The sequence below is a fragment of the Anolis carolinensis genome, chromosome 2 (genome assembly GCF_035594765.1).
Source record: "Anolis carolinensis isolate JA03-04 chromosome 2, rAnoCar3.1.pri, whole genome shotgun sequence".
Lineage (NCBI taxonomy): Eukaryota > Metazoa > Chordata > Lepidosauria > Squamata > Dactyloidae > Anolis > Anolis carolinensis.
In genome coordinates, this window is record NC_085842.1 from 256,535,222 (window position 1) to 256,679,400 (window position 144,179).

Genomic DNA, 144,179 nt, shown 5'->3' on the forward strand with positions numbered 1-144,179 from the left:
TTTATTTGCTCTCTTATTACAAAGGTTCATACAGTCAGCCCTCTGTATCCACAGATTCTCCATGCAAAAATTCAACCGATCCAAAAAACAAAGCTTGGTTTTGACACTTTATATAACAGACAAAATTTGATGCCATTGGATATAATGGGACTTGAATATTCATCAATTTTAGCATCCATGTGGGGATACAAAGAGCCCACTATACTAGCTTGCTGTGTAGCCAATTGCTGGTATGACAAACCAATTGAATTCTAAATTCTAGTCAGCCTGGATAAAACCAAACCATATCATTTTGTGTGATATCATCTGAGGAACTGGCAGTTAATATTTTCATTTGTTTGTTTGTTTATTATTTGTACAAATATTTAAATCCCATCCTATGTCTACATTTTGATATAGTTAACTACATTTTAGCTTGGCACAGAAATTAGGTTAACATTTACAATAGTTGGCACTGGAGAAAAAGGCACAGGAGGCAGAATACAAAGAAGTATAGAAAGTACAGACAAGAAATGAATTTCTCACCCCATATCAGAACAGGGCACAGATAACAAAACAGCTTAAAGACACTTATTATACACTTTGCCAGAACTCCACGATCTAGTCAAACCAAGATTCTGAGTCTCCAAAGGCTTTGATGAGGAATCAGATTTTAGCTTACCGTTACAATGAGATTAACCTTAGTGCTAACTGGGCCTTTGGCACTGATGTGCACAACTGGAACACAACAACAAAACAGGTGTGTCCATATTGCTCCTTAGTGATGGCACTAGGTGACTAGCGTGTATCAGCCAGTGTAGTATTTCATGCTCTCATCTCTCTAGAGCTCCTCCCATGCTAGATCATAATATTGTAGTTAAAATACCAGTATATTTTGCAAAATCAGCACCTATATAAAAAACAGCAACAAAAAATCCCCTGTGTAACACATGTAGACAAAACACCCTGATTTGAAGTGTCATTGTAATTACAGTCCCTAGGTGATTGAAATAACAGCTCTGACTGGAATACATGCATGTTAGAAGGTTCGAAAAGGAAATTAGCATAGAATTATATCCATGTAGGTATATTGATATAGTACATGTAAGCTGGAAATATGAAAAACATTTTGGAGTTATATTAAACTACAGGGATATCTTATAAAAACAATACATTTGTGCTGAAACACTGATCTTTTTTTTATATAAACAGTCATCTTGGGATCATCTTCTCTGATGGTGTCATCCTGTGGGGTCTACACTCCACGGACTCTCCCAGTGATGCCACTTTTGTATCCACTGGTACAGTACAGAAGAGTGTCTCTTTAGCAGATCTCAGGACTTGGGCAAGGATATATAAGGAAAAGTTCCTCTTTAAATATCAAGATTGTATTGAGTTATCCCTGCCTGGGAAAGGTCATAATGTAAGAGCTGGTCCCAAGTACTTCAAGCCATGGAATCCAGCTAGACCTCCAGTAACAGAGAATTGCTTCTGCCAATGTATATATCTGCTACTTCAGGAGAATGAGGCCCCTTCTAGGCAGATCACATACCCAGTTCCCAGACCTAGGAGTCACTAAACTACAGAACCTCTGCCTTGTTAGTTACTTCAGTAAAATTTGCTGCTCAAAATAAAGGATAAGGCCAGTTGGTAACAATTTGAGCCTAGTACAAACTGTTTTCTGGAAGCCACAGTAGTCACTCAATTCAATTCAAAATGTTGTGAAACAAACACCACAAAACCACTTTGTTGAGAACCAGACCATTAGAAATGACCTCAACAATATTAATAGCTCTCCAGATTCTAGTGCCCTTTGCAGTTCTATCCCTTAATCCTCTTCTCCAGTCCGGCTATTTGTCTTTTAATTTATTACCATCTTCCTTTGATCATGCAGCTTCTGGATTTAGATTCCTGAGAAGTACCATTTCCTAACTGTAAACTGCTTTCAGGGTAACATTTTGTACTCATTCTGTTTGGCTGACGTTTTAAGAGATATTTTGTTTCCCAGCATAATGGTCCTGAAGAAACAGCTGGCTCTTCAAAGGAATAAGACGAGCATCGAATACATAGAAATGTGATGAGAGCATTGTAATATTTGTATGTGGCCCCATATGCTCCTGCCTTAGAAACAACAATCCTCTATTAGAAATCCTCAACTATTTGAGGGACTGCTTACTCCATCTCAAAGACAAATACATTCTTCATGCAGTCTTTATTTATTTTTACCACTTGCTGTGCAACAGAAGCTGTAAGAGACTGTAGGCTTCCAGGCACATCTGCACATCTGGCACTGGGGCTGGCAATAGCAATTTAAAAATTAAATGAGAAATCCTGAAAACATGATATTAACACAGAAGTCATTATATAGTCTCATTTCAATTGTCTACAATAGTTCAAATCATAGCTATCGGGCTCTCAATGATTTTCTTCATCTCTTAATCTTTAGTGAGTATATTACTCTTCCCAGACTAATACAGGAACTAGAGAACACTTTGGGGTTCATAGTTATTCCAATTTTGCCAAAAGAACCCGTGCGGCGTAGTGGTTTGAGCACTGGACTACAACTCAATAATAATAATAATAATAATAATAATAATAATAATAATTATTATTATTATTATATTGTGCCCTCGATGGATTGTTACCTTGCCATGGTGAGGGGGCTTGCGTGTTCCGATGAACCTGTGGGCACAACCACTGGAGTGATGCACTCCCAGGAGTGGCCGCAGGGGAGGTTCCAGACCAAGCACAATCCGAAGACCCAAAGACCTCAACGGTGGAGCAGGCGGAGGATAACATGGTACATGTTACAACGGCTGTGAAGGCGGAAGAAGGCTGCAACAGACTGAGAAGCCACTGTCGTTGTGTTAACCACACCACTGCTGGAACCTCACTCTGTGAAGACTGTGTGTTGACCGGCCGTGCACCGACCTCCACACATTAAAAAAAATCATGCACAGGCGTCTTCCAACAAAAGTAAAAACAAACCTACAAAAGTCCCATGGTGATCAGCGAGTGGCGACGGGGGCAGGACTGTGAAATCTGGAAGCCCCTAGTCACAGACTGGCACATGGGCGGTGGATATGGACTCAGTCGTTCTACCTCAAGGACCGAGGCAGTTGAGTAGTCCGGCAGCTGTATCCATGACTGAGCAGCCCTTTTTAGGATCCGCTCTGCTCACCCCACACGGGGAAGGGGCTAGAAAAGGTGCCCTAAACATAGTCTGCCTCTCCTACCCTGACTGGACTGCCGCGTCCAGAGGGGTCACCACTCTGCGGCCAAAAAAGAAAAATGAACTTTGGAACATGAAACGTACGGACATTGTTAGATAACACTGACAGCGAACGCCCCGAACGCAGGACTGCTCTCATTGCAAGGGAGCTGGGACGCTTTAAGATCGACATAGCAGCCCTTCAGGAGACCCGGAGAGCAGGAGAGGGGCAGCTGAAGGAAGAAAAGGGAGGCTACACCTTCTTCTGGAAGGGACTGCCTGAAGAAGAGCGAAGAATACACGGAGTTGGCTTTGCGATCAGAAACAACCTGGTGAAGCACCTGACTGAAGCACCCACTGGCATTAACGAACGACTTTCAACCCTCCGAATTAACCTTGCCAAAAACCAACAGGCAACCATCATATGCGCCTATGCACCAACTCTAGATGCTGACGAAGACATCAAGGAAAATTTTTACTGTCAGCTGGATACCATCCTATCGGAGATACCTAAGGAGGACAAAATCATCCTCCTGGGGGACTTTAATGCAAGAGTCGGAAGGGACTCTGACCTGTGGCCAGGGATCATAGGAAAAGACGGGGTCAGAAACAGCAACTCAAATGGCATCTTGCTTCTCACCAAATGCGGAGAGCACAACCTTGTCATCACCAACACGCTCTTCCGCCAGAAAAACAAGCTCAAGACGTCATGGAAGCACCCTCGGTCAAAGCATTGGCACCTCCTGGACTATGTTATCACACGTGCCAGAGACCGCCGCGATGTGCTTCTCACAAGAGCCATGACAGGTACTGATGACTGCTGGACAGACCACAGGCTAATCCGATCCACGATGGCTATCAAGATCGTCCCCAAACGCAGACTCCAAGGAAGAAAAACAAGGCGCAAAATGAACACCCAAGCCCTTCAGGAGCCCTCCAAACGAGCCCTTCTCCAAACAACACTCGAAGATCATCTACCCACAGAACACCCCAAAAATGTTGAGGAACTTTGGAACAAACTGAAGACCTCCATCATCACAGCCTGCAAAGAAAGCATTGGATACCTAACTAAGAAACATCAAGACTGGTTTGATGATAACGACAAAGAGATCCAACAGCTGATTGATAACAAAAGGAAAGCCTTCCAAACATGGCAGAGAGACACCAACTGTGCTGCCAAGAAAAAGATCTATGCCAGTGCAAAAGCTGAGGTCCAAAGAAGGACCAGAGAACTCAAGAACATCTGGTGGACAAAGAAGGCTGAAGAAATCCAACAGCTTGCAGATACCCATGACGCTCAGGGATTTTTCAAAGCCACAAAGATCATTTACAGACCAAGAAACCATGGCATACAGCCCCTACGCTCATCAGATGGAACCAAAATTCTGAAGGACAAAACATCAATTGCACTACGTTGGAAAGAGCACTACCAGAACCTGCTGAATCGCAGCTCCAATGTGGCCGAAGAGACCCTCTCACAAATCCCGCAACAACAAACCAGGGATGAGCTTGCAGCACTGCCTAGTTTGGAAGAAGTCAGTAATGCCATCAGCCAACAAAAAAACAACAAAGCCAGCGGACCTGATGGGATTCCTGCTGAAATCTTCAAAGAGGGTGGACCTGAGCTGATACAACAACTCCACCAGCTCATTGAAAAGGTGTGGATGACCGAGAAAATCCCAGCTGACTTCAAGGATGCCACCATCATCACCCTTTTCAAGAAAGGGGACAGAACAGACTGCGGGAACTATTGTGGTATCTCCCCTCTAACCTCCGCCGGGAAAATCCTTGCAAGAATCCTTGCAAACCGCCTTCTCCCTGTCTCAGAAGACACCCTCCCAGAATCCCAGAATGGCTTCCGCCCCTCCAGAGGAACAGTGGACATGATCTTCACTGCTCGACAGCTCCAAGAAAAATGCAGGGAACAAAACCAACCTCTGTACATGGCATTCATTGACCTTGCAAAGGTATTCGACACAGTGAATCGCAGCGCTCTCTGGACCATCCTCCAAAAAATCGGGTGCCCTGACAAATTTGTGAACATCCTGCGGCTCCTCCATGATGACATGATGGCAACAGTCTTGGACAGCAACGGCTCCCAAAGTGACCCATTTAAGGTGGAATCAGGTGTCAAGCAGGGATGTGTTATTGCCCCCACCTTATTCTCCATCGTCATCACTATGATACTTCACCTTGTTGATGGGAAGCTTCCCACCGGAGTGGAAATCATCTATCGGACAGATGGCAAGCTATTTAACCTCAGCAGACTGAGAGCCAAAACCAAGGTCACCACAAAATCTGTTATAGAACTCCAATATGCTGATGACAACGTAGTCTGTGCGCATTCAGAAGAAGACCTACAAGCCACTCTAAACACCTTCGCAGAAGCATACGAGAAGCTCGGCCTCTCACTGAACATCGAGAAAACCAAAGTGCTCTTCCAACAGGCACCAGCTAATCCCTCTGCAAAGCCAGGAATACAGCTTAACGGTGTAACATTAGAAAATGTTGACCATTTCCGCTACCTTGGTAGCCACCTCTCCACAAAAGTCAACATCGACACTGAAATACAACACCGCCTGAGCTCTGCAAGTGCAGCATTTTTCCGTATGAAGCAGAGAGTGTTTGATGACCGGGACATCCATAGAGAGACCAAGGTGCTTGTTTATAAAGCCATTGTCCTCCCAACCCTGCTCTACGCCTGCGAAATGTGGACTGTGTACAGACATCACACCAAACTCCTGGAGCGTTTCCATCAGCGTTGCCTCAGGAAAATCCTGCAAATCTCTTGGGAAGACAGGCGGACAAATGTCAGCGTGCTTGAGGAAGCAAAGACCACCAGCATTGAAGCGATGCTCTTACGCCATCAACTCCGCTGGACTGGCCACGTTGTCCGAATGCCCGATCACCGTCTCCCAAAGCAGCTCCTCTACTCCGAACTCAAGAATGGGAAACGGAATGTTGGTGGGCAGGAAAAGAGATTTAAAGATGGGCTCAAAGCCAACCTTAAAAACTGTGGCATAGACACTGAGAACTGGGAAGCCCTGGCCCTTGAGCGTTGGAACTGGAGGTCAGCTGTGACCAGCAGTGCTGCGGAGTTCGAAGAGGCACGAATGGAGGGCTTAAGGGAGAAACGTGCCAAGAGGAAGGAGCGTCAAGCTAACCCCGACCGGGACCGCCTTCCACCTGGAAACCGATGTCCTCACTGCGGGAGAATATGCGGTTCAAGAATCGGTCTCTTCAGTCACCTAAGAACACACGCCCAAGATACCAAGGTTGGAAGACTATCGTCCTCGAACGACGAGGGATCGCCTAAGTAAGTAAAGTAAGTAAGTAAATTGTGCCCTATCTCCCCAAGGGAACTCAGGACTGTTAACAACAAATATCAGCAAATATTCCATGCCATAAAAACTAAATTGAGACAAAATAATCCACCCCACCCCACCCTAACCCAAAACAAACCACATCCACATCAAAAATAACCACAGATTAACAAGAATGAAATAATAATATAACAAAGATACAATTCCGATTCCAGAATTCAATTCCTCATTCAGCCATGGAAACCTACTAGGTGACTTTGGGCAAACCACATTCTCTTAGCCCCCAAAAGCCCTGTGATAGGTTTGCCTTAGGATCGCCATAAGTTGGAAATTACTTAAAGACACACAAATCACAATCCTGATTAAAAGTGCGTACCAGAATAGGAGAGATACGATTAAACATTACCAAAGATGTGCACCAGTATGGTTATATCTGTGGAAAGATACAGGATGTGTCTGTCCCAAAAGCAACCTGAAGTCTCATTTTTAGGGAATAGATGGAATATAAATATAATGGGCAGTGTCTTACATCAGCTACTTAGGTAAGTGGGCAGGTTGAGTCACCGTCCCACCTTGGACAGCAGCACTTAGCAGCTTACATAGAATTTAGCAGTTTACATAGAACTGGCATGTACTGTGTGTAAAGATGTCATGATCATTGTGTTTTATTCATGATTGCTATGTTTGGGTTGACTGTTTAAGGTTATATATTTCAGCTATTCTTATACAGAAGTTGGGAGCCTCTAAGGCATGGCCAGGAAAAGGGGCGTGGCTTCACCTTGCTGGTGGAAGCCTTAGAATTCAAATTTAGCAGTTGGAATTGGGCAGTTGGAGTTTGACGGTTGACCAGAGCAGTTGGTTCTGTTCAGTGGGAAAGGAGTGAGATCGAGAGAAGGGATTGTGGGAGGAAGTTGAGCAGCTAGAAAGTTTTAGCGGAGAAGGGCTAAAATTAAAGTTGCTGAGCCTTTAGTAGGGATAACTAAAGAGCTGAGGCTACATCCCTAAGTCAAGGAGGACTAGGGTTAACCAGTTAAACTCCCCAGTCCAAGTTTGATCGGGTACAGATCAACTAAGTTCAAGAAGGACAGTATTCCTAACTGAAAGAAACAAGTCATATAAAGCTGATACCATACTAAGCTCAGAGAAACTATTGAGAAATCTTGCAACTCTTGATCTAATCTTAACAAATGTGGAAGACCTGATCAATACAGTTGAAGTGGTTGGATCCTTAGGGGCAAGTGACCATGTGCTCCTGCAGTTTGCAATACAAAGGAATGCTGAAACTAAGACAAGTCAAACACGCATTCTGGACTTTAAGAGAGCTGACTTCCAAAAAATGAAGGAATTACTGAGCGGCATTCCATGGACGCCGATATTAAAAAACAAGGGAGTTAAGGATGGATGGGAGTTTTTCAAAAGTGAAATACTCAAGGCGCAAATGCAAACAGTGCCAACAAAGAAGAAAAATAAGACAAGTGCAAAGAAGCCAGAATGGATGTCCAAAGAACTTCTAACTGAGCTAAAGCTCAAAAGTGACATGCACAAGAAGTGGAAAAGGGGAGAAATCACCAAAGAAGAATTCAAACGTATAGCCAACACCTGTAGGGAAAAGGTTCGCAAGGCTAAAGCGCAAAATGAGCTCAGGCTTGCCAGGGACATAAAAAACAACAAAAAAGGCTTTTTTGCTTACGTTGGTAGAAAAAGGAAGAAAAAGGAGGCGATAGGGCCATTGCAAGGAGAAGATGGGGTGATGGCGACAGGGGACAGGGAAAAGGCAGAACTACTTAATGCCTTCTTTGCCTCGGTCTTCTCAGAAAAAGAAAGCCATCTTCAACCTCAGCAACACGGAATGGACGAAGGATTGGGGGAAATCCAACCCCAAATAGGGAAACAAGTTGTCCAGGAACACTTGGCCTCTCTAAACGAATTCAAGTCCCCAGGGCCAGATCAGCTACACCCAAGAGTACTGAAGGAACTAGCGGAAGTTATTTCAGAACCACTGGCAATTATCTTCGAGAGTTCTTGGAGAACGGGAGAAGTCCCAGCAGATTGGAGGAGGGCGAATGTGGTCCCTATCTTCAAGAAGGGAAAAAAGAACGACCCAAACAATTACCGTCCGGTCAGCCTCACATCAATACCAGGCAAAATTCTCGAAAAGATCATTAAGGAAGTGGTCTGCGAACACTTAGAAACAAATGCGGTCATTGCTAATAGTCAACACGGATTTACCAAAAACAAGTCATGCCAGACTAATCTGATCTCTTTTTTCGATAGAGTTACGAGTTGGGTCGATACAGGGAATGCTGTGGATGTAGCGTACCTGGATTTCAGTAAGGCCTTCGACAAAGTCCCCCACGACCTTCTGGCAAACAAACTAGTAAAATGTGGGCTAGACAAAACTACGGTTAGGTGGATCTGTAATTGGCTAAGCGAACGAACCCAAAGGGTGCTCACCAATGCGTCGTCTTCATCATGGAAAGAAGTGACAAGTGGAGTGCCGCAGGGCTCCGTCCTGGGCCCGGTTCTGTTCAACATCTTTATTAACGACTTAGACGAAGGGTTAGAAGGCACGATCATCAAGTTTGCAGACGACACAAAACTGGGAGGGATAGCTAACACTCCAGAAGACAGGAGCAGAATTCAAAACGATCTTGACAGACTAGAGAGATGGGCCGAAACTAACAAAATGAAGTTCAACAGGGACAAATGCAAGATACTTCACTTCGGCAGAAAAAATGGAAATCAAAGATACAGAATGGGGGACGCCTGGCTTGACAGCAGTGTGTGCGAAAAAGACCTTGGAGTCCTCGTGGACAACAAGTTAAACATGAGCCAACAATGTGATGCGGCTGCTAAAAAAGCCAATGGGATTCTGGCCTGCATCAATAGGGGAATAGCGTCTAGATCCAGGGAAGTTATGCCCCCCCTCTATTCTGCCTTGGTCAGACCACACCTGGAATACTGTGTCCAATTTTGGGCACCACAGTTGAAGGGAGATGTTGACAAGCTGGAAAGCGTCCAGAGGAGGGCGACTAAAATGATTAAGGGTCTGGAGAACAAGCCCTATGAGGAGCGGCTTAAAGAGCTGGGCATGTTTAGCCTGCAGAAGAGAAGGCTGAGAGGAGACATGATAGCCATGTACAAATATGTGAAGGGAAGTCATAAGGAAGAGGGAGCAAGCTTGTTTTCTGCTGCCCTGCAGACTAGGACACGGAACAATGGCTTCAAACTACAGGAAAGGAGATTCCACCTGAACATCAGGAAGAACTTCCTCACTGTGAGAGCTGTTCGACAGTGGAACTCTCTCCCCGGGGCTGTGGTGGAGGCTCCTTCCTTGGAGGCTTTTAAGCAGAGGCTGGATGGCCATCTGTCGGGGGTGCTTTGAATGCGATTTCCTGCTTCTTAGCAGGGGGTTGGACTAGATGGCCCATGTGGTCTCTTCCAACTCTACTATTCTATGATTCTATGATTCTATGACTTACTGTGCAGAAGTAACGTCGTTCAACTCAAGATATAACATTCTTGCGACCATCAAGCTTTGTGCTATAAATAAACAAGTTACTGTTTCTTCAATTGTTGCTTATCATTTGAGCAAAGCATCTTTCAAAGGTGGTGGCAGCGACAACATTGAAAAGTGGGATACATAGAGGTAGAAGTTGAATCCTTCGCAATTTGGTGGCAGCGGTGGGATCCAAAAAGATTCCATCCCTGTCATCATACTTCTTTACATTTGGTGGCAGCGGTGGGATCCAAAAAGATTCCATCCCTGTCATCATACATCTTTACACTGTGTTTAACTAAGTACCTTCTCCTGACTTGACAAACAACCCTCTCATTGCCACAATCATAATTCCAAAATCCCAACATGCTTTACTGGGCAATAGCTACATGGGGAAAAGGAGGTCTATTTTATCAGCGATTGGAAGATGAGTGAATTATGTTTCCACTCGATTTAAAAAGCCTGGCCAAGAGATGTACTCAGCATCCAGACTGATCAAAAACACTGGAAAGTTTCACATTTTATTCCTGTTCTTTTTGGTGTTACTTTTTCTGTCATCTCACACTACAATTAATTTTTTTGAAAAGAAAAACACTGGATCAGTTTATTTTAACCCAGCATACAATGGAAAAAAACAGGAACACATTTTTGGACTTTTAATTTTAATTACTCTGGATGCACCCTTATGTGTACTTATCAAAATAGCTGATATAGAAAACTGGCCAATAACAATAAAAATAGAAATGTACATTGAAATGCCTATGATTTGTTGTGCTTTTTAAAACTGGAAGTTAACATGGAAATGGAATGGAATGAATCTAACATTGGAAAAATGGGGCAGATTTGAGAGTAATTTAAATGGACAGATTTATCTGTTGTTACTCTCAAAGTGCATCATTTCCCATGTGATGAAGTCTAAAGGGCATACAAGCTTGACTGCATATTCACATCCCATTTCAATGGAACTCAAAAGGTTTTTAAAATCCTCTTGGGTTGAACCTATTGGCACATATGCAACATTTTAACAGTGCAGACCTGTGTATGTCTTCTCAAATGTAAATCCCACTGAGTTCAGTGAGGCTCATCGCAACTAATTGTGCCTAGGATTGCAGCCCTGGTCATAGGAATCTCCCAAAAGTGCTCACCTATTAAAAACTGTGGTTACCATTAAGTGCTGTGGTGGCCTCTTCAATCAAAGAACAATGTCCTTTTTGAAGAGAACAAAATGCCTGCCCATTTATCAAGATTTTGATGTAAAGAAAGTGTCTGAAAGCTCTGCAACATTATATGTGCTGTACAATGGCCCAGCATGTCCAAGCACTACTTTCCACTGGGGTTTCTTCTGACATATTCACACAGTTTTAAGCAACTGAAGCAGTGATGCATTCTGCCAGAACATTAATGGTGCCTCTATTCAGACACAGTTGTCCCCACAATATTGTTAGTGTGTCTTTGTCATGTTCTCAAAATTCCCTGCTCTTATTTGGGCTGGTTGACATGGTCAGCTCGGCTTTTGCCAAATGTCTAATGTAGAGCAAAGGTTAGAGACTCACAGTGCATTGCTTTCCTGTAAAGTGCCTGCTAGAAAACTATTTAAAAAGCAGCTTCACACATTGTGTTTGTGCTGCCCCTATTGGGCCCTTGGGACATTTCAGTAAATAAAAAGAGGCAGAAAAATGCCAAGAACCTAATGCAGAAAAGAAGCATTAAAAAGAAATCTGATATTTTAAAGTATTTTTTACATCAGCATGGTTTAAATTATTTAATAAGTTATTTCTTTTTATTAGTATTCCTCACAGATCTAATGTTTTCTTTAAAAAGTGAAGAAAATCAAAGATGTCCAGTAAATTAGATTCTCATTTAAGATAAATGAAAGAAGAGGGAGAGATGGAAAAGACCACAAGGATAAGATAATAATAGGAAGAAAATAATGGTTGTTGTTTTTCTTCTGATAAAGCAGATGGAAATCATGATGTCTTGGGGAATTTGTTGAACTGCACCTCCCAGAAGCCCTAAGTACCAAGGTCAGTGGTTAGGATTAAATGATTCTTAGCCATCCTTTAGTAGAAGAGCATCAATTCCTCTTATTTTCTTCCTTTTCTTGTTATCCTACCTTTAATGATCTTCTCCTTTATCCCATTTTCCCCTTCACTGTTTACTATTTATTTTTATTTATTTACAACATTTATACCCTGCCCTTCTCACCCTGAAGGGAACTCAAGGCAGCTTACAAGCCAGATTAATAACGGGAGCGAGTTACAGGGAGAGATCTACTCCCTTGTTTAAGGAGCTCCACTGGCTGCCGTTTATTTTCCGGGCCCAATTCAAGGTGTATACCATCACATATAAAGCCCTAAACGGTTTGGGACCCACCTACCTTCGTGACCGTATCTCCTATTATCAGCCTACCTGATCCCTTCGTTCATCAGGGGAAGCTTTCCTGGTGCCACTGCCAATAACCCAGACCCGCCCTGTGGGAACAAGGGAGAGGGCCTTTTCTGTTGTGGCCCCCCGATTATGGAATTTACTGCCCACTGAGATTAGGCAAGCCCCCACATTAGTAGCCTTCAAGAAAGATTTGAAAACATGGCTTTTCCGTGGTGCCTTTGGAGAGTAACTATTTTTCATTCCTTTTCTGTTGCTCCCTCTAATATCTATCCTCTAGACTACACCACTTCCTTGACCCTGATTGCTATGGTTTTATTTTATGTTTCTCTCACCCCGAGTTTTAATTTAATGTTCATGTGGACCACCCTTGTTCTTATTGTTTCCTTGATTTGTATTGTAATGGATATTTTATTTATTGTACTATTCATTGTGTTCTGAAGTGTTGTTTTTATATGCTGTTTATTTTGTATTGTTTTGGGCATGGCCCCATGTAAGCCGCCCCGAGTCCCCGTTGGGGAGATGGTGGCGGGGTATAAATAAAGTATTATTATTATTATTATTATTATTATTATTATTATTATTATTATTATTATTATTACATGGGTGGCATTATTTCATGCCCGAACAACAACAATTAAAATAAATTAAGCAGAAATTTAAAACAACATTAAAACAACATATGTAAACATTAGATGACTATTGTACATAAATCCAAAGCCAGATAATCAGATAATCATGTTCATCAATCCAAAGCCAATTCCAACTATATTGCACAGGTAATAATGCTGAGCCAAATGCTTGCTCCCAAAGCCAAGTTTTCACTTGTTTGTGAAATGACAGAAGGGAACGAGCTGATATAATCCCACTAGGGAGGGAATTCCACAGCTGAGGGGCCACCACTGAGAAAGCCCTGTTTCTTGCCCTAACCAGTAGCAAACCGGCAGCCAGTGCAGCTGGCGCAACAGGAGGGGGGGAGTGCTCCCTGTACGCCCTTCCCATTAGCAATCTGGATGCTGTATGTTGGACTAGTTGAAGCTTCCAAACAGTCTTCAAAGGCAACCCCACGTAGAGTATGGGGTTGTCAACCTTACTGTATGTCTCCATGTTCCATGGGAGGAATATAGGGAACACCATAAAGATTCATTGACACTAGCCGTACAGAAATATGAAAGACAGAGGAAAAAGAACAGAACAAAACTTGGAGAAGAAGCAACAAAAATGGTATTTCTCCTTGATAAGATCCTGCTGGCAAGGCCCTCCAACTTTAACACATTTGATTGCTGCCTTAGTGGTACCACCTGAAGTAAATCCAATTAAATTAATGGGAATTCAGTAAGACATGGACAACTTGTCCTCTTGTTTTCAGTGGATCACCTAAGTACAGCAAAGGATTTTGTTCTAAAGATATAGGAGTATACCATTAAAGCATTATTAAAGACTCCAAGAACTAATGCACTTTAGAGTACTGGTGACTAGAAACCACAGTTCAATTCCCTTCTTGGCAATGGAAATCCTCTGGGTGGCTTGGATGAGTCACACAATTTCAACCCTAGAAAATACCATGGTCTTAGGGATGCCGTAAGTCAGAAATATGAGATGCATAACTTGAACAACACAACAATTGATATCTAGTTGACATGTAGTACTGGATAAGAGTTCTGAGATATCACTAACTGCTAAAAAGATAAATGAATGAGTCCTTAAGGCAAATCAAACCTGAACTATACACTAAAATGAGGATGACGAAACTGAGGCTATTATACTTTGAACATATAATGAGACAATGTGACTCACTTGGGGGGGGGGGATGACATTGTTCCATAAAATGGAAGGCAGTAGAAAAAAGAGGAAGACCAGACTACAAGTGGATTGATTCTGTCAATGAAGCCACAGCACTCAGTTTGCAAGATCTGAGCAGGGCTGTTGTTGTCCAATGCTTTTTGAGGTCGTCCCCCAGACATTTATACATTACCCGAGTTCGCCAAGCCGCTATGAGACCACCACTCAAGAGCCCAAAATAGTTGAGGACAAAACACCTTTATTAGGTAGCTACTGACAGACAGGGCAACATGGGCTGTTGCTGATCCAAACTGTCTGTCCAGGTTTTCTGCCACGGTTTTCATCATAAGCTCTTTTAGGCCTGTTTCACCGGTCTGTTGCCCAATGCCTGCAGGAGCTGCTCTCACAGGTGTATTTCACTATTAGTGGGGGCTAAGGTACCAATGGTGCAAGTACCAACCCACAGCGGAGGCAAAACTTTACCTCCCCACTTCCCACATATCCAGAAATACCCCGGAGGCAATCTTCCCATGGCATGGTTGTCAAGCAATATACCGGGCCTTGGCCTACCAGGAATTTGATATTCCATTGGGAAGCTTCCTTGTGTCCGGACCAGATCTTGTCGTGGTGGAGGCTTGCCTCCCGCCGCAGGTGGCTGAGTTGCTGCACGAAGCAGCTCCGACCCGGGCTTAACCACATACATCTTAGGGGGCGTATTTGCTTTCCCATTACGTGCCGGACGAGAGGGTGGTTTCTTACCATTACCCTCTGGCAAGGAAACTTGCCTTCTTGATTTTTCCAGGTGATCATCTCTCTGTGGCTAGTCAACTCTCATGAATATGTTGTCATAATATACACGGAGAGTAAGATTACAATGAGGGTAATCTCCTATTTTTATGAGGGTGGCTTGGGGGAAGTTCTTATGATCAATTTCTGAGATCCCATCTGTGGATCGTGTCAAGCAGGCTGATGCGGTTGGTGCAGATTCATCATGGGCCAACATAAATTGAGCCGAATCAGTCAACCCCTCTTGGTCAGCATATGTCCAAGGGGTGAACAATTTCCATCCAGATACATCCAGCAGTGGCCCTGCTTTCATGACCCAACCCTCATATTGAGAGTGAGGGCTATGGGCACAAATCTAGCAGTCTTTAACCTCTGCTTCTTTACTATATCTTTAATTAGTTGGTGGAATGTGTTTCTGTCCCAACCCATCTGGGCCTGCACCAATGGCATCATGATCAATATTAAAAAGCATAATTGTGTCCTCATTTTCACACTTGTGTTTGTCCTCAATATTACAGTACAGAGCACAAAAACAGAATACAATACAACCCACAAATCCCCACACCCAAAGCCCAGTGTCCATTCGGTCTTTTGGGACACTCTCGGAAGTGTACCCTCCTTCCTTCTTCAAGGCGGTTCTAGGTAACCTGACCTCTGGGGCTAGCTCTAGGTAGCTTCGGGCCCCTCCTCTTCAGGGCAGCTCTTGGTAGCTTGACCCTTAGGGTGTGTGAATTTGAGTGGATTGTCCTTACGCAGGTTTACCTTCCAGATGTCAGGGTCTTTGGTGGTGTAGTCCTTTTTTTTGATGCAAGTGTAATGTACCCCCATTTTTTCATCTCTTAACTTCACAGTAGTAAGAGCTATTTGGACCACCTCCAGTGGTCGAACACCTCCAGTGGTTCCTTCCACCTTGGCCGAGGGGATCATACTTCCAATCTTTCAGGCAAACCTAGTCTCCTGGTGAGAAAAACATGTAGCGCAGTAACAGGGAAAGGGATAACGCAGCATTCCAGTAAGTTTATACAGTTTGTTTAACACCATATTCAGAATTTGGACCTCTTTCATCAATTCCTGTTTTCCCAATTCATGTATGTCTCATTGCAGAGGTCTAATTCTCAGAGAGGGTCTTCCATACAACAATTCATAAGGTTGGCAAAAGCCTGGTACTTTCATACATGTTGGTTAACAACCTGTCCAAAGATTGGACTTCTTTCCAGAGCCCTGTTCATTCTTTTACCCAAAGATTAGGGTCAATTACAATGCAATTTCCAAGCGGTGCCTCCCACCTGGGCTAGGCACCCAAGGACCTGGTGAACAAAGGCCGCGGGCCTCTGCCACCTGGTGACCAAATGACTGAGCCATTGTCACCCCAATGTGTAGAGCATCCCGTGCCCAGGGATTGCATCCCTTGACAAGGCACGCCTGACCTCTACAACTCTTTCAGCGGTGGTTGGAATCCACCCTGAATACTCCAGACCCTTGGCATCTTCGGCGAAATCAACTACTAAGGACTCAAAAGATTTAAAGGGTGTTGTTTACAAATTTCACATCCTGGGGCAGCAGCTCCGGCCAAGGCCTGCAAGCCATCCACCCAGAGCTGCCCCTCCAAGAGTGAAGCTATTCCAATTGCACCTAAATGGGTTTGTCTACTAATTTCTTTAATAATTTCCATCCCAAAGCTTTTGGGACATAAATTTTCTCATTGGGTAAGATAAAAACCTTACCCTTCCATCTTTCCCCTTCTGCTAGGGCCCACTCCTTCTCTTGTGCAGAGTAAGTCATGGACTCTACTACGGGCGTAACATCCAATTGTAAAACTGCTTCTTCTGATGTGCTTTCATCTGCTGCTTTCCTAGCTTGTTGGTCTGCCAGGCGATTTCCCTGTGTTACCTGATCCTCACCATACTGATGTCCTTTGCAATGCATGACTGCTATCTCTTTTGGTTCCCATACTGCATTTAAAAGTTGCAAAATTTCTGTTGCATTTTTTGATCTGCTGTCCTGCAGAGGTCAGCAGTCCCCTTTCCTTATGAATGGCACCGTGGGCATGCAAAGTGGTGAAGGCATATTTTGAGTCAGTATAAATGTTGACTCTTTTTCCTTTAGCCAATTGGAGGGCTCTTGTCAGAGCAATCAACTCGGCCCGCTGTGCGGAAGTCCCCGGAGGCAACCCCTTTGCCTCTAGGGTCTCCCCATTGCTATTCACCACTGCATACCCCGCTCTCCTTTCGGAACCAACCACACGACTTGACCCATCTGTGAAAAGCACCCATTCCGGAGTTAGTAGTGGCAGATCTTTAAGATCTGGCCTACTTGAATACACTTCATCCATCACTTCTAAACAATCATGCTGCATCAATTCTCCTTCTTCCACTGGCATCAAGGTAGCTGGGTTCAAAGTGGCACACACTGACAATTTAACCTGTGGATTGTCTACCAACATGCTCTCATACTTAAGCATTCGGCTATTGGTGAGCCAATGGTGTCCCCTTTGTTCCATTAAAGTCACTACTGCATGGGGACATTTTAAAATCACAGGCTGCCCTAAGGTCAGCTTGTTTACTTCTTCCACAAGAACCGCAGCAGCCGCTACAGCTCTCAAGCATGAAGGCCATCCACAGGCCACATTGTCTAATTGCTTAGACAAATAAGCCACCGGCTGAGTCAACACTCCTACAGCCACTCCTTTGCGTTCTCCTACATACATACATACAATTGCTTCAATTGCTCAAACGCATCTTGCTGTTCAGTTCCCCACGCCAAGAGGTCTCCTGACTTCCCTTTGGTAGCCTCTTGGAGGGGTTTGGCATATAGTCCGAAGTTCGGAATCCATATACGACAAAACCCTGCCTCTCCCAGGAATTCTCTAACCTGTTTCCTAGTCCGGGGGGTAGGGATGGAGCAAATGGCTTCTTTGCATTCCACCTCTAGCCTCCGGAGACCTTTTTCCCAAACGAAATCCCATGCACTTAACACTGGCTGAGCCTTTTTTCCCAAAACCTTGTAACCTTTATCACAAAACAAAACTATAACAAAGCCTTAGTTCCTCTCAAACATTCTTCTCTACTATCTGTTCTAAGAACACGCAACAAACAAAGCATCTTAGGTTATAATGACACAAAACTACACTGGTCCCACAAAACTCACAAAACACACCTTGAGTCTGGATAGGGGAGGTCTTGCCTTCCCCTTTTCCTTTCCATTAGGATGCCAATTTCAATTTGGGAACCACCTGTAACTATAACTCTATTCCTTTCTATTATCCGCCTGCAAAGCTTCCAATAAGCTGTAGTGTCATGCACTTTATGTTCTTCTCATACACACACAAATAACAGCCATATACATTTTCATACACTCATGCATTTTCACTCTTGTAGGGCACAATGCCTCAGCTCCCTTTCTGTTCATTTTATATAGATATTCCTGGAAACTCAAATTCATCATCTTCTCTCAGAAAAACCAGCCCATGCTTCATCCAATGCAGGATCAACCAATCCAATTGCAACCGGACCCCTACTGGGCTGGTTAACAGCTCCACGGTTCTGTCTCCTTCCTTTCCAACTTCCACTTCCATTTTGCACTTTCCTATTCTGTCCTCCTCCAAGATCCACCTTACAATCCGCCACCCAGTGCCTTTGCTTGTGGCACCGTGCGCATTTATTCTTTCCAAGCTCATGCCCTAACACAGCGGCTATAACCTTGGCCCTACGAGACACCGCTGCCTCTTCCCGTTTGGCTTGCACCACCTCCCGGGACAAATAAACCTGGTTTGCAATCTCCAAAATCCTTTCCAAAGTCAAGTGAGCCAAACCAGCATCTTTCTGTAACTTTCTCCGTATGTCTGGGCTGCACTGGCTAGAGAAAACACTCTTCAACACTATCTTTCCTGCCGCCTGATCCCTCTGATCATCCATGTCATATGGAGAAAACTTTTCGAATGCTTCCCTGAGCCTTTCTAGAAATGCTACTGGACTTTCATTCTGCTCCTGCTCCATCTGGTAGATCTTTCTCAAATTTGGAACTCTTGGAGTCCCTTTTTCCAGGGCACAAACATTCAGGTTCTGATACAGCCTCAATGAGTTTCTACCATTTGCTGTACTCAGATCCCCTTGAGGGTCTACTCTCACTGGGAACACTTTCTCTTGGTATACATCCACAACATCCAAACTTCCAAACAGTGCACCGAGCACAAACACAAACCAAATACAGCATCCAAACCTCCAAACACAAACCCAAACCAAACACAGCATCCAAACCTCCAAACAAGGCACCATTCCTGCCTCGGCTGTGTACTCCTTCAATTGCTCAAAGTTATTCAACATACATCGGAGGGGGGTCATTGGCCCTCCTGTCCCTTTCGATTCTTTCCCACCCATTGGGGTACGCGGATTTGACCCTGGCCCGCACAGCCGGAAGATCAACGGTCTTCCTCCGCTTTCCCACTGGACGTGAAAGATTATTTTCCTAGTGGAGTATGTCCCCAGACCGTGGTCGGACCATCCTTGCACGTCTTGCTACTAGGGCCTGCCTCCGGACCTGGTCGGATTCCCCTTGCAGGTCTTTCCCAGAGCTCTCTTCCCTTTGGGGTTCTCTTGGTTCCCAAGGGATTCCTACGGGACCCAGAACTGCTTCTACAATTTAAAACTCTCCCTCCCCGCAATGCTAAACAACAAGCGGTTTTAAGAGGTATACTTGCCTAATTTTCGTTCCGTCCCGCGGCGGCCGGCCGACTTTCCCAGCGGTGGTTGTCTCACAACTTCTGTTTTGGAGGAGAGCACGCCTTTCCTTCGCTCGGGTGCCGCGAAGGGAACCACCGGTCTTTACCTCTATTTAGAGGCCGTGCGCACGTCTCGGCGCGGACCGTACGCAGCACCCCGGAAGGGGAAGTGGACACGCCTTGCTCCCAAGAGCAGCTCTTGAGTGGGCTACAACGGAACCTTGGCAAAACACTAGAAATCCCAAAATTCCGAAATCCCGGACCGGCCCCCAGAAATGTAAGGGGTGATTTGGGCGTCCCCCAGACATTTATACATTACCCGAGTTCGCCAAGCCGCTATGAGACCACCACTCAAGAGCCCAAAATAGTTGAGGACAAAACACCTTTATTAGGTAGCTACCGACAGACAGGGCAACATGGGCTGTTGCTGATCCAAACTGTCTGTCCAGAGCTAATCAGCCCCGGACAATATATACCCTACTTGTTTACTACATTTCTAGTTCCCCTTTCTGGGCTAGATTTACTGGAAATCCCCCAGTTCAGTTTGTGGTTAGCTAGCTACATCCTGCCTTGTCAACAACTCCAGGATGTGCTAACCACAAGCTTTATCGAAACTGATTCTTGCTAAACTTAGAACACACCCTCCAAAACAGCAAGTTGCAAACTTTTATCTTTAATTCAAAGGGGAGACCGATCCTCTAAGTTCAAAGCAGACAGGCAATTCTAAAATGGAGTCACTTTGGCTCAGTGACCCCTTCACTTTGTTCTGAGAAGTGATTTTAACTGTTACTATTCTTAATATGTTTTTATCCTGTTCATTTCTGCTTTTAATCCAGAAGTGTTTTAAATTGTATATATTGTCTACTGCCTTGAGATCCTATGATAAATGACAAAACAGAAGTGTTGTAATAAATTAAAAATACTATTAAATTATACTATCAACCAACGAGCCACAGCTTTTGTTGGATTCCTTAAGCCCATGCAGTAGTTGAGGACCCTTGGGAAGGCTTGGGGGGACAGAGGCATGCAGGTAGGAGCCATGATGTCCACAAAGCTGGTTTACTACATAAAGTGGTGTTGTGCCTTGACTGTGGATGGATTGGATAAAAATACCCTTAGAAATACTCCAGTAAAGTGGCTCCCAACCTTTGGTCCTCCAGGTGTTTTGGACTTTAGTTTCCACAATTCCTAAGCCAGCTGGCTGAGAATTCTGGAAAGTCCAAAACATCTGGAGGACCAAAGGTTAGGAACCAGTGCTCTAGCCTAATGTTGGTCTTCTGGATATTTTTGACTTCACAAAAGCTTTGGTCCTCCAAGTGTTTTGGATTTTAGTTCCCACAATTCCCAAGTAAGCAGGCTGAGATTTCTAGGAGTTGAAGTCCAAAACATCTGGAGGACCAAAAGTTGGGAACCACTCCTCTAGCCTAATGGTTGGTCTTCTAGATGTGTGGGACTTCAACTCTCAAAAGCCCCAACCTGTTTGGCCAACTATCAGGAATTCTGGGAACTGAAGTCCAAAACTCCTGGAGAATGAAAGCTTGGAAACCACTGTGCTGTCCAATTTACCTTTCCTATAAGACAAGGGTGGGAGAGATGGGCCATTTTGTGTCTCCTTGCACAATTCACCAACTGCTGCAGTTGTCACTTCCATCACAAGAAGCATATCATCAAATATTGGCAACATCTCTCTTTCTTCCCTTCCAGACAAGAAGTGGAATCTGCAGGACACTGGAAAAGCTCTCTGGCCCCTCCTTACAACAGGGAGCTACCACAATTGCTACTCAGAATTTTGCCAACAGCTGCCGCACTGGTACAAACACTGCATATTATTTTTACAGCTGTTTGGCCTTCCCATAAAGAAAGGTACTCCAGTGTACTCTTCCCCCTCCCCATGGGAATTTGCCCAGACCTGACTTTGTAAAGACATGGAAAAAATTTCATACACACAGTTACTCCTCTCTAAAGGACATCTGAACTTCTCTTGTTCTGTCTGTGTCACAGACATTGCTAACCTAGATGGAATGCAGGAGAGAAGTACTTCAGGAAAGGACTGTCACTTAATGGCATTACACAAATGTTGCCAACAGAAAGTCTCAGGTTTATTCCCAGACATCTCAAGATAAAAGGATCAGAAAACAGATGAGGTGAAATGACTTTTCTGCCTGCAACCCTGGGGAGGAACCAGGGCCGGCCGGAGATATTTTTAAATGTTAAGCGGGGGGCTAAAAAGCGCCCCCGCCACCGGCCCCGCCTCCCACGCCCTGCCCCCGCCCAGCGTGCCCTGGCCCCGCCTCCCACGCTGTGTGGGAGGCGGGGCCAGGGCGAATAGTGCGGGGGGCGGGGCCAGAGTTGGCCCCGCCCCCCGTGCCCTGGCCGCGACCAGGAAGTAAGGCCCGAATGGCCTAGCTGTGCTGTGCGCGTGCGCACAGCACACCTAGGCCATTTTGCCCTTAGTAACAAACTAAGGGCAAAAATGGCTTATCTGGCTGTGCGCATGCGCACAGCACATATAGGCCATTTTTGCCCTTAGTTTGTTACTAAGGGCAAAATGGCCTAGGTGTGCTGTGCGCACGCGCACAGCACAGCTAGGCCATTCGGGCCTTACTTCCTGGTCGCGGCCGGCGATCGCCCGGGCGATCGCCGGCCGCGACCAGGAAGTAAGGCCCGAATGGGCTATCTGCGCTGTGCGCACGGGCACAGCGCAGATAGCCCATTCGGGCCTTACTTCCTGGTCGCGGCCGGCGATCGCCCGGGCGATCGGCGGCCGCGACCAGGAAGTAAGGCCATTTTGCCCTTAGTAACAAACTAAGGGCAAAAATGGCTTATCTGGCTGTGCGCATGCGCACAGCACAGATAGGCCATTTTTGCCCTTAGTTTGTTACTAAGGGCAAAATGGCCTTACTTCCTGGTCGCGGCCGGCGATCGCCCGGGCGATCGCCGGCCGCGACCAGGAAGTAAGGCCCGAATGGGCTATCTGCGCTGTGCGCACGGGCACAGCGCAGATAGCCCATTCGGGCCTTACTTCCTGGTCGCGGCCGGCGATCGCCCGGGCGATCGGCGGCCGCGACCAGGAAGTAAGGCCATTTTGCCCTTAGTAACAAACTAAGGGCAAAAATGGCTTATCTGGCTGTGCGCATGCGCACAGCACAGATAGGCCATTTTTGCCCTTAGTTTGTTACTAAGGGCAAAATGGCCTAGGTGCTTGTCGCGGTTTGGCGTGGGCGCGGGGATTGAAGCCCCGCGGGCCCGCGCCAACACCGGAGGCGTCGGTGGCGCTACGGGTCGCTGTCGACGCCTCGACAGCACCCCTAGCAGCCAGCGCCTGAGGCGGCCGCGTCAGCGGCCGCCTAGTAACAACCGGCCCTGGGAGGAACAGTTGCGGGAGGGAGTTTAAAGCCCCTGTGAGTTTGTCTTTAAAAAATTGTGGCAGAGTTGGGGTTTAAAATATCCCCTTTGACCTGATGGTCCCAATTCAGAGTGGGCTGTCCATCCTTTCCTGTGAGTAAAAATGATCAAGTGCTGCATACTAAGGTCTGAATCCTTAAAATAAGCCAACTGAATCAGTTGTTGAATGATGAGTCAATGATGTTGAATGATCTAAATCCCACTGACTTGATGAGTTTGCACTTTATTGTTTTATCTTCTGTGTAAAGTTGATAGAAGGAAGCTCTGGGTGATTTGCACTAAATTAGCAAGGATGTTTGATTCCTGTCCTGCCCCACCAGAAATGAAAGAAAACATAGACTACAGAGTTTACTTGCTCTTCGAAATATCTCAGAATGTCCCAGACAGCATGGCCAGTGTTCAAGGAATTCTGGTAGCTGTGGTCTGAAAAACTATCTCTTCCAAATCATGTAATAATAATCTCCCCTCAAGTCAGTTACCCAGAACAAATTCCTGTGCTCACCATGATTTCATTATGTGTGCCTTTTACATTGCATTGCATGTAACAGAGCTCAAGGATCTAGCTGAAGGACAAGGTAGATCCCATAAGCCTGAAGTTCATCTGCTTCTGATGTACCTAATGCTGCTCTAGAGGGAGGAAGAATGCATCAAATGGTAACCTGTGTTTTTGAAAACATGTTAGTCAAAATGAGGGGGTCTTGTTACATTGTTAATAACAGTGGCCCTCTATTGTGTCTTAGACCCCTTCTACCCTGACATATTAAATCTACATTATCTGATTTGATAATCTAGATTCTATGGCAGTGTAAAGGGGGCCTTAATTTAAATTCTCCCCATACATGCAGTTGTGCACTTTTTGGGCAATGTGGTAACACCTATTTTCTCTTGAAGATTATGAAACAGGGGTTATGCACATGTGTTAAGCAACAATGCAATTCTATAACAAAAGAGGATATTGCAACAAACACAGACCTTCATGAGCATGAAGATTACAGTACAGTCTTTCCATCTGGAAATCAATGCCCTCACCGTGGAAGAACATACAGATCAATTATTATTATTATTATTATTATTATTATTATTATTTATACCCTGCCACCATCTCCCACAGGGACTCGGGGTGGCTTACAAAGCAGCACACAATGGTGACACACAACATATAAAATACAATATATCAGCATTTATAAAATCAATAACACACCAATTTACATAAAACCACAACATACAGAAAGTAACAAAGCTGAACTAAAATTAAAGAAAGTGCACAGTAAAACCCGACAGTATCCACTCATTTAAAAGGAGCTGTACAATCAATTAGACATCCCAACTGCGACCAATTTAAAATGTCAACATTAAAGTGCCAAAGTAAACAGCAATCAGTTTAGCTGGTATCTAGACAATGCCGAAGGCCTGCTTGAAAAGCCACATTTTTAACTCTCTCTGAAAGTGTTGCACTGTGGGGGCTTGCCTAATTTCCCTGGGGAGGGTGTTCCAAAGCCGGGGGGGTCACTACCAAGAAGACCCTCTCCCTCGTCCCCACCAACTACACTAAAGATGGAGGCAAGAACAAAAGGAGGGCCTCCCCAGCTGATCTTAAAGCCTGCACCGGTTCATAGGGGGAGATACCGTCACAAAGATAGGCAGGACCAAAACTGTGTAAGGCTTTGTAGGTAATAACTTGCTCTTTGAATTGGGACCGGAAACTTATCAGCAACCAGTAGAGCTGCTTTAATAGGGGCATGATGTCTACAAGTCACCTATGGACCCACCACCAAGACCCTACCTTTGAAAGGCAATCATACTTGGCCACGAGGGATCACCTATGATGATGGCATGATGTGTTACGATATATAAGAAATCAGTTAATGTGCATCTGTGTCAAATGCAAAATACGATACATGAAGCTGATTAGTTGAGCCATGTCTGGAGAGCTGTTAAGCATGAGAATTTGGGGGGGGGGGGGGGTGTTGAAATTATTTTATTAATTATTTGACACAAACAATCTAATATACAATCAGAAAATATACATTCAAAAATAATGAAACATGTCTAGATCTGTTTTCAAATGGCAACTTGTTCATCATGTGCTCTGCTATGGCTGACTTCTCTGGTTGAATTAGTCTGCAATGCCTTTTGTGAGTAATGAAAAATCAAAATGAGTTTGAAGTGGGCTCTGGCTTCATGAGTTTCTGGAAGGAATTTATCCACATGGACAAAAGAAAGACTATTTCAAATCTCTCACAAAAGGACATTATGTGAGTTGGTGCAACTGAGCACATTGTACATGTATTGTTTTTGGTTTAAGAAGAATAAGCCACTTGTTCTTTATTGTTCACCTGCGTGGCCCATATCTTCTTTTTCTGGCAAAGCAGTGCGTGGACTATACATTATGATTTTTCATTAGGTCACATGATGAACCATCAGTTCCTCAGAAGTCAAAGCTGCAGAAGTGAAGGGATGACTCCTTCTGAGGCAAGATCTCAGCCAAAGGATGTATTGGAATGTGTCCAGAGGAGGGCGATTAAAATGATCAAGGGTCTGGAGAACAAGCCCTATGAGGAGCGGCTTAAAGAACTGGGCATGTTTAGCCTGCAGAAGAGAAGGCTGAGGGGAGACATGATAGCCATGTATAAATATGTGAGGGGAAGTCATAGGGAGGAGGGAGCACGCTTGTTTTCTGCTGCCCTGGAGACTAGGACGTGGAACCTGAACATTAGGAAGAACTTCCTCACTGTGCGAGCTGTCTGGCAGTGGAACTCTCTGCCCTGGACTGTAGTGGGGGCTCCCTCTTTGGAAGCTTTTAAGCAGAGGCTGGATGGCCATCTGTCGGGGTGCTTTGAATGTGATTTTCCTGCTTCTTGGCAGGGGGTTGGACTGGATGGCCCATGAGGTCTCTTCCAACTCTATGATTTTATGATTCTATGGAGCCTGAACTTTTGTCAATCATAACCCACTTTCTTGCTGATTTCAGTATAGGTTTAACCCCAGACATTGTCATCCTTCTTGAAGCACATGGAACTGAATGTTTCCTGAGATGAAGCTCTCAACCTTCCTGCAAAGACCTGACCTGGGAAAACCCTCTTTGAGAAGAGGAAGTCCTCTCCCTCCATACTCGAAAACTCCTCAAAGTTTTGGTTGCCTTTATAATAAAACGAAATAAAATCTGGAGTTATGAGTTTGGGGGCTGGTGGGCAGCTTGGAAGAGGAGTCGGGCAAATTCAGAGGAAGAAAGAGAGATGGGAGTGAGATCTGTGATGGGAGGTGAATGAAGGGGTGGGTGGCTGAGTGGGTGGAAAGACTCTGGGAGAAGGAATGCAGAATGAGCCCAGTGGGGAGCAGGAGGGGGTCTGGTGGGAGGGAAGTGAAAAGGACGGGGAAGGGGCCGATTTCGGAGGGGAGGAGCTCCAGGAGCAGCAGCCGCAGCAGCAGCAGCATCTCTCCCTCGCGTCTGTCTGGCTACAACTCCTCTTCCTGCTGCTGCCGCCGCTGCTTCTGCTTCTTGGAAAAGTTTGGATGGGACGATTCTTGGGCGCTTTAGGAGCAGCAGGACTTCCCGCAAGGCATCAACCGGGAGGCAGGAAAGAAAGGGAGAAAGGCAGGCAGGCATCGAAGGCAGCGGATCTCCTTCTGAGCCAAGATGAGGAGCGCCAGGAAAGGACCCCCGGAGAGACCCAGGTAAACTGAGGCTCAGAAAGATCGGGGGGGGAGGTTGTAAATGGGGAGGCATGGGTCCTTGCATGCTCAATAGTCCCTCCAGATCTCTTTCGGAGAGGGAGAGGAACCTGAGGACCAGGGCACGTTGAAATTGCTCCGAATTAAGCAACAGGAGGGGCATGTACACTGAGGAATGAATGCAATGTGCCGTCACTTTTTTAAACTACCCTGGCTGAATGCTAGAGGACTCTGGCGAGGACAAGAGAAGGCTCAAGTCCCTGTGAATCGACAACATCGCATCGAGCCACGTCAGTTAAAGTGGTGTCAAACTGCATTGTTTCTGCAATGTAGATACAGCCAAGGGCTTGTTGGACACCAACGGAGGGGTGCTAAGAGAGACAGCGTTTTAGTCCTGGAGGTGCCATCACACTTTCTCCTCTCCCGCGCCTCTTTCTTTTCAGAGTTATTTCTATAGTTGAGAGAAAGGTCTGGAGAAAAGGAGGGTGGCAGAGAGATTTTCCCAGTTATTTCCCAGCTAAAGTTGCCCAAAGAAAGGGCAATTTCCTAAGGGGGGGGGGGGGAGAGAAGCTAGAGACCCTCTTTTGCACAACTTTCCCATTCCCTCCTTTGTTTGACATGCCATCCTTTCAAAGGTGCGCTTTGGTGGGATAAATCCATGATTAACCTTGCTAAGAGCAGACCCGTTGAATACAATGAAACTTCAGCAAGCTGGGACTACACTCTATGGATAACGTCGGTCCCCCCGATTTCAGGAAGCGCAGCCACTTTTAAGAGCGGGGCGCATCTCCACTGTAGAGTGAATGTAGTTTCTGCTGTGGAAGGCTTTCATGGGCGGAATCACTGGGTTGCTGTGAGTTTCCCGGGCTGTGTGGCCATGTTCCAGAAGTATTCTCTTCTGACGTTTCGCCCACAACTATGAAAAGCATCCTCAGAGGTTGTGAGGTATAGGCAAGGGAGGTTTTTATAACTGTGGAAGGTCCAGGGTGGGAGAAAGAACTCTTATCTGTTGGAGGCAAGTGTGAATGCTGCAAATAGTCACCTTGATTAGCATTGAAAAGCCTTGTGGATTCAAAGCCTGGCTGATTCCTGCCTGGGGGAGGAAACAATCAGGGCCAGCTAACACCTCCCAAGAAAGAATTCCCCCAGGAAAACTGCAAGGCTTTTCAGTGCTAATCAAGGTGATTATTTGTAGCATTCACATTTGCCTCCAACAGACAAGAGTTCTTTCTCCCACCCTGGACCTTCCACAGATATATAAACCTCCCTTGCTTAGTTTCCAATATACTTCACCACCTCTGAGGATGCCTGCCATAGATGTGGGCAAAACGTCAGAAGAGAAAACTTCTGGAACATGGCCATACAACCTAGAAAACTCACAGCAACCCAGTGAATGCAGTTTGTCACTGCTTTAACTGCCATGGCTCAAGGTTATGGAATCCTGAGAACAAGTCGTTTGGTGAGGCACCAGTACTCACTGGCTGAAGACCTTGCAGAGCTGCAACTTCTATGATTCTATAGCATTGGACCATGCCAGTTGTAGTAGTGTCAAACTGCATGAATTCTTCAGTGTAGATGCACCTGATGTCAAAGGTTCCTGGTTGGTTTAGGTTTCAATGGTTTAAGTTTCACCTCTAAGCATTATGAAGTTGCTAGATACTAGGACTGTAAACTCCTTATTAATAGTTGTCATTGCTGTCATAGTTGCTGTTCTTAATTATTTCCAGTTAATTGGGTTTAAATGGAATACAGGCTGTCCCTGAGTTACAAACATTCTACTTGTAAACAACTCATAGTTAAGAATGGGGTGAGACAACAGAAAATCTGCCCCTAAGAAGTGAAATCCATTCCTGGAAGAGTTATCATGGGGAAAAGGTATCTCCACTGATGCTGTATCACCAATCCTTGTTTCCACAACACACATTTTTTTTTATCACAGGGACAGAAAGTGAGATGAAATCTTCTGAACAGGGACACAGACAGCAAAACAAACTCCACAGGGGTGTCAGCCCTTCCTTATGCTATCCAAAGTGTGTGTGTGTGTGTGTGTGTGTGTGAGAGAGAGAGAGAGAGAGAGAGAGAGAGAGAGAGAGAGAGAGAGAGAGAGAGAGAGAGAGAGAGAGAGAGCGAGAGAGCGAGAGGGCGAAAGAGAGAGATTTAGAATTACATTTATAAAATGTACCTGTTCTGGCTTACACACAAATTCATCTTAAGAACAAACTTACAGAACCTATCTTGTTCATAACTTGGGGAATGCCTGAACTAAGGAACACATTGGGATGGAACAGGTTTCCTTGTGCAACAGTCAATGAGAGCTTCTTTGGAAGAGGATCCATGCCCATTATATATAACATATATATTATGTTATATATAATGGGCATGTGTGAAAAGGGGCATTGCTTCCCAAATAAAAATGTTTCCCCACCAAGTAGAATTGTCCTTCAGTCCCCATTTTTCTAGCATTTCAGAAAGTGAGACATTAAAAGATTTACACCAAGAACTCTTAGATTGGTAGCAGAGTCAGGCTTTCATACCTACAGATTCTACATCCACAGATTCAGCTACCCACAGCTTGAAAATACAGTAGAGTCTCACTTATCCAACATAAACGGGCCGGCAGAATGTTGGATAAGCGAATATGTTGGATAATAAGGAGGCATTAAGGAAAAGCCTATTAAACATCAAATTAGGTTATGATTTTACAAATGAAGCACCAAAACATCATGTTAGACAACAAATTTGGCAGAAAAAGTAGTTCAATACGCAGTAATGCTATGTAGTAATTACTGTATTTATGAATTTAGCACCAAAATATCACGATATATTGAAAACATTGACTACAAAAATGCGTTGGATAATCCAGAATGTTGGATAAGTAAGTGTTGGATAAGTGAGACTCTACTGTATATTTAAAAAATAAAGCCAAACCTTGTTTTTTCCATTCTGTATAAGGAACTCCATTTTACTATGCTGTTATATATAATGGGACTTAGTTTTGGCATCCACAAGGAACCCTGGAACCAAACCCCAATAAATACAAAAGCCCCACTGTACTCAACTTTGCTCACTGTATTCAAAGTATATTTCTAAATATCCAACTGAAATGTTCAGTTCTCAAAATTGTGAGCTGATGGAACATTTTATTGGAAGTGGGCAAGAATCTTATTTGTGGGAAACCCCCTCCCCCACAGTTATACTTGAGGTACCATCCTGAGGCTCTTAAACCAGAAACCTTAATTAAAACTAGAAACAAAAAAATAATTCTGAGCAACATTTGGAGAAACAAAGCTTCAAGAGAGAAGGCCATCTTCCCATCGTTATTAATCACACTGTACAGACTGATGTAGATGGGCACTTTAGAATGTAGAGTTTCTTTGAAAAGTCCAAAGCAAAAGAAAAGAGCCACTTTTCCAAAGTTATAATGCACATATTAACAGGATGAATTAAGTGCATGAGAATTCCTCCAATCACTTTTTGCATATCCTGGTTAAATGATCACAAGAGATGATCCCCTAAATGACCATGACTATGGGAAGTATAAATCAGCTCCTGGGAAATTGCAAAGATTTTGAAAGGAAACGGTCATCGCAGTGCTGAGGTATTCAAATATCCATAGTGGTGTCAGTGTATAGAAATAAGAGATGCCCATTATGTGTTCAGGGAATGCAGTATTTTCAAATATGAAGTGGGATTCTCTTAAAATAAGGGGTGTCCCAACAGTTAGCGTTCTACGAGTGTTCTCGTACCTTATGTGAGCCATAGCATAGTTATCTATAGATACTAGCTGTGCCCGGCCACGCGTTGCTGTGGCGAAGTCTGGTGGTATGGGAAATAAAGTATTGAGGAATTGGTGGTAGTTAAGGTCAAGGGTAAAGGTTTTCCCCAGACATTAAGTCCAGTCGTGTCTGACTCTGGAGGTTGGTGCTCATCTCCATTTCTAAGCCGAAGAGCCGGCGTTGTCCGTAGACTCCTCCAAGGTCATGTGGGATGACTACATGGAGCGGCGTTACCTTCCCGCCGGAGCAGTACCTATTGATGCACTCACATTTGCATGTTTTCGAACTTCTGGGTTGGCAGAAGCTGGGGCTAACAGTGGGGGCTCTCTCCGCTCCCCCAATTCAAACCTGTGGCCTTTCGGTCCAGAAGTTCAGCAGCTCAGCGCCTTAACACGCTGTGCCATCAGGGGATATTATTTCCTAAAGGTTGTGAATATACAATATTTCTGATTGGTTTTTGTTTGTTTGTTGGAGGCAAGTATGAATGCTGCAATTAGGAAAAATGATTAGGATGTAATGGCCTTGCAGCTTTAAAGCCTGGCTGTTTCCTCCCTGAGTGAATATTTTGTTGGGAGGTGTTAGCTGGCCCTGATTGTTTCCTGTCTGGAATTCCCTTGTTTTCAGAGTGGTGTTGTTTGCGATATTTTATGTGCTTCTACTGTCTGTGGCCCTGAGAAAACAGAGGAATTTCCAGACTTTGATGATGGGAATACTTTGTTGGGAGGTGTTAGCTGGCCCTGATTGTTTCCTGTCTGGAATTCCCTTGTTTTCAGAGTGGTGTTGTTTGCGATATTTTATGTGCTTCTACTGTCTGTGGCCCTGAGAAAACAGGATTTGCCAGACTTTGATGATGGGAATACTTTGTTGGGAGGTGTTAGCTGGCCCCGGTTGTTTCCTGTGTGGAATTCCCCTGTTTATTTACTGTCCTGGTTTTAGAGATTATATTGTTCTGCATTATTCTATCCCAGTAATTATTTCATATTAAAGAAGAATCTCACTTATCCAACATTCGCTTATACAATGTTCTGGATTATCCAACGCAGTCTGCCTTTTCATAATCAATGTTTTTGTAGTCAGTGTTTTAAATTCATTGTGATATTTTAGTGGTAAATTTGTAAATACAGTACAGTAGAGTCTCACTTATCCAACATAAACGGGCCGGCAGAACGTTGGATAAGCGAATATGTTGGATAATGAGGAATTAAGGATAACCCTATTAAACATCAAATTAAGTTATGATTTTACAAATTAAGCACCAAAACATCATGTTAGACAACAAATTTGGCAGAAAAAGTAGTTCAATATGCAGTAATGCTATGTAGTAATTACTGTATTTATGAATTTAGCACCAAAATATCACGATATATTGAAAGCATTGACTTCAAAAATGCGTTGGATAATCCAGAACGTTGGATAAGCGAGTGTTGGATAAGTGAGACTCTACTGTAAATACTACATAGCATTACTGCGCATGGAACTACTTTTTCTGTCAAATTTGTTGTATAATATGATGTTTTGGTGCTTAATTTGTATAACGATTACCTAATTTGATGTTTAATTGGCTTTTCCTGAATCCCTTCTTATTATCCAACATATTCACTTATCCTGCTGGCCTGTTTACGTTGGATAAATGAGACTCTACTGTATATTGATAATCTTAAATTATCTTCTTAGAACTGGATTATATGAGGCCCCTTCTTCACAGCTGTATAAAATGCACACTGAAGTGGATTATATGGCAGTGTGGAGTCAAGATAATCCAGTGCAAAGCAGATAATATAAGATTATAAATGGGTTATATAGCTGTGTGGAAGGGCCTTAAGTCTACACTGCCATATAATCCAGTGCAAATTAGATAATCTGTGGAAGAAGTCTAAGTGAGGCCTAAATCTGCCTGTCCCCTAACTGAAACCTGGCTGTCCCTTGGTTGCTAGGCAACCAAGCGGGCAGAGATTAGCCCTCTAAACTGGCAGCAATTGGATAAAAAAAATTATTGCTCTCCCTCTAATTAGGACTTTATTTTTCTTTTCTTTTTGTTGTATCAACCTTGAGGCGTGGATGATGGGTTGTGTTGTCAAATTTTGAGGTTGGGGGGCCTGTACTTTTGTTGTTTTGTGAATTACCGTGATGCCATCACTCTTTTATATATATAGATATTAAAGGAGCTGAAATCTCAGTAACCACAAATGCTCAATTCCACACATCCCAAATATTGCTACGTATACAACTGACCTGTGTATTTGTTGTGCTTCCTACTGTGTCTTTCTAGCCGAACAATGTGACAGTTGACTCAATCCACTTCAGGTGATATGAGACAGGAGTTTTTAAGGGACTTAGTAAAGGTAGGATATCTTTCACCCACCACCCATCTCTAAGGGTATACCTTAATGCCTGAGAGCCCAGGGGACAATGGGCAAGCCAAGTAAACCTTTTATTTGGTAGTTGGCTCAGGAGCCCTTATGGACTTTGAAGCAATGAACATATATTCAACAAATAAATAATAAATACAGGCAAGTAGAAAGGAATGGAAGATCAAATGGGGTTGATGGTAGCATCCTTAGCTCACAACAAAGGCTCAAATGGCGCTACTTCATTTTTGCTTGTCATGCAAGGCAGTTTGTTCATTCCAGCAGATACTGTGGGAGGGTAAGATAAGGACAAAGGAAATGGAGGTGGTCTCAACTGGTCCAGGGACAATACACCATCTAATCTAGTGGTAGCTATACCAGCACTGTTCCTGTTTTGTTCCCAATTTGCTCAGGCCTCAATTTGGTTGGAGCTTACAATCTGTGAAGTGTAATGTCTGATCTAGGTAGATTATTGCAAGCAATATTCACTCAAGTGGCAAGTTCACATGGCACCTATCACAGCATCAAAAGCCAACTGTGATCTGAAAGCTAAATTCAAAGATGACCTGAATATATTCAGATACTGTCTTTATGAAAAACCTTTTGTTTACTGCATCCCTTAGATATCAGTGTGTCTGTCAACCATTCCTATAATCATTATATTAATGTAATCTCAAGGGTGCCCAGCGTAAAGAGAAATGGATGGTCAATGTTTTCACCTCCAGGGAGAAGGTTTATATGTATGTATGTACCTAAATATGCACTTCAGATGAATGATCCCTCATTGGCTGGGATCCTGTATGACTAACATCTGCAACAGAATCTTAACTTGGGGCTACTTATTGCTTTCTTTGAAATCCCCTCATATAAGGTATTCATTACTAAATTTCAGAAGACAGCTGTCAGAGTTGGTTGATCTAGATCAGGGATGAGCAGATTTGGAGGGATATATTAAAAACCCTCCCATTGAGGGGCCTTGATAAGGTGCAGAAGGTTGGCACTGTAGCTTACTACTGCGTAGGTCCCTGCTTGTCAGTGTAAGAGCACAACATTTCTTTCTCATCTGGAAGAGAAGGAAAAGAAAGAACATGGCTTGACATTGCCAGCAGTGAATGGGAACCAGGGCGCAAAAATGACCAGAGGACACATGCATTCTGTGAGCCCCTTGCTGTCCACTCCTGGTTTTTTCCATGTCAGGACTAAATTCAGCACAATGGAGAGCTTCTTCTTCTTTATTCGTTCAGTTGTTTCTGACTCTTCGTGACCTCATGGACCAGTCCACGCCAGAGCTCCCTGTCAGCCGTCGCTGCCCCCAGTTCCTTCAAGGTCAAGCCAGTCACTTCAAGGATATCGTCCATCCATCTCGCCCTTGGTCTGCCTCTCTTCCTTTTTCCTTCCATTTCCCCCAGCATCACGATCTTTTCCAAGCTATCCTGTCTTCTCATGATGTGGCCAAAATACTTCATCTTTGCCTCTAATATCTTTCCCTCCAGTGAGCAGCATATCAACATGTTCATTCTCATTTATAGAAGCGGTGAGTCTCTTCATATGGAAAAGGTTACACAGAGAAGGTGGATATGCTGTCTGCTTGAAGCAATATTCCTTGACTCCGTCTTTGAGACTAGAAGTAAATTGGGTTCAGAGGAGAAAATTGTGTTGTGGAAGGAAGCCCAGTGAGACAAACTGGAGCAGGGAGGGCTCAGTTCTACTTACGCACATATTCCTTTTCATATAGAGACCAGACAGCCGTACTCACATGTTATGTGCTCACACTCGTCAAAAGTGCAGGTGGACACCCTGTTACATCTAATTTGGTCCTTTTCCAGCTTTAGCCACTGCCTGTCAAGGCTAGAAGTGATGGTCAAAACCCAAGCGGACTGTCAGCTGAATCATTCTTCAACTAGGAGCCCTTTCACACTACATAATTATAGAGCTATGGCTCTATTTTAATGGTTGTGTGGTTGTATCCTATGTAATCCTGGAGCTTGTAGTACTATGAGTCACTGGAGCTCCCTGACTGAGAATACTGAATACCTCTCCCTAAACTATAAATCTCAGGATTTCATAGGATGGAACTATGGAATCATAATGCTAGCACAGCAAATGAAGCAATATTCAAGAGTATTATGAAATACACGGGATTCTATCTGCTGGATGTGTTATATTGCGACCAGGAGCAGTTGTGCATCTGCCTGCTTGGCATACCTATATCTTCTAGGGAAATAGAGGCTTTGTGTTCCTTTTGCTGCAAATTCCTGCTGCTTTGAGGGATTGGCCCTGGCAACAGTTTCAAACCACTTCCTTGCCACAGGCTCTGAAGTTCATTGTTTTGGTTTACCATGGAAACCTACCGATTCATATTCAGGTGTTCCCAAAAAAAAGTGTAGTTCACCCCAAAAAAGGTTACTACAGCTCATAAAATGATGGTATGTGTTCAAATGATGGTATGGCATTCATTCTTCTAAATTAGTTGTAAGTACTAAAGATGTGAACACTAGTAATTCAGGATCGCATCCAATATCCTGTTCAGCTAATGTGAGGAAATTCCCTTCCAGATGTTAGAAGACATCATATTTTAACACTCCAATCATTAATTTTCATTCTTGGGTTAAGGTGGTCTGTTTGGGAGTATTTATTTCAGTACAGACCTAGCTTTTAAAAGATAAAGTGTTATTTTTATCATAGGTTCATTATCTGTTATACTAAGTTAATTTCCCCCTGGTTTTGTGCCTCACATTTTACAATGATTTGTCTCTTGCTATGAAAAATTAGAAAGCAATTTGCAAAAGAAATTGTGAATTTACACTGCAAGCTGAAAATGTGACTTCATTTCATCATCTTCTCGGGACATCTAACTTCTAACGGCCTGCCAGAAGGGATCTGACAGCTAAATGAGATGTTGGAATTTAAAATACATAATACATAATGACAAATTTTTTAATTGCGTCTTATATTTAATCTTTGTTCTGTGTATTTTAATATGCATTTTGTAGAAATAAGTTTTAATATGTGCATTTTACAGAATGATTTTAAATTATTGTGAGTTTTAGTAATGTTCTCACCTGCCTTGAGCCATGAGGAGTGGCGGGTAAGAAATAAAATTATTGTTATTATTTATTATTATAAATAATAATAATAGATGGGCTGGTCCATGAGGTCTCGAAGAGTCGGAAGTGACTGAACAAATAAACAACTTCTTCTTCTTCTTCTTCTTCTTCTTCTTATTATTATTATTATTATTATTATTATTATTTTATTATGACACAGCAAACAAGATAGATATGCTGGATTTTATATCACAAACTCACAAGTTGAACACTTCCCAAGCGTCTAGGACTGTGTGATGTATTTTCAGATGATGCGTGCAGATCCCAGTAGGGTGGCCTTTTGCAGTTGGCAGATCGTAATTTTGTCAATGTCTATTGTTTCCAAATGCTGGCTGAGATCTTTTGGCACAGCACCCAATATGCTGATCACCACCGGGACCATCTGTACTGGTTTCTGCCAGAGTCTTTGAAGTTCAATCTTGAGCGGCTGAGTTTTTCCTGTTGTTTTTAGTCAATGCAACTGTCACCTGGGATGGCAACATCAATGATCCAAACCTTTTTCCTTTCCACAACTGTGATGTCTGGTGTGTTGTGTTCCTTTTAATATGAAACCCTTTGTTCCAGCCCTGCCCTCGAGAGCAGCAGAAAACAGGTTTGCTCCATCACAAAAGATCAAGGAAACTTTGTGAGTTTTATCATTAGAATTTGAAATTATTTTAAAGCTTTCCCATGGTTTGTTCTGAAAGACCCTTTGAACCCTAGAGGAAATAAAGATCACAGCAACCATGTACTCACACAAGCATATTATGTGGTTTCAGTGAAGAAAGCATAAAGGTGGTGAGAACACTGCTCTTAAATATAGCTTTTGTTAATTGTGGTTAAAACCCACTGCAATTAGTTGATACCATTTGTCAGATTTATACACAGGCTTTTAAAAAGAACACAACCACAGAAGCCAAGACAAATAGTGAATTATTAAGAGTCTTTGCACTTTCCAGGAATCAGTGCTTGGAACATATTGTTATCTAAAGTGTAGTCTTAGTAGACACAAACATTTTCAAAAATGAAGCAAGAAAACAAGTTTGTTTTGAAAGCCAATATTAGCCTAGATTTTAGTGCTGCTGATGGATACTTGACAGATTATACACAATGGCTCATCAGAGATGAATCCCTATGTGGAGCAGTAGGGGAATGTGGTTTTCTCTACCCCCTGTCTGCTAATGTTTGCTTTTTTACTTGAAATACGCTTGCTTTTCTCTGGTCTAAAAATGGTAATTTGTGGATATGGCTTCTATTTAAGGCCACCCACACAAGAAAGAAGGAAAGCTGAAATATGCTCACTATGTCTGTTGTTTGTTTGAGTTTTCATGTTGCCATGTACAGTATAGAATCAAATGGGTGTCGAGTTTACTCCTTTCATATTTTTCTGAAAAAGATGCCCTTTATGAATTTCTCTGAAAAAGGAGAAATGTATCACATTTAGTATAACAGTTTATTCTGCCATTGGGCTGCCGTGTTAATATTCTATGAGTGAAGAATCTTTTTTTTAATGAGATTTTTATCTTACTATTCCTTCAGATCTCTCAAGGTGGTATACAAAGTTTTCTGTTGCCATAACTTTATAACTGCACTGTGAAACAGGTCAAGCCAAGCATTAATGAGTAAAACATGGTTGCCCTAAAGGCTTTGTAATAGAGTAGACAAATCCAGGCAATCTTCCTTACACATTCAGCCATGGAAGAGAATTACTTTTGTAAAGCAGTATTCCAAACTCCAGTCACCCACATCCATTACAAGTCATTGTCAACCACTTACTTGATCCATTTTTCTCTACCCCCCAGTGTATTAACTCATAAGATGGCAAATATTCTCCCCAGAAAAATAATAGGTAACTGGCTGATATACCAGAAGTATAGTATAAAAGAACTAAGGCTTGCAGGATCAAGGTACTCGGATTTTTCTTAACAAGGACAACAATAAACAAGACAACCATCCCCTCATTCTCCCCTATTCCCTTTGAATGTACTCTGTTTCCCCGAAAATAAGACATCCCTGAAAATAAGACCTAGTAGAGGTTTTGCCGAATTGCTAAATATAAGGCCTCCCCAGAAAGTAAGACCTAGCAACGTTTTTGTTGGAAAGTACGCCTGCTGAACAGAACACCAGAGCATACAGGATTGGTAAATGTACATACCATACCATAGATTGTTGTACATGAAAATAATGGTAGTAACAAGAAATTATTGATAGGATTCACAGTTTGTCTGGTTATGTTGGATGGTGATGACAATTACTGTACAGTATATAATAAATGTTCTTTTTTTGTTCAACAATAAATGTGAATTCTTCTTCATGTAAAAATAAGACATCCCCTGTAAATAAGACCTAGCACATCTTTGGGAGCAAAAATTAATATAAGACATTGTTTTATTTTCGGGGAACATAGTAATATATATAAATATATAAATACAGTAATATTTTTAAAGATGTTTGTGGTAAAAATAAAAGCTACTGAAACTGGTTTGTTGACATGGATCAAGGCAGTCCCTTGCATTTTTGGATTCTTCTGGAGAGTATGACTAAGAGGACTCTCATGATGAGCAAATGCTCTTCAAAATTTTGCATCACATCACTGTGCTATCCATTATCTTGGCTGGTACAATAAGAAATACTCATATCATCATATGTTTAAGTAGGATCTCTTCCATCTAATAAAGCTATTGAGTGCCCGTGATGGATGCTATTTGTTTCATATGCTACTGTGAAAAGGCATTATCTATGGCCTCATATTCCCTCAACAAATAAGTTTTGTGAATTTAAGCTAATCAGATGCAATGCCTACAAATAGATTATCCTCCATACCTATGGGAACTCTGAAATACACAGAAGTACCTTCTGCTTACTATTATATCCCCCAAATGAGGCACCATCCATCCATCTATCCATGTTGTCTTCATATTCCCAGATGGTATGTGTAGGTCAGGATGGGAAACAGTGGCAGCTCCAGGGGTCAGGTTTTTACCCCATTTCCCCACTGAAGGCCAATGTAGTCTTCCAAAACACACCGGGGGGGGGGGGGTATAGAAGTGGCTGAAGTCCACTTTGCTTCTGAAAATGAAAAGGGGATTTTTTAATATTAAAGAGTGAGACGTCGATAGAATAGAGGAGTACAAGGTGCTATTCCAATAGGAGAGGCAATCCATTGTTTGGTTTGGTTGGAATATCTGGAGAGACTGGAGGCCTCAAAAAATCACCCATAGGAGACTATATGCAGCCCCAGAACTGCATTTTCCTCACCCCAGTTATAGGTGAAGGGCAAATCTTCCTTGGGAGAACCCAAGCCCTGAAAACCTTGCAAACCAGATGCTTGCTAGACAATCCAACAGACTTTCACTACATTTGAAGAGGGAACTAGGTAAGTCAGCCAGTAAGCCACTTCCCAAAGCTCCACACTCCTGTGTACACAGAGGGCAAGTGGCTTCCAGGCATAGAATCTGAGTCAGAAGAAGTCTTCCAAGTGGCATCTAGTCCAGCCTTTTGCCCTGCAGGGTTACACATCTAAAGCACTCCAGAGAGATGTCCATCTAACCACTGTTTATAGACCACCAGAGAAGGAGAGCCTCCAAGCCAGTCTGTTCCACTGTCAAACAGTTACTGTTTAGAAATTGATCCTAATGTTGTTGGTGGAATATTTTTTCTTCTGGTGTGAGTCTATTCATTTGTGTCCTTGTCTCTGGAGCAAAAAAAGCTTGCTAGCTGACATTCCTTCAGATATTTGAGCCAAGAGGTCACTCTTGAACTGTGGAGCCCAAAACTGTATACAATGTTCCAGGTGAAATGAAGTCTGACCAAAGCTGGATAGAACGGCACTATTACTTCCTTCAGACTGGATGCCCTAGTCTTGTTGATTTTGCCTAGAATTGTATTAGCATTTTTGGCTATAGTATCACATTGTTGGCCTGTGTCTTCTAAGAACACTAGTCCTTTTTCACACGTATTACTGTCAAGACAGCTGCCACCCATCCTATATCAATCAGGGGCAGCTAACACCTCCAAACAGGCAGGAAGAAGTCAGGCCATGAATCTGGCAAGGCCATTAATGCTAATCAAGGTGATTAATTAAAATATTCCCACTGGCCTCCAACAGACAAGAGTTCTTTTTCCCACCCTGGACCTTCCACAGACATAAAACCTCCCTTGCTTAGTTTTCCAATATACCTCACAACCTCTGAGGATGCCTGCCATAGATGTGGGTGAAATAACAGGACATAATGTTTCTGGAACATGGTCATACAGCACGGAAAATGCACAACAACCCAGTGATTCTGGCCAAGAAAGCATTTGACAACACATCATATATTTGTGTGTTTCAATGTGTTTGATCCTGTTGAAATATGGGCTGAAGTTCTGTATCAAATATGACACAATTGAGTAACCGGATGCAAACCATGTCTTGTTAGTTTTGGCCCAGCTCTCGGTATGTTAAGGTCATTTTGAATCCTGAATCTGTCTCCTGGGATATTAGCTATGCTTACTAAATTTTGGTTCTACTGCAGATTTGATAAACAACATCAGGCCGAGTATAGAACTCTGTGGCACCGCACTTGACAGTTATATATGCATAGTTGTTTGCCTAGAGAAGCCTTAATCATAAGCAGAACACCAGACTGATTGTGCAGTATCTACAATGCATCCAAGGAGGACATAGAGGGATTTTGTTGGACAAGTTCTGTAGAAGGAGGAAGAGCTGAAAGGAAGTTATTTTGGGGGAATTCCTTTGTTGGTCCACTTGAAAGGTATGTGGAAGCCACAAGCCTCCCACTAAAATAAAATTCATTTTGTTCCTTTACTCCCTAATGCATTGTAACTTGGCAGGAGATAGCCATTATCACTGGAAGCACCTTTTTCCTTGTAAAGTCTAGATACGCTCTTTAGAACAAATTAGCTTAACGTTTTGAGTGTCCACAAAATTGTTCTGTAGTGTATTATACTGGAAAACATGAGAATACAATTGTTGTTTTAAAAGTACTAGATACTCCTGTAGAAGTCTAGACATTTTGTCAAAATCAACCAACAAACTGGACCACCATATACATGGGTCAATGTGATTACTGTTCCTTAACTTTGATCAAAAAGGGAACCATCTCCTTCTCTGAGTAGAGTGATAAAGGACAACCTAAATGAAACATTCATCCCCTGTACTCTGTCTTCCAGGGCACTGCTTCTTGCCTTTCTTAATGCCTGGGTGGGGAAATTCAGGCATTCAGAAAAGAACTGATGTAACCCTCAACTTATCAACGGATCCTATCAATGCCTAGAATTTTAACCTTCAAACCTTCCCTCAACTTATATATGACGTCGACTTATACAGGGGTATATACAGCACACTTAAGATGAAATCAGGGAATACAGGGCAACTGACTAAAATAGTCTCTTTTTGGTTTTTTTACAGGACTTGCTATCCATTCAGAATGCTGGCATGCAGTGAGTAGAGGACTTAAAGCGGTTTTCAAAGGCGTCTTCCAAGGGGTGTGACTTGGACTCCCCCTTGTGGACATCAATTGGAATAAAACATTCTCAGTTTGGAAAATGGCTGTGATCACCACACCACCCACAGGTCTCTTTTTCTATCAAGATTACGAAGCAATGGACCCTGTGATACTTTCCCATTATAATTACACTGGAAAGCTTAAAAGGGGGAAAGAAATAGGGCTGACAACCATTGCACTACTAATCATCTGCAGTTTCATTATACTGGAGAATCTGATGGTGCTGATAGCCATCTGGAAGAACCACAAATTTCATAACCGCATGTACTTTTTCATTGGCAATCTAGCCCTCTGTGACCTACTGGCTGGGATTGTTTACAAGGTCAACATCTTGATGTCTGGAAATAAGACCATGACACTATCTTTCCGAATCTGGTTTGTTCGGGAGGGCAGCATGTTTGTAGCTCTGGGGGCTTCTACCTTCAGCTTATTAGCTATTGCAATTGAGCGACATTTAACAATGATCAAAATGAGGCCATATGATGCTAATAAGAAGTACAGGGTCTTCCTGCTTATTGGAACATGTTGGCTTATCTCAATTTCCCTGGGCGCTCTACCAATCCTTGGCTGGAACTGTATTGACAATTTAGAAGACTGCTCCACCATTTTGCCCCTCTACTCCAAGCACTATGTGGCCTTTTGTATCATCATCTTCATGGCCATCCTGTTGGCCATTGTAATTCTCTATGCCCGCATTTACATTTTGGTGAAGTCCAGTAGCCGTAATGTCACTAATCATAACAACTCTGAGAGGTCTATGGCCTTGCTTAGGACAGTTGTGATTGTTGTTGGGGTTTTCATCGCCTGCTGGTCTCCATTGTTTATCCTATTGCTGATTGATGTTGCCTGCAAAGTAAAAGAGTGTCGCATTTTATACCAGGAAGATGGGTTCATTGCCTTGGCAGTCCTCAATTCAGCAATGAACCCCATCATCTATACCCTGGCAAGCAAAGAAATGCGCCGGGCATTCTTCCGTCTGGTTTGTGGCTGTCTGGTGAAGGCCACTGCCACAATGTCTTTGCCAATTCAGCCCACTCCAGATCAGAGTCGTAGCAAATCCAGCAGCAGCAACAACACACAGAAACCAAAGAAAGATTACCCACAGACTAAAGGCTCTTCATGTACAGCTGAAAAAAATGAATCTTCATTTCATAATGGAAACTTCTGCAAATGAAATTCATGAGTTCTGCAAGCCACGGATTCTTCTCTGTGGTTTTTTGGACTTATTGAGCCAAATGCAAACCCTTTTAGTGGCATTTCATGCACTTAAATTAGGGCATGGGGCATTCTCCAGTTTCTGAATTTCTAGTGCCTAGACCTTGAGTATTCCTGGCCCAAGAAGTTCTTGGGTTTGCTGTGTGGACTAAGAGGTGATACTTTAAATTAGTAAATTGATGAATGGCTTGAAAGCACATAAACCCACACATATTTTTCACAAGCCATTTGGAACCAGGGTTCTACTAAGGAAACTCATAAATGCCACTTCAAGTTCCTACAATGTCTGTGTAAATTATAGTGGCACATTTTGTCATGTCTTTTTCTGGATACTGGTTAACCTCAAATGTATATGCATGAGAGAAACAATACAGAAGGAATGGCAAGTTATTTTATATGGATGTATAACATCCAATCTGCTCCCATGTATATGATGCAAATCTGAGTGAGTTTCCTGTACCCCATCTGCTTTTTGTCTGCTTAGCCCATCTGCTGCCTCTCTTCCATTGCCTTAAAACTCCTTGATCTTCCTGGTTTCTATATGCAAGGCAACTCCAAGGATCAATTCATGACATCTTTCTGCTCCAAGCTCATCTTTCACTTCCATCACAGAAGCTGAACAATTTGGCAACATACTATGGCTCAAGAGCTCTTCTGCATCAGTCACAATATTTGTGAATATTCTCTAATATCACAGTTGCACATATTATTGTGGCACAGGGATGAATGCTCCTGAACAAATGGTAGACAATGTTTTGCATATTATGTATGTGTATATGTATACATACAAATTGAATTGCAGGAAATGTTACTGTTCACACAGAAAGACAGGTACTAAGCAAATCAGCAGTCCTTCCTGAAATTAATAGGAAGATTATTTTTCTGCATTTTCCTTAATGTAACTCATTGTTCATATATTGACACTATGAATATTCTTTTGAGATTTGTTATTCTAGCAGATAAATTTCAAGTGTCATCCTCTTTATCTTTTTATTTGTACATTTCTTTTAATATGCCAATTGTGTGGCAAGTGTTTACATTATCTGATGTTATAACCTTGATATGCTGTGTAAGGTAATCTTCTGTAACATAACAAGTACTGTGAGCAAGTATGCTTCAAATGAAGAAAGATTTCACAAACAAAGTGTTGGAGAAGAAAAAGCACCAAGCCAGTATTCTGTTCTGCAATTATCAATGCAAATTTTCTGTGAGTGTAACTAAACATGGCTATTGTGACTAGAAGCCAATTCTATTTTATTCAGCATTTTTGTAATTACTAGTACAGGTTGAACATACCTCCAAAATCCTAAATGTTTTGAAATCCAAAATTGTCCACATGGATGGCTGAGATAGTGACACTTTTGTTTTCTGGTGGTTCATTGTACACAAACTTTACTTCAGTGATACAATTATTTAACAATATTGTATAAAATTGTGTATAAGGTACATATGAAGCATAAATTAATATGTTTAGATTTCAGTCCCATCTCCAAAGTATCCCATTACTTGCATATATGCAAATACAAATGCTCCAAAATAAAATAAAATAAAAAATTCAGGTCCTTCGCACTTCAGATAAGGAATATTCAACTTTTAATTACTCAGTTCATGAATCTTTTTTTGTATTATTGAATGTAGTTTAGAGTCCAATTTGGAATTTCATGTCTATATCATGTATATACTTAACAATCAATAGATATATTTTTGTTTTACTCCTTGAAAGAGATTTTTAAAATTTTGGACCAAATGGAAAAATAAATCTGTCTAAGCCATGGCACTGTTTTCCCCAACATACCAAATGTACTTATGTATAACATAAAAAGATAGAAACCTGGCATGAAGGAAGTGACAAGAGACAGAGGCGAGAAGCTCCCACCTCATTGCCTCTCTCCTGCCCAAACTGGAGAAAGAAAGGCAGCCCTCCCTCCTTCTTTTATTCTTCACCTTTTTCCCATCTGGAGCAGCATTTTGTATAGATGTAGACCTTTGAAGATCAGCAATGCAATTTAACCCCCACCCCAACTGTAACCCCTCAAACAAACATATCCTCTCCTTTTCAGCTCTTCCTAAGTATGTTTCGTCTATGGATTTTTAAAAGAAAGGTTTTGTTTGCGACTTGCTCCAAAGTTTTGCCCTAGATATATCAAAATCCATAATTTTGGCCCTGAAACTTGACCTTGACTTATACATAGTCAACTTATACTGTGCCGTCGCGCCTGGGGCTGTACTCTTAGTGAAAGAGGCATGGACATGACATCTTTCCCCAGGGGATTGCTTCTTGCCCTCCTTTAGGGAAACTGGAACTCCCAAGGACCAAAACACTGTAGATAACTCAAAAACTGGGTTTATTGTTCACAAAGGGGGTAAAAGAAAATATACATTACAGTCTTTGATTGTTTAAGTCTGTGGAGCCTTCTAGATCCCTTTTTCTCTGGCTGTGAATGCCGGAGCAAACTCAGCCTCAGTCCAATGACCTATATCTGAAGACAAGAGTCTTCCTCTATTGCCAAAGGACTGATGTGAAGGCGCTTGAGACTCCTCAACGTTGTTCAGGTTGGCCCTGAACATGAAGTGTGAGTCCCAAGGGTAAGAACCTCCGAATTGGTGCTGAGAGGTAACTTTTGAAGGGCCTTTAGTGCCAAGTCTCTCTCTCACGTCCATCCAATAGAGAGCTTGCTGGTGGAATGAAAAGAGGAAACACTGTCCTACTCGGGGAAGAGGTGGAGCCAAACAGTTTTGCTGAGTGAGCAATATAACAGGTACAAACAACATTGATTGACAGATATAAATAACCAATCCAACTACATTTACAGGGTAAGGGCAAAATCAGGCATGATACAACAATTCAGATCTTGAAACTTATAGTTTGACATATAGATGGCGCCACTCGCGCCGTCACATATACACAAATATACATATATAGTATTTCCCATATCACTTGAATCTTAACTTTTATTGACAAATTGGCTGGTGGATTCTGGGAGCTTGGGATTCTGGGAGCAAAAAATATATATTTTCTTTTATGTTGGAGTACTTGGGATTTCATTCTAGATTCCAAAATGTTTGTAAGTCACAGTGCAATTGGCCAGGAGTCATTGGAATTGTTCAGCTGATAGAATGATATCCACCCACATTACCGCTTTCCCTTTACCTTACTACGTACCTCCTGTATACCTTTAAAGTCTGCTCAGGAGCAAGTTTTGGGGTGATTCAGAATGCAACATTGGGGAGAGATTTCTGTTACAATAGCATACATCTGTTATAGTTATTTGAGGGATTCCTTCTTTAGTTGGGAGATTGTTAAATGTTTACAAGGTTTTGGGGAAAAGGGGGAGCTACTTTCAAGACGGGCAACTTTATTGGACAACTATGCCTAAGCGCACAATCTTCAGCCAACTTAAATTAAAATAAATGCCATTGAAAACAAGGGAAATTCCTATGGGTTTTCTTGTCCCCCAACTATTTAATGTCTATCATTTATAGTTGGTTTGCATAGTTTTTACCCTGAGTTTAGAATCTTTTAAAGAGCTAAGTACATTGACTTCTGGATCTCTGGATAAAATACAAAAGACTGTAGTGAAACTGTGAAAAGAAACCAGGCAGTATAAAGTGACATACTGAATAAAAACTGCTTAATGCAGCAAGGTCCTCATTCTTTCTCTCTCATTATAAATGCAGCAATAAAGCAATATGTATCATGACAAGGATGCTGAAATCATAGATATGAAATGGGCCATGGATGTATATGTTAGCTTTCTTTGGTTATAATGCAGATATGTATTGTGTTACATTGCATGATGCACCACTTTCAACATACAGATGAATATTTGCTATGTTTCCTGGCACATCAGAGGTCATTCTTCTTCAGTGAGTAATTGCTCTTGACATTACACTGAGATAGCATATACACAGTCTGAGAATGTCTTAACTATTCCATTAAAGTATTACAAACTGCAGACATGACATAGCACATCCAAAGGAAATATAACCTAATCCTGCCTATCTTTACTGAGAAATTAAACTTGGTTTCTATGCATGTATCAGAATGAAGACATAATGAGGCAATACTTAGATGAGACAATATATTATACAAAGCTTTGAACATGAGATTTGAATGTCAATTTGGTAATGTTATACATCTGCACTGAGCTCCATCTCCACCAACCATAAAAATACTTACTCAGAGATAATTGGACATTACGCCGGTGTATGTCACTAACAATATTTCAGCCACAAATGATTTTCTCTTCTTTAAATTTTTAGATCTGACTTCTGTTTTAGTTAGTCCTACCTAAAGTAGATTCATTGAATCACTGGGGTTTACCCATGTGATCATTTTCCATTCAATTTCAAAGGTTTCCAGCCTTAATTTTGAGACATGGGATTTACAAATGGAGACTTAACCAGAGACAATCCCTTTAAAATTAATATTTAGCAGCAAAGTTGTATATAATTAATATGGAAAAACACAAATTATTGTGATGTAAGTCTAAGGAACAAAATAACCCTGTCCTCTGAATGTATTTACAATATTTAATTGTATTAATTAAAATAAGCAAAACTGGCAATATATCAGCCTTTCAAAATCATTTTGCAATTGTTCTAGTTCCAGGCAGATAATAGTGTGTTGGCCCAAGTGGCAATCTGGGACTCTGAACTACAGCAATCTGCAGCCCTGTAGACTGCAGTGCTTCTGCCCCATTGGAAAGCACTGTTGGGAACTTGCAAGGAACAAGATCAATTTTCCTGCAAGCATGTTTCTTACTTCTCAGAGTCCTTCTGGGAAAGGCATAAAAGCTGGAAAAGAACTACAGCAAGCAGGGGGATCTGTTCTGAAATTCATAATGTAAAAAAAAGAAAAGTGAAGGCTGTCAGCAAATCTTGAAATAGTGGTGAAGTGTTTGGAAAAGAGCAAGAAGCCATCTGGGCCTGGACTCTGCTCAGAGATGGACTTGTCCACCCAACAATTTCTGCACAAGCCACAGTCTGCTGGAGGGAGGAACAGCTGTACCACAGGAAGAGACATGCAAAGAAGAGAATGGCTCTGAATTATTTCTGCAAGCAAAGCAACACCACACATTGGAAGAGTAGGCAAAAAGAAAACAAATCTCAGGGCCCACAGGCTACCTAATGTTGCCGTGTGTTAAAGTGTATGCATGTAATCTCTTTCCAAGTTTAAAAATAGATGTCAGCCAGACTCCAAAAAATTGGTCTTCTACATGTTATGTAAATTCTTATGGTTATAACTTCTTCCATTGTTGGATTGTGGCTGTTTTTTTAAATGTATCTTTATGATGTATACAGAAATGACAGCTGCAACTTCTTCATCCCAGAATGCCCCTGGTATGACATCATGATATGACATTGCAGGAGGGAATAGGAGAAGGAATAGAAGCCATTACTGGCAGTGGCAGCCATTCAATTTCCTTAGAAGCTGTCTTAGCAATTCATCGCGAAGAAGCACCAGTTTGGGGGCATTTGGATCTGACAGGAAAGAGTTGTTAGTGCTACTAAGGGTTCTGCTGTGGCAGTGTCAATCAATATAACTTGAAACCCCCCTCCTTGACTAAGCACATTAACCTTCAAATGGCATGGTAAATTTAGGAGTACCATTTCAGTACTATTTGACCCATTAATTTGTATTCGGCATTTACAGTAAGGCTAAGCACAAATCACACTGATTTACTTTGAAGTTCAGTTCAGATCTGAGCCCAGTTCTGTTTAAACTGTTTTTAACTCAGTTCCACCCCAACCTGTATCTCAAGTTGTAATCAAGATTCAGAAATCCAACTCACCTTTGACTTTAACTTCTACAGTGTTTGCCCTAGTATTGCCCAACTGGTATTAGTAAACCTTCTTACACCATCTAGGTTGAGGATTTCTAAACAAGTGGGTTAAATATCCTAAAGGCACCAGATCCCTTCTGATCTTGGATGCTAATCTGAGTCAACCTTGATTAGTACTTAGATGAGAGACTGTCTGCCAATGAATACAAAGTGCTGTTGGTTATATTTAAGGAGACTGAGAAAACCATCTCTGAGTATTCCTTGCCTAAGAAAACCTTATGAAATGGTAATCAATCGGGAGTGCTTTGATTGGATGGCCCTACATGGCAGGGGCCTGGACTGGATGCCCTTGTGGTCTCTACCAACTCTATGATTCTTTGAAGTCCATAGGATCTTCATAAATCAACAGGCAACTTGAAGGCACATACACACAGAGACAGACATCTGGAAAATTGCACCACTGAAGAGCAATGACAGAAGATATTAGACATGCAGGTGGCAAGATATGGCAGAGAAAGGCAAGCAGAAATGCAGTATAAGACTCCAGGTACTTCTTGGCCAGTTTCCTGGTACAAGAATGGCAAGTAGCTCAGCCTGTTAATGCGTAGCAAATAAATAATTATGAAGAAATGGCAGCTTTCTAGGTTTATTCTACCTGCAATCCAACTGTTTAGATTCAATAATGTAGAATAAGGAAATAGGACAGGAAGGGAGAAAGCTTTACCTGCAGGCTAACTGATACAGTTCCCCCTGATCAATCCCCTTGATATTACCAGCTTACGGACACCCCCCCCCCCCCCCAAGATGGAAGACAATCATCCTCGAACTACGAGGGATCGCCTAAGTAAGTAAATAAGTAATGCATTTGGTGGCCGAGGCTTTGAAAATAAGGATGGATATACAAAGAATATTGGAGAGTGGGAGAGTATTGTCATATATTGGGATCAGATAATCGTGTGATTAAATTGTGAACATGAAGACAGAAAGAATAATATTTAGTTATAGTCTGTAGCTTTCCCTGTATCAAAATGTTTAACAACCATTTAGGATTGTTCATATCTGGATATCTCCTGAATGTGTTACAACTTAGTTCTGGATTTGGGATCCATCAAATCAAAATCAGATTTTTGGTTCTTATTTCTCATATAAATCAATGAGAAGCACAGAGTTAAAGACGAAAAGTATTATTTTGGGGGCATTACCATCTTAACTAATAGCAGGATTTTGGTAAATACAATGCATTTTCCTTGGAGTCTGATCACAGTATGATAATCTGGCAAGGTTTCATCTTAGGGCCCATCCAGACAGGGCCCAAAATGCACAAACTCTCATGCTTTTATTGGAGATGTTCAAATGATGTCTCTGGTAAAAATGAATCAATTTGAGACAAAGCAGGAAAACCCTATTTTATCCAGAATTAATAAGATAGCCCATTAGATCCAGGCCTTTCTGAAAAGTCCAGGACTATCCAGGGGCCAGTTCCCATACCCACTTTCCACCTTTTGGGCTCCTGGAGCCCAAAGATGCAAGATGGCACCCACTCCCTTCCCCCCTCAAAGCTGTTAAAAACTTAACAGGCTGCCATTAGGCCTCCCTGCATGCCTCCTGAAACATACCAATGATATGCCAGGAAGCAGGGAAGTCTTTTCACGCATCATTGGTACATTCCAGGAGGTGTGTAGAGAGGCCTAATGGCAGTTTTTAATTAGTTTTTAGGGAATTTTTTTTGGTAGGGATTGGGGTGGCTGGATACCATCCCGATAATTACCGGGAAAGGATGGGATGTAGCCATTCCACTGGGAATTTTCTGCTCAAAACTACAATTCCAGGACTCTATATCATGCAGCCAGGTAAAGAGGTATCAGAGCTGCAGTTGCAAGTGTAAAATCTTTGCAATTATTTTTTTTTAGTATTCTTTCTTCCTTATCAATATTCACAGGCATCACTGCAGATGATATATTTTGGATTTATTCTTCTGGATCTTAACATGTGTTTTACATTCTTGTATTAATTTTTCCTTTCTTAACCATGATGTTTGCTTTTAGTAAAGTATCCACTGGTTGACAATAACGACTTACGGTTTTTGTTGGGCAATCTTACATTAATACTACTGACTTTCATAAATGCTAGAGTAAAAATGATCATTGCACTGTTTGTTTGCAAAAAGGCATTCCTTGCAAACAAATCTGTGCTTGCTGAAGGGCCTGTGCTCTGCCACTTTCGCTATAGCGCTTTTGAGAATTGAAAATTTCATAAGCATGGAAACCACTTATGTCTAATTATACCCACAAAACATTTTTCTGTCTGAATATATATCTTTTGCCAGCTGGAATTTTTGCTTGTCAGAAATTACTGTACAATGCAATTAGTGTTATGAATGCTCACAGCTTAACAGCACTCTGCATTGATTAGAGGAAAGAGAGAGAACATCATTCCATAGAGATAAGGCAAAACTCTGTAGAAACCAGTTGAGGCTTCTAGTGTGTATTCCCTCCACATTTTTATGGAGCTTCTTTTGTTTCTATCATGCTTCCAGATTTTGATATCCAAATTTTGTTTGCAGCTTCCTTACCATTTCAGGTTTCAAAGTTCACACAACTCAAATTGCAAATTTCATAACAAAATGTTCATATTTGCAGTCAGAATCTAATTAGCAAAGCTCAATTTCTCAAATTATTTAATGAGCTCGTTTCACAATTTCAAGATCAGTTGTTTCAAATGTGTGTGTATGTGTATGTAATGCACTGGTGAGCACAGAAATACATAACCCTAAATGGAATTACAATTATATAAAGATTTCATTTTTTAAGTTCCTTGATATGAACAGCTTGATTAGATGGATGCTGACATAGGTAGTTTGTAAACAGATTGTACATATTGGTCACAACCCAACATTGCTGTTCTACCCAGCCACTGGGTTCATAGGTATGCAAGGTAGGTATGCTCCTTTGGTCATTCAGTATGGGAGGAGGGTGTGGGTCTTTAAAGACTCTTCTATATTAATGTTTTAATATAATTATTTATTGTATGTGTGTACAGAAAGACCCCATTTAACTGCATCTGGAGAGAAATGGAGTTGTATCATGAGATCCCCTGATGGTGCAGTGGGTTAAACCGCTGACATGCTAAATATGCTGACCAAAAGATTGGCAGTTCAACTCCGGGGAGCAGGGGGAGCTCCAGCTGTTAGCCCCAGCTTCTGACAACCTAGCATTCAAAAACATGCAAATGTGAGTAGATCAATAGGTAACGCTCCGGCAAGAAGGTAATGGTGCATCATGCAGTCATGTCAGCCACATGACCTTGGGATGTCTACAGACAATGCCAGCTCTTTGGATTAGAAATGGGGATGAACACCAAGCCTCAGAGTCAGACACGGCTAGACTTAATGTCAGGGGAAAATATTTACCTTTACCTATTAAAGAAGCCAGCAAAGTCTTAGAAAGGATACCTCTAGGTCCTTCAACACAACTTAATTGTATGCTGGAACCCTGAATCAGGTAATTTAATAGCTTTGGTAATTAAATTTATCCAGAAATGTATTTTTGCTGATACCAGTGTACATACATGATTACATTGAAAACATTAATAAGTTTTGAAGTATTATGCCTTGTTTGTATTTTGCCTTGCTTTAAATGTGTTCTATATAAAGTATGCATACATCCAATATAATTCCAGTCTAGGTCTTATGCATGAGTCTGAAAACCTATGTTTAAAAACATTGGTTTATTTCTCTTGCAAATACTTATAAACATTTTCCAAAGGAGGAATCCGTTTTCTTAAATTCTCATTCCTGTTACTTATATGAAGCTGAATGCACTATTCTGGTCCTTTCTTGGGACACTGTCGTCCATCACATAGGTGAGAAGCAATTGAAGAAGCAGGATAAGCTCTGATAAATAACTTCACTTAAAAAGCAAACCAACCAAACAGGCTCTGGTAGTCTAGCTTCTCTACTACTCCAGAACTTCCCAACTACTCCAGATAGTGTCTTCCTGATTGCAGCAAATCACATAATTCTGTAGCTCAACAACCTCTACTGTTTGGAAATAAATACTATAAGTAATGCCAAACAAAAAGAGGATTCTTATTCTCTGAGAAATTTAACTTTTTCATCTTCTGCTAGTTTGGCTTGTATTGATTTTTCTAATTTTTCTAATTATAACCTTTGTTTGAGCTGCTAAGCAAATCAGGTAATGAATATTTGTACGCAACTACCCCCAGCTGATTTCATCACCATGTACCTAGAAAAATGTAGCCTATCAAAAGAGGCACTGCATATTTATTAAAGTTTATGGTTTCTTGAAGATATGAGCTAGGTAAGAACTTAGATTTTTCCATATTTTTGTCACCTTACGTTAGCACAACCAGCAGCTCTTCCGTTTCTTAGCAGCCACTCATCCACTTTAATGAAATTGGGGTGATTGTTATCAGACATCCCTTCCATTGCATGATGTTTCTTGAATCATAAACAATGCTTTTTTTATCTCACATTACAAAAGTCTGTCAGACCTTTTCTAAACTAAGTTGAAAATAGGTCAGTGTTTACCCTGCACGAAGAGAGAACAATCTGCAAGTTGAGGCTCTAGCAAAGACTGTCTGTTAGACTTCTTGTTTTAACTTTCCAATAGAGATTGCTTTTCACCTGATGTGTTCACATTTGACGCGTGGGTGCAAGGCTTTTTGTTTTTTTGCTGCCTGAAGCTGAGAAATATAGAAGTAACAGAAAAGAAGGTGTGAATATGTCAACGGCTTTCCCATTACTCAAGAGTATGCTCACTAGTGAATAACTACTAGGGACGTCATGATGCATCCAACTTATCATACCACATTGCCATGCAGGAGCCCCCGGTGGTGCAGTGGATTAAACCGCTAAGCTGCTGAACTTGTTGACTGAAAGGTAGGCAGTTTGAATCCGGGGAGTGGGGTGAGCACCAGCTTCTGTCAACCTAGCAGTTTGAAAACATGCAAATGTAAGTAGATCAATAGGTACCACTCTTGCAGGAAGGTAACGGCACTCCATACAGTCATGCTGGCCACATGACCTTGGAGGCAACTACGGACAATACCGGTTCTTCATCTTAGAAATGGAGATGAGCACCAACCCTGAACTGGACATGACTAGACTTAATGTCAGGGGAAAACCTTTACCTTTACCTATGCAGGATTATATTGTTTGAAAATGGCTTTAGCTGTACTCTCCACTCCAGCTGGGTGTTGACACTGTCATACCTTTGACACATTTGTGCTGTAATCATCTCTTTTGTTTTTGTTTTTTTCATCTGCACTATAGCCATTATCACCACTCCATTTGCCATGATTTGTTTTTCATGGCTGATTTGCCTACAATATGGCCATAGGAACACTATTAGGGCACAATGTTATGGTAATTTTGGGCTACACTGCCCAAAATTATCATCACAAGAGGTGGTACAAAAGAGAACTAGACCATATCACCTGTTATCATTTTTGATATCTTTCCCCTCTGAAAAATAAAAGTGATTGTCACACTAATCAATTGTTTCAGGTTGTCTTGTTCAATACTGATTCACTTGGGCTCATTATGCCATAATACAGCAATTACAGCTCAACATCAATACAGTGCACCTATTACTGTCCAGATTTTACATTTGTGAAAGGTGACGCTGGAAGGGAAATAAACCAGGCCATTCCCTGCCATTTTTGATATCTTTCTCTTCTGAAACACAGAACTGATTGTCATGCTAGTTAGTTGTTTCAGATTCTCATATTCGGATAACACTCAATTTGTACTAATTAAGCTGTCATAATTAGGGCATGATATCATAGCTTTGGTTACACTCTTATCCGTGGTGTGTGGTGTCACAGGAAAACGGAGAAATCTTCGGGAAATACTGCCATGCAGTAAAGGTATCTGAAGAGTGGATTTTAATGGCATAACAGCCAGGATCGCAGTGCTATTGTATAATAACAGCAAACCATGTATAGAAAAAATAGAAAAAAATCTTTTAAAAGTTTTAAAAGCTAGTATTTAGGAAGTCTTTCCCTGCCACCCTATGCACCAGAAGCAGTCTTTTTCGTGCTGAAGATTTCCTTAGTAATATCCAAGATGTATGTATTTATCGTGTCAGAAGCAAACCAAGGGTACAGTTGTAATGTATTTTAAAACACAAACAAAGTTAAAAACTTGGCATTATACTAAATGTCCTTTGACCAGTAGCTGGCCACTTGTAGTGCCTCTGGTGTTGCTATAAGAAGGTCCTCCATAGTGCACATGGCAGGGCTCAGACTGCGTTATAATAGATGGTCTGTGGTTTGCTCTTCTCTATACTCGCATGTCATGGACTCCACTTTGTGGCCCCATTTCTTAAGGTTGGCTCAAGATGAATTACATATAGACTTGCTGGAGTAAATGAAGGTCTCTCTTGACCAGCATTGTGTTTCCACAACAGCCAATCCAATGTATCAGAAAACCCACAAGCTGGACAGAGAGCTAAACATTATCCTTATTTTGTCCTTTCCATTCAGATATATTGAACATCAGTACCTGGATGTTCTGTTACATGTATAGCTGTTGGCTAACCAGTTCTGTGCTGGATTGCTAAACATGTGTTGGTTGCCAGAATATCTTCTGGAGGCAAATTTCTTAATTTGATTGTGCATTTGATTGTGTAAAAAAGTATATGTACCATGCAATATGTATCTACTCAAAGTAAGTAAGTAAAGACTCAGAACTGTAACCAAAAAGAAAGGTCTTTTTCATGTCAGCAAAACATGTGATTAATTTTGCCTTCCCATCCTGACTGTGGTTCACTCTCACTACTCGGGGTAGAGTCAACCAGAACATTTCCATACTCTACAGTTATTGTATTATCATTCCACTTTAACTACCATGGCAACATCCCATGGGATCATGAAGTTTATAGTTTTGTGAGCAATTAAAGCAGTCTAGTGGAGAATTCAAAGCCGCCCTCCCTAAATTGCAAGTTGCAGGATTCGATAGGATATTGTTATGGCATAAAATAGAATAATAGTAATATAACTCTGGAGTCCTTGAACCCTCAAGAGGTATATCTGTGTATTTGTAGATTTATGTGTGTGCTGCCAATGAATTTGTCTAGATGTGTAACCCCATACACATGTTGCAATGCCCATTTAAGCTCTGGTGAACTTCTGGAAGAAACCTTTGATGAGGATTTGTGTGTGTGTGTGTGTGTGTGTGTGAGACAAAGAGAACTAGTTGTTAAATGAGATTTGGTACCTGTGATTATACCAAGTACTATATGACTTACATGCTTAAAAATCACATACAAGTATGTATTACCCACCCTACCCATTGGTGGTTATAGATAATAATAATGATGATGATAATCCCCATTACAAAAAGTCCATTACATATAGGAGAATCTTAATACTGAACACTGTTTTAATAAATCAAAGTTTTATCATAAGGTATATTAGAAAAATCAAAGCATGTACCTCATACACAGAGAGATCACATCAAGTCAAAGCAAGTTACAAACAATTTGGAGTAGCATTATATAAGAATTTAAATGGGACATTTGAAAGAGGGGAAAAGACATCATTTACTTAAGAGACAATTAATCATGTTTTCAAAAGTAGCTTCAGACTAAAATTTTCCTGTTGGAATACTAGCTCTTATATTTGTTCCCTATCCCCATATCTTCTTTTTAATAATTGCATTTTATCTGTTTTTTCTCTCTATTGTTGTGCTTATTGTATCTAAAACTACCCTTAAAGTTTTCAGTGTGGATTTTCTCCTGAACTTTGATATTTATATTTTCTTCTCAATCCCACAAAACTGGCATCTTCTCCTCAGTTAAAAATGCATGGAAAAGGACATATTTTGTTCCATGTCTTCAGCAGGTTGGCTTCAAAAATATAAATATCTACTGTATTTATAAAGAATGTGTGTGTGCGTGTGTGTACACAGTCAGCATTCATAGTTAGGGATGAGAACACTTTAAATGAAGTAATGTAAAGAAACCCCCTCCCACCTGATATTTTTATCAGTTTGTCTATCCTTAGAAAGTCAGAAAAATTACTTCTTTTGGTGTCACAAACAATGGGATTTCTTTAATCTACAGAAAGTGTTAACAGGTTCAATTTTTCCCTCTTTGGACATAGACTTGCAGTTCCTTTTGGGTTGTGGCTCATGAGAAACAAGAGTTGGACATCTTAGGGTGGGTAGGTTATGAATGAGTGTAGAGAAGCGGTCACTGTTTTTTCTCTGCTGGCTGATGGAGGCAGAGTTCACTCCCAGAAGAGACAATTGGCAAGTTTTTCTCAAGGTGGTAGTTGATGAGATGGCTAATGCTGTCAAATACACGATCCTTCGTACGAACCTGGGAAGAATGGTATCCAAGTAGAATGGTCATACATATTCACAAGACAGGGCAATTTGGGACTTAAAACTACAAGACAAACTAGGCATAATATGACAACAAGTTGCTTATTATCTATTTAAATGGTCCCATATAGCCTATATAGGATGGACAGCTGGGCTGAGCTACAAGGATAATGATTGAGAGATTTCCTATAACTTTAAAACCTCCCAGATTAGCAGAAATAAGCAGTCACAGTAGCCTTTCAAATAACATAACCTTTCAAATATCATTGGACTGCAACTCTCATAGCTCTAGTATGCATAGCTAATAGTGAGAGATCATTGAAAACGTAGGTTAACAATGATCCAACTACAGCTGCTCGCCCTAGTCTAGTGCACCCTTATTTGGGTATTATAGTTACTATACTGAATGAGCACTATAGAAATAAAATTGTAAGATATTTCATTGATAGAATATCTTCAATAGAAGCAATTTTAAAAACACAACCTTTGGGATACTAAGAAAAACACAAAATTGTCAAACTTACTGGTATTTATGAATAAATGACCACATATATGAATTGAACTTCAGTGTAAGTGCAAAAGTTGACTCTGAGAACACAATTTTGGAACTAAAATAAATGGAAAGGTATAACACTCACTGAGCTTGTCTCAAATACCAGTAATGTCAGGCTTAAACAGCCTTCCTCGAAGTCATTATGAATATAATATTTGACTGTCCTCTAGTGTTAAGTGTGTGAGTTGCATCAATTGTTTCTCATTATTTATCTAAAGCAGAGGCTCTGCAGTGTATGTGTGCATGCACGCTTGTGTATGTGCCTTAAGTTACCTGTCAATATTTCATAGAGTTTTCTTAGACAAAAAATAGTCAGCAAGGAAATCTGGGGTCCTTAGAAGGCCTGCTGCATCTTCTTAAACCTTCCTTTGTACTCTTATCAGCTTTTCTATTTGTCATCTTAGGTTATGAAACAGAGTTTAGCAATCAATCTGTTTTTCCTGCATTGACTGTGCCAGTGGTACCTTCCAGCTCCCAGATCAGTGATGAATCCATTCCAAGTTTGTATCCAGACTTGAAAGGAGCTATCCAAAGGGTTTAACCTTATCCTAAAATATGTTCAGCACTTTGGATAGCTCTTTAACTAGAACTTAGAGAGATGATTCCCTGCCCACCAACAAGCCAATTGCCAGCTGCCACTGAGATTTTGCCACAAAAACCACAAATATATTCTTCTCCCCTGATCATGATAGCTGCAGAAAAAATTAATTTTAATTCAGACTTTCTGGGAACTGCAGACACACTTCACAGAGGCTGGGAAGATGAAGTGGAGAAGAGGGGAGTCACTGATGACTGTACTGGCTAAGTCTGATGGGAGATTCAATCCACAATACTTGAAGGATCCCACATCCCCCGACTATGGCTTATGCCATTATATATGTGTTAGCCTTTAAGGCAGTAGTCCTCAATCTGGGGTCCCCAGATGTTTTTGGCCTTCAACTCCCAGAAATCCTAACAGCTGATAAACTGGCTGGGATTTCTGGGAATTGTAGACCAAAAACATCTGGGGACTCCAGGCTGAGGACCACTGCTTTAAGGCATTACAAAATCCATTACTAATTTTACATAGATTACCCTGAATATACTCTCACATGAACAAGGCAAATTGTGGAACAGAATTATGAGAGGTGCTTTGTTTGCTAGGTAATTAATAGATTAGAGAGATGGGCCGAAACTAACAATGGCTTCAAACTACAACAAAGGAGATTCCACCTGAACATCAGGAAGAACTTCCTGACTGTGAGAGCTGTTTGGCAGTGGAACTGTCTGCCCCGGACTGTGGTGGAGGCTCCTTCTTTGGATGCTTTTAAGCAGAGGCTGGATGGCCATCTGTCGGGGGTGCTTTGAATGAGATTTTCCTGCTTCTTGCAGGGGGTTGGACTGGATGGCCCGTGAGGTCTCTTCCAACTCTACGATTCTATGATTCTATGTAAACAGAATCAGAAGGAAAAGAGCTCCTCCTTATCTTAAATACTTACAGTTCCTTCAGGGTCCACCAAGAGGAGATGTTTGGCCTGCCCATTATGTAGCCCAGTCAGCACATAGGAACCTGGGTTGGAAGTACTTTTCCGAACCAAGAAATCTCCGCATTTCTTTAACAGCTGTTCTGCTTCTTTTCTAGTCATTTCTCCTTGATACCAGGGTTCTGTGCTCAGTTCTTCTGCTACTGCTGCACCAGCTGCTCTGGACAGAAGAGGACTGGTACATTCAACTGAGGTAGCCTTGTTCAAAATGGGCCCAGGTGTTTGGTTCTTGAGGGCATCTTCAAATGGACCTAGTAGAAAGGGAAAATAACACATGTCAATTAGTGACACATGCAGTAATTCACAATCCAGACACTTTAATTACAAGACGATAAAAATACAGCCTTCAGTTGCCTTCTTCCACTGAAATCAACTAGTGTTCAACTTGTTCAACTTTAGTCAGGTCATTCTATTTCCTATTGACTATGTCCAGTAAACTTCAAAAATATAAATATCCACCACCCATTTTTTATGACAAGTAAAATGTCTAAGGGCAAATACACACTAGATGGTAAATCCATGGCTAATGCAGAGCACAAATGGTCCAGACTGGCCCTGAAAGTGGCCGCATACATCTGGCCAAACCCACTAAAACATCATTAGTATCCACGTGGTCCAACCATACCAAGACTGCATTGGACCTGCTGTCGCCTCACACATTCCTCATAGCCACATACAGAGCTGTGTGTGACATTCTTGCCATTGCAGGTAACCCGTTCTGACTTCAGCAGAGGTGACTGGAAATGAGCCCCAAAAAAAGGGCGATGGTGGCAAATCAGTCTGGATAATGGACTAGTCCAAATTGGATCCAATCCAGCTGTTCACACTGTCTCAAATCCATGCGATGCTCCAGTGTTTCCAATATGCTCCAAAGAATCCCCCAACTTTACAAGAAGCAGGGTAAAGCTGATTTAACCTAGGAAAACCCATGATATTCACCAATAGTAGCAAAATAAATTTGGACCTAAAGGTAGTCTTCCTCTCTCAGAAAGTCCTTGCTCCACTCCAATTTGTTTTGCCAATGTATAAGAAGCAGAGATAGTTTTATAAAAGCCAGAAAGAGATTGAAAACTCAGTTCTAAACCTAAGGGGCTATTTCCCAGTACGTAGCCTGAATAACAGCCTGAATCCCATCAGCCATTGCTGTCTCCTCTTGACTGCAATTTTCAGACCACTTTTAAAGTCCTTCTTAATGACAATTTTAACAGATAGAGCCACTAATAATCATACGCCAAATGCTTGTGTCAGTCCTAGAGTGTTTTCTTGCAATTTCCAGCATCAGTTGACCTGTTTTATTTTCACCATTAATTTTTTTTAACTCCAGCACATATTAGGGGGAAAGGTGATCTTCAAAGGAGAGTGCTTCAGTGCATTGATGAAATTGCACTTTTTCACTATAAAATTACTATCCTAATTTTAAGCACCATGAGAATAAACCATCCCTCAGTTTAACAAACCTTGGAAGAACCCTAATGCATATCTAAGGTATTGTTAGAAATAGCCCTCCCAAAGGAATAAAATGAGCAGAAACAGAAGCTTGCAAAACCTGGCAGAACCTAAAGAGCAACACTGTGAGAGGTCACACTTCATTAGAACAATCTGAAAGAGACCAGTGTCTAATGAAGTACCTAATCCACATGTTTCTTGATACTTTCAAGTAATTCTAAAGGGTGATAGAGTTAGGACTTATCCCACAAGAACTTATGTTGATTCATACTTCTATGTGTTTGATAATTTTATCTTCAATAATACTTTCTACCAATTTCTACAGAAGAGACATTAAACTAATGAGCTCGTGATATGCTGCACCTGCCCTGGATACATCCCTTTATAAGGGCATTACATTGATCCTTTTCACTTCCTCTGTTAACTGTTGAAAGTACATTCAATTATGAAAGATAAGAGAGATCCCAATTCAAAATAAGTTTTTAAAGAGGAACTTACTCATGTCAAAAAGATCTTTTGCTGGGCTGCAATCTTTGGTACTTTCGGTTGTTCCACTAAGCAGAAGTTCAGCTTCTGCCTGAAGAGCCTGCAGAGTTTCCATATTTATGTGTTTTGTATTCACATATGTTGGCATCTCTCCTGGTGAGGTCATATTAGATTTTCCTTCTGGCATGCTACACATATCCAAAGACCCTGTGAAAATCAACAGAACTCTTTTATACCGATGAATAGCAAAGTAAAATTGCTTTTATTAATGTGCTGATTTGATTTTTGTTTCCTGTAATGGAGATGTTTTGAACTTTTAAATATTATATAGATGGGATTGTAACTATATTATAAAAATAACCTTTCTAATCTTTTTATTCGTATTTGTTTTACTTTCTGAAGATTTGCCTTGGGAAAAAATAAATAGAGGAGGAGGAGATGCTGAAGTCAGTGGGATTGTACCAATATGCACATTCAGTTTAGGTTAGTATTTTGATAAAAGACCTCTAACAAATATAGGGTGTTGTAAACTATATTTCAGATGAAGAAACTAGCAAAATCACTTCTGTGTATTCTATGCCCACCCCCCAAATCCTATGAAATTCATAGTGTCACCATAATTTGACAGACCACATGAAGGTACATACATCGACAATTAATTAAGGGACTTGGATTAACCTATATACTCATGTATAAGTCTAGACATTTAAGCCAAGAAATCAACCCCAAAAAACCCAGGTTGACTTATCCATAGGTCAAATTGAGTGCTGTACTATAACATTTATTTAAAAAGGAATCATCTCCTTTTTCACTGAGTAGAGCAGTGAAAAGGCAAAAGTTAGTCCATCCTAGGACAACCTAAAAGAAGCACTGACTCTCCTCTCCTCTTTCCATGGTGGGGCTGCTTCTGGCCTTACTGAAATCTGAGAAGAGAAACTGAGGCTGCAACTGGGAACAACTGGCCCTCTGACAGCACTGGTGCTTTTTCTTCTAGATGGAATGACCTTCAACTTATCCACAGGTCATATCAAAATCCATAATTTTAGCTCTCAAAACTGTCTTTGATTTACAGTATATGTGAGGTCAATGCCTCTTGCCCTATGCCAGAACAGGATGTGAAATAGGGATTTTTATTGTAATTCATTAAAGGGGCAATGAAAGGGCAATTCATGAAAGTGATCATTACTGTACTTAACAGCATATTACAGTAATTAATCTACCACTACACCACCCTGATCATACTAACCTTGTCTGGTTTGAGAAGCTAAGCATGGTTAGGCCTAATTAGTACTTGGATAACAAACTATTAAAGAGTTTGCACAGGTCTACAAGTTGGGTGAGTTTTCTTAAAGCTTTTTACCTGAGAGAGAGCTTTTTCTGGTACAGCTCTCCAACTCTGGGTTACCACCAGGCCTGTAGCGAGCGGGGGGGGGGGGGGGGGTTAGGGGTTCAACCCCCCCCCAAAAAATTTTCAAGTTATAAAAAAAATCTCGTTTACTCATGAATTTTAACTGGTTAACCAAATCCCCATGCTAAGTCTATGAGATGCAAAACATTAAGAGTCCCTCCAGGCACTATCTCAAGCAGATATTGACAGGTTTGTAGGGGGAGGGGTATGTGCTAGGGGTTCAACCCCCCCCCCCTCGAAATTTTCAAAACCCCTCCCGAAATTTTTTTCTGGCTACGGCCCTGGTTACCACTATCAAGCAGCAACCAGCAGGGAAAAAAATTGCAGGGTCCGGCTGCTGCTGACATAAGCATGAAGGCCATTGCTGATGATGATATTGTGCACCTTCAAGTCAACTCCGACTTATGGCAACAACATTTGTTCAGAGAGGAGTTTGCCTTTGCCTGGGGCTGAGAGACTTACTCAAGGTCACCCAGCAGGTTTTCAAGGACAAGCAGGGATTTGGGCCCTGGTTTTTAGAGTCATGGTCTAACATTCAGATCACTGTATCATGCTGGTTAGCATTTTGTAAAAGTCATTTCCAGCTTATGGTGACCTTAAAACAAATACAACAGATCAATTCCCAAGTTACGAAAGGGTGTTACCCTTCCCGATGCTATCCAAAGCTTGTGTGTGAGTGTGTGTGTATATACACACATGGCATTTTTAAAGTACCTGTTTCGACTTACATACAAATTTGACTTAAGAACAAATCTACAAATTGTTCATAATTTGGGGACGAGCCGTCCTGCAGATTAAGATCTTCAAGTGGGGTCCTGATCTCGGTCCCACCGCTGTCACAGGTGCAGTTGGCAAGGAAGAGAGACAGGGCTTTTTCAGTGGTGGCTTTGTGGCTGTGGAACTGCTTGCCAAGGGAGATTAGGGAAGCCCCCACACTCATGTCTTTTAGGAAGCAGCTGAAGACCTGGATGTGGGACCAAGCTTTTGGCCCATTCTAGGATATGGGTTGATATGACCTGATGGATTCTGTGGATTAATATGAAGTTGAACAAGGACTGGCTCTGACTTTTGGCTCAATTCTACTTCTCCTGTTGTAATGGTCACATAGTTTTTATTGTTTTAATTGGATTTGGATACCAGCTTTTAAACTGTGTTTTATGTTTGGTTTTCTACATTTGTATTATATGTGGCATCTAATTCTGCCATTGTTTAAGACCGCTCTGGATCCCCCTGGGGGAGAAGAGCCGTATATAAAATAAATAAATATCATAAAGGCTCTGAACACCATAGCCAGGGTAGAATTGCTATAAACATTCTACTTCGGTCATAAAAGGAATCACATGAAGTCCAGCTTAGGTAGCCAAATATGTTTAGCTTGGAGAAGAGAAGGTTGAAAGGTGACATGGAGCAATGGATTCAAACTACAGCAAAGCGAGATTCCCCCTAAACATTCAGAAGAACTTTTTGACAATAAGAGCTATTCCTCCCAAAGGCGAACATGAGCACAAAATATCACTAGCCCGACATCTATACTTATGACAGATGCCCCAAGTGACAACAACTAGCTAGTTTATTTGAAAGAAAAGTGTCTCCTGATCTAGAAAGCTTCCCATTGGAATAGTGGTTATTCATGTCACAACTCCCTGATATAAAATTCCATCATGTCATAGAGACCTTATCAGTTAGGTCTTTCTTTGATCTAAGACAGTCAGGAACAGCTTTTGCTTTGGTCCTTTTTCTCTCTCTCATTCACTCTGTGAAATTGGAGCCTTCTTCATAAAATGTCTCCTTTTATGATTGAGTCCTAATTCTAGTTACCAAACAAAGACTAATGATGGGAGTAAGATGTTGCAGTTAATGAAACCAGGCTCATTTCAAGACTTAGTATGCTGTGTGTCTTATACAATATACAAACCACCGTCAGGAAGGTTAAAGATCATGAGAGATGAATTACCTCCTAGTATTTTTTTTCTTCATTATGTTGTGTGGAGGGTGTTGTAGAAATGATCTCTGTTTTAGGTTTTCTTTATAGGCAATATGCAATTTTTTTGTTTTAGGGCTTCTCCACATGCGACACACAACTTTTCTTTTTCATTTATTTACATGATTTAATCTGCGTACTTGTCAGATATTGCTTTATCTTCCTCCACATTTTATTTTATTGGTGGAAGAAATGCAGTAAAACAGAGCCTTGGGATTGAAGTCCATTCCACATTATTCTGTCTGTAATGCTATAACTCATTTTTGCAGCTATTTCAGTGTTCAGCTTACCTTGACGACTGGGTCCCTGTTGCCATTCATCACCAAATAGGTCTCTTATGTGTTGACTCTGGTAGTAGGTTTGCTCTCTTCCCGTTGCTGATGCAGACTAAGACGGTAGTAAAAATATTCTTCATGCAAACTCTACCTTTAAAAACTGTAATGCATTTTCAGTGGGTTTTTTAAATGATTGGTCCAGGTGCAATTCTACCCAAACCCACTCTTCGTTCATTCATCATGTATGACACTATGACTGAGCATTCTTTTATGAATGAGTTTGCGTAGGAGGATGAGAGTAATGATGACCTTCAGGGAAACTGCACTCCTTTCCTGTTTTATTAACCCCTGTAATTCTAAATGACAAAGTAGGTATATTACATCTATAAAAAGGAACTCCGTCAGTTCAATCACCCTTTCCTGGAATAAATGTATCAGCCTAATCATTCTAATAAAGCTTTTACCAAGTATAAAAAGAGAGAGAAGGAGAAAAAGATGTTGGACCTTGTATCCAAGGATTTTCACAATGATTTTAAATTAAATAAAAGAACAGAAGCCAGATTTAGGGATCATTACTCATTTCATTACTTGTGATAATGAAACCCTTCTACTCAGTGCCATTAACTACAATCAGCTAAATGCATACACAGAGACGAAGTGCTGTGGCAATGAACACAGCTAACATAAAGAACTATGATCATTAACATAGACCTTAATTCTCTACCACCACCTTTTTACTAGATGTATTTCAACTGTCCATACAGGATTACATATATAATTAATACAGAAGAGGTCGAACAATACATGTGAAGTACTGCTTTATACATCTACCTCACTCAGATATGCATAGATATAGTATTACAATAACCCTGGAAATCCAATTTACTTCTCTGCATGCATATGTAAAGATGCAGACTGAGGCAAGTAAATAGGGAAACTTCAAATTTCATGCAGAGCCTGAGATGACAATAAATAAAGTAACTAGTTAGTTGAGATTGTAGGATCATGGTAGACCTCTCAATGAAAAGTTTGACCAGTATGCAGCAGCTATGAAAAGGGAAAATTCCATGGTAGGAATTATTAGAAAAGGGTTCATACATTAAACTACCAATATCATAATTGCTCACGCTGATTGGCACTCATTTTCAGATTCAGAAGGAATATATGTCCAGGTGAATGAAGATCTAAACCCATCTGAATCTACCTCTCCTTCAATATCACCTTCAGAAGTTCCACTCAGTGATCTGTCAATAAGTTCAAAAAGGCTGGCTGGCATTAGTGACAGAACTTTCTCGGTTGTAGTCTTCAGCATTTTGTTCATTTGATTCATGTTGTGTTGGCAAGATTCTACCTAGGGATGCTAATATTCAACTATTGCATGTTTTGAAATGAGGATGAATAATTTCCCTATAATTATAACCAATGGGACCAAGCATAGATTGCGTTGCCTACCTGAGCAGAGTCTGAAACACAGGGGAGCTTGGCTTTGACCCTCACATCAACTAGGCCACCAGTAGGAGGTATTTTGTTTGGAATACTGTTGTAATAGGGATTTTCTGCTGGTTCACCATCTTCTTCCATCCAAAGTTCATCCAAACTTTGCATCCTGTTGGAAGGAGTTCTGTTATTTTTATCATCTACTGTTTGTTAATTTATCATTTGAAAGATAAAATGGGACAAATACATCTGTTTCCTTAAAAAACACTACCCTTTATTCTTATCAACTACAGAACTTTGTGTCTAGCTATAAACATGATGAAGTACTCAAACTGGGTCAATGATTTCCAATTGAACAAGGCATTTCCAGAGTAAGATTATAAGTCAATTATAATGTTTTTTTCATAATTATAACAGTGTGACATTTTTAAACATTATCCAATGAGGGTTATCCTCTGAGGGTTGTAATTTGGCCTTCCATTTTTGTAGTGACTGCGCCTTCGGGGATTATGGATGATGGTGGTGGGATTAGAAGAGGAAGGAAAAACCCTCACGAGGAGGGCTCATTGGAGGAGTTGCACAGGAAAAGGATTAGAGAGCTCAATGGGGAATCTTCTGAGGAAGATTCAGATGGGGAGTTTGGGGAAGAAATGGATGCTGGTGAACAGGTGGTGGCTGGGGAAGTGGGCCCTGAATGGGCACGGCCACCGGAGATGTCTGGGGAATTGGGGCCTATGGATACTACTGAACCTGGGGTATCTTCAGGAGCAGATCCCACTTGGGATGCTTGGAGAAGGGAGGATGGTTCTTTAAGTGTGCATGGGGTTGAGTATGAGCAGGATGATTGGAACTCCGATGAGCAATTAGGCACTCCTGATCCACGAGCTCTAGCTGTGTGGAGTTCTGATTCTGAGTAAGATCTGGGACACCTGTTGTTTGGGTGTGAGTGTTTGGACACCCAAGAGGAAGGGGAATAAATTGGGAATGTTTGGTCACTTCACTTTGCGTGTGGCAAGGTGTTGCTGAAGCGCCATTGGGATTTCTGTTCGTTCAAGAAGACTGGGACTTTGCTTCTGATGTAAGTTATCTGGGATTGCTCTGCAACGGAGGGCTGGAACTGTGTGAGTTTCCCTGGACTGCACCCTGATTACTATTTCTAGCTGCTGTTACCATCGTTGCCTTGGCTCTTTGTGCCATTTCGTGGACCTGGTTTTGATGACTGCACCCTTTTGGACCCTGGACTGTTACTCAACCTTGCTTCTGCCTTCGCCCTTTGATGGATGACTACTAATGGCTCTTGACCACTGGCTTGCCCTCCTGACCCTGCTGCTGTCTCCTGTCCTGACCCTGGATCACCCTGACGATGCCTCTTCGCCTTTCCCTTGGAGCTTTTGGCATTTTCGGCATCGTTGAAGCAGTTTGCTGCAGTTCTTGTTTATTTGTTCTCAGACCAGTTTGGAGATTCTTTTGGGAACTGTCCCTTTAATTCCACAGAGCCGGCTGGCTGCCACAGTAAGGGCTTGGACCCAAAGTGCCTTTTGCACCGGCTCTAAGTTTGTTTTTCCTTGGCTTTATTTTCCTGTTCCGGATTTAAGCTACTAATTGTAACTTTTGGAAGGTTTTTGGAAGGTTCCAAGTCCTTGTTTGTTTTGTCTATTTTTATAAGCCAACTCAATTTGTTTTTGAAGCTGAATTGAAGCATCTTTTTAGTTTTATCTTAATACTTGCGTGGATAATCCGGTTGGCTTGCTAAAACATACTTTTGATATATATTTTTGTTTGGACTGCTTTTTAATCATTGATAGTTAAGTGTTTAAAGCTATCTTCTGTGTTTATGTTTACTTTTTGGCCTATCTCCTGAATAAACTCTGTTTTATTTGTTAATTGGCGTCTGACTCTTGACAATTTTCCCCTCTATAGTATACAGTGACAGGCAAGAGTTTTCAGTAACTGACTAGATCTGTTGCCCTTATTCTTAATATTTTTATGTGTAGATTATGTGTTGATTATGATGGTACTGTAAAGTAGTCTAATAACTGCCTTAAATGAATGATTTTTAAAAGAATTATACTGGATAACAGCACCAAGGTGGATTTCCAGTATCTGACGGCTTTACATATTGAGATGTATTACTCCTCCTCCACTCCGTATGCTCCATATGTAACAATACTATGTTCCTTGTTGCAGAAAAGTTCAAGGTTTGGGATGACACATGTGCTAGCTGCCCCTATAATGCCGCTATGGACAAAGTGCAGTAATGCAATGAGGCTCAAGTCCTACAATATCTCCTAGGGGCTGCAGCCCTTATCCTTCCACAGCTGTCAATCTCTGATATAAATCCTTTGCAGCATCCAAACAACTTTTAAATATTTTTAGCCTGCTCTTGCACAAATAAGCTCAACCTTTTTCTCAAGGAAAACAACACTTCTACTGAATAATAAAAAATAATACTCACCTATCATGAAGAGCAGGAATCTTGGAGGGACACTGCAAATATTGCTTAAAACGAAGTTCAAAAGCTTGCCCTATAGTGCTGATAATATCTTGGGCCAGGCCATCGCAGCATTCCAGGATATGGCATGCTAGTTATGATGAGAGAAATGCATTTGAGAGCATATCCTTGGAGAAGTCCATTCTAAAACTGTATATCTTTTTTCTTTATATAGCTGATGCAATAACAACAAAGAATCTTTTAACAATTAAAACACCCAACAATTTTTAGAAACACAGATTTGGCATAGGTAACTTGTTTTTTTTAAATACAGTAGAGTCTCACTTATCCAACATAAACGGGCCAGCAGAATGTTGGATAAGCAAAAATGTTGGATAATAAGGAGGGATTAAGGAAAAGCCTATTAAATGTCAAATTACGTTATGATTTTACAAAGTAAGCACCAAAACATCATGTTTTACAAAAAATGGACAGAAAAAGCAGTTCAATACACAATAACGTTATGTAATAATTACTGTATTTACAAATTTAGCACCAAAACTTCGCAATGTATTGAAAAATTGAATACAAAAACATTGACTACTAAAATGCAAACTGCGTTGGATAATACAGAACGTTGGATAAGCGAAGGTTGGGATATGTGAGACTCTACTGTATATCAGATGGAGAAATAAACTGCTGGCTTGCAAACATTGGCTCTGGATCTTTCCCAGGAGTCTTGTTGATTTCGCTGCTAAGGACTCGTATCATTTGGCCCTCTAGATATTGTTGCTAGTTGTGATGGGAGAAAAACATTTAAGAGTATGTCCTTAGAAAAGTCCATTCTAGAACTGTATACCTTTTTTTCTCTATGTAGCTTATGCAATCAGTAATTTCACATGGATGCTCACCACATAAAAATGGAGGTTTGAATGGAATTTCTTGTCCTAAAACAAGTTGCCCATGTAGCAATCTAATATGCCCCTTTGGACATTTCTTCTTATTTATGTTGTTTCAAACCATTAATGCTATTTCTAATTGATCTAAAGCAGTGGTTCCCAACCTTTGGGCCTCCAGGTGTTTTGGACTTCAGCTCCCACAGTTCCTAACAGCTGGTAAGCTGGCTGGGATTTCTGGGAGTTGGCGTCCAAAACACCTGGAGGCCCAAAGGTTGGGAACCACTGATCTAGAGCTACAGATTCCTCGCAAGTGGCCAGAATAAGAGGCACCAAGTTGCACACCCACTGAGTTAGAAAATAAGCCACAGCCGAGCTTCTTAATAGCCCAGAAACAGCTTAGTGTCTAGTGCAAGTACAAGTCAGTCTTTTGTAAGTTAGTTATAAGAATATCATTTGCAGATAATTTTGTACAATGATTATGTTCACCGGAAAAAAAAAACCAAAGTATAAATCTTAAAATATCCATAGCATTAATATTTTATACCTGCCATCACACTTTTTCCCCAGTGTAAAAAAAGGTACCTGACCCAGTTAAGATTTAAAAATATGTACTTAGCAACAGAGATTTTTGAGTTAGGAGGCAGTGAATGTGTCACAATGGAAGATGTAAGAGGGTAATGTGTTTGGAGAAGAAATACAGGCGGAAGAGAGGTCATTTCTTGACAAATGGCATTGCATGGTGTGTTAGAACAGTGGTTCTCAACCTGGGGTCCCCAGATGTTTTTGGCCTTCAACTCCCAGAAATCTTAATAGCTGGTAAACTGGCTGGGATTTCTGGGAGTTGTAGGCCAAAAACATCTGGAGAGCCCAGATTGAGAACCACTGTGTTAGAAAGAGAGGACTACCACTTTTCCTTGGGCTTCTTTGCAGGCTTCTGGACCCATGTAGGACACTACAGTATTATTCAATTGCATGGTAGAATCATAAAGTTGGAAGAGACCGCATAGGCCATCTAGTCAAGCACATTCAAAGTACCCCTGATAGATGGCCATCCAGCCTCTGTTTAAAAGCCTCCAAAGAAGGAGCCTCCAATACACTCAGAGGCGGAGAGTTCTGCTGCTGAAGAGCTCTTACAGTCAAGAAGTTCTTTCTAATGTTTAGGTGGAATCTTCTTTCCTGTAATTTGAACACATTATGAAATACTTGCTAAAATCTCCTAATTATAACCACTGAGCCCATGATCAAAATCCATTTGCTGCATTTCCTTTTTTCTAAAGCTTAAAGCACTAGCGCATCTGGTTTGGTGTGATCTTTTTGGTATACAAATGGAACAAATAATGAAACAAAAAATTCATTTTGCACACACTGAACAGATTCTGAATGAAGCCATTATTAATAGAAAACAGGGTGCAGACCAATGAGAATCTGATAAACCTACATTTTCAAAGGAAGAAGAAAACAAACATTAAGTAGTACTTTACCTCTACGATTAACAGGGTCCTTTGCTACATATGCAACATAGTCTGTTGTATCCTGTACGTAGGAGGATAGAAAAAAGGGAGAAGCATCTATCATAACTACAGGAATGTTCTTTTTATGCACTAACAAAGGTGTATTGCTTTTCATCTGTTTCCCAGTGGTTGCCTGTGCTTGGGTACCATGGTTACAAGTGGGTTATAAATATCAACCAAATAGAGAGATGTTAGAGCAGATAAATTACCTAGGTAGAGAGACCAAAAACCTCTGCACAGACAGCCCTGCAAAATAATGGTGTTCATTCTAATCATGGAATGATTGATTCAGAGAACAAGATGCCATTAAAATACGCTGTCATTGTAAATATTTATGAAATATTTACAGTGTTCAAGGTATAATTAGTAGCACATTTTATTCTTATTTTAAGGTAATGCCCTTGTTTTCTATTTTTTATTTATATTCTAACATAAATCCCATAATGTTAAATAGGGTTTACCTCCAGCCAAAGATACATAAAATAGTAACCTAAGTCTCTATGAAATTACAATGACAGAAGCCTGTATTTCTGAGCACTCAGACCACAGTGGCCCATTTGAGAGACAGTGGTTTTGTCTTTAAATAAGAGAATGAATAAGTGCAAATCTCAGATTCATCTGCTCCTCCCATTTATGTATGAGGAGAAGAAATATAAAGTTCAGCAATTTTAGCAAACAGCGAAAGGTTTCATCTGAATGAAGAAAAATGAAGTTTATACAAACCAAAGTTAGCAAATCAAAGTATCCAATCAAGATCAAGCTATGCTTTTTATCTTGATTTGTTAAGCAGGATATGATGCAGAGTTTGAACTGTAGTTGAGTTGTACAGTTCAGGCATACTTCGTTGAACCAGAAAATTGTGGGGCCTATTTTCACGCAACATTTAACGCATTAGCTCCAGCATTAAAGGGACTCGTTTTGGTTGTCATTAATTGCAGTATGACTTGACAAGATCACAGTAAAGGCAGTAAGGATGAAATCATATTTTCCTGTTTTATGCTTCTGATTTCACATGATGCTACAGGCAACACATTTAGTGTCATATTTAGTTATCCCTGCAGTCTGTTTTAAACTGCAGCCAAAAGCTTTATGTTTGGAGAGAGGGAAAGAGCAGTAACATGAGTGAATGAACCCAAGATGAAGTCTTGCCGCTTTTTCTACAAATCTTATATTTTGAACCAAGACATGTTTTCTTACTGGGGGAAAGTAATCATACTTTTTCAGAATGTTTGTTCAATGCTTTTTTAAAGCACTGTGTGAAATGTGTGAATGATATCTACTTCATCAGATATCTCCCAAAGCTCATGAACAGAGTATAAACTAAAAGCAACATTTTGATCAACACAATCTATCTGGTGTTCATAAGTATACTGCCTGTTTACATGGATGCTTATTTTAGGAACAAAATGGCCAGTTGACACCCTTCATCCTTGCCCATAAAATGCTGAAAATGACTAGATCAGTGGTTCTCAACCTGGGGTCCTCTGATGTTTTTGTCCTTCAACTCCCAGAAATCCTAATAGATGATAAACGGGCTGGGATTTCTGGGAGTTGTAGGCCAAAAACAACTGGGGACCCCAAGCTGAGAACCACTGGACTAGATGCTTAATATGTTAACCTTGTTCTTCTTATAGCACAGATTACTGAATGCTATGCCTTAATAATATTGGGAAAGTAACCATAGCAACTATTTCAGGCTGTTTCTACACTGCTAAATAATCCAGTTCAAAGCAGATAATCTGGATTTTATATTGTAGTGTAGATGCAGCCTTGTGCTAGTCATTTTCTAGCATTAAGGAAGAAAGCAGAAGCCCAGGCTTTTAGGAGTCCTGCAAATGAGTTTGTCTGGTCTGTCTTGTTTCCAAGAACAGTCGTGAGTTGTCAGTTTCCAAATCAGAACTTGAGTACTCAGATTACCCAATCAGTTCATTACATGTGTTATAATCAATATTGTTATTTCCTAAATCATTTTTGTACATCTCACTTAACTTGAAGCATGGACAGGGAGAGACAAGAGTAACAAGAGATGAAGGTGAACATGTTTCACACCTGCCAGAATAATGCAGTTTTTCACATGATGATACAGTCAACGAGCAATAAACAAAGAGTTATAAATGAACCATCACTGACAAAGCACTAGAGAGGAAAATTGTGTATCATCTGATGTCAATTCACACAAAACTTTTCAGCTGAAAGTTGACAGGTGTCATCATGGTGAAAGATGCCTATGTAAATTTAGCCCTAAGGATTCGAAGTTACAACAAATCTGACTACTCTGCTGCCTACTACCTGGTAACTTATGATAATGAATTGCACTACGCTGCTGTATTTCAGAAACTGAGGTTGGGATGAAGAATAAAAGTACAAAAAAGAGAGAATGCAGATGCTACCGGTAAACAACATTTCTGCTTAAAACCAAAACTATCTATTTGAAATATAGGAAAGCATCAATTAATGGTTAGGCTGTTAAGAAATCATCCATGCAGTTATATTGGAAAGTAAAGGTAAAGGTTTTCCCTTGACATTAAGTCTAGTTGTGTCCAACTCTGGGGGGTGGTGCTCATCTCCATTTCTAAGCCAAAGAGCCGGCATTGTCTGTAGACAAGATCATGTGGCCGGCATGACTGCATGGAGTGCCGTTACCTTCCCGCAGAAGCGGTACCAATTGATCTACTCACATTTGCATGTTTTCAAACTGCTAGGTTGGGGCTAACAGCAGGAGCTCAAACAGCTCCCTGGACTTGAACCACCGACCTTTTGGTTAGCAAGTTCTTCAGCTCAGTGATTTAATCTGCTGCACCACCAAAGGCTCCTTATATTAAAAAACATTGCCTTAAATTCATAATTTTGGGATTATATTAAGGCAGGGTTCCCCAAACTAAGGTCCATGGGCAGGATGTGGCCCTCCAAGGTCATTTACTTGCCCTCCGCCCTAAACTTTATACATAGGGTCACTCTAAGTCTGCAAGAATTTACAGGCACACAACAACAACAACAACAAGAATCCTAATTAACTTGGCGATCTCATCAGCCCAAAGCAAGCCCATATTTCCTACTGAAATAGTGATAAGTTCATGTTGGTTAAAATTGTTCTTCATTTTAAATATTGTATTATTTCGTGATTTATTTATTTATTGCATTACGAATATGATGTGTACAGTGTGCATAGGAATTCATTCATGTTTTTTTCAAACTATAATCCAGCCCTCCCCCCCCCCCCCCAAATACTCTGTGTTAAGGCGTCACAGTGATGGCTGGTGATGTCTATGTCAAAACTATGTGCATCTATTCTGGGTTTTAGTAGTACAGTAGAGTCTCACTTATCCAAGCTAAACGGGCCGGCAGAAGCTTGGATAAGCGAATATCTTGGATAATAAGGAGAGATTAAGGAAAAGCCTATTAAACATCAAATTAGGTTATGATTTTACAAATTAAGTGCCAAAACATCATGTTATACAACAAATTTGACAGAAAAAGTAGTTCAATACGCAGTAATGTTATGTTGTAATTACTGTATTTACAAATGTAGCACCAAAATATCATGATATATTGAAAACATTGACTACAAAAATGGCTTGGATTATCCAGAAGCTTGGATAAGCGAGGCTTGGATGAGTGAGACTCTACTGTAACTGTAAAGTATGTATCCAAAATACTAAAGGTGTTATTTCCTTCTTCAATAGCTCCTTTAGTAATGACACTGAAACCTAGAACAGATTTACTATTCTACTTACACTACACAAGAATGCTCAATTGAAATGGAGTTGTAATGCCTTGGATTCCCGGTGGCTTTGTGTAGCATTTAATGACAAAATATTAACTAGCAATATTTCCTGAATAACTTAAGGCTATCTTTTTATATCAATAACTATTAGTATATTTTAAAAGGATACTTACCACATCTACTCCAGAGGCAAAGGAAATAGACTGCATATGATGATTTGCTATAATCTATAGATAATTTAGAAAAGATTAATATGAGTGTTGTGTGCAGACTATTCAGCTTTTTTTTTTCTTTTACTATTGATCCATTTAATTATGTGGAGTAAGAGCAGAACCCAAAATAGAAACAGCAGTAAAATCACCCACAACTGTTATGTATGTTTTAATCTAGAGTGAAAACATATCATAAAAGGCAACTCTGAAAGCAATAAATATCAGAAAATAGTTTTATTAACCAAATGTTGCAGAAAATATGTTTATTGTTTTGAAATGGCAAAATGGGAAGTGCTAATAAGTGCACATCTTACAAATACAGTGCCCTCAAACTCCAATGGTGGAAGCACAAGGAAGGAACTAGGTAGAATACTCATACATTTAGTTGCATTGACTTGAAGTAGACTCCTCAAACATACATTTTTACAAAATTATGAAAGCACAAAGAACAGAAATAACTTGGCAGGTAGCAGGCAACAGATATCATGGAACATCAATCAGGACAAGCAGGAATTAGAGCATACTGACCTGTTTAGAATCAGGTGTCATCAGGTTTAAACTAGTGGTAGATATATTCAGAGTTATATTCATTCCTGCAAACTGAAGGTTGCACTTCCCCAGGATACTAGAGAGAACTTTACTTGGTGGCTGCCAAAGCAAAAATCACACCTATCAGTTTTCTGTTGACACCTGATGACACTTCATTCCATGCGAGATAAATTGAAGCCTTTGGTTTTTACTAGTCAGGGCTCTGACATTTAGACCAGAAATGTGCAGCTGCTTTCATCTAGCTAGTAAGAAACAAGTGTTGACTTAAGATGAAGAAAAAGGGCTACAAGGAAGAAAAATACAAAAATTTGGTTCTTTTTCACGGGCAGAAAAAAACATCAAGTTGTAAGCTGATCCAGACAAAATGACTTACAGCTCCCAGATAAAAATTCAGAATGACTCCCAGTAACTATAATATGTCAATCAACAGTAGCATTGGTGATAATTAGGATTATACATCTTCCTGTTAAATGTAATACGTCTCCATATGAGCAGCAGAATGGCATGTACTCTATTTTCTGTTTCAATTTTAATTATAGTTTGTAATGTTATTTTTTTACCTCACACTATTTTATATTGCTTGCATTCCTATTTGATTATATGATTTGGAAGATCTGTAAAGGAATTTTAAGAATTTAGCAGCAAAAAGACTATCACACATGTGGTGGAAAAGTGGTTAATACCAGTTACCTCTGGTTGCTCATTTCTATGATTATTAAAAATTAGAGTTTCCTTAGTCTATCCCTGCAATAATAGTATTCTAAAATTCCTGGGAAATCCATAGCAGTCTTGCCTGGTCATCCTGCTGAGAAATAGCTTTTCCATTTGAAACATTAAGGTGATCCAGGCCACTGACAAATGTTCCCACTCAAATCATTTCAACCTGTATTAATATTCTGAGAAAATGAGAGCAACGAAGCAGTGGGATGTGGGTGATAGAAATTAATGGTAAGTGGAAGAAAATCCACTCTGAAAATACTTTAGCTGTTTAATGATGGAATATAGGGCTGATACAAAATGGCCTGCTATCATTCCCATTTCCTGTTGTCACATCCCTTCCCTGCCATGTCTTCTCCTGAAGGTGACCTCCATTTTAGAGTGAGGCCTTGGGACCACATGGTGCTACCATACCACAAATAAAAGACTTAAAATTGGGAGAAAAAGTCCAATGTGGAACGAAAGGCATTGCTAGATGTTTCTAAAGAGATGTTCTATTGGAGTACATCACTCCTTCTTCTTCCCTCACCCATCAGATCTCTGTGTGTTTTTATTTCAGTTTTCTATTAGTTTCAGCTCTTAAAGAAGAAGTGATCTACTCTGGAATGTGTTAGCTAAATCTAGTGAATCCTTATTGTCCAGCTCTGGACATTTCATTCATCTCAGCTGCCCCATCATTTTTCTTGCTCTACTTCTTGTTACCTCATGTCACATAACAAGCCAACTGGACCTAGTAGTCATCAAGGAATCGCAAGACATCTGTAGATAAACTGACAGGAGAGCTGCATTGGTCTACAATGCTGCAGCCCACAAGTAGTTAGCTGGACTTTCTAGAAGGCCTGACTTTCTGATGCTTCCTTTCGAGGGGTTTTCAAAGCAAGGCATCAGGTAGGTGGGTGGCTGCTCAAGATGGGTGACAACACTGTAGGGGAGAGAGAGTTGCCATTCCTCCCCATCCCCAACCTGAAGCAAAAAAAAAGTATCATCCCAAGTTAGAAGATGAACCAGTTCAACAAGGTGACTATTAACAATGAAGGGCACATAAGATGTGAGATAACACATACGATAATTAACCTTCACTAACACACTGAACACAAAGACAAAATAAATGTTGAAAATGAAATCTCACTACAATGTATAGCCAAATGGAAGAATGTTCCTTTTTTCAGTGAAAACACATCATATAAGCCTTGACAAACACGGCCACATTACTTGATAAATTCCAGTCCTCAACTTCTCATTGAAAATGTCCTCCAAAAGAAATGTTTCTATTTGAATATGAAAAGTCAAAGATAAGAGTGTCCAGTTAAACTGAAATTATCTCCCATTGGACTCTAGATTATAGGCCATGGGGCTGCAGGGACTAAAATTAATGACCATGGGCTGCAGGGGCAAAGAGGTGGTTGGGAGGGAGTCTGGCTGTTGTGTTGTCAGTAGAACAATGTAATCTTCTCAGACTGTGGATTGTGCTGTTGGTAGAATAATGTAATGACCAAAAAAGTGAATTATGAGAAATAAGTTATATACCTGTATAACTCACTAAAAGGATGTCAGTCTATATCTAAAAGCCCTACATGACACAATTGCTTATAGTAATCCACTTGGGTATCGAGGGAAGATATCTGAACATATGTACTTGAAATCATTAAGCATATTAACAACTGATATTTCAGACTAGTGAAAGATCATTGACCCTAGCCCAAGCATAGCCCATTTGAACAAAGGAGAACCAGAGAATCAAAAACATTATGCACAGAGAATGCACTGATATTATGATTCAGTTATGATATAAGAACTAAACTATGGGCTGATTGTCACATTCAGAAGATCACATGGGACTCTACTCTATCATCATGTGTGAAACTTGGTTTTGGGTACTTCCTGACCAGAGATATAACATTGAAGTCATGGAGAGAAAAACATTTTTTCTTGTTTTTTTGGAGAAAAAAATATTGGGGGGGGGGGCAACTTTATTTGTTACTTTATTATTTTATCCCATCATTCCCCAAAAATAGGGAGTCAAGGTGGATCTATTAACTTGCCTTTTACAGATTTAAAGTTATTTTGTTACTCTAGGAACAAAACATATATTGTAAATAATTTTAAAATGCAATTTACTTAGAATATATTAGTCAATTGTTTTGCTACAAAGAGAGTGCTACTATAAAAGAAAAGCCTAGACTCTAACAAACCTCTTCAAGTTTTTCCAGGCTGAAGAATAGGCAGAAAAAAACTCTCCATAGCTTTAAACTATGTACTTGTTCTTATAAAATTAACTGTGAAAAATACATGAAGTATGGGTATCTGAGTGTAGTGTACTGATTTGAGTGTTGGACCATGACTCTGGAGATACATAAGGTCAACTTATACACACACACATGGTGTAAGTTTTTGTATTAATTGCTGGGTAATGTGATATGGATGTCCTGCTCTCCATAGGCAATTACGTGACCATTGTTTGTAAATAATTCTGGACTTGATTGGATTTTGTCTGTTCCACAATAGCTTTTTCTGTTATTAGGAAAACAAGATAAATACCTTTCTTTTTTTAAAGGCTCCTTTCGCTCCTGGCACAGCTTCACAGATAAGGCCGATAGCTTCCCTGGAGAGACAGAAAATAATTTCTGTAGTAAATGGCTTTGCTTTTTCCTTCATTATTTCCATTATTTTTAGGACTCATACTGGAGAAATCTGATTTGGTTTCTTGTGATATCAGATAAAACTCTTGTGGAGAGGAGGCAATTTGATTAGAATCGCATGGTACCTGGGTGGATCAAGTGTTAGGAGTAAGAAAACCATGGAAACCAGGGTTATCATTTTTTCTTAGGGAAATGTGAGCTTTTAGTCAATTATATACTTCTGGAAGATAAACCACTCTATTAAAGTATGGATGTTTTAAATAATTATTGAAATTTCCTGGGAATGAGATTTACTTCTACACAAATTAGATTTAATTGTCACTTTTTGCTGAAGGCTAATATAAAAATATTTAGCATGAATCAATCCAAAAAATGAATGACTATGTGGCCCATATGTCAATTCATTGTTTTCATTTTCTTATTTTTTAGTGTTTCTTAAAAATTCAGACACACATGTAAAAGCACCAAATTAGGGTTTTGATTTTATTTTTCAAATATCAGAGAATGTTACCTTATTCCAGCCAATTCCTACTTATATAAGTTGGTTGGTTTTGCAAAATCCAAGATATTTAAGCATGCTGTCTTTAAATGTTGCATACCAACTACAGTCAGTTTTCAGAAACTCTTTTTCACAACAGAATGCAAGTCACATCAATCCTCTCTGAATATATCTGCATGATAAAGTTATCACTTAAGTATTTCATAATGCAACCAAGTTGCCTGGTCAATATGTGTACCCAATATTCAATGTTGTTAGATTTTATAGTTGCCCAATAAGAAAACAGTCCTTACTGGTCATGCTGGCCAACATTCAGTGTGCAGACACTAAACTATCTGAAGATGTACTGAATCCAAACTTCTTTCAACCTAGGGATGTAGGGAAATACTTATGGCTACTGTCACTCTTGACATCTAGCCTGACCCAGCTCATCCATTTGACCCGTCCTTTCTTCATGTCTTCCCTCCCTCTCTTCTGCCAGCAAGTCTAAGTAGGAAAATGCAGTCCAAGAATGCCCAAAAATCATTGTTATATTTCACTTCGTTATCATGATTTCAGCTAAACACTTTTTCATAAAAAACTTAGCTTGAGGTTTATGGGAGATACTGTTAGCTGAAACACAAGTTTGAGTTTTAAATGCTTTCAAATGCATAAAAAATGCCAACAGCACAAAATGTTGTATAATAATTATACAACCATTATGCCATAATATGAAACGTAAAAAGACACAGAATTATTTTTGTTACTACATCTAATGTGCCCATCTCAACATTATACTATATTACTGTCTATATCTTTGTCAATTTATCTTAACACAAAAAATATTATATTACATTCTACAAAAGGCAGTGATTATTAACATACTAAGTGCTAAAGAGCAAGTAGTGAACAATCACTCAATGCTTTGCACACAAGGAAGCAATCGGAAATATATTGTCTTACAAGGCTAAACAGAAACACTATGGATACATTTAACAGAAATTCATTTGTACAAATATGCAAATACACTTTCATGCAGCATTTTTCTCAGGTGCAAGATGTAATGAATCTTTTTTTGAGACAGGCAGCTGCTTGGCTTTTTAAACTACAATATTGTCTCTCTCTAACTGGTTTCCGATTTGCTTATCTAAAGTCAGCCGTGTTAATTTAAGATGGTAGACAGATACATATCTCAACTACAGCACTAGTACCACTCTAAATACAACATCCAACTACCAGTTCAAGGATACCATAAGGGTATCAAACTGCAACAACCGTGTGGGGTAGATATATTCAAGCATTACTCAAACTGGCAATCCATGGACCAGAGCTAGCCCATAGACATAAGCTGCCACTCCCTGAAGAGTTTCCAAAAAAGAAAAAAAAAAGGTTGTAGGCAAGAGGCACAAGTATGGTACCCATTCCTGGCACTTTTGGGGAAAATTGACTTGTATATCTATTTTGTATACCTATGCGGGAACACGTAAAAACATATTGGACGGAAAATGATCACGAGTGGAAAAAATTTAAGAAGCTCTGCTCTAGGTAACCTTCATTAAGGACTAAAGCAATTGATTATTTTAAGAGATCTCTCATTAGGCTTTAACAGAATAGTCCCACTCTATAGGCATTGGCTTTAAAAATTGTACCCTAAAAGGAACCTCCAGCCAATCAGCAACAGCCTCCAGCCAATTAGCAGCAATTAGGCTGGATCGAAGATAGAAATCAATAACGAAATGTGGATGAAGAATCTTTGTTTTCCCTCTGTCATCTCCTCTCCAGTCATTACAAAAGATCATGGCTCCCTAACATTTCCTGGGCGAGTTCTCACTGCAAGCCTCATTTATTGACATTATATCAGATTATTAAAACTGTAAGAATCGACTATATAAATAGTAAAGCAAAATTTGTTATTTAGACTGGAACAAATAATTCTTAGAACTGAATTTAACAGTAGTGTTACTTAAATTTCAACGTGAGTATAACTACAGGCAGTGCCCAAGTTACAAAACTCTGAAAAACAAATCATGGTTAAGAACGGTGGTTAGACAAGTCCCCAGGGCCAGATCAGCTACATCCAAGAGTACTGAAGGAACTAGCGGAAGTTATTTCAGAACCACTGGCAATTATCTTCGAGAGTTCTTGGAGAACAGGAGAAGTCCCAGCAGATTGGAGGAGGGCGAATGTGGTCCCTATCTTCAAGAAGGGAAAAAAGAACGACCCAAACAATTACCGTCCGGTCAGCCTCACATCAATACCAGGCAAAATTCTGGAAAAGATCATTAAGGAAGTGGTCTGCGAACACTTAGAAACAAATGCGGTCATTGCTAATAGTCAACACGGATTTACCAAAAACAAGTCATGCCAGACTAATCTCATCTCTTTTTTCGATAGAGTTACGAGTTGGGTCGATACAGGGAATGCTGTGGATGTAGCGTACCTGGATTTCAGTAAGGCCTTCGACAAAGTCCCCCACGACCTTCTGGCAAACAAACTAGTAAAATGTGGGCTAGACAAAACTACGGTTAGGTGGATCTGTAATTGGCTAAGCGAACGAACCCAAAGGGTGCTCACCAATGCGTCGTCTTCATCATGGAAAGAAGTGACAAGTGGAGTGCCGCAGGGCTCCGTCCTGGGCCCGGTTCTGTTCAACATCTTTATTAACGACTTAGACGAAGGGTTAGAAGGCACGATCATCAAGTTTGCAGACGACACAAAACTGGGAGGGATAGCTAACACTCCAGAAGACAGGAGCAGAATTCAAAACGATCTTGACAGACAGAGATGGGCCAAAACTAACAAAATGAAGTTCAACAGGGACAAATGCAAGATACTTCACTTCGGCAGAAAAAATGGAAATCAAAGATACAGAATGGGGGACGCCTGGCTTGACAGCAGTGTGTGCGAAAAAGACCTTGGAGTCCTTGTGGACAACAAGTTAAACATGAGCCAACAATGTGATGCGGCTGCTAAAAAAGCCAATGGGATTCTGGCCTGCATCAATAGGGGAATAGTGTCTAGATCCAGGGAAGTTATGCTCCCCCTCTATTCTGCCCTGGTCAGACCACACCTGGAATACTGTGTCCAATTTTGGGCACCACAGTTGAAGGGAGATGTTGACAAGCTGGAAAGCGTCCAGAGGAGGGCGACTAAAATGATTAAGGGTCTGGAGAACAAGCCCTATGAGGAGCGGCTTAAAGAGCTGGGCATGTTTAGCCTGCAGAAGAGAAGGCTGAGAGGAGACATGATAGCCATGTACAAATATGTGAAGGGAAGTCATAGGGAGGAGGGAGCAAGCTTGTTTTCTGCTGCCCTGCAGACTAGGACACGGAACAATGGCTTCAAACTACAGGAAAGGAGATTCCACCTGAACATCAGGAAGAACTTCCTCACTGTGAGAGCTGTTCGACAGTGGAACTCTCTCCCCAGGGCCGTGGTGGAGGCTCCTTCTTTGGAGGCTTTTAAGCAGAGGCTGGATGGCCATCTGTCGGGGGTGCTTTGAATGCGATTTCCTGCTTCTTAGCAGGGGGTTGGACTGGATGGCCCATGTGGTCTCTTCCAACTCTACTATTCTATGATTCTATGATTCTATGATTCTATGACAACAGCAAATGAGAGAAATCTACCCCTTTGAAGGGAAATTCACTCCTGAAAGAGTTATCATGAGGGAAAAGTGTCTCCACTGAAGCTTTCTCACCAATCCTCATTTCCACAAGAAGCAACATCTTTCAAAAGCCAATTCTCCCAGGGACAGAAAGTGAGATGAAATCTTCTGAACATGGACACAGACAGCAAAACAAAATCCACGAGGGTGCCTGTTCCAACTTACATAAAAATTTAAGTTAAGACCAAACTTACAGAACCGATCTTGTTTGTAACTTGGGGACTGCCTATACAGGCATACTGTTTGGTACTAAGTAATAGTTTTGGTTTCCTTACTATGTGGAGAAGCCAATGTTTTTCTAAGAGTACTCAAAATTTCCATCGCTCTTTTAAAAAGACCAACAATATTATCTTTGAGCCCCCAGTGGTGCAGCGGATTAAACTGCGGAGGTGCTGAACTTGCTGACTCTAAGGTTGGAGGTTGTAATCCGGGGAATGGGGTGAGCTCTTGCTATTAGCCCCAGCTTCTGCCAATCTAGCAGTTTGAAAACATGCAAATGTGAGTAGATCAATAGGTACTGCTTTTGCAGGAAGGTAACGGCGCTCCATGCAGTCATGCTGGCCACATGACCTTGGAGGTGTCTATAGACAATGCCTGCTCTTCGACATAGAAATGGAGATAAGCACCAACCTCCAGAGTTGGACACAAATAGACTTAATGTCAGGGAAACCTTTATCTTTACCTATTATCTTTAGAAATGACCATAAATCTCAATCTCATTAAAACTTTAAAAGCAGAGCTACTGCTATGGTGTTGTAAATTAACAGATTTGAAATTGTCCTAAAATTGTATGAAAAATCTATTGAATGACAAGAACATCTTGTCCTCCTGAAAATGTTGATCTAAAAAAAAATCATTTATAACAGTTAGATTTAAAGATTGGCCTTAGAATAAAGTAAGACTTTCAATATTTCTTTTGCTATATAAGTCACACCAAAATGAAAATGCATTTTAAAAATTTGAAGTTTTGAACAGTCATTTATGTGCTCACTATGTAATAAATGCATCTGAACTCCTGTTTTTCAGTTGGCCTAGAAAGAACAGCATTAATGTCTACCAAAAAAAACATGTCAGAAGGCTCAAAGAAATCACAATACTCAAAGAAGGCAAAAACTATTATCACTTCAACTCTAACTTGGAGCCTCCGGTAGCCTAGGGGATAAAAGCCTTGTGACTTGAAGGTTGGGTTGCTGACCTGAGGCTGCCAGGTTCGAATCCCACCCGGATGAGCTCCCTCTATCAGCTCCAGCTCCATGTGGGGACATGAGAGAAGCCTCCCACAAGGATGGTAAAACATCAAAAACATCCGGGCGTCCCCTGGGCAATGTCCTTGCAGATGGCCAATTCTCTCACTCCAGAAGCAACTCCAGTTGCTCCTGACATGAAAAAAAAATTCTAACTTTCTAACACCAGCATTTCCACTTTGCACATCAGACACATCACCTTCTTGCCATCAATAATGAGTTTGAATTATCCCAGCAGTTCACCTTAGATTTATCTACTTTTTCCTAGTCTCAATAACAGGCTATTTAACCTACAGATTTCTAAACCTCACAGATACATAGGAGTGCCTAGGATCTCATTCCATGTGTGTGTGTGTGGGGGGGGGGGGGGGGGTTATTAATGTGCAGTTTATCCTGTTGCATTCTGAGCTGGCTCTTTGGCTAAGAAATGGAGATAAACACCAGCCCTCAGAGTCAGACACAACTGGACTTAATTTCAGGGAAAAACCTTTACCTACTTTACCTAACTCTAGTTTTAAAAAGGGGAAAGAAAAAGCAGGGAAAAGCACAATTACGAAATGTTAGAATCAAGCAAAAGTAAAGTACAGTAGAGTCTCATTTATCCAACATAAACGGGCCGGCAGAATGTTGGATAAGCGAATACGTTGGATAATAGGGAGGGATTAAGGTAAAGCCTATTAAACAGCAAATTAGGTTATGATTTTAAAAATTAAGCACCAAAACATCATGTTATACAACAAATTTGACAGAAAAAGTAGTTCAATATGCAGTAATACTATGTAGTAATTACTGTATTTACGAATTTAGCACCAAAATATCATGATGTATTGAAAACATTGACTACAAAAATGCGTTGGATAATCCAGAACATTGGATAAGCAAGTGTTGGATAAGTGAGACTCTACTCTAGCAACCTCCTGAAGTGGCGCAATTTCTACTAAATAATTTTTTAAAATACAGTGCAAGGATCAGCTGGCTGGATTTCGGGAGACTACCTAGATATCACGGCACAGAGGAACACCCATTCCCCTGTTTCTAAATGGATTAAATGCAGGCAAATCTGACAAATCCCAATTTCACGTGTTTTTCACTGTTTCCCCTGTTTCCAAGAGATTCCTGAGCTCAGAAGATGATTCTCCCTGTCTCCTCTCTCCATCCGTCCCCCATTCACCCCATTCCGTTTCTTTATACTTTAAAAACTGTTACTTAACAAAGCATCACAAGCGACAGGGAGAAGTCTCCTTGCATCGTGTGATGGGCTGCATTTTACTTTGTCTCTTTAATGTTTTAGAACTGTTTAGAAACTGAGGTTGAGGGGAGGTACTACGAGGGATAATGTCTTTAGTCTCTATGACTACAAAATACAGCCCATCTTACACTGGATGACTCTGGGGAGACAATATTTAACAGTTAACTTACAAAGAAGAAAAATATGAGCCCTGTAATTATGATTCTGCATAGAATTATGGAAAAATAGATCCATTTATGATTTCACAGCAAACTGGTTTCAGAAAAGGGAAAAGCTGCAGATCACAAGTGCTGAACCTGACTCAGCACATAAAAGATGATTTTGAAAGGCAGCAGATTTCAGGAGCTGTCTCCATAGACCTGTCAGCAGCTTATACTACTGTAAATCATTGTCTCCTCCTGGGAAAAATTTATAATATCACAAAGGATTACCACCTTACCCACTTCATAGGAAATCTGCTACAAAACAGGAGCTTTTTTGTTGAGTTCTAGGGTCAGAGAAGCAGATGGCAAAAGGATGGCCAACCTCAGGGGACTGTGCTTGCTCCATCAAAGTTTAACAATTACACAAATGACCAGCCACTGCCAGAAGGGACAGGAGTTTCATCTATGCTGACGATTGTGCCATTACCGCTCAAGCAGCGAGCTTTGAAATGGTTGAACGGAAGCTCTCTGAAGCTTTAGATGCTCTTACTGCCTATTACAGGGAAAACCAGCTGATTCCTGATGCACCTAAAATGTAGACATGTGCTTTTCACCTTAAGAACAGACAATCACCTCAAGCTTTGAGGATTACCTAGGAAGAAATCCCACTGGAGCATTGCAGCACGCCAAAATACTTGGGAGTTATCCTGGACCATGCTCTGACTTTCAAGAAGAAAATAGTAGGTGCTAGAAATAACATCATACGAAAGCTGACTGGCACAACCTGGGGATCACAACCAGATACAGTGAAGACATCTGCCCTTGCACTTTGCTTCTCTGCTGCTGAATATGCATTCCCAGTGTGAAATACATTTCACCACCTTAAAACAGTGAATGTGGCTCTTAATGAGACATGCCGCATTATCACATGATGTCTATGCCCCACACCACTGAAGAAATTATACTGTTTAGTCGGTATTGCACCACCTGATATCTGTTGGGCAGTAGCAGCCAGTAATGAAAGGACCAAGGCATTGACATCCCCAGCCCATCCTCTGTTTGGATATCAGCCAGCATACCAACATCTTAAATCAAGAAATAACTTCTAAGATCTACAGAGATACTCACAGTAACACCTCAGCAAGTGAGAGTCCAAAAGTGGCAGGCTAAAACCTGGAACCTCAATCAGTGGCTGATACCAGGTGAGAAACTCCCTCCTGGGCACACAGCAGACTGAGTGACTTACAATGACACCAGAGGCACTCAAAGTGGCCAGCTTCTTGTCAAAGGAAATTTAGTATAATGCCAAGTTTTTAACTTTGTTTGAGGTTTTTTATACATAATAACTGTATTCTCAATTCGCTTCTGACATGATAAATAAATAAAATACTGTAATTATTTGTGGACTCACAAAAATGTGACACTCTGATGCTAATAGGCAGTGAGACTCAATAAGCAATGTTGACTAGTTGCTAACTTTGATAATGCAATTGTCACTGAAACTTAGCTATATCTCTGCTTCCCTCTTGAGAACCAAAGCATTGCCTAACATTGCAATTTATAATGATGTAAATACATAACAGAATGTCATCCAGTAAATAAAATAATTATTCTTTAGGCACTGACAGAATTACAGTAATGTTGTTATACATGTATGCTTGTAAAAATTATTATTATTATTATTATTATTATTATTATTAATAATAATAATAATAATAATAATGTGACAATAAATCCTTTCTGAATAAATCTTGCATAGAAAATCTCATGATAGTTTGCATTAGAGTCAGTGTAAGTCAGAAATGACCCAAAGGTGCACAAGAACGATATAATTTCAATTTTGTTTTATTTAGTTGTTTTAAATGTGTTTTTATTGTAACTTTCTACCTTTTTGTAAGACACCGTGAATCCCAGTCTGGGATATCAATAAAGTGATGGTGATGGATGGATATAATATAATGGTTGCACACATCATCTGGCCTGTTTGGTCACCTTTGGATGACATGCTGTTCTTTTGGACATAAGGTTTAAGAAAAAGCTGTGAAAACATATTTATAACTGATTTTCTTACCTTGTAATCTGTGTCCTTGTATTAAAATCAAGTGACCTCATGGAGCGCAAGACCTCTATACATCCCAAGTACTACAATCAGGAGAAAAAAATGAAATATCCATGTAAATATAAATTAGAAAAGCTTTACAATAAATATTATAAATTAAAAACACAATCTAACCTTCTAACATGCATACTGAAGCAAGTGGATCTCCAAAGGAAGCTATTATTTTATCTTTATTGACAGCTATGTGCCACTTTTGATCAGAATAAAATTACTTAACAGTAGTAGAGAACAGAAAAATAAGAAATCACATTTGCCAAAGTTTGTGGGGTCCATCATCTGCCTTCCGCTTTGGAAGACCCTTTTCCATATCCCAAAGCGATATCTAGTGCCTTTTATTTCTCCAGGTATCTTGTTCAGGTTTCTACTGTTCTGCTGTTCTTGTGTGCCTTCAAGCTGTTTCCAATTTATGCCAATCGAATGCAATCCTATCTCAAGAATTTCTGAGCCTGAGAATGTGACTTGCCCTCCTTCAACCAGTCGGTTTCTATGATTATAACAACAATAACAACAACTTTATTTTTATACCCCGCATCCATCTCCCCAAAGGGACTTGGGAGGGCTAACATGGGGCCAAGCCTAGGTAATCACAATAAAACAAGATAAAATACATATACATACATAACACAGATCATCAACAAGTAAAAATTAAAAACAGAATAAAAGCACATTTATACACAATGGCATAGCAAAAAATAGTAAAATAGTAACAAATGGCAGGAGTTTCATCCCATTAAACTAACAGGGTTTACTACTTCTATGCCTAGAATAACAGAGATGGAAATCATATAGCCTTCCAGATGTTTTGGACTACAAGTCATAACAGCTTTTGCCAGCATTGGTAAAGAATTCTGGGATTTGCAATCCAACAAGTAATGAAGGGGCAGCTGATTCCAACCTATTGTTAATTTTAAGAGTGGCCTTTAAACCTCTCATAAGACTCTTGCAACTGCTCACCTTGCCAGACTCTGAACTCTGAAATGGCACTCTACTACTAAGTAAAAAAAGTACAAAACATAGATGACAGTCAATGAGATTTTAGAATGTTTTTAACACAGAGAGAAGCAATAAACCATAACTATAAAACTATAAGAACATACTGGCCAGATATAAACTTTTTAATGCTGCAAACTGCATCTTCAGATGCTGTTTCTATGGTTGGCACAGAAATCCCTGAAAAAGCTGGTTGACCGCCAGCTATCTATCCACATTTCTAAAAATAACCCTGCTAAATTAGAAAATTCCTACTTAAGCACATTTGAATTCATGGCTGTCTGAAAAATACAATCTGTCTCACGCTTGCATTATAATAGTTTTTGCTGGAGAAAAAAAACAAGCCTCATTTCAAAAATGTGTCAAGATTTATTCGTGTTGAACTGATTACTTAGTAACATGATAACATAAAAATGGTTTCATTTTTTTTTAAACACCCTATGGTTTTAATTGCTTATTTGGGAGGTATATAAATATGTGTTGTTTCAGAAATTTACATGTGTGATATACCAGTTGATACACTACCTTCATGTCTAAATGACATTGTAATGGATAAGATTAAACATAGAATCACTTCGACCAGTCCTATATATTTAAGGCTGCAGCTCTGCAGCCTTAAATGCATAGGACTGGGTATTAGCTCAAAACAACTGTGAACAGAAATTGGAGCAACACTGAATTTGAAGATACCACAAGGGCTATTCAGTCCAACCCCTACGCAGGAGCGCACAATCAAAGCAGCACTGACAAATGGCCACCCAGCCTCTGGTTTAATACCTTCAGAGAAGGAGACTCCACCACACTCCGAGGCAGTATATTCATATTCAAACAGCTTTTACCATCAGGAAGTTCTTCCAAATGTTTAGGTCGAATCTCTTGTCCTCCAATTTGTATCCATTGCTCCATGTCCTAGTCTCCAGAAAAATCATGCTTGCACCCTCCTCAATATGATCTATTTAAACATGACTACTATGTCACCTCTCAACCTTCTTTTCTCCAAGCTAAACATAATTATCTCCCAAATCCTGTCAATCTATACACTGTTCTCTGCTCCACACACACACACACACATACATATGGAGCTCCTAATGGCGCTGAGCTGCTGAACTTGCTGACCTAAAGGTTAGCCATTCGAATCCTGGGAGCGGGCTGAGCTCCCGCTGTTAGGCCCAGCTTCTGCCAACCTAGCAGTTCAAAAACATGCAAATATGAGTAGATCAATAGGTACCGTGGGAAGGTAACAGTGCTCCATGCAGTAATGCATCTACTGAGAACGCTGACTCTTCGGCTTAGAAATGGAGGTGAGCACCAACCGCTAGAGTTGAACACAACTAGATTTAATGTCAGAGGAAAACTTTTACCTTTACCTAAACATAAACAGCTCTCTAGTCTTTTCAATCTGTACACTGCTCTATGTTACACACACACACACACACACACACACACACATCTATCTTCTTGGGGGCCTCACCCCAAAACGAGGTGGATTTGTAGTTGAAATCCCACAATGACTTAAGTTAGGTAATTGAGTTATTTGTACCAAGTTTGGTCCAGATCCATCAAGCCACATAGGAGCCTTTGTGCTACAAACCTGTCAACCAACCAACATGCATACATACTTTGATTTTATATATATACAGATAGATCAGAGAATTTGCTTGAAATTGCACAGGTTGGTGTTGATCTCACATATGATCTGAAGGAATCGAGAGTTGGAGTGCTAGCACTTAATGTTCCTCGCATGAAAATATTTCAGGCATCAGTTAAACTGTAAATACCACAATCAAACTTGGTGTATAAATGTTCACTATAGAGCAGTAAATATATGTATGTAAAGGAATCAAAGGCATTTCTTCAGAAGGTAGCAAATACTGATGACAAATCAGAACTATAACCATGGCATGCCTTTCATATTGGTCTTGTTAGATAATACATGATGTTTGGTGATGATGCTCAAAGATGTGGATTTGTACAGCATTAATGACAAAGACACATTAAATTAAACAACAAATACTGTACGGTTTTTTGTACACTTTTCCCCTTCTTATAGTCATCATCACTATCTTAAAACAATGTTACTGAATTACAACTTCACTAACAGAAATTTCTTATACTGTTATTTTATAGGTGGATCTGTCACATAGCTTAAGCATATGCAATGAAGAAGAACTGTAGTGATGTCTATAAATGTTAGCCAATGCTGCCTGAAAATATAGTAGCTGGCATCTATAGATGCTGACAGTAAATTTTGTACCAATCTGGAATCTCATGGAAAGTGATATAGTGAATCAATTCCTCTCTAATGGCCATTTCTCATTAATGTGTGTAGTGAATATGTGTTCCATCCCAGACCCAAAATAACAAGATGAAAACTAGTTGGAAAGAAATGGAACGGAAAATCTAATCAAAGTAGAGTGCAGTCTCTAATTGGGAATTCATACATTCATAGCCAGTAAACTGATTTGTTACACACAGGACTTGCCTATCACTGTTCACATTTTTTCTGAATCAACAAGAATATTATCCTTCAGCTGTGAGTTACCCCAAATGTTTACATCAAATAATGAATTATTACACCACTTTCCGTGTCAACTGCACTACAATCAGACCTGTAGTTTATTACTCTAAAGGCATTAAATTCCATCAAAATGTAAGGAGGTTCCTCTGTTGTATCTAAGAGCAGTCACAATGGTCTAGTCACTAACACAGTACCATTGGTGTTTCGTTGAGGACTGAATTGTTAACTCTTGTGCTGATGTAGTTGCATTTCTTAGCAATACATGATACATAGACCAATCTCATAAGAAACTCCTGTGTCACACAGAAGAAGGAAAGTATTGGCAGAAACATGTCTGCTTTTATTGTGTGATTTCAGAGACCACTTGGATGCGGCAAACATATATTGGCTTAAATGATCAGGGGCACAAATTTTATCTGGGAGCATAGTGACCCTCTTCTGTTGCTTTTTTTCCATGTTAAAAAAATCAGTGCTATGATCTCTAATACAGCTTGAGAGCACTAAGACTGGCAGCATTTTTCGTCTATTTAGAAGCCTTTCATAGACGTAGGGCAGAATCCAAGGCATGCCCTCTGTTGGATGAAGTACAGTGATACCTTGAGTTAAGAGTTTAATTTCTTCTGTGACCAAGCTCGTAACTCAAATTGATCTTATCTCAAAGTGATTTTTCCCATTGAAATGCTATTAATCTGTTTTGTATCCCCGCCACCCGCCACATATTTTGTTATGTATTTTTAAATAGGAAAATGTACTTTGTAAATAACAAATAATGCATTTGTCACGACCCAGGCTACAGAGCACCAATAACCATACGCAGAAGCCAGAATCTATCTAATATCTTTATTAAGGAAATATATAAAGTTAGTAAAAGCAAATGTAAAAGATAGTCCAGAAGCAGACCTTTCAGGAAAGGTCAAAATTAGTCCAAGGAAATAATGTCCAATATGAAATATTAAGGTCCAAAGTTGTAATCCAATAACCGAAACACTCACTTTGCCAAGCAAAGTGAGGGGAGATGACAAGGTCCTTTAGTCCATAAAACTTGAGCGTGGCTAGGAAATAACTTGATACTTGAAACAAGGCTTGAACGTGGAACAAGGTAACTAAGAACAAGAACAAGGTCCGTGGAATAACTTGGTAAAATCCGTGAAACAAGGCAAGGATTAGTCCTGGGAAACAAGGCAAGGTCCGCAGGTAAACAAGGCTGGGAAGCAAGGCGAAGGCTGGATAGCAAGGCAAGGCTTGAGCAAGAGCGAGGCTTGAATCGGAACGCGCTGTCCAGACACGACTCGCTCCGTAGGCTGACGAATTGACTCCGCGAAGTTGCTACGCGGGCAAAACACCTATATAGAGTCCAACTTTCTCACCAAAGCGGTTCTCTGGGAATCAGAAACGAAAGCTAAACTCTGAGACCAGATGTTAAACTCCTTAAAGATTCTCACGAGAACCAGTGTTAATTGGCAACATTCTTAGCTGCTATCCTCGCACTCCTGCGCGAAGCTGAATCCAAACTTCTCTGTTGTTTACAAAACTCCCGGCGCAAGAACACGGGAGAAGTAGGCTCTGGGGTTGTTTGACATACTTCTGGGGCACAACTTTCTTGCAGGTGCAAGGTTCCCAGATCTGCCTGGGAAAGATCTGGCTGAGAGGAATCCAGTTCAGACTGGGAAGGTAAAAAACCCAAGTTTTCATCTTCATCAGGAATTACAATGTCCTGAGCAGGACTACAAGGCCCATGGTTCATCACACTATCCCCCTCCTCAGGGCCCCTCCCAAACTGGGATCCTCTCCCCGAGGCGCGAGGTCGCGGTTTGGTGGGATAGGTCAGATGAAAGCGACGGGTTAGATCAGGAGCATGGACTGTGGAGGCGTCTTCCCAAGAGCGTTCCTCAGGCCCAAAACCCACCCAGTCAATGAGATATTGTAGGCGGCGGCGATGAAAGCGAGAATCCAAAATGTCCTCAACCTCGAACTCCTCCTCCCCATTCATCAAAACAGGAGGGGGGGCCGGTTGGTCTGTATCAGGACGCACACCATCCGCCGGAAGGAGCAGGGAACGGTGAAACACTGGGTGGATGCGCATTGAACGCGGAAGTTGGAGTTTGAAAGTCACGGGGTTTAATTGCGCCACCACTGGATAGGGGCCGATGAAACGGGCATCTAACTTCCGGCAAGGGCGGTGGGAGGGCAGAAAGCGAGTGGACAGAAAAACCCGATCTCCTACCTTGATTTCAGGGCCCGGCTGGCGGTGTTTGTCAGCGTGGCGTTTATAGTCCTCTTTGGCTTGGTCCAGTTGCTGGAGCAAAAGTTGTTGCACCGCTGTGAGTTCCTGCAGCCAATCCTCTGCTGCGGGAACTTCTGAAGTTTCAATGACAGGGGGAAAGAAACGTGGATGGAAGCCGTAGTTTGCAAAGAACGGCGTTTCTTTTGTAGAAGCTTGAACTCCATTATTGTAGGCAAACTCAGACAGTGGTAACAGAGAAGCCCAATTGTCCTGTTGGTAGTTTACATAACAGCGAAGATACTGCTCCAAAGTGGCATTGGTGCGCTCCGTTTGCCCATCTGTTTGGGGATGATGAGCTGAAGATAAGCGAGAGTCTATGCCCAGTAGTTTTTGTAGTGCCTTCCAAAAACGAGAGGTGAATTGAGATCCACGGTCTGTGACTAAACTCTTGGGCAATCCATGTAGTCTGAAAACATGCTGAAGAAATAGATCCGCAGTTTCTTTGGCCGTGGGGAGGCCTTCGCAGGGAATGAAATGGGCTAACTTGGTGAAAAGGTCCACCACCACTAAGATCGTGGTGAATCCACAGGAAGGTGGTAGGTCAGTGATGAAATCCGCGGAAATTATTTCCCATGGGCGAGATGGGGTAGGAAGGGGGTGTAAAAGCCCTGAGGGCTTTTCCCTTCGTATCTTGGAGCGCTGGCATACTGGGCAGGTGTTGACATATTTTTCTACATCCTTGCGGATCTTGGGCCACCAAAAATCCCTTAGGATCAAATGCATAGTTTTAAATAGTCCGAAGTGTCCTGCTGGTTTGCAGTCATGACACAGGCGAAGCGCTTTTTCCCTGCCCGGTCCGGGTGGGATATAAACATGATTTCTATAGCAGAGCAGCCCATCTTTAAGCGAAAAGGGAAAATGCAGACCTTGGCGAAGTTGGTCCTGCGCCCAGGCATCTGCTTGCTGACTAGCCCTGATTTCTTGAGCACAGATGGGTCCTGGAGTAGGGGAAGTTGAACCAATGGGAATGGATTTGGTGTTCCCCACCGTGAGCGTGGCAAAGTTCTCGGGTTGTAGCAGTTGGGATTCAAAGGTCTCCTTGCGTCCTGCAGCGTATTCCGGTTTACGTGACAGGGCGTCTGCTTGCTTGGTTTGGGCTGGGGTCACATAATGGATCTGGAAGTTGAAACGTTCAAAGAATAAAGCCCAACGTTGCTGCCTCTGGTTTAGTTTGCGGGCAGTTCTTAGGTGTTCTAGATTACGATGATCAGTGTGGACTTCAATGGGAAATTTGGCCCCTTCTAGCCAATGTCTCCAAGTTTCAAAAGCTGCCTTTATGGCCAGTAGTTCTTTTTCCCAAATGGTATAATTTTTTTCTGGTGTGGTTAGTTGACGGGAGTAAAAGGCACAGGGATGAAGGTGGTCTCCCACCGGTTGTAAGAGTACAGCCCCAATTGCCACATCCGAGGCGTCCGCTTGCACAACAAAAGGGGTTCCAGGATCTGGGTGCTGTAGAATTGGCTGGGACGTGAATAATTTCTTTAGTTGCTGGAACCCTTTCTCTGCTTGATCAGTCCAGCGGAAGGGCTGTTTTCCACGGATGCAGCTAGTGATTGGGTCAGACCAGTGGGCAAAATCTGGAATGAACTTGCGGTAATAATTCGCGAACCCCAAGAAACGCTGCACCTCTTTCTTGTTAGTTGGCGCCCGCCATTCCAATACTGCTGAAACCTTGGCTGGATCCATGGAGAGCCCTAAAGGCGAGATGCGGTAACCAAGGAAATCTACCTCTTGTAGATCAAAGGCGCATTTTTCCAGTTTGGCATAAAGTCCATGATCCCGCAATCGTTGTAACACCATTTTGACGTGGTTCTCATGTTCTGATTGTGATCTAGAAAACACCAAAAAATCGTCCAGGTAGATTATCAAGAACCTGTCCAGATAGTCCTGAAAAATGTCATTGACAAAATGCTGGAACGTTGCGGGGGCTCCGCATAAACCGAAATTCATAACTCGGGACTCGAATAATCCGAATTTGGTCTGGAAGGCGGTCTTCCACTCGTCCCCTTCCCTGATGCGAACTAAGTTGTAAGCCCCCCGAAGATCCAGCTTGGTGTAAACCTTGGCTCCTCGAAGCCGATCCAGTAGATCCGAGATTAAGGGCAGGGGATAGCTGTTCCGCTTGGTGATATTGTTCAATGCTCTGTAGTCCACCACCAATCGTAGTTCCCCTGACTTCTTCTTCACAAACATCACTGGAGAGGCGGCTGGGGATTGAGAGGGTCTGATGAATCCCTTGCGAAGGTTTGTCTCTAGGAATTCCCTGAGAGCTTCTTGCTCTGGTTCAGTCAGGGAGTAGAGATGCCCTCGCGGGATCGGGGCCCCCTCCACCAAGTCAATGGCACAGTCATAAGGTCTATGTGGGGGTAATTTCTCGGCTTCTTTCTCATTGAATACATCCCAATACTCGGAGTACTTCTTTGGCAAGGTGATGATGGGCTCGGTGTCTGTGGCATGGCATACCTTGGCTACGAGGCAATGGTTTTGGCAGTACGGTGAAGCAAACTGCAGTTCTCTGTTGGACCAGGAGATGTTAGGGTCGTGGAGAGTCAGCCATGGAATTCCCAAAATCACAGGGAAATGGGGAACCTCGGTAACAAAGAAGGAAATCTCTTCCATATGTTCTCTTATCCACATCCTGGTGGGTTCCGACCATTGACTTACGGGGCCCGTCTTGAGGGGGCGGCCGTCTATGGCTTGCACCACACGGGCATTCTTGAAATCATGATATTGTAATCCCAGAGAGTCGGCATACTCTCTATCAATGAAGTTGTTGGTAGCTCCAGAGTCTATCATGGCGTGGATCATGACGGGTCCCCTTTTTGCTGACCATAATGTGACCACGAGAAGGAACAGGACCCCGGTTGGCGGCTCTTGAATGGATTTTTTGACCGGGTTGGCGAGCCTCTCTACACCCGGTCGTTGGCTTCCCCCGCCGGCTGTGTGCCAGTCGGCTCAGACGTCTTCGTCTCCGTGGAGGACGCCGCCGCAAGCCGGGCGGCAGGCTTCCCCTTGGCTGGGCACTCTCTGGCGAAGTGGCCCCCGTTCCCGCAGTACCAACAGAGGTTTAAGCGTTGACGACGGGCCTTCTCGGCGGCATCTAGTCTGGGACGCACATTGCCCAACTGCATCGGCACCTCCTCGCCTCCTCTGGGGTATGGGGTTGGCGGTGGGGGTCTCCACACTGGACGTGGCTGAACGCTGGCGGGAGCGGGGGGTTTTGCCCCGGCTCTACTGCCCTGGCCTCGAACCCACTGTTTCCTGTTGGCAATCATGACTTCAGCCCGTAAACATTGATCAATGAGTGCCTCGAGGGTCTGGGGAGGATCCACCTTGGAGATTTCTTCCAGCATTTCAATGTTGAGACCCTCCCGGAATTGTCCTCTGAGGGCTACATCGTTCCAGCCGGTGTTGTGGGCCAGCACTCGGAACTCGGCTATATACTGAGACATAGGTCTGTCTCCTTGGAAAAGGCGACGGAGTTTGTGGCCGGCTGCCTCCAAATTGTCCTCGATTCCCCAAGTCTCCTTGAGGTGGTCCAAGAAATGTTGCGCTGATCTTAGGTGTGGAGAGGCTTGGTCGAACAGTGCCGTCGCCCAGTTGGCCGCTGGCCCGTCTAGAAGACTGTAAACCCATGCCACTTTGATGTCTTCTTGGGGAAACTCGGCATCACGGGCCTCTAGATAAGCTTGACATTGGCGACGGAAAACATGAACCTTGGAAGCTTCTCCAGTAAACTTGGTAGGCAACGCCATGGCCGGGAGGCGGATTCCGCGCTCCCGCAAGCCCTTTATTTCTCCATCCTGGGCGTTGAGTCTGTCGCGGATGCGATCCACTTCGTCCTTGCTGATGGTGTAGCTCAGTGGCTGCCCACCGGGTACGGTTCCGGTAGACATTCTGGCCAAGGTTAATTGGTGCTTAGGGTGGCGGAGTCAAACTGTCACGACCCAGGCTACAGAGCACCAATAACCATACGCAGAAGCCAGAATCTATCTAATATCTTTATTAAGGAAATATATAAAGTTAGTAAAAGCAAATGTAAAAGATAGTCCAGAAGCAGACCTTTCAGGAAAGGTCAAAATTAGTCCAAGGAAATAATGTCCAATATGAAATATTAAGGTCCAAAGTTGTAATCCAATAACCGAAACACTCACTTTGCCAAGCAAAGTGAGGGGAGATGACAAGGTCCTTTAGTCCATAAAACTTGAGCGTGGCTAGGAAATAACTTGATACTTGAAACAAGGCTTGAACGTGGAACAAGGTAACTAAGAACAAGAACAAGGTCCGTGGAATAACTTGGTAAAATCCGTGAAACAAGGCAAGGATTAGTCCTGGGAAACAAGGCAAGGTCCGCAGGTAAACAAGGCTGGGAAGCAAGGCGAAGGCTGGATAGCAAGGCAAGGCTTGAGCAAGAGCGAGGCTTGAATCGGAACGCGCTGTCCAGACACGACTCGCTCCGTAGGCTGACGAATTGACTCCGCGAAGTTGCTACGCGGGCAAAACACCTATATAGAGTCCAACTTTCTCACCAAAGCGGTTCTCTGGGAATCAGAAACGAAAGCTAAACTCTGAGACCAGATGTTAAACTCCTTAAAGATTCTCACGAGAACCAGTGTTAATTGGCAACATTCTTAGCTGCTATCCTCGCACTCCTGCGCGAAGCTGAATCCAAACTTCTCTGTTGTTTACAAAACTCCCGGCGCAAGAACACGGGAGAAGTAGGCTCTGGGGTTGTTTGACATACTTCTGGGGCACAACTTTCTTGCAGGTGCAAGGTTCCCAGATCTGCCTGGGAAAGATCTGGCTGAGAGGAATCCAGTTCAGACTGGGAAGGTAAAAAACCCAAGTTTTCATCTTCATCAGGAATTACAATGTCCTGAGCAGGACTACAAGGCCCATGGTTCATCACAGCATTAAAAATCTTCACATGGAACACAATGGTGAAAACACAAAGTTTTGGCAAGGAAGCACAAAATGAAGAGGCAGAAGCATCATTTTCTTCATACTGTATTCATTCCAGCCTCCTTCCCTCTCTTTCTCTATTTCCCTCTGTTTTCATGAAATCAAACATACCAGGAATTTTAAAAAATCCATACAAAATCAACTAACCCAAAGTTCCTCAAAGAGGACAAGAGCAAAGCAGATCGCAATCTCCCAAAGTGGAGAAGAGCATGAGGCAAGGAGGCACGAGGCATGGAGGCTACTCCCTTGAAGCTCTAAAGTTTTGTATGCCCGCGCTAGTGTTTTCTCTGTCACTAGCTCTTAATTCAAAATGCTGCTCATATGTCATAGTATGTCATTGGAGCACCTGGTGGCGCAGCAGCTTAAACCACTGAGCTGCTGAACTTGCTGACCGAAAGGTCAGCGATTCAAATCCGGGGAGCGGGGTGAGCTCCTGCTGTCATCCCCAGCTTCTGCCAACCTAGCAGTTCAAAACCATGCAAATGTGAGTAAATCAATAGGTACCGCTCCAGTGGGAAGGTAACGTACTTCATGCAGTCATGCCGGCCACATGACCTTGAAGACGTCTACAGACAATGCTGACTCTCTGGCTTAGAAATTGAGATAAGCACCAACCCCCAGAGTGGGACCAAACTAAACTTAATGTCAGGGGAAAACCTTTACCTTTATCCTTATGTCATAGCGATACTCAGGCTGAGTGGCGGCTCATAATTCAAAACGTTTGTAAGTTGGGACACTCATACATCAAGGTTCCACTGTATTTCTTCAGCAAAAGTGAGAAAGGCATAATTTTCATTTTAAAAAATAATGACTTTTTGAACATAAAAATTATGAATTTTTCATTAAAAATCCCAACCATAGAGTGCAAAAATCTTTACAATTGCAATCAGCAAAGAAAAACCTTTTGAAATGTATTGTTATTTCATGCAAGAACAAAATAAGCAAAGATTTGCCTCCCTGGTAGTATGATTCAATGATACGACAATGCCAATCTGTTCTTGTTTTGAAAAGGCATCCTGTATTACTTTTGAGACTGAGAAAAGAAATTTCTGTATAAGGTTTTGTGAACTCTAATCCGTGTTCACTGCATCTGATGAAGCAGACCAGGGTCCATGGAAACATGCTAGAAATTTCTTTTTTCTCAGTCTCAAATATACCAAAGGGTTTTGTTGCTACTTGTAGTAGTAAGTGGTAGAAGGAGAACCAACATGGTGTAATGGTTTGAGTATTTGGACTATGACTCTGGAGACCAGGGTTCAAATCCTTGCATGGCCACGAAACCCAATGGGCGACCCTGAGAATGTCACACACTCTCAGCATCAGAGGAAGGAAATAGCTAACCTCTTCTAAACTAATTTTGCCTATGATACGTGTTCTCAAAGGCTTTCATGGCTGGAATCACTGGGTTGCTGTGAGTTTTCTGGGCTGCATGGCCAGGTTCCGGAAGCATTCTCTCCTGACGTATCATCCACATCTATGGCAGACATCCTCAGAAGTTTCCAATATGCCTCACAACCTCTGAGGATGCCTGAAAAACTCACAGCAACCCCTCCCTGTGACACATTTGCCTGAGAGTCAGAAAAGACTTGAAGGCACACAATAACAAAGTCGATGGTGGACACTCCCTGAGTGACCCTGCACAGCTGGTTAAAGAAGACAATTTTGGACCTATGTAGGATTTAGACCATAGGTTGAACTAGAATCTTATTCAATATAAGGCAGTTCCATGTGTATACATGGAACAAGCCGGGTTTCAGGCAGAGAAGGGTATTGTTGTCTCAAATGATGCTACCTATAATTTGATCCCGAGAAATGCTCTTTACTGTTTTCCCCATGTTCCTTAACAAGGGCATTTAGAGAAGACTCCAGTAGTAAAAACAGTTTGAGGAGATAAATGCTAATCTTTAATGGACGAGTTCAATTCCAGAAATTACTTTTTAAAAAATCAATCCCCACAGTGCATGGATTTTGCTTGCCAACTTTCCTACTGCATTAGAGCTTTGCTTGGGCACTTTGTAAAGCTCGCAATCGGCCTTTTGCCTCTTTTGTTCTTGTAAACAACATTGCTTTTAACTAATTGGGTCATTGCTTCGATCACTGCTCCACTGAGCATGGCTTGGTGACTGAAACATAAAATCCAAAAGGCACCATGTAAAATTTCCAGTCAGCTATGGATTTGAACCAGATGACCGATCTAAGATTATTGTAATGAGAAAGAACCCAAAAGAATGTCTTGAAAGCAATCCAGACTGGAAGATGTGCCATGCAAATGAGGGGCAACAACAGCAACAATAATCTTTGGGAAAACAGAAAGAGTCCAGAAGCTCCTGCTTTGGTTCTGAAGACCAATAAAAAAATCAACAAAGCACTGCATTTGTAATATTTTTAAAAGGCTTTAATTTATGCTTAAATATTCTACTTCACCTATCACAAGAAAATTAAAATCAAATTTCAGTTTATAGAAAGATGAGAACATTTTATGTGTGCTGTACAAAGATTCCTCAGAGACCAGAGTATATGTAATAATTTCTCTTTGTGTCTGTGAACCAGTCCATTTTATTTAAAGCTCTTCTTTAAATAGCTCAAACCTGTTTGCAGCTAGTTTTCAGATCGATGTCTCAGGATGTAACATGAAGCTTTGCACTTCAAACAGTACCATTGTAAATTAATGCTAATTGAAGTAATAATAGCAACTTTTGAACAAAGCTTGATTTTTTAAAAAGCATAGGCTGCCACTAAGAGTGAAATCCTTAGCATAATAATATGTACATAGAAATACCATATAGCTAGGTTGCCAGTTCAGGAATGACCAAGGACCTAAGGTTTCTGAGGCATAACCTGAGACCTATGAACAGTCCCTCTTAATTTCCTGTTTGGAAATTAAGACAGAAATCTTAGCTAAAATGGCTGTTCCCAGATCAAAGTGATATGAGGGGATTATTCTTTCTCACTTACTTAGGGAAGACATTTTAATCTACCCCATTTGCTGTAAAACAGAAGGTCAGGTACAGGGCGAAGCAGAGGACAATCCCTGGTGCCACAATAACTGGGATGGGAAGACCAAGATATCTAAATAAATTGATATACACCGGAGTCTTTGCAAGTTGTCAAAAGAAATTAATTCAGCCTTATGAATTTTATTAGCTACTGCTCCAATAGCTGAACTAGACATTTGCTCCCAACTTATTCTTCTTGCTTTAAGACAAACCCACCAAAACTGGAGAATTTTGCTTTTATACATTGCCTAGAGTTGACCCATGACATCTCAAGGTGAGGGCCTGAGATCTGGCAGTCCTTTCTACAGTGCATATAATTAATTTATGTGTTGATAAGAGGCCACAGTGAGTTCCTGGTATCCACTGGGGGTTGGTTCCAGGCCTCCTCATGGATACCAAAATCCAAGGATGCTCAAGTCCTGTTATATACAATGGTGAAGAAAAACAACAGAATCAAAGTTTGTTTTTTGGAATAGTTCTAAAAATATTTTAAGTCATGGATGACTGAATCTGTGGATACTGAGAACCAACTGTTCTTTGGCTTGGATTTTTATGTTAAAGAAACCCAAAACAGGATTGATCAACATGTAGTTGATGTAGTAGTTTCAGTGTTGCACTCTGGAGACCGAAATTCAAACCACAATTCAGCCATGAAACGTACTAGGACAAAGGGAAATCACACAGTCTTGGCCCCAAAAAACCCTGTGATAAAGTAGCCTAAGTCAGAAATTACTCAAGGCACACCACCACCACCACCACAACAACAACAACAACAACAACAACAACCATTGTGTGGATCATGCCCTGGTCCCTTTTTGCATCTATCCAAGCTCCCAGAATATGTCCTAAGGCATGGAATTACCCCCACACACACACACACACACACACACACATACAGACAGACATGCTTTTCAAAAAGAAATTCTGATGCAAAACTGCCTAACAATTACCAAAATTGTGGTTAAACTGTACCAAGATGTGGCAATTTAGCATTATTTATTCTCTATGACATTCCAGGTTTCTCAAATGGAGGAATCACTAAAAATCAGTGGAAATGAACCAGAAGTGATGGAAATAAAGCTACATGTTGTACACAAGTGAATATTGGGATGAAAAATGACACCTCCACCAGCATAATGGACATCCCTCATTTGAAAGATGTCACCTGACTTCTGAATAAAGGAGCCAATATTAAATTTACACTTTTCCTGAGAACCAAATACAGTACTGTATATTGACACTTCTGAAAATATTACAATCTCTGTAGTGCACTCATCTTGTCATTTGCATTATCCATACAGCTACTCCGTAATGAGAATATACTTAAATGTACATTTATAGCACCTGATTAATACATCACGTAAGGGGGTTTCATCCATTTTTATCAGAAATAAAGATAATGAGAGATACTCAGCTTCACTTCCGGTTTAGGTTAGATGCGAGCATTCAACCATTACCTTAGCAAACCATTGTCTTTTTAATGGTTTTTAAACATTCCTTAAAATGTATCTTCTTAATTTGCATTTACATTAAACATGTCATGCTTCAGAAATGTTATCATGTCTTAAGAATGTAACAGGCTTTTTTGAAGCCTTTTAGTGCAATCCCACATGAATCTACTTGGAAGTAATAAGTTCACTTATAATAATGAGAAGAAGAACTTTATTTTTGTACCCCATCTCCATCTTCCCAAAGGGACTCCGGGCAGCTTATATATGGCACAAGGTGCCTAAAACAACTCATAAAATAAACAGACAGTACAATACAAAATAAAACCACAAGTATGTAAAACAACAATTTGAACTCAGAACAGTGCCCAATAACCTATAGTGTCATCTGCTGTAAAATCATGGCCAACTGTAAACAAGAAGAAAAGAAAAGGATAGTGCAAGCTGTAGCGAAGAAACAAGGGAATGGGATAAAAAAATACTGTGCTGTATCAAAATTTCAGACCATTGGGCTAGACATTCTCAAAGGCTTGTCTAAACAGCTAGGTCTTCAATTTAATTCCAAGGTAGGGGTACATAAGATTATTAATTCTTAGGAATTATACATTCCAATGTGTTATTTTGTGTAACATTGTATATTTTTGAGAATGAGGGCTTTACATATCCATTTTACTTGCCGACTAATAAATTTGGCTCCATTCCACTTTCTTGGTTTATAAAATAAGCAACCTGAGAGGATATGAATGGTTGAACGCCACGAAACCAACAGGATATATGCAAACCCACCTGTGAGCTGTCTTGGAGACAAAAGGTTTAAAAATATCCCCAGCTTGATATGTGTCTTCCAAAAACCAATAATACATACAGAGTTCTAATAATTTAATTGAAATAAATATTTTTGGCTCTTATTAAGGGGTAGTTGCAGCCAACACTAATTATTCTTCATGTTGTCTTTGAAAAACAAATTGTTATAGGGAATTAATACATACGTCTGTGCAAGTGTGTGTACATGAATGTATGGCACATGATTCCTGACATGTTTGCCCTATGTTTATGTCTAGGGCTCTTCTAGATACATCTAATGTATGTGTTATCACAATATAAGACCTTGGTTTTGGCTGTCTAATGCCAGTTGTTGACACCATTTTGTTCTCAAGCTTTTTGGAAGCCATTTGCCTTCATTTTTTGGATCTTCACTAAGACTTTTTTCAAAGATTTTTAAAGAGTATGTGGTTTTTTGGGGTGGTCCTTTGGTATGAAGGGAAAAATCTCTTCTTGATTTTTAAAAAAATAGCACTACAGTAGACTCTCAGTAAACCAGCACTCGTGGGTATTGACAGATGCTGGTAAATATAGTTTCTAATTCCTTGAGAGTTGCTATGAAAAATAACCCAAACTAATACTACAGCCCATATTATACTATACCATAAACTCTATATTGAGTTGACATTAATACTGAAATACAGCAATTAAAAGCAAATTAAGACAAATTAAGTCAAACTTTATATAACACAGCTTTACTGTTTTATTATATTATAAAAACAGGTGTTTTAATGCAATGAATTATTTATAAAAAATTTGCTGGTTGTTTGAAAGTTCTGGTTGCTTGAATTCTGGTTAACTGAGAGTCTAGTGTATATTGCAAAAGTACTCTTTCTCTGTAGCAGTGCTTCTTAGGTACTGGGGACCAGCAATTTTCTCCCTTGGTGAGCCAGGGACCAGTACTACATTTATGTCCATTGGTTAACATTGTTTCTTTCTTTCCGAAACTCTCCAGATAACAAGAGAGGGCTTGAGAAGCAGCATCAGCCTGTAGACCACCACCTTTTGAACTACTGCACTTTAACACTGTAGGAGGAGGAGGAGGATGGTTTTTGTTCTGATGTATTTTGGAATTAAAAATAAAATGTTGTAACAGAAAAGTGCTTGATGAATAACCTGTATTCAAGATAAGAATAGAACACGCAGAAACTGAATAGTTTCCAATAGAATTGAACATGTAGAAATGGAATAGTTTCCAACTGGCAACATGATCGGGCAAGGCTGCATTTTGCCATTCTGTTTAACTTGTATGCCAAAAGTATCACACGTAAAACAAGATTCAATCCAGAGAAAGGAAGTGTGAAAACTGGAGGAAGGAACATCAACAGTCTAAGATATTCAGATGACTCCATGCTACTAGCAGAAAATAGCAAAGACTTGCAAAGATTTTTTAAAAAAAATTAAGGCAAAAAGTGAAAAGGCAGGTCTACAGTTGAAGGTTAAGAAAACAAAAATAATGACCACAGATTATTTATATAGCTTTAAAGTAGATGATGAAGACATTGAAATGGTTTGAGATTTTCCATACCTTGGTTGAGTCATTAATCAGAGTGCAAACTGCAGTCAAGAAAACAGAAGATTTGGAAGGAACTGGACAAGATCCCAAAGGGTGATGAATACTAAAGTTATAATTATTCATGCTATCGTTTCCCCCATTTTGATGTATGGTTGTGAAAGCTCAACAGTGAAAAAGTGGATAGAAAGAAAATCAACCCTTGAAATGTGGAGGAGTCCTACAGATACGAAGGATTGCTAAAATGATAAACAAATGGGTCCTAGAATAAATCTGGCCTGAACTCTCCCCAAAAGTCAGATGACTAAACTGAGGCTGTGCTACTTTGGCCATATCATGGGAAGACATGAATCACTAGCAAATATGATAATGCTTAATAAGGTGGAGGGTAGTAGGAAAAAAGAAAACATTTGAGATGGATAGATTCAACCAGAGACGCCATGGCATTGGGTCTGCAGGACCTGAGAAGGGCTGTGGATGACAGGGTGACTCAGAGGTCTCCCATTCAAGGCTGTTTATTCCACTATGGGAGAGTTCTGATGAAGAAATTCTTCCTAATGTGGAATCTCTTTACTTGTGATTTGGATTTACATATGGTTTTGCAGAGGGTATATAATTATCATGCATCACACCTAATTCCAAACAGAGCACCTCTGTGTAGCCTAAAAACAAACTAGAAAATACGGTTAAAATAGATAGTACCTTTCATATTTTTAAGGTACTGTGCTTGCATCCATTTTCCATTGTAGATCAGGCTGGAGCGGGGAATCATAAAAATATATTCCACAATGATAATGTATCAGATTGCATTCGAGTTGACCATTTTCTGGGAAGAATCTTTGTTCATCTAAATAGCTATCTAAGTATATTATGAAATAAGCTACTTTATTATTTTGTCGCTTGTAGAATTACAACCACTTTGATGGAAACGAAGGCACGATGAATACGCAGCAAGCCAAAGGAGTCTAGCATAGTCCAAAACCCTCTAAGATTCAATACTGCTATGACATTTCTCACCCTTTGGGTGTATATTGCCTATGTATTGCTTTGATATTTCCACTGGACACCACCCTCAAAATATTAGAGTTCTCATTTAAAAAAAGAAAATAGAAAGAAAGAGGGCTACACTTTTGGTCTTATGTGTGTCAATTTCATAGTTACTGCACTGAATGACAAAATTCAGAAACATGGAATAAAGCAAATTTCAGAAGGATTGCTTGATTAAGTGTTCATAATTAGTACAGAAACTGTTTAAGCACCTTAGTCCACTGACTTCTTCCCACACCTGTTAGCCAGCCAATGCACAGTGCTCTGAGCAGGTCTTTATTACACAGGTTAACAATTGATGAACTGTTTCTATACCACTGGAATGTGTGGTGTCATGTTTTTATACATCTTCTGTATTGTTAATGCTTAAGGGGTCACATACTGATTACATTAATGCTCTTATATTCAGGTTGCCTTCTTTGCCTATAGCATTGCCCCTTTTCAAGTACTCAAGAACGTAAGAGCTAAATGCCAGTATGCTTTTAGGAATGTACAACAACCGTAGATAAAGGAGGGAGAGAATATTATCCCACCAAGACACTATTTTTCCCATTAGCAACAGCATTTGAATCATGAAGTACAAATTTGGACACGTTTCTGGAGTCAGATATTGCTAGCAAGATTTTCTTGACGAGAAAATTAATAAAACAATGACATGGAGCAGCTACTCTAACATAAAATTACAACCTCTTTCATTTTCAAATATCACATAACTTGTTCTGAGAAAATATCAATGAGGATCTTATATCATGTTTCATGCCATGGTCAGTTTAATACCTGAGGAAGGGAATCATAGCCCTCATTAAATATGGTTATTAACAAAACCACTTGTAACTACCATCATTAAATAATCACCATGTTCTCCACAGTTATCCAAATCACACTATTAAGTCTGATATTTAGAAAGGTGTTTAAAATGAAATTATAGCCATGCAGTTTTAACTAAGTGAATATTAAAGTATGCACACTATAGCCACTGCTTAGAATGCTGTGGTTTTTTCTCTTTAAGATCATCAAGATCATTTTTAGTATTTCATATATAAACTATGTCAATGCTGCTTAGGTAGGTGACTAAGAATGCATATCTTCCCAATATTAATTCTTCAGTTGGTTAGCTTAGTATACCCTGAAATCTCTCATTGCAACAAAAGAAGCCATCAACCTCACCTTTAAGCCTTACATTTCACCTACTCAAAATGTACCTTAAGAAAACTGGGGTTTTTTTTCTGCAGGAAACATTCAGTTGTAATAACATTGGGCACTGTTGGTTTTTTGTTTTGTTTATTTTTTGCTTTGCACCTAAACTATCAGTACTGACTGGGGGGGGAGGCTGTTAAAGTGGCGAAGAGCCCGTTATGTAAAACAAGGCTGCATTTTGTCTGCACGGCTCCGAGGGGGGGAAAGGAGTCATGTGTTCGCAAAATAAGACAAATTCTGAAAGTTAGGGGTTTCCAAGACCCCACAGTGAATGACCACATTCTCAAAATAAACAAATAAAACACACATTCACACACATATATATGTTATAGAGCATACATGAAGCATATGTTCATACTTATCTTCTCTACAACAAGGTTTATTAAACATACTAGAAATCAATATGTACAATATTATTGCACTGTTCTGAGAAAGGAGGAGAAAAAAACCCCAAAGCCTTTTGTTTTAGAAATATTCCTTTCCCACTGTTTTAAAATCCTGTTAACGGAAGGCAAGTCAGCAGGCATGTTTCCTTAATTAAAACAAATTAACATGGATTTCTGACAATGTCTTTCTACACTTAACAGTCTTTTAAGACTTCCAGAAAGGAAATGTCAAAGAGAAATCTTTCCAGCCCATCTAACTAGCTGATGAAACAAGAAAGCACACACAGACACATATATTTTCCATTGATTAGAAGATGAGAGTAGAAGGAAAGCAGACCAACCTTCACAATGTACGTCACTCCGGGTCCCAGGATCTTCTCATTTGAATGCAGCCACCCTTGGGAGGCTTTGCTGGCAATGCTGTTACCTTGATTCCAGTCTTCTCCTCCCAAGTGCATTTCTTCTGGCCATGTTTTTTTCCCTGTGCTCATCTTGGTCTTGTCTTGCTGAGAAGACGGAGTGGCAGAGGCAAGGTTACATGAGTTGTCTGAAGCCTCTGCTGCTGAGCTGCCCTGCAACTTGGAGCCAGCGAGCTCCTTCACTGCAGAGGAGAGGTTCTTGATGCCCAAAAGGCTGCCTGTGTGGGAGAGTTTCAAGTGGGACACTTTATGCATAAGCGTGCAAAAGGTGGTGGGTCCATCTTGGTCCTTCTGGAGAATCCCAGGTGAGGCCAGGTATGGAGATGGCGTCGGAGCTGCATCAATTGCTGAGATCTTGCTGTTCATGGACAAATTATGGAAAAGATCATCCGCCGATGTCACCGAATCATTCCTGAAGCGGTTATACTTGGTGCGTTGAAGCATGCCCTTCTATCTGGAACCTTGCATATCTTCTGCCAAACCAGAGGATTCCTGGACTAACATAGCAGACGATTCAGAATATCAAAGGTCGACAGTAAACACTTATTTATGGGGGAGCGGGGGGGGGGGTTCCCACTAAAATTTAAAGGAATTTTGGTTAAGGTTCCATGATGAGGCTACGTGAAGCGATAGTTTTCTGTGCAAGAGAAAGACTCCATTCCTGCTCAGAGCAGCCAAGTCTCTCACAGCAAAAGCATGACTCACACAAATGAGAAGGACCCTTTTCAACAAAAGGCTCAGTGAACGCTGCAAATCACTTCCTGTAGGGAAAAAATCCACCCACTTACAGCACACCACCACCAATCAATTCTCAAATTCCCCTTTCCTATCTTAAATAGGCATTCTATACTCAGCTTCTCTTCCTATTCCCCATACAACTTGTTCTGGATTCATAAGTGAGTGCCTGCAGTGGCTCTAAGTAACTGCGTGAACTTTTTTTGCCATCCCAACTATTTTTATCCTATTCCAATCACTCTATAATTTGTGCCATGATTAGAAAGGAATCCATTAACAAACAGAAAACCAGAAACACTCCAGCATACAAATATCTGAAAAGGCTTCCAGACAAGCAAACTACTCAGTATCATCCCACATTCAACGTCAAGTGAGAAAACTGAATTGAATCCAGGTGTTTTCTTTCAGGAAAGCAAAGCATCAATTAAAACATGTTTTCCTTGCCCAGTTTTGGCTCATATAAACCCTATACCATAGTTTTAGGTTTTCAAAGAAATCCTTACAACCCTGTTTTCTTTTTCTTTTTTTCCCACTGCCAAAGTTAGTTCATTAGAAATTCTCCACGGTATGAAGAGGGAAAAGCATTATTTTTCAAAGATTTAAGTGGCAGTGGCTAGAGGATTCTGAAACAAGATACCCTTGACTCCAACAATCCACAGCAAAAGACATCTTAATTTTATTTCTCAGTGCTAATCTTAAATATAGAAACCTGATACCTGGAAACTATTTAAAAGTACTTAAAGCAATGTAGCAATGCCCCACTTTCCAATATAAGAACAAATCCACTTCAATTCACAAAGATCATAAAATACACCTAAAATTCCTGTTTGGAAGAAAGAATAACTAATACACCATAAAATATATTTCACCCAATTCTTACAAGCATGCAAAATTCAACATTAGCACAGAAATCGACTAAATGAGTGAAATCTATGTATACAGTACATTCAGAAGCTGAAGAACTATACTAAACAGATTCCAAATGATGGCACCACAACTTTTTATTACAAAGCAAAGGAATTAAAACTGCAGCATACAATCCACACTTCTTTCCCTACTAAAGGCTGAAATACATAAAAGACAATCACACAATCCTATCTTTCAGTGCAGGTAACTATTGAGAAAAACTGATGAGACGTAAAGGAAAAGCAGCATCTCTGATTCCAGTGGCGATGAATGAAAATGTCCTACTCATTGTGGAAAAAAAGGTTTCTAGTGATCTGCAAAGAATAGGCTTTCATCACCCTGCAAACCTGCTACAGCATCCACACTGCATTCATTTCTCCCCCTTCCTCCTGCTACCCTAGTAACAGCAAACATACACAATCTATAGATCATTTTCGAGTCTTGTGTTCAGCCACAAGCCGAAATCTCTGCCATTCAGAAATGATTCCCTTCATTAGAAGCAGAGGAGGGGAAAAACGAGAAAAATGTGAATGGAATTCTGTCTGTCTGAATGAAAAGGCTGGCTAGCATACCAGCATTTCTGTGAATGAAGCAGGGCCTTGCAGCCACTGCCAGGCAATCCCTGGGATGCTAACTCTCTGGACCAATGAGATCCTGCCTGGATGACTCATTCAACAAAGGCTTGCTAAATAGTGGCAGATTCCATTTCACACACAGGGAGGATTTTTCGACACATATCACCACCAAAGAGATATACATTCTCTCCAACTCATGCATGCAAACGACAGCTTTTCTCCCTATGGACAGTGAGGTCAGAATTCTTCTTTTTTGTAAAAAGGAAGGGAAAGAAAAGAATGAGATTGAGCTGTTTGAGGGATAATCCAGAGTATCCCCCTGCCCAATTCATTGAGTTGGTTCATACATACTGAGGATGGAAAAAACGTGATCCTATGTACCTTGATGCCTATGAATCAACATTGTTGGGTACACTGGAAAAAAGCCAAGTTCTGCATGGAGCACCTCCTCTATGCGGAGGATGCTTTTGAGTATGGGGGTAGGGTGAGAACACAGAACCAGAGTTTATTACAATTATGAAGAAAGGTGCCCAGCTCCAACCAGGTTCAAAACCAGATATCCCACCTTCACCACACTGGTTGGTCTTTCTTGACTTTCACCTGCAATGATGCAACCTGTGCAGCAACCCGAGTGACCCCTTGCTTGCTTTTTGTCCTTTCCTCTATGTGTTTATTTGTTGCCTTTCCTCAGACCTTTGTAGATTAAAATGAACTAAAACAAAGTTTTAAAAAATCCCTAAGGATTATTATTAAAAATTAGTCCAAGAAACACTTACATATCCTATAAGAATGTCTCTTTTAAAGCATTTGAAATATAAAAATATATATAATGCCCTGTGAAGGATACTGAGGGGCTCCACAGTTCCTTCCTCCTCCTCCAAGCTTTCCCTCCTTTTTCCTCCCCCTTCCCGTTATCCTCCCCACACCTTTCTTGCTGCCAAAAGCCCACTTTCCTTGTCTCCCTTGCCCTCAAAAGCCTTTTCTCTCCACTTCCCTTGCTGCTCAGATCCTTTTTCCCTCGCTTTCCTTGCTTCCAAAACCGTATTTCCCTCCCACTGCTAAAGGGGTGCTTTGATTGTGCCTTTCCTGCATGGCAGAATGGGTTTGGACTGGATGGCCCCTGTGGTTGTTCTTATTACTATTACTATTATTGCAAAGATTGGATGGCCATCTGTTGGGGGTGCTTTGACTATGCTTTTCCTGCCTGACAGAAGGGGACTGAATGCCCCTTACAGTTGTTCCTGTAACTATTACTATTGTTACAAAGGCTGGATGGCCATCTGTTGGGGGTGCTTTGCGTCAAAAAGTTTGCCCATGCCAGATATGTATACATTATATAGAATATAATATATAAACATTTCTTGGGGATCCATGATCAACTTTTGCTTCAAAAAGGGCCCCACAGCTGAAAAAGTTTGAGAAGCCCGGTACAGCCTAATATAGCACATTAAAAAAAACTAACCGGAAAATCCAAAATCAGAGATAAAATGTCCCGCAGCAGACCAGTGTATGGTCATTACAGAGCACCAATTTGGGAGCAACATGAGTATTGCTCATGGAAAAGCACCCCTGCTGGAATATCCAGATGCAGGAATTGGATATGGTGCTTTCATGGAGGTTGTGCCGTCGCGCCTGGGGCTGTAAACTCTTAGTGAAAGAGGCATGGACGTGACATCTTTCCCCAGGGGATTGCTTCTTGCCCTCCTTTAGGGAAACTGGAACTCCCAAGGACCAAAACACTGTAGTTAACTCAAAAACTGGGTTTATTGTTCACAAAGGGGGTAAAAGAAAATATACATTACAGTCTTTGATTGTTTAAGTCCGTGGAGCTTTCCAGATCCCTCTTTCTCTGGCTGTGAATGCCGGAGCAAACTCAACCTCAGTCCAATGACCTATATCTGAAGACAAGAGTCTTCCTTCCAAAGGACTGATGTGAAGGCGCTTGAGACTCCTCAACGTTGTTCAGGTTGGCCCTGAACATGAAGTGTGAATCCCAAGGGTAAGAACCTCAGAATTGGTGCTGAGAGGTAACTTTTGAAGGGCTTTCAGAGCCAAGCCTCTCTTTCACGTCCATCCGATAGAGAACTTGCTGGTGGAATGAAAAGGAGGAAACACAGTCCTACTCCAGGAAGAGGTGGAGCCAAACAGTTTTGCTGAGTGAGCAATATAACAGGTACAAACAACATTGATTGACAGATATAAATAACCAATCCAACTACATTTACAGGGTAAGGGCAAAATCAGGCATGATACAACAATTCAAATCTTGCAACTTATAGTTCAACATATAGATGGCGCCACTCGCGCCGTCACACTCCCGGCCTAGATTTCCGGACTTTCGGAAATCTAAACAAAATGGAGTTAAATACCTTTAACTCTAATAACTCTAAGACTTTATGTCTTGTGAAAATAACACGACCATGTCGCTAATAGGCCTGTCAAACAAAGAAATCTTCTCGTTAGAGACGACCTTAACCTGGGCCTTGCGCACTCCATTGTCACATTGTCACAGGATATAATTTTGACACAATACCCTTAGCCCATTGGTATCTAGGAGCATCTTTTGTTTAAGTAACACCAAATCCCCAACCTTTACGAGCATTAACAAACCAAAACCCATTGTTTCTTAGGGCAGACTCAGTAAATGTCCTTCCTTGGTGTTTAACCTTTGCGTGGAAATGCTGTGTCAACAGCAGAGCTATGTGGCTATGGTGTGGCAAAATAACAGGATTTTTAACACAGGATCTAATCTTTGCTCTTTTTAGTCTACCTCCAACCCTAAGGAGACCCTCATTGTCCAGAAAGGGGTTCAAGTCCTTTAAACAACTATTTTTGGGCAAGGATGCTTTTCTTTCTAGACAAGCTATTTTTGAAGGTGAGGAACTGCTTGCTATATACTGCCTTGACAGTTGTATATTTTCTATGCCTTGGGCTTGGCAAGACCAATATTTCCATTGTGACATGAGATCCTGAGGAAGCTCTTGATCCCAGGTAAGCTGAAGCTGAATTGCCTGTTTGAAAAGCAATTTGGCTGAGATGACTACTGGAGACACTATACCCAGTGGATCGTAGATGCCATTGATGGCAGATAACATAAGTCTTTTGGAGGTGACCTTGTCCAATTTAGGGGCTCTTAAAGTAAAACAGTCTGTAGCTACGTTCCATAACAAACCTAAACCGGTTTGAGCGTTCAAGTTTTGAAACAACTTTGATGCATCCTTTTCCACCAAGTCTTTTGGTGGGAAAGCCTGAAGTATCTCTAGACTATTTTAGTTTATTTTGTGATACGGCAGGAACCACTGCTCTTCTCCCCCGGCACACGCACTAGCTGGTTCAGCATAGTTGCTTTTGAAGACGTCTTCCACAAACTGGGTGATCTGGGTCTTTACCTTCGGATCCTTTAGCATCCTTCTTCTTAAGGACAGGAGACGATGAAGGGCAACATCTCTGTTGTTGGGTAGAGATGGTCTTTCCGGCTTGAAAGGTAAAGGTGCTATCCAGTTATCTTCAGAGACTTGAGTGACTTGGTTGTTCATCATCTCAAGGAACTTCTGTTCATTTTTAGAGAAGGCTGTTTGCTCATCTCTCTCTGTGACTTTGAAGATGGAAGAGTAATCGGGCATTACTCCCTGGCAGCAAACTGAGATGTGGCTGGCACTTCCTTGCATTAGTGAAGGCCTTTTAGTGACAGGCTGGAACATCTTGTTCAGGCAGACTGGGCCTAACACCGTCCATCCTAAAGGCAACTGCTGGGCCATGGGTGATCCCTTAGGACCTTCAATCTGGTTGCTAACACGGAACAGTGTGGGACAATCTGCACCGATAAGCATTACGATGTCTGTTTCTAAGTCCAAAGCTGGAATTAGATCTTGAATACCTTTGAGATGGGGATGGGCTTGTACCACCTCCTTCGTGGCTATCTGTTCTTTGTTCCTGGGAATCAGACTGCATTCTATAAGGTCAGGAAGATCGTACCTGACCTTTTGTCCGACAGGCGAGATTTTGAACTTTGTTGCAACTCTGCCATTCATCTTATTCTTTCCAGAACAAGTGGATATGGTGTATTCTATTGTCTCTGTATGAAGGTCGAACATGTCGAAGAACTGGGGTTGCAAGAGATGCATCACTTTGGGCATCCAAGGCAACGTAGACCCTTTTCTTATTCCACGGCTGCTTGTCTGGATACACCTCTGCCAGGCAGATTGGGTGGCAAATCCTGGGCTTGTGGCTATTTTGACAAAGCTTGGTGCAGGCAACCGCAGGAGCCTTGAGGGCTACCTGAGGTTCTGTAGGCTTTTGGTCTTCTTTGGTTTCTTCTTTGGCAGGAGAATTTGACTTTGTTTTGAATTGAGGGGAATCGAAGTTGTGCATTGCAGAGCAATGCTTGATGCTGTTGCAGTGTTGGCATTTAACCTTTTCTTTGCAGTCCTTGGAGAAGTGAATAGTGGCGCCGCAGCATCTAAAGCACACCTTGGCCTTTTGAACTATTTGGAGCCATTCTTTGTAAGGCTTCTTTGCGAACTCTCTGCATTCAGCTAGGCTGTGTGGCCTTTGATTAATGGGACAGGATATGGAGTTGTTGACTGGTTGAGCAGAAGCTGCAGGAGTTGCGTCTGTCATCTTGACACTCAGGTTCCTTCTAAGATCTTTGCCCTGGGCTTTGTCTTCTTTGGAGGTCTTTTCAGGCTTTAGGTCTTGGTACAAAGCGAGAAGACCTGTCTGAGGGTCATTCCTCTCACGGGCTGCTCTAGTGACGAAATCCACCAAAAAAGTGAAGGGCGGGTATACATTTGCATTCTCCTCTTTGTACTTGAACACCTGTTTCCCCCAAGCTTCTTGAAGAGGAAAAGGAAATTTGCAGAGAATGGCACTCTGCGACGTGTGCTGGTCCAGACATGCTAAACCTGGCAGCTCTGGATTTCCTTTGGCTGAAGCTAGCTCTAGTAAAAGATCACTAAAGTCCCAAAGCTGTTTGCAATCTTTCATCTTCAGCGATGGGAACCTGTTGAGTCGATCCATGAGGGACGCTTCTATCTCAGTGCTCGCACCGAAGCGCTGGTCCAAGCGAGACCACGCTGTGGACAATGCTGTTTGGGGGTCTGCTACATGAGCAGCATAAAGTCTTTTTACTTGCTCGGCTGAGCTGGGTCCAAGCCACGCCATAAGAAGGGACAGTTCTTCATCCGCTTCTAGCTTGAAATCTCGAATGGCCCTCATGAAGGTGATTTTCCACAGAAGGTAGTCATCCGGTCGGTCAGTGAATTTCTGGACGCCTTTGTCTCTGATGTCTCTTCTTGGATTTCTCAAGAGGGAACCCAACTGAGACTCCAGTGTGTACGGGTACATCTGAGGAGTGTGATGTGGCCCGACAAAGTCAATGTTCTTCGGTTGAACACATCTTTTCGCGATGGTAGGCGATGCTGGGTTCAGCAGATTGCTGGCAGGCAGCACCTCTGAAGCTTTCATCTTCAGCGATGGGAGAATTGACTTGGTATGCAGGGATGAATGTGGTGGTTCACTCCCGGCCATGCCTTGCCAATGTGAATGGACATCTGGATGTTGTTGAAAGACGTCATCCTTTCGTTCCCAAGTATACAAGTGGTATCTCTGAGGCCTAAGTACAGGGATGGACTCTGACAGAGATGATGGCACTCTCCCGGCCGTGCTTTGGTGTACTTCTGAGGAATGGGCTGGCCTTGAAGTTGCGAACACTGGAACAGGTGAGCGATCTTCAAGGTGGCGAAAGGAGATATGACTCTGCACTACAGGTGATTCCAGTTGCAGATGTGCTGAAACCTTTGCTGTAGGCTCTTGTGTTGGCAGGAAACTAAGGTTTTCTTGGGTTAGTTCCTGTGATAGGGCTTTGGCTAGAACGTTAGCTCTGACTATCTTTTGTGCTGTGTCTCTTTTTACTTGAAGCAGATCTAGATCCCGTTGCAGCTCATCTTGCTTGGCTTCAGCCATTGCAAGCTCTATTTCTCTCTGGGCCCTGGCCTGTGCTAGGTCAGCTTCTTGTTGGGCCCTAGCCTGCGCTAGATCAGCTTCTTGCTGTGCCCTAGCCTGAGCTAGAAGCAGTTTGTGCTTGGCTTTAGCCTGTTGAAGGAGGAGTTCCTCTTCATTGAAGGCAAGGTCTTGCTTAGCCATTTCTGCAGACGCCTCTGCTTCTAAAACCTCTTTTCTAATTTTCAAACGGACAGCCTCTCTGTTGTAGTGGGCTGCTTTGGAAGACGTACTGATGAATGAGTGTGTGGATTGGGAGGAACTGCTATGCCTAGATGAATGCTTGGATTTAAGGCTAGCATCATTAGATGGAATCTTGAGCAGATTGGATCTAAGGCTTACACATGGGGAGCCTTGAACCCTTTCTTCTGCACCTTTGAATAAGGAACTGGGCTCTGGTTCAGATAGAAACGCGCTGTAGCACCTTCTCTCTTCTTGTAGGCTAAAAGAAATTTCCTTAGCTCTATCTAAAGACTCTGGAGTGTTAATTTTGTTCAGTACATAGATTATTTCTTCTGCAATAGCACTCCCATTATTGAAGGCCTTTACAAATTCTTGCCTAAAAATTTCCTTTTCCTTTGGGCAAAGGGATGCCCTTATTGCATCAGCTATGGTTGGCAGGTTTTGCCAAGCTCTGTTAAACCTCTGCCTAAGCTGGCCTTCCTGCTGCAAAAGGCAGAGCATTGTTTTCTCTGTGGGGTGCCTTTCTCTGACAGGGCGGGGGGATTTGACCCTTGTTTGCAAAATCTCATTGCTATGACTTGACATTCTGTAATTCAAAAGGAAACTTATCCCAAGTTTCAAACAGTACAAAAATGCAATACTATATAACTATACAATTAAAGGCACACAAAAGGGCAATGCAATATTTTAAACAAGACAATTAAAACAGCTGCTTAACTGGGAAGTTAAGCCTGGGCTTTCATAAACTTGCAGCAGGCTCTGAAGAAATGGCAGGAACTGCAGAAGGTTGGAAATGTATTGCTTTGCAAACTGAGTTCTGGAAGAGGCTTGGTTGAGCTGTAAAGGCTGGCTTCTGGAGAAATGTATCTACTTTGCAAAAAGCTTGATCTTGTGCAGTTGCAAGAGCTGAATGTAGCGATTAGCTGGCTAGCTTGAGAAACAGAAAAGGCGGGAAGCCTAGCAAATGTTTCAATTTTGCAAAGGCTAGGCTTCTAGCAAAATGTATCCACTTTGCAGAAGGCTTGAACTTGCTGCAGCTGCAAGAGCTGGATGTATCAATTTGCTGCTTGAGATGCAAAAAAAAAGGCGGGAAACCTAGCAAATGTCTCAATTTTGCAAAGGCTAGGCTTCTAGCAAAATGTATCCACTTTGCAGAAGGCTTGAACTTGCTGCAGCTGCAAGAGCTGGATGTATCAATTTGCTGCTTGAGATGCAAAAAAAAGGCGGGAAACCTAGCAAATGTCTCAATTTTGTGAAGGCTGGGCTTCCTTTGACTTCTTTATCTTTAGGAGACTATGGGCTTGGCAAATTTAAGGCCCTTCCACTCCTTCTTTTCCCTTCTTAGCACTTCTGGAAGGCTTCTTTCAGCAGTTCTGGAAAAGAAGGCTCCTCTCTCAGTACTTCTGGAAAAGAAGGCTTCTCTCAGCACTGTGCCGTCGCGCCTGGGGCTGTAAACTCTTAGTGAAAGAGGCATGGACGTGACATCTTTCCCCAGGGGATTGCTTCTTGCCCTCCTTTAGGGAAACTGGAACTCCCAAGGACCAAAACACTGTAGTTAACTCAAAAACTGGGTTTATTGTTCACAAAGGGGGTAAAAGAAAATATACATTACAGTCTTTGATTGTTTAAGTCCGTGGAGCTTTCCAGATCCCTCTTTCTCTGGCTGTGAATGCCGGAGCAAACTCAGCCTCAGTCCAATGACTTATATCTGAAGACAAGAGTCTTCCTCTGTTGCCAAAGGACTGATGTGAAGGCGCTTGAGACTCCTCAACGTTGTTCAGGTTGGCCCTGAACATGAAGTGTGAGTCCCAAGGGTAAGAACCTCAGAATTGGTGCTGAGAGGTAACTTTTGAAGGGCTTTCAGAGCCAAGCCTCTCTTTCACGTCCATCCGATAGAGAGCTTGCTGGTGGAATGAAAAGGAGGAAACACAGTCCTAATCCAGGAAGAGGTGGAGCCAAACAGTTTTGCTGAGTGAGCAATATAACAGGTACAAACAACATTGATTGACAGATATAAATAACCAATCCAACTACATTTACAGGGTAAGGGCAAAATCAGGCATGATACAACAATTCAAATCTTGCAACTTATAGTTCAACATATAGATGGCGCCACTCGCGCCGTCACAGAGGTAAACAAACACCTCTCCTCTGAGATGAAATCATTTTTCCTTCTTCTTTTTTTTTTTTGTACCTGCTATGATTTCCATTGCTGATTCTCATCCAATCAGTTGCTTCTGTTCAGTGCATTTCTTCCAACAGGGTAAGAAAAAAATGTTCTTCAATTTGAGTTGATTCAGTATGAGGGGAGCTTTGTGGGAGCGTCTTCATAATTCTTGGGATGCTTCTGAAAACTCAGTTGAGCTAGATTGCTTAAATGTATATTATAAACTGGATTAAGTGGCTGTGTAGAATCAGCCACAGAGTGAATCCACAAAGTAGAATTAATGCAGGTTGACACCATTTTACCCACCATGGCTCAATGCTGTGGAATCATGGAAGTTGTCATTTTACAAGGTCCTTAGGCTTCTCTGTTGAAGAGTGCTGGTGACTCACCAAACCAAAACTCCTATGATCCCACAGCATTGAGACTGGCAATTAAAGTGCATTAATTCTAAATTACAAGTCTTGCCTGCTACCCTGTGTAGAGAACTTAATGTGGCAGAGGATGGAATCCCCTTTGAATCCCACCGCTGCCACCAATTAATGTGGGGAGCTTATGTGGCAGAGAATGGAACCCCCTTTGAATCCCACCACTGCCACCAATTTATGTAAGGACCTGAGGTGGCAGGGGATGGAATCCCCTTTGAATCCCCTCAGCCTTGCCACCAATATGTACAGAGGTGAGGTGTCTGACAGGAATGTGTGTCAGAGATGGAACCCTTTTTGATCCCACACACACACACACACAGATACCACCACTTAATACAGATGTTTTATGAGAGATGATGTTAATTGATTATTTAGTTGACTATCTTCTTCTTCGCTGCCACCAGTGGAGAGACGTCAGGCAGATGGCACTGGTTCCTTTAAGCTTTTTCTATTTGTTCCACTTCAGATGTTGATGTTGCTTAATTTAATATGAGAGCATGACAGAGGCTTAATTAGAATAAAATCAAAACAAGTTTATTGCAGGTACAGAGCTTGATGGTTTCAGATAACTTGGTAAAGGCACTTCGCTTAATGGTTACAAACGGTTATAAGGTGGTTAAACTTTCAAAATACTTCTTTCTCTGGATTACACTAAACCCTGATCCTACTGGATCCCCTGGGATTAATGTTCTCTAATCCACAGACTCTACAACTGACCCTAGACAAATCACCTAACTTGCCTAGTCTGGTCTATCCTAAATCTGACTCAAATATCTCTATTTAAGCCAGCCTGATTCTCCACACAAGAATCAGATCCTTCTCTGTGACTAGAGAGTCACCAACTGCTGGGTTTTAAAATATTCCCCCTTTTCCTTTCCAGGCGGTGGTTGGCTCCGCCCCTGTTGCTATGGTAACCTGCTCTAGCACTCTAAGATGGCTACCTTCCCCCATACATATTGTCAATTCAAATACTCACCATTTTAACCTTAGCCAAACCTGGCTGTTTAACCAAGATCAAATACATATATCATCTATAAACAAAATATAATTATACACTTCTTCACACCCTGTTTCCCCAAAAATAAGACATCCCCTGAAAATAAGACCTAGTAGAGGTTTTGCTGAATTGCTAAATATAAGGCCTCCCCTGAAAGTAAGACCTAGCAAAGTTTGTGTTTGGAAGCATGCCTGCCAAACAGAACACCAGAGCATGCAGGATTGGTAAATGTACGTACTAAAGATTGTTGTACATGGAAATAATGGTAGTAACAAGAAATTCTTAATAGGATTCAGAGTTTGTCTGGTTATGCTGGTTTGTGATGACAGCTACTGTACAGTATATAATAAATGTTCAATTTTTTTTGTTCAACAATAAATGTGAATTCTTCTTCATGTAAAAATAAGACATCCCCTGAAAATAAGACCTAGTGCATCTTTGAGAGCAAAAAATAACATAAGACACTGTCTTATTTTCGGGGAAACACGGTAGCTGATGCAGCACAGCAAAGAAAAGCAGGTTAGCCTTCTGTGGGAGAGAATTTCACAACCGAAGAACAACCACCAAGAAGGCCCCATAATGTGTTCACCAGATGTGCCTGTGATAGAGGTGGGACAGAGGGTGACTTCCCAATATATTTTAAAATGCAGGTAGGCTCATATAGGGAGACATGGCCTTTCAGGCAGTTTGGACATAAACCATATGTCCATAGGGATTTATAGGTCGTAACTTTGAATTGTGCCTGAAAACAAACCAGCAGGAAGCGAAGCTGTTGCAACAAGGGAGTTATATGTTGCCTATAACTATTCCCGGGGCCCCTTCCACACAGCTGAATAAAATCCCACATTATCTGCTTTGAACTGATATACTTATCTGGTATACTTAACCCCCTCTCTTATCATGAGGGTTACGTTCCAGGACCACCCGCAATAAGTGAAAATCTGTGAAGTAGGGACACTATATTTATTTTAATATTTATACCTTATATTTAGGTGGCCTTTCTCTCCTTCGCAAGCCTGTTTTACACTGTAGTTGTTTTAGTTTGGTGAAGCGGGCAGCTATTTGGCAGAGAAGGCTGTAAACCTGCAACTCCCAGGCCAGTGAAGCCTTCCTGGAAGAGGGGGCAGGGCAAGAGACCATGTGCAAAAGGCAGATGCCGCCACAGCCTAATCCTCCGTGAGTTGCTTTGTGTTGTTTAATTGGTTAGTTTGATAGATAGATACCGCTTTTCATTGGATAGCATTAAGGTCCAAGGCATCCTGAGAGAGCCTTGGACCACAAAAAAACACCCGCAAAACCGTGAGGGAGAGAAAAGTGAACTGCGAAGTAGAGAGGGAACACTGTAATCCAATTCAAAGCAGATATTGTGGGATTTTCTGCCTTGATATTCTGGCAGATATTTTGTCATCTGCCTTGATATATGGCCCTTGGTCAAAACTCTGACCACAATATTTTTGAATTGCTGAAGCTTCCAAACAATATCTAAAGGCAACCCCATGTATAGTATTTTACAGTAATTCACATGGAGTATAATAAAGGTTATTGCTTTGGAAAGCTAAGGGGCAAATTCTGCCCTCCTACAATAATAGTGGGTATTTTCTCCTGACCATTGCAGCTTAATTCAGGGATATAGCAGATCTAACAATGAGGATTTCACTTGTTTCAAACCAAAAATGATACCTTTGACAATCAGTAGAAGAAAGTGGCTCTAGCTTAGCCATATTTGGGTTCCTGGAAAGTCTCATTAAAATAATCACAAGAGCAGAAATTCACAAGGTGATGTTTTCCCCTTCATCGCCTTTCCGAATGGTGAGGAAAATATAATTCAGCTATTCCATCTTGGTCAACTGTTAAAAGCACAGAAACCATGTCAGAATCGTTTCTTTATTATATTGAAGGTAGGTGTATGTCATCCATCTAAGGACTGAAGTATGTCTCAACAAAAAATGAGAAACATAAAATGTAATAAAATAAATAGCAAGAAGATGATATAGGACATCTTAATATAGGCCAGAAAAGCAGGAGCTGAGAAAAAATGTTCAGCAGTTTTGTGGCCTTCAGCAAACATCACTTTCCACATTTTTTTTTCAATTCTTAAATGTGGAAATGGTAATGGCCTGGCTCATAGGGTTGCTGTGAACAAAGTAAATTATCTAAACTGCTTTGCAAATTAATCCTTATTTACCAGGTTTTTTCAAACTTGTGTCTTGAAACTAGGGAGAATTATGGAGTTTTGAAAGTTGCCAAAATATGAGGGTGAAGGCCATTCATACACTTCCTGACCCTATTGAGAATTATAATGCTTTATCCAAACTGGGCCATTTTACTGTTGTGGTTCAGTCTGATGATGATGAAAGGGGATTTGGGGAACACCAGTTTGTTCCAGGAAATGTGGAGCTTCAGTTTGTCCCAGGGAATGTTGTTGACTCAGAAAGGCAGGTGGATTTGGGAGCTGAGGATGGCTTGGGAAAACAGATGGAAGGGAATGTGGAAAGTTCTGTTGAGCAAAGGATGACCTTCTACAGGAGTCTGAAAATTGTCAACAGAGCTCGGATGGGAGTGAGGGGGATGAATGTTTGTTAGACAGAGATTCCAGATTAAAGTTGAGATCAGGCCTCCATTGCAGTGTGAGAACTGCAGGCAGGCGCAGAGAAACAAGAGTGTACAGGAATGTGTTTATATCTTGCAAGGAGGGTTAAAAGAGGTGTAATTTGGGAAAGATTCCAGTCAGAGCAATCTCGCTTTTGGAGAATCAACTCTTGCCTCGTCTCATGCCTAGAATCTGTGTTAGGATTACTTTCAAAGCTCATGTATTCATGTTCCCTTGGATTTACTGTGCTATTTTTGGGATTTTGGACTAATATCTACGAAATCATTGAACTGTGTTTAAGGATTGCACATGCAATTGGTTTTTACTTATTTTTCTGCTTTTTAATAAGTTTTGCTATCTTTCTTCAATAAACTGAAAAGACTTAAGCCTGCTGTAGTGGAGTTTGTGTGTTGGAGCAAGGTGAACCAGTGCTGAGGTGCGACATTTACCTACAATTGGTGCACCTCTTTTCTGAATCATGGTTCATTTTTTTAGAAAGCACTTTTTAGTTCCAATTGTTATGCAAGCCTGAACACAATTATTATTCCTTGGTACAATGGAAAATGTAAAAAAGAACATTTACCCAAGTTCCACTAGTTCTATGAATATATTCAGATGGAAGAAACAATTGAACTTAGCCACTTATTGTGATGAAAACAATTCACAATGGCAAGGGTGATGCTACATATTTCATGTGACTTTTTTAATTCTAACTGTTTGTAAAACATAACAAGTAACTGAAACATATTACAGAAGTCTACACGTTTGTGAACTAGATTTCCCCCTTAACTTTTAATGGCAACACAGCAGTTCTCCTGTGGCATATTGAGAGTGGAATGGAAACGGTCTGAGAAATGTCTTTAAAATAGAGTTTAATCTGACCTGTGAAAAATTGGGGTCTACACTACTTTGGCCTAGTTTAATTGTATTATGCAATACAATATGATTTAAGATTAAAATGTTCTGTCTTTGAGGGTTAAGAAATACTTCTGTATGAAATCCAGCATAATAAAGACTGTCACTGGTATTCTAGGACCTAAGGCTCCTCCTACACTGCCCTATATCCCAGGATCTGATCCCTGATTATCTGATTATCCCATGGCAGTGCAGACTCATATAATCCAGTTCAAAGCAAATAACTTGGGATCAGATCCTGGGATATAAGAACACTGCAGAAGGGGCCTTTGGGCTCTTCTACACATGCAGTAAAACCTGGAAGTAACCGGGATAAAAGGAGAGGGTGGCTAAAAGTTTCGGAAAAGTGCAGAATTGTGTTAACAATCAAAAAGCACGTGTTTAAAAATGCACTTAAAACCCAATTCCACCTTCAAAATGCTCACCTTCGCATTACTGTATATCCCTGCAGAAAGCATATGTTCCTTCTCATCCCCCTGTGTGGACTGTTCCAGTGCATATGGACTGTGTGGACTATGGACTACTCCAGCAAAACAGCTGATTGAGCTGTCAAAAAATGGAGCCATGGACACACAGGTGGCTAAAAGAAAGCATAATTAGAAAGCAATTAGAATTCTCTGTGACAATTCTTTTCTTTCTTTTAATAGTAAACAGAGCTTGAATTAACAGTCGGTTGAAAAGAGAGATAAGAAATCTGCTTGTGTGTACATTGGGATCTCTGCATGCACACATATGAAGTCCAGATTTTTTTTTTAAAAAAAACTTGCACCTGATGTCCCTCATCCCCCCCCCCCATCTTGATCTGCTTCAAAGGAAGGTGTGAGAATGCTAGGCGACCATTTCCCAGGACTGACAGGTCTGTGTGTGGACTTGCTGTGAGGTCCCAGTATTGTTTGCCCCACTTTTAAAACCCACATTTTAACACTGTCTGGAAGTGCCCGTTGATACGCTACTTAGACAACTTGACAATGTAATGTCTATAAAATTAATGCAATTTGACATCACTTCAACTGCCATAACCCAATGCTAAGGAATCATGAGAGTGGTAGTTTTACAAGATCTTTAGAGTGCTGGTGGATCACCAAACTCCAAATTCCAGGATTCCGTAGTATTGAGCCGTGGGTGTCAAACTGCATTAATTTTACAGTATAGATGCACTCTTTGTTGACTGTGTTCCATGGTAGGGAGTTGGACTAGATAGCCTTTGTGGTCCTCTCCAAGTCAATGATTTTATAAAAGATAAATACAGGGATGTTGTTGTTGTTTATTCATTCAGTCACTTCCGACTCTTCGTGAACTCATGGACTAGCCCACGGCAGAGCTCCCAGCTGTTGCCGCCTCCAGTTCCTTCAAGGTCAAGCCAGTCACTACAAGGGTACCATCCATCCATCTTGCCCTTGGTCGGGAGCTCTTCCTTTTTCCTTCCATTTTCCCCAGCATCATTCTCTTCTCCAAGCTTTCCTGTCTCCTCATGATGTGGCCAAAGTACTTCATCTTTGCCTCTAATATCCTTCCCTCCAGTGAGCAGCTAGGCATTATTTCCTGAAGGATGAACTGGTTGGATCTTCTTGCGGTCCAAGGCACTCTCAGAATTTTCCTCCAGCACCACAGTTCAAAAGCGTCTATCTTCCTTTGCTCAGACGTCCTTATTGTCCATAGATTACTACTGGGAATACCATTGCTTTAACTATATGGACCTTCATTGCCAGTATGATGTCTCTACGCTTCACTATTTTATTGAGGTTGGGATACAGGGATGTCACGAGGTAAATGTATCTGTTTGTATTTGGATCTCAGAGGTACACCAAAAAAATAAAATTACCCTGGATATTCAGTGGGAATGCTGAACATAAACAAGTTTATTTCCTCTACCAGCCAAATAGTACCCTTGTGCATATTGAGAGTGGGATGGGAACAATATAATATTGGCCTTTCAAACAGAGCTTAAATTGTCCTGTGATAAATTCTGTTGGGTAAAAAGTAGGGTCAACCATAACTGAGAACTTTTGACTTTTAAACATCTACTTTTTACAGCCAAAAGATCAAACCTAGGATCTCAGTAACTTTAGGATGACTATTTTTTCCCTCCAAGGTATGGCACATTTCTCTCGCACACATGCATAGCCATGTGAGTGCCCAAAGGGGCATCATGAGGCTGTAATTCAAAGAAACCAGAGCCACTCTCAGTGAGAGAAGAAATAGCTTCTGCTGATGGATGTTCAGTTTCAAAGCGATCCAGAGAAAACAAATCCATGAGTGGGCTTCACAGCATTCAGAATTCCACGCTAGACTGTTAAGTCTGTTCTTGAAAGGCGAGAAGAATATGCACTTATGCTATCAGTACAGACAGAAGCAATAACAGAATAGAAAGACAATTTTGGCTATTCTTGTTCTATAAATCCAGGTTTCAATAGTTCAATATATTTGGTGTGTGTGTTGGGGTGTGTGTATGTGTGTGTGTGTGTGTGGGGGGGGGGGGGGGGGTAATCTTGTAACTTCTCCTTTATAGGCACTGTTTCCATGGCAATTGTGTTGCTAAGGATGGGCCCAATAAGCACATTACAGCCTTATCTACATTTGGAAGTCATTCCTGTAAAAGGACAGATTGGCAATAACAGCACTGGCAGAATAAAGTGTTAAGACTCGCAAATCTGGTTCTGTAAGTAGCAGCCTGGTGTGCAAGACGTCTTGCTGAGGTTAATGTGCTGCCTGGGAGATGAGCCCACATCCCATAATAATACTTTCTGCTTGGAGCCCCCGGTGGCCAAGGGGATAAAAGCCTCATAACTTGAAGGTTGGGTTGCTGACCTGAAAGCTGCCAGGTTCGAATCCCACCCGGGGAGAGCGCGGATGAGCTCCCTCTATCAGCTCCAGCTCCATGCGGGGACATGAGAGAAGCCTCCCACAAGGATGGTAAAACATCAAAACATCCGGGCGTCCCCTGGGCAACGTCCTTGCAGACGGCCAATTCTCTCACTCCAGAAGCAACTCCAGTTGCTCCTGACACGAAAAAAAAAAAAAAAACTTTCTGCTTGAGAACAGCTTTGGGAGGTATGTGGATATTCTAAAATATGAAGCACAGTCAATGGCCCTTCCTTTTGCTATGCCTTTTAGTGTGTACTCACAAGTATAGCATACACTTGATACAGAAATAACACTTGCTCCTCCCTGGATGCATCTGCACTGTAGAATTAATGCAGTTTTATACCACCTTAACTCCCATAGCTCAATGCTAGGAAATCCTGGGATTTGTACTTTCATGAGGCACCAGCACTCTCTGGCAGAGAAAGCGAAAGCTCGTGTAAAACTACAGTTCCCATTATTCTATTTTATTGAGTCATGGCACTTAAAGTGGTGTCAAACTGCATTAATTCTACAATGTGGAAGAACTTCTGTGGGAAATGAGGTATCGTACCATCTGCTTTCTATGGCAAACTACTCTTCTTGAGGTTCAACAAAACACACATTTAAAAAAGTTAATTCTCCAAGACAGAGAGAAACCGAGGGCTCCCTAAGAAATTGGAGTGTGGGTCATCTGGTGTACTAATATCAGACTGATCTGCTCTAAAAAATAAGGATCTGTTCCAATTGCTGAAAGGTGGTTAATCCACCTCTAATATTTCTACAAATATTATTTTAAACATGACTTTCTAGAATAGTTTCTGGATGCTAGATAGCATATCAGCTGATGTAGAAGTTGAAATATGACTAGAAACCTGATCACACTGTTCATTGTGGCAATAATTTTTACATACAAACTTGTGATAGATAATACATCATTTATGTATTATCCCTCCTAAGTTAGTTTCAACCCACTCGCTAATAGCTTTTTAGAAAAGGAAATGTGGCAGCACCTTTAATACTAACTGACTTTTATTTCCGCATGAGCTTTTGTGGATAGAAATCTGCTTCTTTGGATGCAGTATCATATTGATGATCAGTGGTTCTCAACCTGTGGGTCCCCGGATGTTTTGGCCTTCAACACCCAGAAATCCTAACAGCTGGTAAACTTCCTCGGATTTCTAGGAGTTGTAGGCCAAAACATCTCTTTAAAACGTACACCCAGATATGCACACACTTAAACTTATTTCCATTTAACTGTTATGATTTACTATTTGTTTACTGAAATAAACTAATTTAAAACATGCAACATTTTGATTCCATGAACTACATTCAACCTGTTTGGCATAAAAATGGATCTCAGTACTTGAAGGGTTAATCTGGTGAGTCGTGACTACTTGTAAACTGTCAACTTCTCTCCGAGGATAAATAATTAAAGCTTCAGGAAGAACAAGCATACAGGAAGCCGTGGAGATTGGATATACGTAGGTGTGGAAGGCATTCATTTTTATCCAATCACTGAATAAAAAGCACATTATTCATGCAATCTGGTTCATTCACTGTTACGTGATCTGAACCACAATAGGAGACTGCTGCAGCCAGTCTTGCTGAACCGAACTGCATAAGAAGGCAAGAAGGAAAAGGACTCTTTAACTGTAACCGCACAGTGTTTCACGTAGAACAAAAAGCGCCACCGTAAACATATGCAGGTCCTGTGGTGAAGATTATGCTGAGACCTGCTGCTGAGAACATAACATGGTTTGCGCATGACTTTCCTCTTCCCCTTACAGTATAACAAATCCGGGGAGTTTACCATGATATGAGACTTCACTTTATTTCTCTCACCCACAATTTGAACTTTGCCTTGAATTATTTCTTTTTCCCCAAGAGCCAGAATGCTATAGAACAGAGATTTCCAAACTGTATGTTGTGACATGTTCATGTGTTGACTGTACTGTGTAGGTGTGTATGTTATTATCTTACTAATCATATATTTAAAAAAAATACAAATGAAAAGTAGTAGTAGTAGTAATACTTTATTTATAGACAGCCCTCTCAGAGCGGTTTACATACAAAATGGCAACCATTTGATGCCATAGTCAACAAAACACACAAATCAAAACAATACAAAATAACATCAATGAATTCATATCAAAGAAAAAAATATGAATTTAAAAATAAAAGATAAGTACACATAGTTACACACACACACAAGTTTTCATAAGATATGTTGTGTTCCCATATATGTCGTTATTACAATTTAGGAATGTGTCTGTATCTCTTATAAGAGACTGGCTTAACTTCCCGTTTTAGTAAAACTGAATGACTGTGTTGCAGATGATTCATGCCTTTAAAATGTGTCACCAACATGAAATGTTTGGAAAGCTCTGCTTTAGAGGTTTGAGTGTTGGACTATGGTTTGAGTTCTTACTCGGGAGGCATCTTAACAGGGCAGAAAACACAATGCTGAATGTGCGAAGGCAATGTGATAGAGGGGAACTGAAGGGAGACAATATCACTTGCTCACCTCCTTCTTTTCCAATTGCTTTGGTGCTCTGAATATTGTCAATTCTGGTGCGGAGCAGTGTTCAGCTACATTTTGTGCCCAGTAGGCACTACAAACAGCAAATTGAGGGGGTAAGGGCTGCCTGAGCCTGTGGAAAGCAAGCCAAAGAAAGTGGCACAGTTGATTGCATGTGCCCAAAATCACAGACTGTGCCAGAGTTTTGGGAAAGTTCTGGAGTATCCTGCAATCTCTGTTAACACATTCCAAGACAGAGTCTGTGCCAAACAGAGGCGGACCAACTGCCCGCCGAGGAAAGCATTTGCCAGTGGCGCAATCGTCCCGGGGGCACAGTCGAGCCCCCAGAAGGATGGCACCACCCCCCGCCTCCTCCTCCGAGCCTGGGCCTTCCCGCCGCAGCGAGAAGGCCCATCCAAGCCCAAAGGAGAAGGCCCAGCCAGGATGGCTGGGCCTTCCCGCCGTGGCCCATGCGTGCTGGCCCAACCTCCCGCGCAGTGCGGGAGGTGGGGCCAGGGTGCGCGATGCGGGAGATGGGTCCAGGTTTGGCCACGCCTCCCACGGCACACAGCCACGCCTCCCATGGCGTGGGGGGGGGGGGCCAAAATTCATTTTGCCTACTAAGGCAAAATACCTATGGACGCCTCTGGTGCCAAATCAACTCCCTGCATCTGGCACAAAGCTGATTCAACTCCCCTTCGGCTAAAATGCCAGTGAAGAAGCATGCTCAGGCATGGAAATCCATCTGGTAACCTTGAGAAGGGCAATGAAAACCACCTCTGAATAAATCCTGCCATGAAAGTTATATAATAGGGTTACCATAAATCAAAGGCACATAAAAATGAAAGGTTTTATTCAGTTATGTCACAAGCCTAAACACACTGATCTGGGAGTAAGACCCACTGAAGACAAGAGGGCTTTGCTTTTGAATAGACATGTCTAATAATGTCATTTTTGCTTTCGCATTCCACTTTTTGACATAATTCCAATTATTACATAACTCAATATGTAATTCCAAAGAAAATACATATTGAGTTACTCCAGGAGACAAAACTGGTGGCGGGGGGGGGGGGGGGGAGGTAGATTGTATTATACCATTGAGTAAATGGAGTTGGCCTTGAAATTTTTGTTAAAAATCAGATAAAATTTATTTTAAAACAAATTGAAAAGTTTTGTACTGTTTGAAGCATTTTGATGGAGAATTTTTTATGCCCTTCCTTCTCCCCCTTACTTGGAAAACCATACTAGGGTTATAGGGTCATTTGGAAATCAAAATGGGACATGTGAGGCAGGCTTATACAAGACCATCTCAAAAAATGAATGCTTCTTGCAAGATCTCAGGGCTTTTGTAAGATTTCAAATGTTGTGGTAATTCAGACCCTTTAGATAGCCCTTAAGTTTCCTGTGTAACCATACATACAGTAGGGCTTGCCATTAAGTATTCAAGTGAGATCATAGCATTCTGTATGTACTGTAGGGCACAGTAAGGCATTTTATATTACCAGTTGTGAACAATTAAAATTCCTGACCCAGCTTTTCTTTTCACCCATCCTCTCCATTATGAGGTCACAGTAGAAGAACAAATAGACTTATTATTACCGCCGTGAAAGCCTTCTATAAGACTTAGGAATTTATTTTATTTTGACCATTACTTTTATGAAGCAAAACCTATCACAAATTGTAGTCCAATGAGAGGGAAGAGATCTGAGCTCCAAATACCAAATCATAAAGTTTGCTTTCAAACCTCAGACTGTCTTTGTATGCCTTTGCTGTCCAGCCTAAGTGCACAGATGAGAAGAGGAAAGCAGGCATTCTCAATTCATTGTACAGTAGAGTCTCGCTTATCCAACATAAATGGGCCAACAGAATGTTGGATAAGTGAAAATGTTGGATAATAAGGAGGGATTAAGGAAAAGCCTATTAAACGTCAAATTGCATTATGATTTTAAAAATTAAGCACCAAAACATCATGTTTTACAACAAATCGACAGAAAAAGCAGTTCAGTACATAGTAAATTATGTAATAATTTCTGTATTTACAAATTTAGCACCAAAACATCGCAATGTATTGAAAACTGACTACAAAAACATTGACTACTAAAAAGTTGACTACAAATAAAGATAGAATTGCATAAAATGAACTTACAGTAACAACGCTGTTGAAAGTTACATCCATAAAAAGTGCAGTCCTATGAAGATTTTTAAAAATCTGTGATCCTTGCCTGTCTAGAGAAACAACTGTGGATCTGGGTGGGAGGCAGACTACGTTGGATAATACAAAACGTTGGATGAGCGAAGGTTGGATAAGCAAGACTCTGCTGATTCTTTCCATAGAAGAGGAGATATTGGGTGCAGAGGTGTAGTTATGGGTGATGCATAAAATAAGGGCATTGCCTCCCATAAGAATTCTGCCCCTCCACCCCCAAACTGCAGTAACTTAAAGCCTTGGTGGCACATTTATAAATAGAAATTAGGCCTCTGAAGAAAAGGGACAAAGTTACCAAGGGAACATGGACACGACAAATGGTCATCCCAGCTGAACGACATTGGTGTTTCAGTTTAAACTAGTAACAAAGGGGAGACAATGTAAAATATGAAGAGGTGGCACAGCGTATATTCTGATGACTCATTGTGTCTGCCTGGAGGTACGTTACTATATTGTTCATAAGTTGTAATTTGTAGATTCAGATAGAAGTCTGACATTGTTGTGAAACATATGAAACAGCCATTTTGAAAGTGAAATCCAAAAGGGTCGTTTTTATTTTATTTTATTTTAGTTATATTATTTTTGCTTCCCACTTCTACAACTGTTTTGCTTTACCAATGAAATATGTTTACGGATGGTGCTGCATTCACAGCATGGTGGGATGCTGCAATCCTACTGAAAACCACTAAACAGATAAAGCAAAAAAATCTATGAATGCAACAAACATCACATTCAGATGATTATGTGTGAAAGATATACAGCTGCACAGATAGAAGACAGACAAAATTAGAGTCATTTCTGCCAATGAGTCTCTTTGAAATGTCCTACTGGAGCAACACTTTTAACAGATCTACAGGGGAGAAGGAAGAGGAACACCTACAGTGCCAGCTGAAATCTCCCACCCACAGGTTCACATTGCTATGGCAACATTGAAACTACTCATATGAAGGCAACAGCAACCTCACCTTGGGCAAGACGGGATGTGAAAGGAGGTGGGGGATGTGTTTACTCAAGACAGCAGTGTATCATACGCAGCAAAAAGAGTTTTTGTGCCCCGTTTGCTCAAAGTCTTAATAGTTACTCACAAGGCACATAACAACCATCATAAGATTCAGGCAGGAAAAAATAAGGCACGGACTGATACCTCTAGGCTTTAAAAGGCTGTGTGGAAGGTTGTATCTACCTGACTAGTAAGATTTTGGAAGAGGTGGCAACTTGGCAATAGAAACACACTGGCAAATTTTACTGCTAGAAGATAAGCTTTATTACTGGTAAAGGATGCAGCAGATGGGACACAGCAGAGAAATATTCCAGTCTTTTTGCTAAAGGGGTCCAGCATCCCCTAGGAAGCAATGGTAGAATTAGGTTCCCAAACTACCTCTAGCCAGACTATCCCTGACCAACAGCCACATTCCCTATTGCTGGTTATATGGGGCAACCAGGTTGAAATGTATCTCTTGGCTGAAGCAACGGAAAATGAGACTTCCAAGAGTTCTATGGTTCAGAATCAAAGAAAGCAAATCAAAGTGTGCAAGCATGACCCGTCACTCTCTCCTTGTATCAATGAGTACCAGCAGGGTAGCAACAGAAGGAAATGTATTCCCCCAATCTGTTCCATGCCTTCATGTCTTTTCCCTATCCTAGACTACCTAGCTAATGGGAAAGAAATTAAACAAGTTTTTTTTTTCGTGTAAGGAGTGACTTGAGAAACTGCAAGTCACTTCTGGTGTGAGAGAATTTGCCATCTGCAAGGATACTGCCCAGGAAATGCCCAGATGTTTGATGTTTTACCATCCTGTGGGAGGCTTCTCTCATGTCCCCGCATGGGGAGCTGGAGCTGACAGAGGGAGCTCACCCACTCTCACCGGATTAGAACCGCTGACCTGTCGGTCAGCAGTCCTGCCGGCATAAGGGTTTAACCTATTGTGCCACCAGGGTCTCCATCAAACAAGATGACTAATACAAATAAATTGACTTTTTATCTGCACTGCATAGCTGTTAACATTTGGCCATGAAGCTAATAAGGATTGTAAAAACTCATCTTCCTGATGGCAGAGGCCCACCTCATTACACAGGAATGCCTACACATTTTTCATGAACCTATGTCTCCATGGGTGAATGAACTGGACCCAAGGGTGCTAAAAAATCTCGCAAGTCTAATGTTGGAACCCCTGCCAAGTATCATTGAGAACAGGAGAGATCCTAGCAGACTGGAAGTGGTTGTCCACAATAACGAAATGTGGGGAAATGGGATGCAACAGGCAGTTTGAGATCAATACTATGAAAGGTTCTAGAATAAAAAAAAATCAATTTGTCTGTCTATGAGCATTTAGACAGTAATGCTATGATTTACCAAGAACCAGTATGGGTTTCCCAAAAAAAACAAAAACATGACAAACTATTTTTTTTCCATTTTAGAATATACAGTTAAAAGTTTGGTCAGTCAGGAGGAAACCATGGGTAGAGCATATCTTGATTTCAGTAAGGCTTTTGACAAGACCCCTATTGTTGAAGTCAGGCTGGTAAATCCAACTAATGCAATTGTTAGATACTTTTGAAACTGATGGGCTGCACCCAAAGAATACACTCCAATGGGTGTATTCTGGGAAGAAGTAACTAGTGGGGTGTCACAGGGTCCAGTCCTGGGTCCAGCATCTTTATTAATAACTTAGATGGTAGAATAAGGGCATGCTTATTAAATGTACAGATGGCGCCAACTTAGGAAGGGTTTTTAATACTACAAAAAACAGGATCAGTGTTCACAATTACCTTAAGAACTTGGAGACTTGGGCCAAAACAAACGAAATTAATGTTGACAGGGATAAATACAACACATCAGGACTAGCAAAACAAAATGCACAAATATAGGTTCAGGCAAAAGCAAGCTGATACAGCCTCTTCTAACTGTTGTTCCACATTAAGAATGTTTGCCATCTTGACAACACTTCGTTGGTGTTTGGTCACATCTGTCCTGTTTTTCTTTTGTGAAATGTTAAATGGCATGCAGTGTAATAGTGTCGTCTTTCCCAAATATTTGGAACCTTGCTTATTTGTTGCCATTGTTGTATTTCTTCAAGTTGTGTTAACCATATGAGGCAAAACTATCACAGAGTTTTCTTGGCAAGATTTATTTAGAAAATTTTACCCTCCTCTGAGGCTGAGAGAATGTGACTTTCCAAAGGTCACTCAATGGATTTCACTGATCGCCAGAGTTGTAATCCAATGCTTAAACCACTACACCATGCTGGCTCCTAACCTTGGATATATTTACCACAAAGGAGACTAAAAGGAAGAGCCCATAATCTCTTGTATTAATTATGTCACTTTTAAAGTGGCATGGAATGTGACAAAATAAAATCAGTATATATTTCAGTTGATGTGGTGTAGACCACTGCTTCTTAAACAGTGGATCTTGACCCCAGATGGTGTCCCTTTAGCTCAATGTTGGAGTCATGAAAAATTTGGCAATAATAAAAGGTTTCTGAACATCATCCACTTATACAAATCTGTTAGCAACAACATTCAAAGTTTACCATGGACTTTGCAGAAAATGCTTCAACTGTACTCTGCAAAAATGAAAATCAGCCTGTTTAGCAAGCCTTGCAAATGCTGGTTTATTTTCAGGAAATGTTTGATGTTTATACCTATTTTATATGAGAATCACAAAAATATTATCAGGCAAAAAAAAAGGTCACAAGTGGAAAAAGCTTAAGAAACCCTGGGACTGTATCAGCATCAGCCAAACATTGGAGCTCAGTAACTGATTTTATACTCAGGAGCCCATATCAGTCCTCCAAAAACATGAAACCAGAAGGGTCCAGGAGTCCACTTTCACTTCTGAAAATAGACTTCTAATCATGTACAGTTCTTCCATTCAGATGCCTCGTGATACCTGCAGCATAAAGTCTGCTTTTAGGAATATACCTTTCAGCTCTGTTCTCCCTTTTCAATGTTTGTCATTCCCTTCTCAGAAATGTTTCTTCTTTCCCTGACACACACCTAGCTAAAGGGGCAGGGAGGATGAGTCATCTTCTCCAAAATGGCTTTTTATAGTCCCGCTATGAATCTCCAACTAGCTGTCCACGGACAAGTAATTTCTCTAACAAAAGAAGCAGCTAGAATCCTGAGTTGCTTGACCATTAAGGAACTTCTCCTATCATTTTGGCTTCTTCCAGCTTGTCCAAGCTTCTGGCTCCTTCTTAGCTATCAGACAGTAATCCTGTAATGATATTAAGGAATTTGGGACATTATCTTAATGAGAATGAAAATAACAACGTGCTGATGCATCCATAACAGGGCAGTAGGGAAAGAATGCTAAGCTATATGGTTAGCTTTAGCATTTCATTATGTTCATACATAATGTTTTTCTTACAAGTTACTTTACAGCATAACAAGAAATCTTGACATGGAACAGAAATGGAAGAACTGAAATACCCCTGGCAACACATAATATGATTTCTAGAATCAGTTGTCATATGGTAAATACAACTTTGCTTCCAATAATAGGAGCTTCACTCAAATCCAGCTATTCAGTCTTTCTCCTTGATCCAATAGCCAGGATTGTGAACAGAGAGTTCTTCCAAAACCATTAATAATCTGCTTATCAATTGTTCTGGAAAAGACTGGATTCAACCCCACTCTCATTCCTGTTAAATAGCTTCTGATGGAAATTTGGCTATTTTACAGAAAATGCTCTTCCATGTGTGCAGAGACTTCTTCATATCAGAACTATTGAACTGATGTTGGGAACATGTAATGTTCCAGCTCCCAGCAGTAGAAGCAATACTCTTGAAATAAAATATTTTGGACAGTGATGAATAAAAGGATAATACTAGTATGTATTCTACATTAAAGCACATAGAATGAAGGGTGAATCTACATTGTGGAAGTAATGTAGTTTGACATCATTCTAGTTGCCATGGCTCAAATTTCGAAATTGTAGTTTTACAAAGTCTTTAGCCATCTCTGAAAATGAGGTCTGGTGCCTCACCAAACTACAATTCCCATTGGGTTGTTGTATATCTTTCAGGCTGTGTGGCCATGTTCCAGAAGTATTCTCTCCTGATGTTTCTACAATTCCCATTATTCCATAGCCTTGAACCACAGCAGTTAAAGTGGTGTCTAACTGCATTAATTCTGCAGTGTAGATGGGTTTTACAGAGAGCATGAAATGCAAGAAAATGAAGTCTATTGGAATCTGTAATGCTACATAATTTTATTGAAGTTTATTTGAAGAATTGACACTTAGCAAGCTTGCCTCCTGACACCAACACTAATGGAAGACTTTGAAAAATGGGACACAAGTATAAATTCTTCAGGCTAAAACTTAACCAAAAAAAATGGAAAGAGCTATGGCACACATATGGCACTATATAAATAATGATAATAATGACTATGTGTCATTGGCACATGTTTGGAATATGAATCACATTTCAATTCTGCATCAGCCAGCCACTGTTTCTGAAGTTGTGACTCATTGAAGAAGGTACTGTACAAAAGGTCTCTTTGGCTGTGAATGTGCTCGTCGCTTTTGGAAAGGAAAAAGAAACGCTTCAAAATCCTTTGGCAAAAAGAAATAGGGAAAGTATCTGAAAATGGAATAATCATAAAGACTCTCTGATACTTCACATTTCCAAAATATTTTGCAAGACCAGAAAATTGAATTGGTGTTATCTATAAGTAGGACATTTACTGCCTTCTCCAAACTGCTAAAGGGTGGCAGATGACTTTCAACCAAAATGAAACTCGTTTTTTAAAAACCATTTATGGCTGATCCTCTGAGAGAAACTCACAATTATGACTCTTAACAATTTCATGCCCCTATCGCCCCCAAGCATACGTAATCCTGTTTTGCCCAGCTAAGAGGCTCTGAGCGTATTTTATAGCCTACAAGTACAGGCTAGGGAGCAGGAAAAGAACTATTGTTATAGTCTACAGAAATTTTAGTTTTCAGTAAAAATTGCACTGGACAAGTGAGCAGCATGGCATATCCACAAATTGCCCAATTTGGCAGGGACAGTCCTGATTAATCATATGAGGGACAGGGACAGTCCTGATTAACCGTATCATACTCATACCATACTTCTTCAACTGCTTTAAAAACGTACCTGTTCTGACTTACATATAAATTCAATTTAAGAACAAACGTACAGAACCTATCTTGTTCATAACTTGGGGACTGCCTGTACTTTTTCAGTGTTATGTCAATTGGTACAGAGCTATTGTGCTGTTTCTAGACTTAGGACCTTATCACACATCAATGTACCCCATCTCTGACACCCTATGCATAATGTTCCTATGGCTTCTCTCACATGACACATGGTCCTTTTCATAGGTAACCCATAAGCAAGGATCTGCCACCACTACCTTTTGTAAAGTGGGTTTCAAATCACTTCACTCGTCCTTTATTTCTCAATGTACACCAGAGACACAGTTTTTGATGTGTGATACTACACCCATCTGCAGCTCATCAGCTGTGCCAGTGATATATCTGTCGGAGTGTGTATTGGGGGCAGTCTTCTCCTACCACTCAATTCTCCTTTGCTGAAATAGCCAGGAGTACACTTCCAGTGGCAATCAGAGAAAGGCCATCAGTAAAGTCATAAATGTTTCCCTCTTTTCCTTAATTTTTTTAAAAAAATCTAAATTGTGCAACTCCGTAGGAACAAAAAAGTTTTATCATTTTTCTGTTGGGATGAGAGAACAAATCTGCATAAGAGATGCCAATTTTTTTAAAAAGGGAAGACTGTGACATAGGGGAACATCGGACAGATTGGGAAGAGTTATCGCTCTGCCGTGTGATAAGTCAAAGGTGTATTATTTTATTAGGTATGTAAAGGAGAAAAGCAGGTGTGGTGTGGAGGGTATGTATTCAATTCTCATCTAGCCTTCTTAAACCACAGGTAGCTTACTTAAGAGACATTTTCTATAATATGGGTGATAAGGAATTAATCTTGCGCTGTCACACCAGTATGATCTTGCTTAATTGTGAAGAGTAGGCCATAATTGAAGACTTCCACAATTTGATTGCATAAATCAGTGCAGCTAACATAACAATCCAAATAAATTCCATCCATCATCACCCTGTTCTGCCATAATACAAGAAACTGTGAAGAATTCACCTCTGAGCATGGTGTGGTCTGATCTCACAGATCTCTATGGTGTGGGAGGACACTCTCTCAGCATTCTGCCCCTTAGAGCTCCCAGCACATTATGATGATGAATTGGGGACCTTCTCCTCCATCTCAGCAATCTATGATTTACAACAGCACCACTGAGTTTGGAAGGAGGCATTAAACACACTTTATTTCAGCAATGTTGTAAGATCAAACACTCCTAATTATGTCGAAGGATCTTCACCTACAATTAATTTGCAATAGTGTGAAAACAGGTAGCAAGAGAGAATGCCAGCCTGGCAAACTTTTTCTTCACACACATCTTAAAACAACAAGTTAGGCATCAACATTCAGTTTCAAAAGTTTGACACTGGTAATCCAAAACCAGGCAAAGTGTAAATCAGAAGATCCTGTGCAATCAGTTTTCCCACCTCTCACTCAGACCCTACTTGGAAAGTTAAATAATTCACTTCATTTAATTCGTCATAATTACTTCTATCAATCCAACCCAGAACAATATTAAGTGGCTTAGAGTTCAAAGATGGGAGTCTCAAAGTTGGGGAGAAAAGCGGGGAGGACAGGAAGACAGAGGAGGTTCAAAAGATTTGGGAAAAGCAGAGGTTAGAAAGATGAAAGGAAGAAATAGGTTTAAGGGTGAAGATCAGAAGGAGGGAAAGGAATTAATCATGACAAACAAAAGGAAAAGGATGTCTCTCCATATGAGACTCCGCAACTGCCCCTCCCAGCAAATATATACACAAAGATGAAACAAGCATGTTTAAAGGCTACAGACTAATCATTACTGTTTCCTCGAGACAGTAGGGAGATACCCAAAGATACCCTTTGCGTTCCCCAAAATAAAGAGCATGAATTTGAATATAAGACACAATTAAGGTACCTGGAAAGGGATTTCCTGCATAGACAGTTCTCCAGATACAAATGTTTCTTTCTTTGTTGCTTTCCAACCCATCTGTATCACCTCCTTCTCTCTCTTTAATGCTCCTGAAGGAGAACTGCCCTCATCTCCATGCAATTACGTATATGTGGAAGTAAAGCTTCCATTGGTTTTATTAACCACCCCAAATTTCACTGCCATTGAAATGTGGAGAGACAGGACACCAATAAAACCTTAATCAACATGCAGGTTGGAGACTGAAAACATGTGGTTTTGGGTAAATCAACTTTTCCTTCACCAACCAGCTTTCTTGAAAATCTTCCCATGCCACAATCAATCCACCAACACTAGCAGACAATCAGAATTTGGGAAAATAGTTTTCAGAATCCAGGAAATAGATTTGGTGCTCAGGTTGCACAACCCTGCCCCTTTAGCTTACCAATATCCCTAAGCTAAAATAGTATTTCAAATAACATTGTCCAAACTTTACAAGTTAATATTTTCCATGGGGAAAAACATTCCTCTTGAAATGTTGCTTGGCTTTCCATTCTCTAGCAGCAGCTACTATATGAGACTGCAGAGCAAAAGACAATATAAACTAGATTAGTCCATTTCCTCTGCTAAGAGATTAGCAGTTTTTCACTCTCATGTATGTATACAGTAGCTTTGATACAGTTTGCCACCACTTTAACTACCATGGCTCAATAATGTTGATTCATGGGAAGAGGTTTTTTACAAGGTCTTTTAAGTTTTCTCTGCCAAAAAGTGCTGGTGCCTCACCAAACTCCAAATGCTGTTGAACCATAGCTATTAAAGTGATGTCAAACTGGATTAAATCTACAGCATAGATCCACCCTGATTAGCGAAGCGACAGCTTGTTGGTCTTGTTGAAGCAAATTTTTGAATTACAAAAAAAGCCTCCAAATGTAGGAAATCAATCAACCTTTAATTTTAGCATTCTGCCTTGACAGATTGAGAAAACAGCTATGCTTTCTTTCCCAAATGGGATCCCTTGGGTCATGTAGTTTTACCCTCTCTTTTACCAAACAGAAATGTAATATCACAGCACTAACAGTCTATTCACAAGGTCATCATAACTTGAAATCAACTCGATGTCATTTCATAACAACCTGAAATGTTCCATTCCAGCTGATTGTGATAGGAAATATGTTTCCCAGAATTGGTTGGCCGAGTCTGCTTTTTTCTTCCTCATTCCTCATTCTTGCTGTTTGTGTGTCATACATTTTAGATCTTAATCTTAAGTGCAGAGAGTATCTTACTTCTTAACCTTGGATGTTAAATGTATATCTTTATTTTAAGGTGGTTTACATTAAAATGTCTTATTTTAAAAAACAGATATCCATTTCCACTTTGGTCCAGGCACCTTGCAAACCTGCTGTGATATGTGCCATTTAGATCAGAGCTTTCCAAACTGTGTCGTGACATCTTAGTGAATTAGCTGCAGTGTGTAGGTATGATGGGCAAATATAACAAGAAATCTCCGAGTCTATGTGAAATAAGCAATAAATTATATATTTTAAAAAGTAAGGTTTTCATGAGATACATTGCGTCCTCCCACATTTTGTTATTACAATTGATGTATGTGTCCGTATCTCTTATGAAGAGTTAGTGCACCCTCCAGTTTACTAAGAAAACTGAATTGAAATGTTTGGAAAGCTCTGGTTTAGATCACAGTGGGCAACACACAGACTATTTCAATGAGTATTATTTTTAAAGTTTCCCCGATGAATTCACCTTTTCCCAGAAGAAAAGCCATCCAAGGTCCTGGGGGGAGTAAAGGAGTCATAGTAAAGCTTAGGGGCTCCTTGTAGTCCGAAGGATGTGCTTTGTTTAAGATAGTCATTAACTTTTGGGAGCCTTAAAGCAAACTAAAGCAAACAAATAAGGTACGAGGATTAAGACTGCTGGGCTTCATTGTGTCCCGGAGCTCTTCCTGTGACGTGGATTTTGAAAGAAAGACTGTCCATACCAGTTTCAAACAATATTGACCTACTTTCCTCAAGGTCTTGAGTCTCTTCTAGAAGGAGATGGGCTAAGAGTCAACACAGTGGAATCATGGGATTTGTAATTTGAATTAAGGCAGTTTGACACTTCTTTAACTTCCATGACTCAATGCTATGGAATCATTAGATTTGTAGTATGGTAAGGGACCATACTACAAATCTAGTATAGCAGAGAAGGCTGAAGAACTAATAAAACTACATCTCCTATAGCACTGAGCCATTGCAGTTAAACTGCATTCATTCTGCAATGTCGATGCACCTATAGTCTCTTTGTTTTTGTTTTGCCACCGAGGGGAATGGGGGCAACGCAAGTATCTGATGTACACCTAAACTTTTGCAGCAAGGACTCAAAACGTGACAGGCTATTAAGAAGAATTCACATACTTTAAATATCAATCCCCTATTATTTAATGTGAGAGGCTGAAGCAACTCACTCTGGAGGATAGTATACTGAAGTGTTCTCTTCAGGCAGGCTTTTAAGGAAAAATGTTTTTGAGACTGAACCAGAGGTGCTGTGTTTTATGTAGTTTAATGGATTTTTGAATGCATTGATTGGTTTTAACTACATATTTTAATATTTCTATATTTAATTATATTTAATGTTTATTGGTTTTAGGTTTTAATTTGCACGTTGTTATAATTTTTAGCATTAGCCACTTGGAATCTCATTTGGGAGAGAGAGAAAATGGGATATAAACAATAATAATACTGTAATTTAGACCAATTCTCACTCCAGAAACATTTCTATAGTTCCTGGTGGTCAAGAGATACACCGGGTTGCTGTGTTTTTCGGGCTCTGAGGATGCCTGCCATAGATGTGGGTGAAACATCAATAGGAAATGCTTGTGGAACATGACCATACAGCCCGGAAAACTCACAGCAACCCAGTGATTCCAGCCATGAAAGCCTTTGACAACACAGAGATACTCAGTTTCCCTGAAAATAAGACTTAACTGGAAAATAATCCCTAGTATGTTTGTAATATAACCCATACACCCAAAATAAAACCCAGCTAAAATCAGCCCCTTCTACACTCCCATATAATCTGGATGATCAAAGCAGAAAATCCACATTATCTTCTTTGAACTGGATTATATGAGTCTACATTGCCAGATAATCCAGTTCAAAGCAGATAATATGGATTTTATATGGCATTGTAGAAGAAGCCATACTCAGCCAGACGGACACATTTACTGGTAGTTACTGGTAATACTACACTTCATAGTATACCAGGCATTGGCAAACTAGGGTGTTTGGACTTCAACTCCCACGATTCCTAACAGCCTCAAGCCCCTTCCTTTCCCCCCTCAGCCGCTTAAGCTTTTCCTCCCCCTCCCAGCTGCCTTATCTAATAATAATAATAATAAAACTTTATTTATACCCCGCCACCATCTCCCCAACGGGGACTCGGGGCGGCTTACATGGGGCCATGCCCAAGACAATACAATAAACCATAACATAATACAATTAAATAATACATTACATAAAATAAACAGTAGAACATAAGATCAAAACAGCAATATAATTCTACATTGTAGAATTAACAAGGATCAGACATCACTTTAACTGCCATGGCTCAATGCAATGGAATCCTGGGAGTTGTAGTTTTACAAGGTCACTCTGTAAAGTTCTCTGCCAAAGAATGCAAATGCCTTACCAAACTGCAATTCCATGATTGAATAGCATTTTAGGCAGGAAAGCTAAAATGGTGTCAAAATGCATTAATTCTATCATGTAGGTGCACCCTCAGTGAAGCAATTGTGGAACAGGGACTCAAAGTCTAAATCTCTGGGTTGCTGTGAGTTTTCCTGGCTGTATGCCTATGTTCCAGAAGCATTCTCTCCTGACGTTTAACCCACATCTATGGCAGGCACCCTCAGAGGTTGTGAGGTCTGTTGGAAAATAGGGAAGTGGGGTTTCTCTATCTGTGGAATGTTCAGGGTGGGAGAAAGAACTCTTGTCTGCCTAGACAGGTGTGAATGTTGCAATTTGACCAGCTTGATTAGCATTGAATAGCCTTTCAGCTTCAAGGTCTGGCTGCTTACCGCCTGGGGGAATCTTTTGTTGGGAGGTGTTAGCTGGCCCTGATTGATTCTAAATCTCTATCTCTATCCAACTGGGTTGGATTGAGGATAACCAACGCCTCGCCTCTTGGAGGAGAACGTGACGTCAGCGACACAAACAACCACCATTTCTAATCCCGGCTCCGGACATGCGCACTCCCGTTCAGAACGCCTCGCAATTGTTTCCCTGCCTCCCCCTGCATTCGCTCACAATGGTTTCTCCGCCGCCCTCACGGCGTCTTCTGATTGGTGAACGTCTCAAAAAGCCAGGCGACACCATAGCGGGCGGGGAGGAACTGAACGGACGCGCACCACGTGACGGCGCGCGCTCCCGGCCGTCCAATCGGCGTCGAGGTGTGGGATTCAAATGGAGAGTTGCGCCAGGCGCGTCTGTTAACCGCGGTGAGGTGGTTTCGGCTGAGAGACGGAGCGGGGCGTGATAGGCCTTCGTCTTGTTCTTCTTCCTCGCCATGGCCCACAAGCAGATCTATTATTCTGACAAGTACTGCGACGAGAACTACGAGTACCGGTGAGAGAGGGGTCATTTCTTTTTTATTTGTAGGAGCTGTTCTTCCCTTCGAAGTTATTGCGCTCTCCTTCCCCTTGGGGTTTTTTTCCCCTCAGAAAGAAACGGGCCTTCTTCCCTTACAGTTCAAAGCCCTCCTAAAGCGGAAAAAAGGGCGCGCCCACATTGTAGAATGAATGCAGTTTGATCCCACTTTAACTGCCATGGCTAAATGGCATGGAATCCTGAGAGTTGTAGTTCGATGAGGGTACTGCTCATTGGCAAAGACTTTGCCAGACTGCAGATCTCAGGATTCCTTAGCACTAAGCCAGGCACGGGAGAACTAGGGCCCTCCGGGTGCTTTGGACTTCAACTCCCACAATTCCTAAGAGCCGGTAGCCCAAGTTTGCCCATGC

At 41.1% G+C, this 144,179-nt stretch overlaps 3 protein-coding genes and 1 long non-coding RNA gene across 6 annotated transcripts in view; 2 read left to right on the top strand and 2 right to left on the bottom strand.

Moving 5' to 3' along the window:
* Positions 1 to 25,252: 25,252 nt before the first annotated feature.
* s1pr3 (sphingosine-1-phosphate receptor 3) lies at positions 25,253 to 46,334 on the top strand. Its single transcript, XM_062972104.1, has 2 exons — positions 25,253 to 26,762; positions 41,383 to 46,334. The coding sequence occupies exon 2, from the start codon at positions 41,520 to 41,522 to the stop codon at positions 42,651 to 42,653; it is 1,134 nt and encodes a 377-aa protein (XP_062828174.1). The 5' UTR covers positions 25,253 to 26,762; positions 41,383 to 41,519; the 3' UTR covers positions 42,654 to 46,334.
* Positions 46,335 to 55,862: 9,528 nt separating this feature from the next.
* Positions 55,863 to 110,322, bottom strand: shc3 (SHC adaptor protein 3). 2 transcript variants are annotated; one of them, XM_003216444.4, is made up of 12 exons: positions 108,023 to 110,322; positions 87,471 to 87,541; positions 78,521 to 78,584; positions 75,245 to 75,364; positions 74,678 to 74,731; positions 70,751 to 70,802; positions 68,395 to 68,521; positions 65,955 to 66,108; positions 64,518 to 64,614; positions 60,851 to 61,045; positions 58,862 to 59,157; positions 55,863 to 56,825 (listed from the first exon to the last, which is right to left on the bottom strand). In XM_003216444.4, the coding sequence occupies exons 1-12, from the start codon at positions 108,542 to 108,544 to the stop codon at positions 56,697 to 56,699; spliced, it is 1,881 nt and encodes a 626-aa protein (XP_003216492.1). In that variant the 5' UTR covers positions 108,545 to 110,322; the 3' UTR covers positions 55,863 to 56,696. The 2 variants fall into 2 exon arrangements, with proteins under 2 accessions (XP_003216492.1, XP_008101392.1); XM_008103185.3 differs by lacking the exon at positions 75,245 to 75,364.
* A 24,456-nt stretch (positions 110,323 to 134,778) lies between these two features.
* Positions 134,779 to 143,539, bottom strand: LOC134296640 (uncharacterized). Of its 2 annotated transcripts, XR_010003455.1 has the most exons (3): positions 143,241 to 143,539; positions 138,283 to 138,413; positions 134,779 to 135,380 (listed from the first exon to the last, which is right to left on the bottom strand). It is a non-coding gene; the product is annotated as an uncharacterized LOC134296640 (long non-coding RNA). The 2 variants fall into 2 exon arrangements; XR_010003454.1 differs by lacking the exon at positions 143,241 to 143,539 and having other exon boundaries at positions 138,283 to 141,246.
* Positions 143,540 to 143,582: 43 nt separating this feature from the next.
* The window catches only part of cks2 (CDC28 protein kinase regulatory subunit 2), a 5,210-nt gene continuing 4,613 nt past the window's right edge, over positions 143,583 to 144,179 (top strand). Inside the window, exon 1 of the mRNA XM_003216443.4 lies at positions 143,583 to 143,787. Coding sequence (XP_003216491.1) covers positions 143,729 to 143,787 — 59 coding nt within the window. The 5' untranslated portion in view covers positions 143,583 to 143,728. The remainder of the gene's footprint in view (positions 143,788 to 144,179) is intronic.

Bases quoted from the DNA above. Each gene is read 5' to 3' on its own strand.
- shc3 (XM_003216444.4), bottom strand. From the start codon at position 108,544: ATGCTTCAACGCACCAAGTATAACCGCTTCAGGAATGATTCGGTGACA. The intron at 78,585-87,470 runs GTAAGAAAATCA...CTGTCTCTCCAG, and splicing joins ACAAGGACACAGATTACAAG to GGAAGCTATCGGCCTTATCT. The intron at 68,522-70,750 runs GTAAAGTACTAC...CATCATAACTAG, and splicing joins GGACCCTGTTAATCGTAGAG to CATGCCATATCCTGGAATGC.
- s1pr3 (XM_062972104.1), top strand. From the start codon at position 41,520: ATGGCTGTGATCACCACACCACCCACAGGTCTCTTTTTCTATCAAGAT.